This window comes from Tripterygium wilfordii, chromosome 17 (genome assembly GCF_013401445.1).
Source record: "Tripterygium wilfordii isolate XIE 37 chromosome 17, ASM1340144v1, whole genome shotgun sequence".
NCBI lineage: Eukaryota > Viridiplantae > Streptophyta > Magnoliopsida > Celastrales > Celastraceae > Tripterygium > Tripterygium wilfordii.
Genome location: NC_052248.1, coordinates 9,518,358 through 9,632,666, shown reverse-complemented (window position 1 = coordinate 9,632,666; position 114,309 = coordinate 9,518,358). Strand labels below are relative to the sequence as shown.

Genomic DNA, 114,309 nt, shown 5'->3' with positions numbered 1-114,309 from the left:
ATGAAAGCTTGATAGTGAGAGGCTTCAATTGGAGGCTGAAACTGAAAGTAGTACAACCCGATCTCCCTACCATGACGACTTAGTCTAAGAACGTGTTGGATGATGAGAGAATTGAAGGGTACTTTGTATTTGGCATAAAGGTTGATAACGGTATTAAGGTAGAGCCAAGAGTTCGTGGTTAGAAGGATTGGACAAATACCAAAGATGTGAAAAAAACTAGTCAGTGCAGGAGGGTTGGGAATCCTGGCTCCATATTTTAAGGAGTGTAGGGAGATGGCAAATTCCCCTTCCTTTGGATGAAGGGGGTGTTCGTCTAAAGGTATGTATCGGCATGGCCAAGGAATATCGTACTCTCTCTTTATATTGGCCACACCATGGTCATCTAGGCCTGAACCAGACAGACAGGTATGTTCGGTATCATCCTCATCTCCCCCCTCTCATAGGTTAGGGGGAACCTCACTTGGATCAGCAATCTCGGGATATACTGACCGAAGTATTGAAGCCTTACTAAGGCCGGTATTGGGAGAGTCGATTATGTTCACTTCGGAGTCAGATGTAGTCCACTCACTCGAAGTGGAGGAAGAAGATGTATTCCCAGGAGAGGAAGATGAAGTGGAGGAACTCGAGGGCATAACTTTAAAAGAATAAGGAAGTAAGTAATGACCTGATGGAAATTGAGGGGAACTGGAAAGAAGTATGTTTGGTTGAAAGAAGGAAGGCTTCAGTCGGTCGGTCGGGCGGAACACTCTCAATAGTAAAAGAGACGAGTGAAAGTCGAAGAGAACAACAGATCTCCTATTTGCATAAGGTGAAAGATCTGATCTAAAGGTCCAAAAGTTGTGACACTTCGCATCCTTCGATCTTAACCACAAAGATGAACTGACGCATAACATTATTACACTCATACCCAGTTCACGTCATTAAGGTGGCAACTGATATTCCCAAAATATCCCTCATAATTGGAGAAGGCCATGTGGCAAAACAAGTGCCAGCAAGCCCGAGGTGGTAGAAGAATCGAAGGGTATACTTCGGTTCATAACCAAACCAAAGTATCCCCTCGGTACAAAGAGAAAGAAGACACTTCGGTGCACAAAACCGAAGACCACACCTCGGTGTATAACATAAGGGGGTACTTCGATAACCGCACTATAGAACAGGTATATACGAAGTTCAGCCGGTGAAGAGTCCTCATGGGATGCCAATTCTCAATAGAGTCATACTCCTCTTTGGAAGAGGGCGCATTAGTAATTTACCCTCCAAAAAGCCCTCCAGGAAACCAGTAAGAGAGAATCTAACTCTTACTACAACTCAAAACACTTGAAACTCATATAAAAGGGGAACCTCTACCCTCAGGTAAGCTCTTTAACTCTCACTCTAAAATACTTATTGAGCAAGAGGCAACGCTCGAAGCACCAAGCCATCCTCCCAAGTTTAGTACTATACTGACTTGAGCATCGGAAAGGTCCCCCCGAATACACCCTCGAGGCCCGCTTCTTATGTAGGAATGAAGGAAATGATCACGTACCAACAAAGAAGAAATCGGTTGTTCTTACTCAGTCTGACTTGACTGATTCATCTGATTGGGTGAGCCTGTTTTAGACATCATCAGCATCGATGCCCAATGGGCATGATTTCTTTAGGATTGTGAGACTACAACCTATTCATACTTGTTCGAATCCTATTATAAATCGGGACCACGCTCAACTTGATTTTGGTTTCGTTGCAGATTATATCAAAGAGACTGTGAAAAAGGATATGTCTATTACCATCGATGCTATTATGCTGTTATTAAGACACGGTTCAACTTCACAATTTCTTATAAGAAAGCGTGGCTTGTAAAACAGATGGTCATTGCTCAGTTGTTTGGTGATTGGGATGAGTCGTACAGGGTTCTACCAAAGTTCATGGATGCACTCCAAAGATCAAATATGGGGACAGTTGTTGTCTGCAATTGTGAACAAACTAACCGCCTAAATGTTCAAATGTTCAAACGAGTATTTTGGGCATTTGGTCCTTCAATTGAAGGTTTTAGGCATTGCCAACTGGTGATATGTGTAGATGGTACTCACTTGTACTGGAAATACTAGGGGAATTGTTGATTGCTGTTGGTTTTGATGGGAATGGACAACTTTTTCCATTGGCATTTGCTATAACAGAGGGGGAGTCAAACTCTTCATGGAGTTGGTAATTTATGGCATGCTTACGAGATAGGGTCACAGATCGCCCAGGTTTATGTGTCATTTCTGATAGACATATCGACATCATCAATGCCATGAAAGATCCCCATCTTGGTTGGCGAGAGCCACTGGCTTATCATCGTTTCAGCATCAAACATCTGGCTAGTAATTTCAACGTTGCGTTCAAGAACAAAGAGTCGAAGAATGTAGTCCACAGGATATTCTTGCAAACCCAACAAGCTCAGTTTGAAAAATTATGGGTCGAGATTGACACCATCGATGATGGAGCTGTTACTCAATTGCTGCAGAATATTCTTCAAGAGTCTCGATCACACGGAGCACCCTCTTGGCCCAAATATCATAGTAACCCCCAATCCACCAATACCAAACGTGAAACACCAGAGTCCATACCCGGTGATCCACCATGCCACTAATAATGCACAAAAGGAATGCAATGTTCACATACGTCAACGTTTCATGAAGAGCATTTCAAACATGTCAATCAAGCTTGACATTTCCAAGGTTTAAGATACAATGAATAAACAATTATAGAGATAACAAATAATAGGAATAAAATAGGGGTTCGACCCTCTTTAGAACAAACAAAGAGTAGCCCAAATGAACTTACTAAACCAAAGAATAATATGATATCCACAAAGAGGAAATTCAAGGTACTTTTACGGAATTTGAAGAATCCAACAAAGATGGGGAAATCCCTACCTCAAATCGAATTGTAAGCCCTTACCACAAAAGCAATGTATACTCCGTGCAAATTCACTAACCTATTCAATGAAATAAACTCCATCAATATTTCAATGTTCACCAATCACTCAAGTCTTACATTCCATACTCTAAACTCCAACCCATTTCTTAGAAATCCACATTCTATTTTTAATTCAAAGGTTAAACAATTAAAATTCTATCACAATAGTATTTTCCTCCCAACCCAATCTTAATTAGAACAATTTGAGTAAAGAAACCTTACCTTGAAACTTGTTAGTTTTCACCAACTCAAGAATTCCAAGCCTCCTCTTGAATCGATTCGAAAACCACACTTGAATATAGTAATATAAGAAGATTAGAACCTAATTTTGAGTTATTGAACAAAGAAAACTCTCATTGAATCTAAATCCCCAAAACCCATTAAACTCACAAACCCTAGGTTCAAAAATTACCTTAATCCTTTTATTTTCTTTAGGCAAGTGAAGTGTAGTTTCAATTTTGGAGAACCCTTGACCGGCCAGAAAACTCGCCGGAATATCGCCAGAAGTGGCTGCCGGAGGTGGTGGATAGAGGTGCACAAAAAGGTCAAGTCCCTTTTGTTTTTAATATGTTCGGCGACCTTCACCCATTAAATTTTTTTTTTATTTTTTTTCATTACTTTTTTGTTCTATTACTTATTTGACCTTAACTTTAATTCAAATATTCTTTAAGCCCTTATGACATTTTAATTTCACCCCACAACTTTTATTCTTTTCATAAATAAGTCCCATTCATCCATTTTATTTTTATTATTCTATATTTTATTTATTTTTATTTTTGGGACGGGGTATAACAACATATGACTATAAATATGGTTGAAGCTTTTAACGTTGTCTTGAAAGCTGCTCGTGCTTTACCAATCACAACGTTGGTGCAACTAACCTTTTACAGGTGTAATGCATATTATACATTCCGTCACAAGAGGGTGAGGCTCGAGCTTTTTCTGGAGTTGAATTCATACCAGAGATAGATTTAAAATTGCAAGGTTTGAGACAACAATCAAATGCATATGAGGTGGAAATGTTTCATCATCAACCAGACGTATTTGAAGTGAAACATGCATCATCAAGATTAAGCCATCCAACCAGACCTCGACTTTCAAATGTTGTTGACTTGGCCAATGCCACATGTACATGCAACGAGTGATTAATTGTCATTACCCTTGTTCACATGTTATTGTTGTATGTTCTGCCCAGAGAATTAATCGATCTCAATTCGTGGACGGGTTTTATTCCATGCAAAGTTATCTCAATACTTGGGCTTCGATGCTTTTTCCAGTACCAGACCAGTCAACCTAGCCCACTTACTATGGTCCACTTATTGTTCTAGATCCTAGTTTGCGGAGGAGTAAGAAAGGTCGGCCTCAGTCCACTCGCTTTCACAATGAGATGGATGCTAGGGATTGTGCTTACAGACGCCATTGTTGTGGTCTTTGTCACACTATAGGTCACATTAGGAGGTCCTGTCTAATAGAAATTAGTGAATGTTTAATGACTGAATGTTTGTCTCATTTTCTCAAACTTTATCATTTTTTAATGCATGTGAAAAAAATAAGGCTCGCACGGGCTGACACACGAAAGAGATGTGAGGTATTATCATGTTTTTTGGGTTTCATGTAGGTTCGGATGGGTAGATTGGGTAATATTTACAATTGGATGCTACACTGAGAAATAAAATCCGTACGGATGATACATCAGAAAAAAATCCTATATTGATGCCAATTTCATCAGTTCCCTTCGTTTTGGAAGATTCGTGTTGTGCCTGGTGCCGCTGATCAGTTTCTCTATTACAGGAGAGACTTGAAAGGAAATGGCTCCGAAAAAGAAGACACAAAACAAGAACAACGCCAAAGCGTCCTCAACTTCCAAAGCCAAATCACAATCCTCCTCCTCCTCGGCGTCCGGTCCACGGCTCCAGATATCGACCGAGAACGAGAACCGGCTGCGTCGACTCTTACTCAACTCCGGCCGTCCCGCCCAGCAATCAGCGACTCCAGTTGTTGAAGAAAGTACTCTCTCGAAGTCACAAAAGGCCAAGAAGCTCAAGGCCGTTTACGAGAAGCTCTCTTGCGAAGGCTTTTCCAACGATCAAATTGAGCTAGCCCTTTCTACTCTTAAAGTAAATTTAATCTCTCCCTCTCTCTCTCTACATTCTTTCTATGAGGAAAAATAAACAAAATGAAGAAAAAAATGAGTGGGGAAGTTCCAATTTGTTGCTTAAATTCAGTTATGGCATGCAATACAGTTTGTTTGGAATTTTTGTCGTGTAACAAGTTTTATTGTAAAATTGTTGATTAGGATAAGGCTACATTCGAGGATGCTCTTGATTGGTTATGCTTAAATTTACCGAGCAATGAGCTTCCTCTGAAGTTTTCAAGCGGGACTTCTGTGCATAATGGAGGTACTTTCCAATTTGCTTTCACATATCTATAGCGTTTTGCTGTTTTGATTAAGAAACGTGATCATAAGATTAAGTATGTTGTATTTTTGAACACTGGTGTTATCACCGTGTGATGCAATTGGCTAGGTGGTTCTGTTAATGTGATATCTACTGCTCGGGAAGATTGGACTCCTTCCTCGGAACCATCTAGCAAGAGCACAGGTGAAGTGCAAGGCATTTCTGTTAGAATCAAGGGGCACCGGTATGATGATAGTCTTGATTCTTTCCAACCGTCTCAAGCAGATTGGATCCGACAGTATGTTGAACAAAATGAAGAGGTTTATGGGCACAATTTAATATATTATTTCTGTGGGAATTTCTTTATATTCTTAATATTTAGAGAAGAATGGCTTCATGATGCTGTTCTCTCTGTGTTTAACTATTTTGTGAAGTATATATGTTGCGAGCATCAAATTTGCTTTATGTCAGGACGGTACACAATGGAAACTATGTCCTTATCGAGAAGACTCATGGAAAAAATACCGAGAGAAATAAGGAGACTTTCATATAGCTTTTATCGGGTTGGAGAAGTTTTGTGATAGCCTGATAGGGTCCTAGCAAGTCATGTGGTAGGTTTTAGGGAAGAGAGGAGTTCTAGCTCGGCACATTAATGTAATTAAGCATATTTACGAATGGGCAGTAGCTAGTGAAGAAAAAGTGGAGGATCTATAGACGAAAGTCCCATAAGAATAGTATTGCTTTTAGGATTGGGCATTGAATTGTTTTTTGGCATAGCGATGAGTTTGAAGTTGGAACGCAGAGACAGACCTTGAAATCTGATGATTTTGGAATAAGTGGGATCAAAGCGTGATATATGGTATTTAAAATTTGTAATGGCAGGAGAGGAGATGAGGAATCAATTACCATGTATGAGAAAAACTACTGAAGACTGAAACTTTTTATTATATCGGGTCTATAATTCAAAACGAAGTAGGGATCTTGAAGCAAGTGGATTAAAGCTTGGTTAATGAGTGCATATGGGGTGGTTTTTTATGGTCAAGGGATATCCTCAAAGTTGGACGTTTATATAGGTTAGCTAAATGCCTTGCATTGATGCACAAGTCCCAATGTTGTATTGTTAAAACATTTGCAATGGAAGACCCAATACGTGCACAACAAACAAGGCCCAAAACACTAGGGGCAACAACAAAGACCCACACTAAGGGCAACAACAAAAGCCCAATTTCATGGCTTCCATACCATGGTATAATTGGCTCATAAGTGACCCAAACACTCTCTCTAAAAGGACCTATTAGAGAGGGGGGAGGGAACCACCTTTTTTTTTTTTTTTTTTTTGAAAGAAAAATTTTTATTAACTGCACCAAGGGGGTGCAACCCACAAAGCAAACAGATCAAGGATTAAGGTTCACAAAAATATTAGAACAAGAACCACTTATAAGCCTATGAATTTTACTCAAAACTTATCAATGTGGGCTTTTACACTCTACCATGTATAATTAAGCGCAAAGAATGATTGTACCAAAAACGAGAATATTGAGTTGGATGTGCATTAACACAAGGGTTGGATGACAAATGGAATTGTTCGATCTAAGGTAGGGGTAGTGTTGATCGAAGATGCATGAAAATCATCTAATATAGTTTGAGCATGTACAATGTAGATATATTAGTGCACGAATTTGACAAGTCAGAGAAAAAAATTCAACTAGAACTGAATGGAGAAGAGGGAGACAAAAGACATGGGTGGAAGTGATAAAAAGGGGATGTAGACTCTATAGGATGTCGAGAGGATTGCTGTATTGCTTTACGTAGGAAGGAATGTTGAAGGAAAACTCTTATTGTGGATTCAGACTAATTTCTCTTGTGTAAACAATTGGTGCATTTCCATATATAGAAAAAAAGAACGAGAAAGAAGTGGCTCTTTTGACCACCTGTCCTTATAGTTTGGCAGTAATCATCCTCGTTAGGAGTTTTAAGATGCTGTGATTTATGTGTTGGCTCTCTTTTGCTTCATCTTTTGGGTGTTCTCTTGTATAGTGCTCATGTGTTTGGGTGCACCTTTTGTTAGCATCTTATGAAGTATGAACGGAAAAGAAATGTGCAATGACATGTCATAGTGGCGGAAACTGTGCTAACATGTCATGTATGCAATAGAAGACTTTTGTTTTGTATCGACATTTTCACATTGAGAAATTTTGAAATAGTAGAGTTTGACTATATTTCCCACTGCCAAAGAAGAGGATACAATAGTGTTGCTTATTTACTTTCAATCAATGTCAATTTCAGTGTGGTAATTTTCTTGAGAGTGGTAAAAAGTAAACAACAGAACAAAGTGTGTGTGGTAAATTTTACAGTGATGGTAATGGCGGTTCATTCACTGGGTTTTTGAATGGATCCTTGGCATGATATAGATAGAAACCCTGCAAGATTCATTTCTTACAAGTGATATGCATCTTGAGGAAGATTCATTTCTCCGGTATACTTCTGGTTTTCTTGCTTTTCTGTCATCAAAATCATTCTAAAACTTACCACCATTTGTTGATATTTGTTAGTGAGCTTAAGGCATTATATTGTGAGAACTATTAGTGTTTGCTGAGCCTTTTCTCAAGTCACAAAATCTTAATGACGTGCAGGATGAAACCAGAACATGGGAGGATGATGAAGTTTACCACAGATTTACAAGTGAGGTAAATTTAATCGTCTTTGGTATCTTGAAAACACTGTGGTTTCCTATTTGTTCAACCAGCTGTTTTTAGTATACTAGTTAGTCTAGTTTATAGCCCATGCATCTGGTGAATATCCAAATTAAGAAAATCAATGCTAAAAAAAAAATAAAAAAAGAAAAGAAAAGAAAAGAAAAGAAAGAGCGACAATCAGAGAAATTAAGCCTTCCATAATTTTACCTTCAAGTAAATTTGACTACACGAACTTTCAGAGGAAGATAGATGAGAGTTTCCCCTGCATAATCTCTCTGTTTTTTATCGTCTTCAAGTTGTATCATGATAGACAGAATACATGTAATGGCCTCATTATCAAATGCATATATTAGCATCATACTGAAAGAAATTCAACAAATCTCTATAACAATCATGAGTGTGAACTTGTTTTCATGTATTTTTCGATGCTTTGCATTATGTTAAGAAATAGTTGGATGTGTGGAGTATGGTGATGCCTCTTAAGTCTTGGCGGAAGCACAATCCAAACTGGCCTTCAGCGTTAGATATGTTATTGATTGGATGTTCGTTTATGTGCCTCTAGCATTGTAGCTTAGGAACATCTTTAAGTATACTTATAAGTTGATTCATGTGAATGTTCAATTAAAGTTGGTTTATGTATCCACTTTAAAACTCTTTGAATCATCTTTGTTCTTCCTTTGATCTTTAAGGATAGAATAGCTGCGAGTGTAGAGAAGGAAGCTCATGTGATCATTATGTCATGCATATCTTGTTCATAGTTTGCTGAGTCTGTGATAATGCTTTGGTAAGTCTCTTGGTATTTGTGCTGTTACTGTGAGTTTAGAATTTATTAAGATGAGAGGAGGATGAAACTGGTTCTTTCTATGCTGAACCTAAGACAGATGAGAGGATGTTGACCTGGTTCTTTTAATGCCGAATCTACAACAGATACCATTTGTCTGATACTCCGATTACCTTCCCATGCTATGCTTATTTGCCTTGATGTTGGTTTCTATCTGGATGAGTCAAGGCTTAAGCTTATGGTTTTCTTTATTATCTAGGAAAATAATGTGGTTATTTGATTTTATCATATGATTACGGACTATATTTCCTTCTTTATGGAAAGTGTAACGATGAAAGTCATTCAGCTAGTTCGAATGTCCATCACGAGGATGATATGGAGTGAAATGAATGAGATCTTTTAACTCTTACATGATGTTTTTATTGATTATTGGTTTAGTTGCGTTAAGCTTTGGTTCTCCACTATCTGTAACTGTAAGTTATAACAACTTGTGGAGGCCTTAAGCTTAGCCTCTTGGTAATCTCTTTTGCACCTGCTTCGTGCTTTATCTTTTCCATTAAAAAATGTGTCAATTTCAGAAATTCGTTTACTCTTTCGTTTATTATCCTGGTTACTCAATGGGGTTTTGGCTTTAACTGATGTAATAATTCCGGGCTTGCTCCAATCCTTTGATATTGGTTCTTGTTATATCTTAAGTAAAACTGTTCTTCATAATAGTCAGGTACGAGCTACCATGTTTGGTGGTATCTTTATTGTCTATTCATTCTTATGCTTCCATTTGAATATCATAGGTCTCTGAACCAAGGTCCTATGATGCTATTGCGGAAGAGTACCTTGCAGCACGGTTGGAAGCCACAAAAGCCAAAGAAAAAGGTGACAAGAAACGGCAGGAACAAGCAGGCCACATCATTCGGAAACTCAAACAAGAGTTGTCTGCTTTAGGTTCAATTCTGCTCGTTCCTTTTCTGTGTTAAAATTTCGTCATTAGATACTAAATGTTCTAATGACCGTTTCTACGTACTGAGCAGGACTATCAGATGATGTGCTGGCATACGATTTTGCAAACGAACTTGCTTCTGCAAACACATCTGCTCATTTGATGCCTCACGAACATTCAGAAGAAGCAACTTCGGACGACACTGCAGAAGCTGATTCAGCCTTGACAGTGCTTGCAGATGATTTAGTAATTGATGGAAATGATCTGGAGTGCTGCAGCTCCAAGGAGTTCCAGGAAAGTCCTAATCCACCTCTTCCACAGAAAGGAGTTTCAGAAGAGTCAGCAGATGTGGAACTTGGTGATTTCTTTTCAGAAGATGCTTCATTAAATGAAGCTTCAACTTCTCAAGTCATGAAATTGCAAAAGAAAGAAAAAATGAAGGAGTTGTGTAGCGAGAAGAATTTAGAGAAATTAAATGGCATTTGGAAGAAGGTAAGGGTTAAGTTTTTGATGCCACATGGTCATGTGATTTAATGTGTAGTTAGTAGGTCTTGTTTTACCTTATATACATCTCATATATCTCGGAGGATTATGCCTGATATGCATTGAAGTTGGTATAATAAGTTTTTCCGAAAGAAAAATAAAACTATTAAGAGGAGCACCAAGGAGGTCCAACCAGAAAACAAATTGCAGGGCACTTAAGTTAATGTTCTCTAAGAGGTCGTTATGAGAATCTGATAACAAGAACTTAACAGTTCGGAGCCATCTATCCATAGAAAGACCAAAATAAGTTTCAATACTACCATTCCTCTCCTTCCAAATTAGCCAGATTGTTGCAAGTGGAGTAGTCTTGAGGATCTTCATTTAAATCTGCTATTGCCTTAAGTTCAGAGCCTAAATCACTGAACAAAACCCACTCTAAGCCTATGAGATTTCTAATGACAGGCCGAATTAACCTAGTCCAATCACACTGAAGCAAGATATGGCTCCAGACTCTTCAGCTTCTCGTTTGAGAGGACACATTTTAATCATGGTGAAGCTAAATTTAAGATTATCTATTGTTAGAATTTTACCCAGTTGACCCCCAGTTTAAGCAAAGCAATATTTGCCGAGCTTTGACATTCCAATTTGTTGCAGCCTTGGAAACAGATGATTGCCCAAGTGGTAGTTGCTCTTGAGCAGTTCCCGGTAGTGGGATCTGTCTGACTGATGCAGCCATTCTTAGTGAGGTTCCAACTAATTGTCTTCCAAAATTGATGTTTACGTTCTGCTTATACATAATTGGGGAGGTGGAAATGTTCTCATGTACCGCTTTATCTTTATTACTGGCCAAATTGTAGAGACGTGTGAACCATAGTTTCAGGAGAATTTTACAATACCAAGTATCATTTCAAAAGCTGATACAATCTCCTCTGAGGTTGCGCCAACCTTAGTGGAAAAATAACAACAGCAATCATTCCATTCCTGTCTTATATTTTCCTAGAGGCTTGTACCATAAGGATCCTATCAGACATAGATTTCCAACACCATCCTGCAAGCCATGTTTGATTGTTATAATTTCTACAAAAGTGCTACTTGTTGATACAAAATTTCTGTAGGCATTTCCTGGAAAGTGTTTAAATTAACTTGTTTTCACCAATTTTTGAAGTGAAAGAAATTTGAAGGTGCACTATTGACAGTGATGGAAAAAGATGCAGTGGAGATACATGTCTTTATCCATTAGCTCCATCTTTGCCCGATGCCTTTTTTTGGTGGCACCTTCATGGAGAAAATCCAATTAATGTTGTCGAAGGCTTTTTTGATATCTTATTTGCAAATAAGAGTCTGTTAGTTTGTTTTCAAGTGGTAATAAACTATTTCATGAGCTATCATTAAAAACATTGAGAAGTTGATGGCCTTCAACACAGGCATGCTGAGCTGAATTGTTTATTCCTCCCCATAACCTTAAGCCTTACTGCAAATACCTTTAACAACCATTGATAAACACGGGAGGGAAAGCTTATCAGTCTGAAATCTGTAATGTTGCAATATTATGAGAAGTATTCAAAGTTCATTAAACGTTTCACATTTGTTTTCTAGTCTTTAGTCATATTAATTTTTGGATATCTTTGCTGTGTTTCTGTATTAATCCTCCAGATATCTTATGTTTAATCTTTCACCTTGTTGTGCATGCTACCTGTGGTTCTCTTTCTCTTTCGCGTTCTTTACATTATGTGATCTGATCTCAGTAGCTGTTCATTTGTACAGCCAGTTTTGTGATATTGTTTGAAATATTGACAGGGGGACCCACAGAAGATTCCAAAGGCACTTCTTCAACAATTGTGTCAAAGATCAGAATGGGATGCCCCAAAATTCAATAAAGAGCTCACAATGGCAAATAATTCCATTTACACTGTAAGTGTATTACGAAAAGCTAGTGGAAGAGGAAAGAATAGAAAAGCTGGGGGTTTAGTCACTCTTAAGCTTCCTAATAAGGATGCAACTTTTGAGTCTGCTGAGGTATTTAATCATTTATACCTTTATATACATAATTGATTTATCAATCTCTAGAACAGTGCATTTTTGGTAAAATAACTGCAAAATGTCTATCAATTTGGCACCTTGTATGTATCTGTTAATTTTTATGTGAAAATTTAGGTAGGTAGGTAGATTGGATGACTAAAGTCATTGTAGTTTTTTTCATTTTAGTTGCATTCTACATCCGTCCTCCTCCTCATCCTTATGAAAGCTTAAAACCAAACTTTTTGGGGTTCACATGGAAAAGTTGGGATCCACTGAGTGGGTTTTTCCCTTTGTTTTTCGCTCAAGTGGAATATTCCTTAGCATTCAGGCTCATAGTTTTTTACAAAGTTTTATAGTAGTCAGCTTACTCCAACACTTTCCCTTTATCTGACTTTGGACTGCCTGTGATACTAACTTGAGTTAGTGGCGTTCTATGTTCCATTAATAATTTTTCAGTTTGTTGTTCGGGAGTTGTCAGTCATGATGATGCAAACTTTAATAGTGTGCATTCATTTAGCATGCTAATACTTTCCATTCGACTCTGACAGTCTGATTGCTTTTCTCATTAGGCTTTGGTTCACAGTTGTAGTGGGCATACTGGATTGACTTTATTGGTTCTTTGAAATCTCTCTCTGCTCCTTTGTCTTTCTTCCTCGTTAGATGTGTCAAAACCAGTAATTTAGGCATTACCATTTCTGAAGATATATATATTCGTGATACTGTTTCCTAGAATCCAACAATAAGTTGAGAGTTTATTAAACGGCTTTGTGTTGTCTAAAGCTCTAAATGTGCTCAATCTTATTCTATTATGTACGCCCTAGTAACAGTATTTTTTCTTCCTAAAAGGAAGAATGGTTTGTGACATTTTTGGATCTTCTAGCAATAGCAATTATACAAAGATGAAAGAGATGGTCACATTTTTCCTAGTCTTCTCTCTCATAGGGTGTTAATGATCCTTTTTATCCCTAATTTGGTGGTCTTTTTTTTTTTTTTTTTTCTTTTTTTCTGAGTACTTATCAATCTTTTACCTTTTCTGTTGCATTGTTCTTTAATTGCTGTGATATACAATGAATGAAATGAGTGTACATGTTCTTTTCAGGGTGATACGTTTAAATAGCAATCCTCACACACTCATCTTCCATGGACTTTAGAGATGTTATCCATTTTATACCTAACTTCATAGTTTTTTTGTGTCTTCATCACAAGCAAGCTTTTCCCTTTTGTTGTTGGTTGTTCCTTAAGGACCTTTGATATAATTAATAAAATGCTGGACGTCTCTATTTTAAGGTGATATTGTTTTCTATGAAGCTGGGCAAAAAATTCTCTTTAAATTAGGTTTGACATCTAGATGTTAAGTTGTTAACTCTGTTCATGCTATGGTACTTATTCACTAGTTTCACCAAATTCATTTTCAACCCAGTTACAACCTTCCCAAGAAAGGTCGATCCTTTTCTTCCTTTATTTACTCATTGTTTCTTAGTATTATTTTTTTTGGTGGGGTGGGGTGTGGTGGTGGAGGTGGAACTTTGTTTATTGCAATCACCTGTGTACAACTTCTTCATTCATGGCTGAGTATGATTTATTTCTGTTTTTTTGCTTCATTTAATTGAATTTGGATTGTGAACAGAATTTACAAAGTAGCCTTTGGAGTTTAAGTTTACCTATAATTGAATCTACTAATTGGACTGCAGGATGCACAGAATGGAGTTGCGGCATATGCTCTCCATCACTTGTTCCATGATCTTCCTGTCCAGTTGATACTAACTGAGCCTTACGCTTCACTTGTTTTACAATGGAAAGAAGGTTACAGTTTTTGAGTTTGGAATAAGTCCCATATATGAAAAAATAATCTGACTCCTTTTGCTTTAACATAAGTTCTTAGATAAGTTTTTGTTTGTCATTATTAAATTTAATTTTAATTTCGTTAAGTATGGTATTGTTAACGGAGTTAACTCCACTGAAAAATTTACAGGGGAATCGTCTGAGAGATTTGAAGACACAGAGGAAGATCGACGGGCGGGTTTTGTTGATCGGTTGTTGCATGCAGATGGTTCAACTGCACTTGGTGATGCTAGTACTAGCACTCTTTTAAAAGCCATCGAAAATATTCATGTCAACAGCAGTGAAATTTTGAATGTTGGTGTTGCTGTTCCAATAGATAAAAGTATGTTATTTCATTTCTCTTCGAAACATCACAGACCGAATAATATAGCCTTTATTCATATTGATATAGGAGCTTATCTCAATTAGTGTTGATTGTTGAACAAGATTTGCCTTCTGGATGAATGCCTTTTCAATTAATGCAACTTAATTTCATCAATATTTGACATTTATCTTTGTCTAAGATGTTTTTTATTTGATTAAAATTTTTCCTCACAATAACTAAGATGTGTTTGTTGGGTGGGCCGGGAGGAGTCATTTCACTGCGGTTTTAGATGGATTGCCCAGTTTCGGTTGACATTTCTTGTTTTGTCTATTGCATTGTGTGCTGTTGTATTGTTTGTTTTACTATGTTTTTCTTATTTTCCTTTTATGATTTTTCTTATTTTAATGAAAATTTTCTCTTACTAATGGATATTCATGGAACCTGTGGGCGAACCTTAAAAAATTAAGTAGGATTGAGCAGCTATAAATGTTCTATGTGGGAGATTGCAGACACAATACCATGCTTAATTAAATGAGGTCATGAAATTTTACCAGAGCAATGGGATTTATTTTTTCATCTGAGCCTTTAATATGGCTATGATTCAATGTTTCAACTTCTGATGATATCATGCTACAGGAATTAACGATACTGCAGAAATTGAAAGTGCTTATCTGAGACGGGAACAAGAGCGTAAGAGGAATATACAGAAATACAAGGTGGGTATATTTTTGTAATTTCTTCACTATGAAGGTGGCTCATTTAGGGAAATGAGCTTTTGGCTGCATGAGAGATCTCCTATTGAGTCTTGACTGCTAAATTCAGAAAACTAAACTGGTATTACATGGTGTTTCCATATTTTCATGCATGTTGCTACGAAAGTGACATTGCCTAGAAAATGTAATGGTTTTCTGGTTTCCCCCTGCAAAGAATTTACTGAGGTCTCTTTATTTGCATGGTGTTGTCTCTTTGTTTGAATGTACACCACATTCATTACTTTGGACATGAATATTGGGTTGAAGCGTGTCTTGGAATCTATTTATTGTGGCTAGAGCTAATGCTTATTTTATTGTACTGGTTTTAGTTCTTCTTTTCCCGATGTTGAATCATTTCCTTGCTTCAAATTAAGTAGATAAAACCATTCTTACATTGAAGTAGATTTCTGTTGGCTTTAATAAAAAATAAAATACTGCAAGCAAAGGAAATTGTCAAATAGGAGAGTGAGGTGAGGAATATGGGCAATGCTTCTATTGCAATTTTTTTTTCGTTGAATTGATAGAGAGAGAAAAAAAGGTTCATTTTAGTTTTCTAGCCTAGAGAATACAAAACCCATATCTGTTTTCTATATTTTAGCTCATTAAGAAAGAAAAATCTTCTTGGTCTACTGTGGCCAAGATGCCTATGGATGTTAAGAACGCCTTTTCCATGGTGATCTCAAGTGGATAATTACATGGCTCCTCCCCCAGGTTTGTTCTCTTCTTCTGCTTCAACTATGTGTAAATTGAGGCGGTCTCTATATGGTTTGAAATAGGCTCCTCGGGCGTCTGATAGAGCTGTGGTCACCAAAGGATATGCAAGGAGAGGAGCACGACGTGGCAGCACTTGACTGGTCCATGTGGCTTGTTATTATTAGCTTAACTTTTCTGAATTCTGTTACTGCGTGTGTATATATGGTCTGTCAAGAGTAGTGGGGGGCATCTGATTTGTGTCTGGGTATCTCTAAGGAGATTGTGGAGGTCCTAGTCCTCGAAACTAGGGTTTATCTCATCTGTTCTTGGTTCTTTGATATTGGAGTTGTAATAGCTAGTATTTGGCAGCAGTAATACAATCAGTGTTTATATTAAAATTCCTGTGTTGCAAATCTTTTCTGAGTTGTTTCAAAACAGAGTTCCATCATAGGTATCGGAGCATCTGGTCCTTGATATGGTTAAATCCAGAATGGAAGGTCGCGCCGATGATTTGGAGAGGGATGTCGGCGAATTAAAAAGCACGGTCGGGGATCTCAGATCCGATATGGAAACATTGAAGTTGTATATGGCAGAGATGCGTGACATGTTGGCTGGTCGTTCTGCAGTAGATAAGGGCAAGACTCCAATGGAAGGGGATTCTTCTCATGTTCCTGATGCGATTCCTCCACCAGATCGTCGTCCTGTTGCCGACAATGAACCCAACCGTCGTCGATTGGAGATGCCTCTGTTTTCGGGAGATGACCCATCTGGGTGGTTGTTCCGGGTCGAACGGTATTTTACAGTGAACCAGGTCATTGAACAAGATAAGGTGGCTGCCGCTGTTGTGTGTCTGGAAGGTAAGGCATTGGGCTGGTATCAGTGGACGGAGGTTCGAGACCCTATCGAAACATGGCCGGCATTTCGTGCAGCCCTCTTGCGAAGGTTTTGTAGCTCACAAATGGGTGGCGCTCATGAACAATTGGTTTCTCTCAAACAAACAGGCACTGTGGCGGAACTACGGGAACTCTTTGAACAGGTTTCTGCACCCCTCCATGATGTGGGGGAAGAGATGCTTGTGGCGTCCTTCATGAATGCTCTCAAGGAGCACATCCGGGCTGAAGTTAGGCTAAGTCCACCTCCCACATTGGCGGGCCTCATGGAGCTAGCCCAACGCATAGAAGATAAGAATATTGCCTTAGCCCAAGCCCACAATACAGCTTCAGGGGTTCCTTCTCCAAGAATTTCATCATCTACGTCCAGCAGTGTGTCCACCTACCCAACGAGTTTAGGTCGCCCTCCTGAACAGGGTCGATCTCCCTCTGAGCCAAGATCTACACCTCGTGAATCCAAAATACCCACTCATCCCACTGCTCCAATCAAGCGCGATTCGTTTCGTCGCTTGTCTGAACGAGACGCCCAACTTCGCCGCGAGAAAGGACTTTGCTTCCATTGTGATGACAAGTATCACCCTGGTCATCGGTGCAAAAACAAGGTGCTTCAGGTTCTAATTGTGGCTGATGATTCTGTTTCAGGCGAGGTGGAAGAGGTACCTTTGGATGTTCCTTCGGCTCTGGAGAAAACAACAGAAGATGAGAAGGTTGAACTGTCTATGAACTCTATCATTGGAATATCTAGCAGCAACAGTACTCTCAAGGTCCGTGGCCATTTGGAGGGTAGGGAAGTTATTGTTTTGGTGGATAGTGGTGAAAGAATCTAGGTAACACAAGAGGGGGGGTGAATTGTTTTACCCTTAAAAATATGTCAATTTTGAGTTTAAACCTACTGATTTCAGATTACTTTAAATCTTATAGAAACTTGATATTAGTGAATATAAGCTTGTGGTCTAGGTTAGTTCAAGTAGGAATCAAGTACTAGAACTAAATACAACAAGCACACACACAAATAAACAAGTAAAGAGTAGGGTAAGAGAGTGCAAACAGATTTATAGTGGTTCGGCTACGTATAGTCCTACATCCACTCCTCAAGGCTCCTCCTTGAGAGTTTGAATCCACTATGATTTGCTTGTTGAAGAGCCAAGCCTCTCTCTTTACACCAGCTGTTGTTTAAAGTGCCAACTTCACTTTACAATGGCTGTTTTGGCTTACCAAGTGCCAGCCTCACTTTCTTGTGATTTTGTAAGCTAACCACCAGCACTTAGACTCTTAATTGTGTGTACAAAGTGACTCTATAATGATCAAGGAGTGTACAGTGAAGCTCGAGTATTTTCTGAGTAAGAATGAAGGCTTGAATGCTTGTAAAACTCTCAGAGAATTGGAATCAAGTTCTGTATTTTTCTATGAAGTATGTATGAGCATTTATATGCACTAGAATTCCTAAATATGTCCGTTGCATTGAGCTATACCTTTTTGACCTTTAAAGCTTTGTGATATGAAAGATTTCAGCTCCCATTTATTTCTTTTGCAGCTGTCTTTTACTTCTTGTCTTCTCCATTTATTTCTTCTTATCTCTTCAATAATTCAAACAACTTATGTCATCTCTTTTATTTCTTTTACAACCACATTTGACTTCTTATCTCTTTCACCTACTTCATTGCTTTTCTTTTCAACAATTGCAGCCATCTTTAACTTTTTGCAGTAACTTGAACATGTGATGTTTGTAGGTGCTAGGAAAGTCTTCATAATTTAATTTTCAGCATGCTTTGCTAGCTGTCATTTCAAATCAGCTGCTAATCTTTATTTTCTGCACTCATTCATTGAATTTCAGCAAGCTTTGACTTTATAGGATGACAACTTGTGATATGCTAACTTGTGTAAGAGTAGCAAAGGCCAAAACAACAAGACAATTCATAGTGAAATCTGGAACCTGAAACTTAGTGACTTGTAAGCTTGATTAAAAGCTTCATGTCTTGATCTTTGTTAGCCTTGCAAATTAAAGCATTAAAGGATAGAAACAAGTTCAGAATATAATTAAGAATGCATGGCAAACATAGAACACATATTTTGATCAACATATAGAATGCACACTTCATCATCAAAACTCATATCATAACAAGTGGAGCCTCCAACAATTTTGTGTCATCGGAAGTGGTGCAACTTTTGCAACTTCCGGTGGATTCGAGCCGCAAGTTCACTGTTCAAGTAGGAAACGGGGTTTGTGTTCAAGGGGGAGGGATGTGCTATGGACTCTCGCTTTTGATTCAGGGGGTACAATTGCAAGAAACTTTTCATGTGTTGGACCTGGGAAGTGCTGATGTGGTGTTGGGTGTGTCATGGCTCCACTCTCTTGGCGATATCTCCTCCAATTACCAAACACTGACTATGAGTTTTAACTTAGAAGGGAGAAGGGTACTGTGGCAAGGAGATCCAACTCTCTCCAAGACAATGGTGTCTCTGAAGACTATGTTAAAACTGTTGAAGCATGAAGAATTAGGATTTTTGGTGGAATTTGGGGCTTTCCAAGTGCAGCAAACTGCCACTGGGCCAGAGGTTCTTTCAGCCCTACCTGCTGCATCACTTCAAGAGCTGCAATCCATTCTGTCTGAGTTCGATCCAGTATTCACGGCAGTCCCTGGTCTACCTGTCTCCCGTAGCCATGACCATGCCATTCGCTTGTTTGAGGGAGCCTCTCCTCCTAACATTCGCCCATACCGTTACCCTCACTATCAGAAGAATGAAATAGAGAAATTGGTCAAAGAGATGTTAGCTGCTGGCATCATCAAACCAAGTATCAGCCCCTATTCTAGCCCTGTCCTCCTAGTGACAAAGAAGGATGGAGGATGGCGAATGTGTGTTGACTATCGGGCATTGAACAAGCTTACTATTCCCGACAAATTCCCTATTCCCATTATAGATGAGCTGCTAGATGAACTCAGTGGTGCCACATTGTTTTCAAAATTGGATCTCAAATCGGGCTATCACCAAATTCGGGTGCGTAGTGAGGACACGGAAAAGACTGCCTTTCGTACACACGAAGGCCATTACGAATTTCTGGTCATGCCTTTTGGTTTGTCAAATGCTCCATCCACCTTCCAATCGTTGATGAACGACATTTTCAAGCCCTTCCTAAGGAAATTCATTCTTGTGTTCTTTGACGACATACTGATTTTCAGTTCCGACTGGCCTTCTCATGTACAGCATTTGCGAATAGTTTTTGAGATCCTTCTGAACAATGCTCTGGTTGGTAATAAGAAGAAATGTGCATTTGCTCAATCTCGCATCGAGTATCTGGGCCACATTATTTCGGCAACTGGAGTAGAGGCCGACCCCTCCAAGATTCAGAGTATGATTACTTGGCCTTTTCCTACTTCCCTTAAATCATTACGTGGTTTCCTTGGTTTGACAGGTTATTATCGGCGATTTGTGCGTAACTATGGCAAAATGGCTGCTCCACTCACTTCCTTATTAAAGAAAAATGCTTTTTCCTGGGATGACTCTAAGCGTTTGGCTTTTGAAGAGCTAAAGCAAGCTATGGTGAGTGTGCCGGTTTTGGCATTGCCCGATTTCTCTAAGCAGTTTGTGCTGGAAACCGATGCTTCAGGGACAGGTGTGGGGGCTGTTCTTATGCAAGAGGGGCATCCAATAGCTTATTTCAGCAAAACTTTGTCACCTCGGGCCCAAGTTAAATCTGTGTATGAGCGGGAGCTTATGGCAATTGTATTTGCTACTTTGAAATGGCGACATTATCTTTTGGGGCGGAGATTCATTGTTCGTACGGATCAAAGTAGCTTGAAATTTCTTTTGGATCAGCGTTTAGTGCATGAAGGACAGCAGCGTTGGCTCACCAAGCTTATAGGATTCGATTTTGAAATTCAGTATCGCCCGGGAAGTAGGAACAAGGCAGCTGATGCCCTGTCTCGAAGGGATGAGTCTAGTAACCACAATGCTACTACTGTTTCTACCACTGCTATGGACAGGGGGGACCAAGCCCACTTCAATGCTCTCTCACTGGTTACTTGCCCGGCCCTAGTTGACTTGCAAGAGGAAGTTATGGGAGATCCTGATTTAAAAGAAATCATTCAATCTCTCACTTTAGCTCCCACCGGTCGTTACCCTTTTTCTTGGAAGGGTGGTTGCCTATTGCATCATGGTCGCTTAGTGTTGCCCAAAAATTCGCCCCGCATTCCTGCTTTATTATCAGAATTTCACTCCACTCCGCAAGGGGGTCACTCCGGATACTTGCGCACCCTAAACAGGGTTTCTCATGTTTTTTACTGGGCGGGTATGAGGTCTGATATCAAAGAGTTTGTCACTAAGTGCGAAATTTGCCAGCGGCACAAGTATTCTACACTTAGCCCACAAGGTCTCTTACAACCTTTACCCATACCCACAGCTTCTTGGGAGGATCTTAGTATTGATTTTGTAGGTGGCCTACCCCGGGCACGGGGTTTCGACACAATATTGGTTGTGGTAGATCGCCTTACTAAATATGCCCATTTCTTGTTGCTGGGACATCCTTTTACTGCACAGGAAGTGGCCTCTCTCTTTATTCAAGAAGTGGTTAGATTGCATGGCTTTCCCAAATCAATTGTTTCAGACAGAGATAGAATTTTTATTAGCCAATTTTGGACTGCTCTGTTTAAGCTTTCGGGAACTACACTAAAAATGAGCACCGCTTATCATCCGCAAACGGATGGTCAATCTGAAGTAGTGAATCATTGTATGGAGGAATACTTACGTTGTTTTGCTAGCAGCCATCCGAAGAGTTGGATTAAATGGGTACCTTGGGCGGAGTTTTGGTACAATACTACTTATCACCGAGCTGCTGGAATGACTCCATTTCAGGCACTTTATGGGCGCCCTCCTCCCTCTATTATTAAATATTCAGGGGATCCCACGGCTGTAGAAGAGGTCCGTGTTCTTTTCCAGAATCGTGATGCTATTTTGGGTCAATTACGTGACAATTTGGCTAATGCACAGAATCGGATGAAGCAATATGCGGATGGCAAACGTCGAGAGGTCTCTTTTAATCCGGGTGATCAGGTATTTCTCAAGCTACAGCCATATAGGTTCCGTTCTTTGGCACGCCAATCTTGTCTCAAACTTAGTCCTCGTTTTTATGGGCCTTTTGCTGTTCTGGAGAAAATTGGAGAAGTGGCCTACCGGCTCGATCTGCCTGCGCACTCTACTATCCATCCAATTTTTCATGTTTCTCAGCTTAAAAAAGCTTCTTCACTGGATTTGGTCAGTCAGCCTTTACCGGCTTATTTATCTGATGGGTTGGATTTCAATTTTGTTCCAGAAGCAGTTCTCCAGGTGCGTAAACTTCTCAATGGAACTACAGAGGTTTTGATTAAATGGGCAGGGGTCCCTGAGTGTGACAATACTTGGGAATCATTCGAAGCTATTCAAGCTCAATTTCCTTCTTTCAACCTTGCGGACAAGGTTGCTCAATTGGTGGGGAGTATTGATAGAGCTATGGTCACCAAAGGATATGCAAGGAGAGGAGCACGACGTGGCAGCACTTGACTGGTCCATGTGGCTTGTTATTATTAGCTTAACTTTTCTGAATTCTGTTACTGCGTGTGTATATATGGTCTGTCAAGAGTAGTGGGGGGCATCTGATTTGTGTCTGGGTATCTCTGAGGAGATTGTGGAGGTCCTAGTCCTCGAAACTAGGGTTTATCTCATCTGTTCTTGGTTCTTTGATATTGGAGTTGTAATAGCTAGTATTTGGCAGCAGTAATACAATCAGTGTTTATATTAAATTCCTGTGTTGCAAATCTTTTCTGAGTTGTTTCAAAACAGAGTTCCATCAGCGTCCTTTGAGAAGTTTCAATCCGCCTTTCGTCGCTTCTCTTTTGTTTCAGAGTCACTTTGACTCCTCTTTGTTTCTTTGAAAGACTCCTACTGGAATTGTTCTTTTATTTGTATATGTGGATGACATTGCTATTACTAGGGCGAATTCCTTGTTGATTCCTCAACTTCAATAGCATCTCAAGAACTCTTTTCATATGAAGGATCTTGGTACTCTTTAAGTACTTCTTGGGCTTAGAGTTTCATAATGATCCTACAAGTCTTCATGAATCAACACAAATATATGCAAGATTTAGTTTCTTTGGCTGGTCTCCTGGATTCTTCCTCCATGGATACTCCTCTAGAGGTGAATGTCAAATATTGTCATGATGATGATCTCCTTTCTAATCCAACTAAGTATTGCCAATTAGTTGGTAGTTTGAACTATCTGACTATTACACGGCCAAATATCTCTTTTGTTGTTCAACAAGTTACGTATTATTCGTTATCATCGTGGCACTCCTCATCGTGGCTTGTTCTTTCATACTGGTACTCCTATTTTGTTGCTTTGAGTAATGCTGATTGGGCTGGATGTCCTGATACTCGTCGCTCTGTCACAAGTTGGTGTATGTTTGGGGGTGTCTTGGAAGAGTAAGAAACAAGATCGCGTCTCTAGTTCTTTGACTGAGTCCGAATATCGTGCAATGTCTCTTGCTTGCTCTAATATTGTGTGGCTTCGTGACCTACTGGCCGAGTTTGGCTTTCCTCGATCTACTGCCACTGCCCTTCACGTTGACGACACGAGTGCCATTCAGATTGTACTAATCCGGTTTATCATGAGCTTACAAAGCACATTGAAGTGGATTGTCGCTCTATTCAGGAGATTGTGGATACTCATGTCATTTTCCATCTGCATGTGTCCACCAATCTTCAGATAGCTGACGTATTTACCGAGACTATTACTTGGCTGCGCCTTCAGTTTCTGTAGTACCATGGTCTTGTGTGGGCCGCAATATGCAGTTCCTGGCAAGCTACCAAGGGGCGACTGTTGTGCTCTAAATCCCATATCACTTAGAGAGATCATTGTGATGTGCTTAATAAGTGGCAAGCTTCCTCAACCTAGTAGACGCGTTTTCTGGGCCAAAAGGCCCAAGGGCTCATGCCTAAAGCGGACAATATCTGCTAGGCCCAGAGGAGGGGCGTTACAAGTTGATACTTGATATTGAAGTGGATTCTTAGGTCTAAGGTGTGGGACTCACGGGGATGTGAGCCTTGAAGGGGGAGACTATAGTACCCTGGTCTAGTGTGGCCGGGCCACAATGTGCAATGCCTGACAAGCTACGAAGGGGGAATGTTGTGTTCTAAATCCCACATCGCTCAGAGATCTCCTTGTGATGTGCTTAATTAGTGGCAAGCTCCTTCAACCTAGTAGATGTGTTTTCAGGGCCAAAGAGCCCAAGAGAACAAATCTGTGCAAGAACATATCTACTAGGCCTAGAGGAGGGACGTTACAATTTCTTGTTGGCAAATTGATGCTTCTTGAACGACCCACATCAATTTGAGGGGTGATGTTAGCCCTATAATCAGCCAGATAATATGGATCAAATGCATACTGACCGTATCCTAGTTGTCTGTATTTTGGTAGTTAGGAAAATATATAGCTTACGGTATATAGATCGATTTGTTAGCTAGCATAGCACATAATCAGCCTTATAATAAGCCTTAGCACATAATCAGCTTGCAAATCATTTGACAATTATACTATTTGGTAGAACTCTACGAAGGAGGGCATCCAGACATTCAGAAAAATTTGATAGAATAACCCAATTCTGGTCATTATACTTTTTCGGTTTATGTTTGAGTTTCAGTACCATTGTAGTTATTCTATTTGTCTAGCTTTCACGTTTTTTGAATTTTTGTTGTTGTTGTAGGAAATGTTGAAAAATAGAGCTGCGCTCCCTATCGCTGGGTTAAAGGGTGATATCTTGCAATTATTGAAGGAAACTAATGTTCTTGTTGTTTGTGGTGAAACTGGTTCTGGAAAGACAACTCAGGTTCATATTCTTATTACTTAACGCATCACCTTTCCCTTGTTTTTTTTTCTTTAACTAAACCAAGCTGTGAGTAATCTTCTGATTTGGATTTTTCGTATGGCTAGTTGGAATGCGCTTTTGTTCGTCTTTCTGTACTTGTGGAAAGGTCCCACAACCTGATACTTTATTGGTTTTTTTTTTATGTGTAGGTTCCACAACTTATATTGGATGATATGATTGAGTCTGGACGTGGTGGATATTGTAACATCATATGCACTCAACCAAGGAGAATAGCGGTAGGCAATGCATGTCAACACCTATATATGGACAAATATGGCATTGTGAGATCGTTCTATTGTCGTTCTGAGGTCATTTCAAGTTTTTAATATGTAGAAGCTTGAGAATATGATGAAATTCAAGTTATGTATATAAGAATATATTGCATTACTGCATGAACAACCCTGGAAAGTCAACGTTCCTTTCCTTTTCGCAGTCACTGTAATGTCTACCTTATGCAAATTGGTTAGAGTATTTTTGTTTTCTTGGAATAATAAAGGTGAAAGAAGGTTGGGCTATGGCCTGCCTCTCTTTACAAGGGTGTGCCACCCTATTACAAAAGATGAAAACATAAACATCTAGGCTAATAAGATAATTTAAAACCGGCTCTTCATTGTCAAAAATGGAGTAATGGGATATTTCCAAGTTAATATTTCCTTTTTCTATGTACTCTGATCTTGTGTGTCTGTGTTATGTGCAAGTGTTTATACATGTACTGTTTCTGACTGATTTCAATCATTGAACTCGAGATTTATGGTTGGTGGAGTGTTTTAACTTTTAATACATGGAACACAACATTAGGTTGCTCGCAATCTGGAAGTTAGATGTTTATTTGTTTGCTTTTGCAATTTTTTTAACTGATGTTTATAAATGTTGTTTTTATTTGGCTTAGGGTCTTTGCATTGTTTTATTATTTTAGGCTATTTCTGTGGCTGAGCGAGTTGCTGATGAACGCTGTGAAACTTCGCCAGGCTCAGACGATTCTTTGGTTGGTTATCAAGTTCGTCTTGATAGTGCAAGGTGTTTGTTCTTTCCTCCTTCAATGGCTGTTTCTATGTTTCTTGATGAATAGATTAGAGGGCAACATATTATTCAATGGATAAACTTCTTTTTATTCATCTATGTTTGGCTCCCCTGGTTGCAGAGCTTGGTTCGTGTTTTGAGTAGTATAGGTAAAGTTTAGTTTTTTTGAATAAAAAAGTGAGTCCTATTTCTCTTATAGTGCTCATAACAGTTTCTTTTTTGTCATCTGTCTACACGCTTGGTTTCCTATTTCTCTTATAGTGCTCATAACAGTTTCTTTTTTGTCATCTGTCTACACGCTTGGTTCTGTTTTACATTTTCTCAAGTACTGGATTAGGGGCGTCAGTTTTTCATTCTTATAATCTGTTTTGAAATGTTCAAGACTGGTGCCTCTAAACTGTACCATGTTCTCAATTTATGCAGACATGTATTCTACTTTGGATTTTCTGGTTCTAATTTAAGTTGCTAAACTTGTTGCTCCCACCTGGTTTCAAGATTTCATTTATTTCCTCCCTTCTTTACCTCTCTTAGTGTATTACATGGTTACAACTCTTTCAATAGATATATTGTTTTTTGTTTTTTGTAACTTGCCAACCTCTCTGTCTACTCTTATTTGTTTATTATTGTTTATTTTCCCACCATCAACCACCTGGTTTATTGTGTCATAATGATTAAATATCCCTTTTCTTCCCCCTTGCAGAAATGTGAAAACCAAGCTTCTCTTTTGTACAACTGGTATTCTTCTCAGGAAGATTGCGGTAGGCAATACTATTTAATTGAGTTCTGAATCCTTTGCAACTGACAGGGTGCAAAATGAAAGTAGCCATGGTTGATCTCACTTTGGCTTGTGGCATGTTTTCTTTACATCTATCTGGATGTGCGTCATAACTTTTTGTGTGTATTATTTTATCGCTCTTTACAAAGGGAGCGAATACTAGTAGACAAACAGCAGTCAATTTTTTCAAAAAGTAAAATATCATGCTTGTCTATTTGCCGTCTATACTCTATACCAAGAGCAAAGAGTATGTAGTGAAATATCACATTTTTGAGAGTGAACATACTTCTCATTCGAAATTCCTTTTGTTTTTTTTTCACTCTGTAATATTAAATAAATGCTTTGAGGGATGAAGTCTTGCACCTGTTTCACTCTTTTCCTCCATGGTTGAATCTCCAAGCATTGAGCTCCTTTTCCAACCTTCCAATGCTCGCCCATGACATACTCATTGTTGGAAGAGCTACACCCCAAAGTCTTCTAAGTTCTAATCCCTTTCCAATGTAGCGGGAGATAACATTGTCTCAAAAACAAAGTCAACTCTTTGGGTACTCAACGAATGCAGGTGCTGTTTTACCTAAAATTAATATTTCTACTCATGACCGTATTTGATGTACTGTGATTTGACTGACCAAAGCCTACATATTCCTAGTCAAATCAAAGAGAGAATGCATTTTTGACCTGCACCAAATCACTGCAATATTCCAACATAAATCCATTTTTAGACATCTGGTAAACAAATGGACTCCATGTCCTTTCCTTTCCACATCCTTTCCCGATCCCTTATATAGTTTTTATATCCAATGATCATACATGGTACATAATTAGCTACAGACCCTCATTCAAATCCTAGTTTTCCCCTTAGCAAATCACCGACTCTACTTTTCTTCTAATGCATAATTGAAAGACGACCTTGAGTTTTATACCACTCAATTGGGTTGATTGTAAAACTTCCTGGATTTGTTTTACCTTTCCCAAGAAGAATTGAATAATTTGTGTTGTATATTCATGTTGTGAGGTTGTACATTATATAGTTACATTGAGAGCCCTATATTAGGGAAACTAAATCAATCAAATCAACCTAATTCTAGGAAACTAAATCAAAGTAATTAAAGGGAATATTTACAACCCATAATTACAAGAAACGTAATATTCTCTCATAATTCCAACACTCCCCCTCAAGCTGGTGCGAAGAGATTGACGAGACCCAGCTTGACAAGAGATGACTTAAGTAAAGAAGGACCTATTGGTTTAGTAAACATGTCCGCAGTTTGAGCCGACGAAGGAACAAACCTAGGAGTGATAATGCCAGACCGAACTTTTTCCCGAATGAAATGGATGTCAACTTCTATATGCTTAGTTCTTTCGTGAAGAACTGAGTCGGATGATAGCATGATGGCAGACTTGTTATCACAGAATAAAGAGGACGAGTCTGTTACAGAAATACCCAATTCAATGAGGAGAGAACGAAGCCACATGATTTCGCATGTACCTTGAGCCATAGCACGATATTCAGATTCAGCTGATGATCGAGAAACAACTGCTTGCTTCTTACTTTTCCATGAGATAAGATGATTACCCCGGAAAGTACAGAAGCCAGAGGTAGAACGCCTATCACTTATGGAACCCGCATAATCAGCATCAGTGTAGCCCGAGAGATTAGATGGTATATAGCATGAGAGACTAGATGGTGGACCTGACATCTCTCCAGAAGCATAGAATAATCCGAGACCAGGGCAAGATTTGAGATAACTGAGAATATGATAAACAGCATCCAAATGGGAAGTACGTGGAGAATGCATGTACTGACTAACAACACTAACAGCAAACGTGATATCTGGTCTTGTGTTTGTCAAATAAATAAGACGTCCCACAAGACGCTGATACATTGATGGATCTGATAAACAATCTCCTGAGTCTGGTGATAGCTTGAGGTTAGGAATCATAGGAGTAGAGGCAGGTTTACAACCAAGCATACCCGTATCCTGCAGAAGATCAAGAACATATTTCCGCTGGGATAAAAATATGCCACGGCGAGAACGAGCAACCTCAATGCCAAGAAAATATCGGAGGGGACCTAAATCCTTAGTATCAAAGGATTTTCGCAGATCATCCTTTACCTGAACAATACCTGGGGAGTCATCTCCAGTAATAAGGATATCATCAACATAGACTGAGATAATAATGCACTTGCCCTGAGACTGGCGACGAATGAAACATGTGTGATCCGAGTGACACTGAACAAACCCCATAGCAAGCACAACTTCACTGAAGCGGCCGAACCATGCCCGAGGAGACTGCTTAAGGCCATAAAGAGATTTCCGGAGACGACATACTTTCCCCGAATACTCCCCCTGGCCGTGAAAACCTGGTGGAGGATCCATGTAGATAGTTTCGGAAAGGTCCCCATTGAGGAACGCATTTTTAACATCCATCTGATGTAGAGGCCAAGAGTATGTAGCAGCAAGAGAAACAAGGAGACGAACTGTAGTAAGTTTCGCAACTGGAGCAAACGTGGCTCCAAAGTCTTTGCCGAGAATCTGAGTGAATCCTTTGGCCACAAGACGAGCCTTATAGCGATCAACCGAACCATCAGCCTGATACTTGATAGTGAACACCCACTTACAACCAACAGTGCTCTCACCAGAAGGAAGATCAACAAGGTCCCAAGTATGATTACGTTGTAGGGCATCCATCTCTGCTTCCATGGCAGAGACCCACTTAGGATTCTGGAGAGCAGAGTGGACAGAGCGAGGGATCAAATCGGAGTCAAGCTTGCCAAGAAAGGTCTTATAGGAATCTGAAAAACAATGATAAGACAAATACTTGGCAATGGGATGGTCAGTACTACTCGTAAATCCAAAACGGGAAGGGGGATGACGATCACGAGTGGGGTAACGAGGAACAGAAACAGGAGAAAGGGAAGTACCTGATTCCGGAGAAGACGTTGGCGGAGGGGCAGGAGCAGACGGGCGCCGAGTATAGACCTGATCAAAGGGAACAAGAGATGGTGCACTAGGAGTAGATGATGAGTCAGGAGAAGGTGAAGGGGAGGAAGACTCGGGTAACAAAATCGGTCGTGGAGGTGATGATTGATCTGGGATGGTGAGAGAAGGTTCCACGGTCGGTTCTGATATAAGAGGGCTACCTGAGAAAAAAGGAATAGTCTCCAAAAAAGTAACATCCAAAGAGTGATAAAAGCGACGAGAAACGGGATCATAACATCGATAACCTTTAGACATGGAAGAATACCCGGTAAAAACACAGCGAATGGCTTTATCATCAAGTTTGGTACGGGAGGGACTACGATTTTGAACAAAACAGGTACAGCCAAACACACGAGGAAGAAGAGAAAACAGAGTAGTACCTGGCTGAAGGACATGAAGGGGTGTTGCACCCTGAAGTGCCCGACTCGGAGTACGATTGATAAGGTATGTGGCAGTAAGAACAGCTAAGTGCCAGAAAGTTTTGGGGACATTCATACCTCGAAGAAGACATCGAACGACAGACATGATGTGACGGTTCTTGCGTTCCGCGACACCATTTTGTTCAGGTGTGTAGGGGCACGTGAGCTGTTGAAGGATCCCATTTTGAGCAAGTTGAGTGCGAAACTCATTGGTGAGATATTCACCGCCATTGTCAGACCGAATGGCACGAACAACAGTATTGTATTGAGTTTTAACCATGTGAAGAAAATTAGTGAAATGATCAAAGACTTCAGATTTATTTTTCATAAGATAAACCCAAGTACATCGAGTGTAGTCATCAATAAAGGTAACATAATAACGATGTTGAGAAAAAGCAGTAGTGGGAGATGGTCCCCAGACATCAGAGTGAACAAGGTCAAATGCAGCGGGAGAACGACGCATGCGAGGAATATAAGAAGTGCGTGTATGTTTGGACAATTCACAAACCTCACAATGAAATTTAAAATTTTTGCACGCTTTATTCAAAGGCGGAAAAAGCGAACATAGATATTGAAAGTTTGCATGGCCTAGACGAGCATGCCACAAATCTACAGTAGCAAGGGAAAAAACAGAGGAAGATAAAGTAGAAGGATCTAGAACCGATAGTGTGGAAGCTTGAAGACTAGACAACGAGACATCAGATGAAGGTGGGTCACCAAAGTAGTAGAGGCCGTCATGCTCAAACCCCCTGCCAAAAATCTTCTTCGAAGTCAGGTCCTGTAAAAAACAACGGTCAGATAAGAAGACAACAGCACAATTCAGGTGTTTGGCAAGGCGACTGACAGAGAGAAGATTACATGTAAATTTAGGAACATAATAAACAGAAGGAAGAGTAATATCCGGAGACAAACGGGCACTGCCCTGACTACGAATTGGGAGAGAAGTACCATCAGCAATACAGACAGATTGGTTGATAGGAGTAACAGAAGATGTGAAGGTGGAAAGCTCACCAGTCATGTGGTTGTTAGCCCCAGAATCCAAAATCCAAGTGGGATTCCCTGACTTACCATGGAAAGCAGTAGGAGTACCTGCAGCAATAACAGCTGATGACTGTAGCTGAGCAATCTGGGACTGGAGTTGAGCAATCTGGGACTGGAGGTGGCTCAAATCTGGTGAAAGATGACTATAATCCATCTTGGCAAAAGTAAATTGCCACAGTGCAAGCCAAGAAATCGTAAAATTTTACCCAAAGTTAGGCAGTAGTCGAATCAATTCGTGAAATAATCACGACTGGCAGAGATACACCAAGACAGAGATTTGCCAAAGATAACCCAACAAAGATACTTGCAACACTCGCTAAGAGAAACTGATAGACATGCGCGACGAGAGATAGGTGCGCGCAGAGACAGATACACACAAATATGTTTGAGATAGATGTGTGCGAAAAGAGACAGATGCGAACAGAGTCACGCTTGAGATAAAGAGCTGCCGAAGTCGATGAAAAACAAAAGAGATACGTGCTGCCAGAAAAAGCCGAGAAAACTGCTCGTGAACAGTACCGTGAACAGTACCGTGAACAGTACCGTGAACCGTCTGAATAGCACCGATGAATAGCACCGATGAACAGTGCCGATACCAAGAAAACCCTAGGCTTCGATACCAAGAAGAATTGAATAATTTGTGTTGTATATTCATGTTGTGAGGTTGTACATTATATAGTTACATTGAGAGCCCTATATTAGGGAAACTAAATCAATCAAATCAACCTAATTCTAGGAAACTAAATCAAAGTAATTAAAGGGAATATTTACAACCCATAATTACAAGAAACGTAATATTCTCTCATAATTCCAACATCCCATATACCTTTCTCATCCTTTTGACTAAAATCAACCTCCCCCATAAAAATTTCGTTTATATAGAACAGCATGGCCAACGGTGACATGTTGTTGGGTTGTTATTTTGATAAGGGACGTTTTATTTGTGTGAATATCACCTACTTCAATAGATGTTGCCTCAGCTACCGAGTCTAATTTTTTTCCAAACATTTCAGTAGCTAGGTCCACTGCTTTTCTCCTTAAACTTCGTTTTTGGTGGAAGACTGTATTTGATAGAAGAAATCCCACTTTACTGTCCAGAACAAAATATAAGATATCGTAATCAGCCTCACCTATAGAAATCAACTTGCTTGTATTTATTCATCTTTAAAACTGTCAGTTGCTAAGATAAACTCGGCGTGACCCTCTTTTTTATTTATTTATTCATCTTTAAAACTGTCAGGTGCTAAGAAGTACAGGCCTTAAATTAAGCAGATATTGCTCATTGGTCCTGGAAAATTTGACAGTGTCATCCACAAAAAATGGGATGCTATTGTTTATCCTCTCCTCGACAATTTTCACTTCTTTACTCTATCATAGACTAGCCTTTTTGTATATCATGCCTTTTGTCCAAATGAAAACTTTCAGAAGAATTTTATGAGAAGCGATCGAAGTGAAAGATTTTTAATATATGTATGTATTAGCCGAAACATATGTACATTTTTGGTGCAGTTGGTCAATTTTATGTTCATTTTTCTGCTTTCAAGGTATCAAATGGTAGTACTCATATATGCTTAGTGCTCTTCGTTTAATTTGACAAGAAACACCTTCTACTTTCACAGTATGTCTCAGCATAAAATCCTCGGATCAGATTATTAAAGTGTCCTTGTCTATAACACTTTTGAGCGACTGTTATTTGTTTATTACTTATGTGACTGCTGGCTAGGCAATTTATTAGAGGGGACTTGTGGTGGCAACCATGCAAATTTTTTATGGGAAATTTTTTTGCTATAACTTTTTTAAATCTGTGCTCCCATGTTCACAAAAGGAATTTAACTCTTTTTCTCATTATTAATTTCAAATTTTCAGGGAGACAAGAACTTAACAGGTGTTACACATGTTATAGTAGATGAAGTGCATGAACGGTCTCTTTTGGTGAGTACAATTTTATTATATAAGAATATATTCATGGAACCCTTAATGTTACCATTATGTATTAATCTTTATTGATTAAGATCAAGATGTTTATGGTCTATGATGCTGAATAAATCAGACTTAATCTAAATCATAGAACAATGTCTTTGTGGATCCATAAATAATTATAGTAGCCCTCTCGGCGAATGCTCTGCCAGCTGTTGTGTGTGGACTTAGTCCTGGAAACATGGATTCTAATGTGAGCCAAACTTTGCCCACATGTCATCTTGGCTCTACGAAAAGTGGCCATACTCAGCTTCATTTAGAGTGAAGTGCCAGTTAGAGCTTGAGCTCCAATCCAGCAGGGGCATTATTCTGGTGACCCAATGAAACGAGATACTCTTCTTTTTCTTTATCTTTATTTGGCCCTTGTGCTATTGGGAATTAGTTTTAGGACGAATGATTGAGCCATTTTTAAATATACCACCTGCTATCTTGGTTGACTTGTTGGCATGGAGATTTCTTTTGAAGCTTTATGAGAAACTTTAACCTCTCACCAAGAAATGTAGAATTTACTCGAGCATATGATTGTATTTTTGCATTAGTTCTACATATGGTGGCTATAACTAAATTTTCTGTACACTTAGGTCCTTAGCTTCAACAGTTTCTTATGCAACTGGAATGACATCCTTGAATCAAATGAAGACATTATTATTATGATTATTATCATCATCATCATTATTATTCTTATTATGTTGCGTTTGGCATTTCTTATTTATTTCTTTTTGTATATTCGATGAAAGCTTATTGTTTTTTGTCTAATCTCGTGGTTCAGAGGTGGTTTTACTTTTAAGAAAATTACATTAGACTTGTATGAAATTAACGTCTCTTTTTCCTCAAACAGGGTGATTTTTTACTTATCGTTTTGAAGAATCTGATTGAGAAGCAATTGTCCCACGGCACACCAAAACTGAAAGTTATTCTTATGTATGTTTGTGCATTTCAGTTTCAAAGGGCAATGTTCTATATGTCATTTCTGTGGGGTTCTCCATTCTCTATTCACTTCTTGTCTATATTCTTTTAAAAAATTTTCAGGTCTGCAACTGTTGATTCCAATTTGTTTTCAAGCTACTTTGGCCACTGCCCTGTTCTTACTGCACAAGGCCGTACACATCCTGTTACAACTTACTTTCTTGAAGATATATATGAAACTATCAAGTATCGTTTGGCTTCAGATTCTCCAGCTGCTATAAGATATGAAACATCCTCACAGGATAAGGTGCTTATACAATATCCTAATTTTGGTTATTGTTCATGATCTTTTGGTTTTGAATTTCTATTTTGTCTTTATATAATAATTTTCATCCATCTTTGTGACTTCCAGAAGAAAGTTGAGAAGATGGGTATAATTAAATGTGAATAATTGTAGTTCTGTTTTGCAATCCAACAATGATTGTTCTTTTCCTGCTACGTCTATAAATAATAAGAGAATAACAGAAGAGAAAAGAAGGAGAAAAAGGTAATAGGAGAGGGAAGATAATGGACAGCACACCTTTAGCAAAGCTTTTAGCTGTAACTTTCAACAATGCTCCATTCTGTTCAAAACAAGAATTACTACCCTTTCTATGAACTTGAACCCTTGAATCCTTAGGACTAGATCCAGAACAAGGTTTGAGTTCCCTCTCATGCTACTAGTAATACTAATAAAAAAGAACATAACCTATAAAAGAAGGGTTCATTTTGTCATTTTTATATCAGTGGAAAATCTTTGACTTTCTTTTTATTTTGCCGAATTAGGTTTATTAGGTGCTCATTTGAGTGATTTATTATCAAGTCAATACTGCTATTTTTTGTATGTTTATTTGGAGTCCTAATTGTATTTACGGCTGCAAAACTAGATTCTGTTTATCTCTCTCTAGAAACTGCGAGAATATTTTGAGAATAAAGGAATTGAGTTTGAATATTTTGAGGCATGCTTTCCCAAGGTTCATTTGTCACCACGTTGGAGCAGAGATTAAAAAAGGGTAGAAGTTCAAAATTTTCTTGGAGCTGTTTGTTTGAACTTCAGTTGTTAATTCTCAGTTTTGGTAGGTTTTTACTCACTCTAGTCCTGTGGCACAATTTTTTCAAAACTCTGCTGTTTTGCGAATTTAATTTAATTAGTTAATTTGTATGCTTTGAGGGGAAAATCCAGTTTGTGGTTAATTTAGGCCTCAATGGCCTGGATCGCTTCGTGGTGTCTTGCTAGGGCAAATGAAATGAAAGATGGATATCTCCTCTGAGGGAAATAATTCTATTGGTTTTGAAGTTAAGGGGTGGAAAAATCAATGTTCTGGTGGCTACTGTTTGCTTGGGGATGAGCCATCTTGAACTATGCCTTTTCCACCTCCTTGCAGCTTATTTCTTATTGTTTTAGACAGATTCCAATGTTATAGTTGTTCTTTCAGTTTTTTTCAGTAGTTTCTCTTGTTGAATGCTATTTTATCTCCCAAGAAAAATCGGTACAAAAATTGAAAAAAACCCAAGTTACAGTCCCACTTCTGTGGTTGATTTATTGGTGATTGGATTGAGTCGTGCAATATCCTTTACCTCTTTCTCCTCCTCCTTCTCATTGTTTCTCATATTTTCTCTTCCCTTGTTCTTTGCTTCTCCTCTCCTAATTTTTCTTCTCTTGATTCACACTCTACTTCATTTTTAATTTTATTTGCATCGACTGCATCACCATATTGTAGATGATACATTGCAATTTTGATCAAAATCTTAAAAAAGAGATGAAATTCAAGCAATTTATTATGACCACTTGCAATTGTGACGTTGCTTTTCTTAGCTTTTAAACTAGAAATAAAATTTATAAGAGACAGAACCCCATATAGACACCAAATGAGGTAAATTAAAGACCTAACGATTTATCTTAAACATTCTTTTTTTGGTAAAATGAAATAATTTTTGTAATACGCAACTCTTTTTTTTTTTTTTTTTTTTTTGGTGTTAACTACATGATAGCTGGAATTGAAACTCTTAAGATTAGTTACTTTGCCATTCAACCTAGTAAGTTAAATTGTTGGGTTGGGACATTTCACATCTTTTATATATGTTCTAACATTCCCCTCACGTGTGGGCTGGGCTATCCGACGGCCTAACATGTGCACAACAAATGAGGCCCAACACTAGGGCTACTCACACACACGAAGACCCACATTTGGGGCAACAACAAATTGGGGGTTTAACTTGTGAAAGCTAAGGTTTGAACCCAAGACCTCCTTCACATCTTTTATACATATTCTAATAGAAACGACTACGTCGACTATCATGTAACCTAGCAAGTATACCTCATTGGATGCTTTCCAGTCTTTTCTATGAACTTCAATGTGTATATATATTCATCATCAATCTTAATTTTTCAGATTCAATAGAAGTCCATCATAATTTTTCACTTCGTCTCTATGCAGAGCGGCCATGTGAACAACCGCAGGGGTAAGAAGAATCTTGTCTTATCAGCATGGGGTGATGATTCTGTGCTTTCGGAAGAATGTGTTAACCCACACTTTGTTTCAAACATTTACCAATCATACAGCGAGCAAACACAACGAAATTTGGTAAAGCTCTTTAGGATGTGAATTTGGCTCGTAGTTTTTGTTCTATTCAATTTATACTTCTGAAATGAAACTTCATCATGTTGCTCGCAGAAAAGATTGAATGAAGATGTCATTGACTATGATCTTCTTGAAGACCTTGTATGTCACATTGATAAAACTTGCAGTGAGGGTGCCATACTTATCTTCTTGCCTGTAAGTCCATTCAATAGCTTGTTTGGGTCAATTACCTTTCAAGGGTTAAACTATTTTGATTCAGGTAATATTTCATGACAGGGACTGGCAGAAATTCATATGTTACTGGATAGGTTAGCTGCATCTTATCAATTTGGTGGACCTTCTGCTGATTGGATTCTTCCTTTGCATTCATCTTTAGCATCAGTTGACCAGAAAAAAGCATTTTTACGACCTCCTGAAAACATACGTAAGGTAAGTTATGCACTCATGGTTATTGATTGTTGGGATCTTTTGTTTCATTTTGAAGACATATTTTTAGAGGCTATTCGTTCTTTGAGTACGCTCTTTGTCTTTGAGTACGCTCTTTATCAACCATGATAGATTGAAAGAATACACATATTTGCTTGATATGTTCATGGTTGGTGTTTGAATTTTTTCCAGCTATAGTTCCTTTTAGAAACCTACCTTGCGCCAAATCAATGGTATCACAGGGAGCGGTAAATTTGTGGATGTTATGTGAACTATTGGAAATGTAGATTAGTAAAACAGAAGAGGTGTTAATGAAACGGAGGAGCCCATTATATTGTGAGCTATTTAATTATGAAAAAAAGCTTCAAAACTTGAACCAACTTGCGCTGCAGAGTCCACATGTGGTTTTAATAACGTACCTTGGCTACATCATTTGGGTTAACTAGCTGTTATCTATTTAAATTGCTACAGAATTGGGGTTAACTAGCTGTTATCTATTTAAATTGTTACAGAATTGGTTTTACATCTTTTATTGCATTATTAGTTTTGGGCAAGCAAGCTTTTAGAGTTTACTTGCAAATCCGTGGAATATTTTGGGTTGCAGTTTAAGCAGTTGAGGAAGAATTGGGGATTGGAGGGGCTCTTCTTCTTGCAAGGAAAAAATGTTATAGCCTGATCACTTTAACCACGTTTGTGTAGCATGACAGGAGAGAAATATAAAAGCTTTTGGTAGGAGGTGTGGCCGCTCTTCATTATTAAAAATTGACATTAAGGACTCGTAAGATATTAGTTCGTCGGACAACCAATAGATGGAAAAGATATTACTGCTTTTGTGGTTTACTGTTGTATGGAGATTTTACATGGGCTAGCACCGTTTTGCTGCCTTTGCAAACATTCCTGCTTTTTCTGATTTAAAAAAAAAAATTGAAAAGAAAAACTTCATGTAAGGAGTGTGTTGAATGGAGCTTCTTTTTTTTTCTTTTTTTTTTTTTTTGTATATGACACTCCTGTAGCTTTTTTTTGTTTCTAATTTGTATACAACAGCGGCAGTGTAGCATTTTACATATATCTATGAATATATATGTGTGTATGTATCAGCTTTCATCATTTGACTGTCCTAATATCATTTTCTTTAACTTTGACCACTAGATGCTTATTGATTTGCCTTATTTGTAAAACAGAGAGTGAGAAACGAAGTGGGTCATTCTCTTTAACTCTCTCTCTCTCTCTCTCTCTCTCTTTTGCTACTCTGTTTTTCTCTCTTGGACTTCAACTCCCAATCTCTCTCTCTCTCTATCAATCTCTCACAGACTGCAATGTGACTACCCCAACATTTTTGAACAGCCAATTCTCACCACCACCACAAGAAGGACCCCCAAAAGCAGCCATACCGGGTTAGGCAAAAAACTCAACAACAAGAACCCAAAGAAGCCACCACATAGAGGAATGGGTGTGGCTCAACTGGAGCGATTGAGGCGCACAGAGAGGTGGAAGACGATGACAGAGATCAAATCCGACAATCAAACTCAATAGCTATCCATTTCGCCGGTGGTGGTGGGGGAGTCCTCAAAAGAGCTCTCTTCAATGCCAAACTTGCTTTAAAAGAAGATAATCGACCGATTCATACAGACTTTCATTCTATCTTATTGTTGCACAACCAAATACACGCTTTAATTAAAAAAGAAAATAAAGAACATTTGACTTTATGTAAGTTGGTCAAATGATGAAAGCTGAACAAAAGTGAACAAATTAGTAGAACAAAAGTGTGACGTTGTTGTGAACATCGGCTTCACTACAAACAAAGAATTGCCGCTATTCAGAATAGCGGCATGGTGCTAAACCTCTAAAAAATTAAACTTGGGTGTTGGATACCAAATAAAAAGCTATAGGAATGTCATACAAAAAAAGCTCCTTCGAATGTTTGGTAGTCTTGTCCCTTACACCCCATCCCTCGTTGTTTCTAAATTTCTTATGCTGTGCCTTTTGATTGGATAATTACTCTAATATTTGTTTACGACCCAGGTCATTGTAGCTACAAACATTGCAGAGACCAGTATTACAATCGACGATGTTGTTTATGTGATTGACTGTGGAAAGCAGAAGGAAAATCGGTATAATCCACAAAAGGTCCCTCCCTCCCTCCCTCCCTCCCTCCCTCCTTCTCTCTCTCTCTCTCTCTCTCTCTCTCTCTGTGATGGAATGATTGTTATGTAGATTCAAGAAAACCATTCTTTTGCATGTTTTCTTTTAAGCATTTTTGTGCTATATTTTATTTTATCTTGGAAGTGACTAAATCAAGAGAATTGCTTTCATGTATTGGTTATTCATGATTTACCAACATATTTTTGATAATTGTGTAGTATGTTTCTACTGAATGTCTGTATATAATGTTGGAAACAATATACTCTTAAAATATTGTCTGCTAAAGGCATTGGGCTGTCCATGTTTGCCAAAATGCCAAACGTGATATATGTTTGGGAGACTCTTTCTGTTGGATGGTTTGATAGCTTGGTACCTATGTAGCACGGACACGGACACGGACACGGACACGGACACGCGACACGACACAACACGGACACGTGATTTTTCCAAAAAGTAGGATACGGACACGTTGGGGATACGTTGATTAATTTTTTTTTATATTTTATATATATATATATACATATATTTCATTTCAATCAATATGGTCCAAAACAACAATACATTAAAACATAATATAATTCAATTACGATAGTTCAAAAAATCAAATATCTTATAACAAATTAAAAAATCCTTAAAGTATTTAAAAAATCAAACATAATATAAGACTCATTAAAGTATTTAAAAAATCAAATATCTTATAACAAATTAAAACATAATTCAGTAAATTAAAAATAAAAGACAAAAAGTGTCCCCAACGTGTCGAAAACGTGTCCAATATTAAAAAAAAAAATAAAAAAATGGGATACTCAGATTCACGTGTCCCAGATGTATTTTGAGCGTGTCGGGACGTGTCCGTGTCGGACACGTGTCGGACACCGACACTCTGACCAAAACAGGGTGTCCGTGCTACATAGCTTGGTACTAATACAAATCATGCCAAACTACAAAAATTGGAGCAATGGATTGGAAATGATTTACTTTGTACTTAAGGTGCCCCCCTTATGGATCTGTTCTTGTCACTTCCTTTAGTAATTTATAATGTTTATCTGTCATCCGAATTTCATTATAATGTTTGTTTATCCTCTGATACAAGTTGTCATTGTAGAAATTATCAAGCATGGTTGAAGATTGGATATCTCAAGCAAATGCTAGGCAACGACGAGGACGAGCAGGACGTGTAAAGCCTGGAATTTGCTTTTGCTTGTATACATGCCATAGATTCGAGAAACTCATGCGTCCCTATCAGGTACCCTCAGTCACGTATTTTATCTCTGTTTCATAATTATTCCTAAGCTGTTAGTTTCTTGATTTTTGGCGCTCATGCCACTTCTATCTTCACAAGCTTAGCTTCCAGAGATGCTTCGGATGCCTTTAGTAGAGTTGTGCTTACAAATTAAGCTACTTTCTCTGGGTGACATAAAGCCATTCTTATCCGGGGTGAGTAATATTATGTTATCCGAGGTCCTAAATTTCGTAGGCTTTATTTTAGATCATTAAATATCTCATCATTCATTTGTCAATTGTTGGTTCTTAGGCTTTAGAACCCCCGAGGGATGAGGCCGTAACATCCGCAATTTCCTTATTATATGAGGTAGGTTTTCACTTTTGAAACTATCATTGCAACTTTTATCTTTATGTATCAGTAATTGCCTGGAGGTACTGGTTATGGATTTCTCCTACGCTTTTGTGCTTGGGTGGCACCCCCATGGTGCTCTTACCAACAAAATCTTACTTTGCTCAAATTAGTTTTGATTTCTTGAATGATCCTCTTAGTGCCACTAATTTTTATTTGGCTTATTATTGTTTGTTTGAACCTGTCACTTAAGACACTGGTTGTCTAATTGCGCTTAAGCAATGGTCAAGTGGTCTTGGTTACAATTTTTTTGCAAGTTTTAAATTTTATTGTAGATAGAAGGGCCCAAAAATGCCAGTGATACACTAGGATTTAATGAGATTCAAAACATTACAAGCTCTTTCCACAGAGCCTCTAAAGAAAATAAAAGAGTATAGAACCATGAACTCTCAGTTTTACAAAAAGAATATTCGTCCCCTCTAAACACCCTGTTATTCCTCTCCAACCAAAAAGAATGTTCTTCCTGGATGGTACCTGCAGCTACAGGATAGCGAACATACTTTTAACTATGTTCCATAGTTGCAGGGTCCACTCACAGTGCAGCTAGAGAGGATTAACACTTTCATCCGCTTTCTTGCATAAAAAGGATCTGTTCACCATCATATGCCCTTTTTTCTGCTGGTTATTCAGCATTGAAATCCTCTGCCAGGTTGCCTCCACATGAAAAAGGAAACTTTTGTATGTTCAAGAGTTTTTTATACAGCTCTCCAAGGGAGAATGACATCCTCAGTTGGCTCGTATCCCCTCCATAGGCCTTGTAATAGCAACTTGTGCTTGGTGTGCGATGTTGATTAGTGTTAAAATTGTTGGATTATTTCAACATTATCCATGCAAAACATGTCTATTCAGTGATTACTTAATTGAATTCAGCGAATAAAAGTCAGGATCCAAGAAGAAGACTGGTTTCAAAATTCAAGCACCTATGCGATTTTGAAGAACAAAAATCTGGACCTTAGAAAATAACCGATCAGGTGGGGAAATAATTAGACAAGGGAACTGCTTGAGCTAGCTCACCAGGATTGATATGTACTGATATATTGATTGTTGGTGTGCTGAAATATATCTATAAATATAAATATTGAATTTATTACAGAATTTATTGAATTTTGTGCTTCGCGTCTTTGAAGCATGCGCTTAAAGTGTGCTTTGCGCTTCAAGTGCGGGACACTTCTGTTGCGTTCTTTTCTTTGGGCTGAAAATTAGCTTGACTAGTTGATATGTTTTGTCCGTAAATCTTTTGCCAATATCAAGAGTTCAACATCCATGCTTATGATAAAACATTCTTTGTCTCTGTACGTGTTATTATTGTTATTTCTTCGCCATTTATCTGTTAACTTCATTTTGTTGACATGTGAATTTATTTCATGCAATTGAATTGGTTGTCAGGTTGGTGCTTTAGAGGGGAATGAGGAGTTGACACCTCTTGGGCATCATCTAGCGAAACTTCCTGTTGATTTATTGATTGGAAAGGTGTCCATCCATCTCTTTTACTTCCCTACTATTTCAAAAATGGACTTGTTTCACTGCTCAATTCCAGCGCCAACACCATTTTGGTACTTCTACATTTGCATGAGTTTAGTTTGGGAATGTATGTGAACTTAACTGGTACTTTTAGCCATCAAGCACAATAACTTTGTGGTTCTTATAGGGTTATATTCTCTTTAACAATATCTTACATCTTTTGGAAGGACATTTTCCATTTTGTTGAAGTAATTTTTTTAGTTACCTTTAAGCTTAGAAAAACAGTACGAAAAAGTAATTTGAAACGACCATGGCTTCCCTATGAAGGTATCAGACAGATTTATCCCTTTGAACTTGATTGTAATCTTAAAATAATCTCTTTAATATAATAAAAGACTCCAGTATATAGTAAGAACCCAGTTTTGGCGTGGCATTATAAAAACCGATAACAATTGGTTATATGTTTCAAATTAAGAGGTACAGAGAAGACATTTAAATTGTAACTTGGTTATTTGTAACAAGTAGTTTTGTTGGTTGGTTAATTGGTCACATTTTATTCATGAAATGGGTTGGGTTCGTATTAGTCTGGATACAGCAAAAAAATTCTATTAGATCTAATGTACTTATTCGATCTAATAAGTACCTTGTGTCAGAATTGATAAATTCTATGGCTCGAATCTTGAGTATTCTCTTATTTATTACCTGTGTCTACTCTTTAGGCAGAATACCGTCCCCCCTTTTTACTAAGAAACTGAAAGAAACCTCAGAAAGGGAAGAAAGGGGGGAAAGTGAGGAAGAAACAGATGTAAAAATAGAAACAACTTCTGAAACCAAAGGGACTAAACAGGAACAAGAGGAATCCAACGAAGAAGATCCTTCTTCTTACCTTTTGTCGGAAGAAAAGGACAAAATCCAAATCGATGAAACGAAAGAGAAAAAAGTAATATTAATAGTGACTGAAAAGAAAAAAAAAAGGATGAATCCTACTTTCAATTGAAAGAAACAGGCTCTAAAAATAAAAAAGTTTATGATATTTTTTACCTAGATGAGAATCAAGAAAACCCAATGTTCGATTTTTTTTTATTGGACTTCTCAATTTTTAATGATGTTTAGGAATTCAATTTTATTTCACTTAATTGAGTTCACCCCGTTTGATATCCCCAGCAAAATTTACCTGGGTGAAAGAATACTGAACTGAGTTTGGTAAAGTGATTTGTTCATTTGGATTTCACTGAGTTGGCTGTGTTTTAATGTATATCGTTTATCTTTTTGTAGGGTGTTATATTTACCGATTGAGTTGAGAAAAGATTTTTATAAAATGCGATTAGCTTTAGCATGCACCATTGATGTCCATAATTTAGCTTCATCCTACCTCGTGCTAAATTTTCCCAGATTCTCTCCTGTGGGAAGTAGCGTACAGTTTTCCATTGGCCAAATATATGAAAAACTGGTTTCCATTGTGTTTTCAGATGATGCTGTACGGGGGAATATTTGGTTGCTTGTCACCTGTTCTGTCAATTTCGGCGTTTCTCAGCTATAAATCACCATTTGTATATCCGAAAGACGAGGTACGCATTTTTATGATTACCTAAATTGCCCATGTTTCTGCACTTGCTTTAAAGAAAAGGAATCATAGTTTTCAATCATCATTTCTTTCTTCAAACTGCAGAGGCAAAATGTAGAAAGAGCAAAGTTGTCTCTGTTGACTGATAAGCCAGGTGGTTCAAATGAATTCGATGACCATTATAGGCAATCTGACCACCTTGTAATGATGGTTGCCTACAAGAAATGGGAGAAGATTTTACGTGAGGTCAGTCAATGTTTGCTTACTTATAGTTGGCAGATACGTCCACTATGCAAATAATTCACTTATAAATTCACTGAGTAGGGATTTCTTCTGCACTTAACAACCACATGCATTTAAAGGACTGATAACACTACTCTTTACTAGGTTATGTGTTCTACTAAGTACTAAGATCAATGATAACTTCACTCTAGCATAGGTTTCTTCACATATTATATGGGGGTAAGGACTAAAGAGGTTTCGTGCATCTTGCCTATCCCCAACCCAACCCACTGCGGGAGTCTTGTCCATGTGAGTTGTTTAGCCTGTAACCTTTATAGGCGAACATGGGGCCCAGTTGTAGAGTTGCAAGGGTGCAACCTAGTGGTCATGGGTTCAATTCCTACAAACAGCCTCTGCACTTATTATGTGGGGATAAGGATGTGTACATTCTGGCTGTCCCCGACCACTATGAGAACATTGTGCACGGGAGTTGTTTGACCATTTAACTAGGATAGGTTTCTTTCTTTTTTCACCCCATCCTATAAAATGTCTGTTAATGGAAAGGTTTCACCATTGCATTTGATAGATACTTCTTCGAAATGGATTGGTCACTGACAAGTGAACTTCAATCTTTGCAGGGTGGAGTTAAAGCTGCACAACAGTTTTGCAAATCATATTTTTTAAGTAGTTCAGTGATGTATATGATAAGGTTGGATTTCTTTAAACTATGGTTTTCTAATGTAGGATCATTCTTTGTAATGTCAGAGCTTTTTATGCTTTTTATGCGATTTTTCTTGTGGTAAGCTAGGCAATTAAAACATTTATTACCTGGTAATTAGTGGCTCGCACTGTTGAGGATTAATATGACCACTCTCAAGAACCTCCTAGACTCCAGCTAACTGAAAATCGTTGCTCTTCTTCTTTTGTTTCTTTTATAATTTTTCCCCTCATTCCACAGGTCAAGGACATAGCTTTTATCTTGCGGCAGTAAATGATTAAGAGTAAATATGTCCTCCATATTTATGAAAAGTGTATTCTCGGTACTTCAAGTTCAGACTTTAGATACCATAACAATTTTATCAATTTTACTCAGATTTTATTTCTGAAATTTGTATCCGTCAACTACATGTGTATGCAGTGTCATGGGACCAAATCAAGGTTGCTTATGAGTAGTACATGAAATCTCACTATATAAATTTTATTTATGACTTCATCAATGAATAAATAGGAAAAAAAGGCAAACAAACCATACTAAACAAAAATCATAAATCAAAATAAGGGGAAGAAGAAAAACAACAACTGTCTTTTCCCTTCAGGCAATCACCTACAGGTGGTATTTCGTGTCTGTTCTTTTCCTATTATTGTTGGTGTTCTTACTGACAAAGGGCCCTTTTGAGCTTTTCTTTTTCTCTCTCGCTTTGTCTCTTTTCTTCATCGCAGCTATGATCTTAGTTGAATATTTTTGTTCCAAAGTTTTTTTACATCCAGACTTGAGAATGTCTTCTTTTGTGGTGGTTTAAATTGTGCAATTGGGAAGCTATCTCAAGCAACAATATTAATGTTAAAATAGTACAGCTTTCAATTAATGTTAACTTGCATCACTTGTCATTGTGTCAATGGAGTGTTCTGTCATTTTCTAGTTTTCAAGTTTGTCTTAGATTTCTGGATTCTGATATATGTGCTAAAATACCAGAGACATGCGAAAACAGTTTGGAACATTGCTAGCAGACATTGGGCTCATCAATCTCCCTAAAAGTTATCAGGTATGGTTTGTTTCATTTTGATTGTCTGCACTAGAGTTCTAATATGTTTGTATCAAAACCAAAAGATTTATTTCGTTGTTTTTGCATCAGCTCTTCAGATTGAATTTACATATTGAAACAAGATTTGATAATGTTTTTTGGCAAACTAAATGTATTAGTTGAGCGAGAAAAAATATACAATATTAGTAAGAATGTACCTCTTTTATTGTCTATAGTAAGAAAGTCATCTGCATTATTGGTCTGCAATGCCCTTGGTTTTTCTCTGTTTATTTGTCTTATGAATGCCTCTATAACTATTGAATTTTTTCCTTATATAGTGGAAGAATTTTATGTTTATGGCAAGTCATAATTTAAGTATGATAATGTAATCGCCTACTAGGATTGCTTCTTTTTTTTCGAATGCAAAAGAAATTTTATTGAAGGGATACACCAAGTGGGCGCTATCCACGGTGAAAGGAATACAAAGCTAACAAGCCAATGCTCTTATGAAAATTAATACACATATCGATGGATAATAATGAGCTAATATTTTCCATCCCCGGATTTCGCATGATTTTGCGTTCAGCTTTGTTTGATTGATAAAATTATTTGAATACGGTGGTTTCTGATAGTAACTCTCACTCTGTTAGCACTATTATTGATCTAGATAATAATGAAACCCAAAGATTATACCAAAAAAAAATGAAAATTTATGTGGTTTGGAAGTATTCCAACATCCGCAGGAGGACTGTCTTCTTATTCAATAGGACTAACTACAGTATATACTTTTATGTGAGATGGATTAGAACTTCTATCATACAAGTGTTTAGGTGATTAGAGTTGGAGGAAATTTGGGATTGCTGTAAATTTAGGTTACGGGACTTAAAAAGGGATCTGGCAGGAAGGGAAAGATGAACTTTTTTGTCGAATGTTGTGTGATGTGAAGGGGCTAGAAAATGCCATGATGTTTGTTGGGAAACATAAGAAAATAATGTTAGAAGAGTACTTGAAAATGAAAGAAAACAAGAAATTATGAGGGTTCCTGCTCCACTGGAGTGCTGTGAACAGTAACTCGAGAGAGAGACATTGACAACAGCCCTCAATGATAGAGAATGTAGAAATAGAAGGATTGAGAGGGTTACAGGTAAAGGTTGAAGGATAGTTAGGTTTAACAGGTATGCATTTTTTGTGGACAAAGTCATCAATCAAGTATCTGGTGTTTTTCTATAAAATAATCTTCCCAAAGTACAAACGGATGAGGTTTGCCTTAACAGTTCTATGATCTTTTGAGTAGCTCCTAGAGCACTATGCTGCATTTGGGAGGAAAAGGATAGTAGCAGTTCATTTGAATGGTACGACTGCCTGTGCTGATGTTCTATATATTGTTTTTGATTGCCACTCCTTATGTCTGCTGATCACTCCGCCCAAGCTATTTTAGTTCATAGAAACAATTGCTTTGAACTCTGGGCTCCACTAATTCCTTGTCAGTCCCATGTTATATGTAACTCCACAGTACACGGGTTCAGCTCTTTTTTCATTGGTGCATTTTATTTATTGTTGTTACACATGATGAAAAGAGATTGAAATAGCCCTTCATTCTCCGAATCATTGCCTTATAGGTGAGGGGATGTCATTTTGTTAAAAGGCAACTCACACCACTTTCCTTTATTTTTTTTATGTGCGAACATTAATCAAAAAGCTTTTTTCCCCTTTTCTGTGGTGGTTTAGGTCATTTCGAGAATTCTGACATGTCCTCATTTAATATGAAGTTGTTTCTCATTCTGTTTTGCCTGGAGTAACTTCAATTGTTGAGTTCAAGTTTAGATTACATCATCAGTTCTGTTTTTACGGTCGTCTATGATGTTTCTATTTTAGACTCTTCTTTCATCCTACATGACTAGATTTGTACTTCCTTTTATTCAACTTCATTTGTTCTTAGTTCTGCGACGTGATTTCTCTTTTGCTCAGATTGGGGGCAAAAAGAAGGAGGATCTTGACAGCATTTTGTCTGATATATCGCAGCCATTCAATAGGTATTCACATCATTCCTCAGTTGTGAAGGTAAGACAAATAATCCTTGCAATGGTATTTAGTTTATGTAATATGTAAACAGGAATATGTTTCTCTGTTTTATTGCTTGTATTCATTTACACTGTGTGCCTCCTAATATATATTACAGCAAGTAACTAATAAGGTAACTAAAAGATTACACTCCTAATATTAGGAGATAATAATACAATCAAATCCCTAACTAATATGCTACAAATCAGGGAAGATAATTACACATAAAGTCAAGGATTTCCATACTCCCCCTTAAGTTGGATCATAAATATTAATCATATCCAACTTGCCAATGAAATCATCGAAACTTTGTTTAGGAAGCCCCCCCTTTGGTGAAAATATCAGCAGTTTGATCTCCAGTAGGCACATAAGTCATGCAAATGATACCCTTCTCAACTTTTTCTTTGATAAAATGTCTGTCTACTTCCACATGCTTGGTCCTATCATGTTGCACTGGATTAAGGGAAATATTAATCGCTATCCCAATAGAGTTTAATAGGGAACTTCACTCTGATTCGCAACTCTTGCAAAGGCTTCTTCAACCATAAGACTTCACATATTCCTTGTGCAACAGCTTTGAACTCTGCTTCCGCACTACTTCTAGCTACTACGTTCTGTTTCTTACTTCTCCAAGTCACCAAATTTCCCCACACAAAAGTGCAGTAACCAGTAGTAGATTTTCTGTCTTCAATTGCACCTGCCCAATCTGCATCTGTGAATACTTCTACATCTCTACATTCACTCCTCTTGAAGAACAATCCTTTTCCTGGTGAACTTTTAAGATACCTGAGTATCTTATACACTGCTTCCATGTGGACTTCCTTAGGTGAATGCATGTGTTGACTCGCAACACTCACTGCGAAGGCAATGTCTGGTCTGGTGTGAGATAAATAAATCAATTTCCCTACTAGCCTCTGAAATCTGTCTCTATCAACTGGTTCTCCATCAGGTTCTACCCTTTTTCCATCTTCAATTGGAGTGTCACTTGGCTTACATCTAAGCATACCTGTTTCCTCCAGTAAATCCAGGATATACTTTCTCTGAGAAACACTAATCCCTCTCTTTGATCTCGCAACCTCCATACCCAAGAAGTATTTCTTTTGACCAAGATCTTTTACTTCAAATTCTTTGGCTAAACTTTTCTTCAGTCTTTCCATTTCAACCTCATTATGCCCAATTAAGATTATATCATCAACATATACAATCAGAATAGTCTTCTTTTTATTTGCAGCTTCCTTAAAAAACATTGTATGATCTGAATGCCCTTGACGATATCCCAGATTTGTCAACACCTTTGCAAATCTGTCGAACCATGCTCTAGGGGACTGTTTAAGACCATACAAAGCCTTTTTTAGTTTGCACACACTATTGCTATCATAGCCTTTACCAAAACCTGATTGGATCTCCATGTATACCTCTTCTTCAAGTTTTCCATTTAAGAAGTCATTCTTAATGTCAAGTTGTTGAAGAGGTCAATCTAAATTTGCTGCCAGAGGTAGAAGAACTCAAACTGTATTCATCTTTGCTATTGGGGCAAAGGTCTCTGTGTAGTCAATTCCATATATCTGCGTGAAACCTTTGGCCACTATGTTGGAATTTACGTGTGCGTCATGTGTGTGCATGTGTCAAATGTGTGTCCATGTATTTTTGTGTCAGCATGTGTCAAATGTGTGTCCACGTATTTTTGTGTCACGTGTGAAAGAAGTGTTGTGTGTGTCTTTATCTCTAGCTTAGTCTAGAAGGTTCTTAGATTAGAAAAAGTGCATGTGTTGTATTGTTTATATATATATGTGTGTGTACTATGCTGAAAAAGATATAGACAAGAGAGACTTGTGTGTGAATTTTCTCAAAACCAACACACTAGATGTGCCTTGTACCGTTCTATAGTTCCATTTGCTTTGTACTTCATCGTGAATACCCACTTACACCCTACCAGTTTCTTCCCCTTAGGTAGTTTCATTATGTCCCAAGTATTGTTTCTTTCCAGTGCACTTATCTCTTCCATAACTGCATTCCTCCATTCGGGAACAGCTAGAGCATCCTGTACATTCTTTGGAATTTCTATACTATTGAGATTAGAGGTGAAGCACTAAAGATAGTAGAAAGATTTTTGTATGACACAAAATTAGATATGGGATGACACACTGTTGCTATCATCGGTTCAAATTCTTTTAGTGCTTGAGATGTGGGGTTCTCCTTGTCCTTTGACTTTGGTTTTTGATAGATACAAGCACAATCTCACCAAAAACAACAGAATAGATTCAGAAAATGTAAAGACTACTAATAGTATTTCTTCAATAAACTATCTGTTACGATAGTCTAATACAAAACAATCCAAGATGGTAGCAACAAGAGAAATAACAAGCAAGAAGGATAAACCCTAGTTTCTTCGAGGGAACTAGGAACCTCCCAATCTCTCTCCAGAGAAATCCACAAAAGTCCAGAATGCTTTCCTCTGCTGCCTGCCAACACCTAAAACAACAACTAGCAACACAATTCATAAAGTAAAACCCAATCAGTAATCAACAAGTGCTCCAATCATGTTTTGCCACGTGTCCCCTTTTTCATATATGTCTTCACCGGCCCAGTTCTATCAATACACCCCCCTAAATCAGCAACCTTGTCCTCAAGGTTGAAGGATGGAAAATGAGGCTGGATATCATCATACAACTCCTAGGTATTATCACAATCATCAAGACCCTGCCACTTGATAAGAACTTCATATTGTCCATTAAGCAATCTGCGAGTCTGCACAACAGCTTCGGGACTCAGTGCCAATTCAAGGTCAGCAGTAAGAGAAGAAGGTAAAGGCTGGCTAACTATCTCTGGGGACAACACTACTCGTAATTGGGAGACATGGAAAACGGGGTGTATAGCTGCATGTGTAGGGAGATCAAGATGGTAAGCAACTTCCCCAATTTTCTCTAGAATTGTGAAAGGTCCATAATATCTGGGTCTGAGTTTGTGATAAGGGTGCTTTGCCAATGAACGAAACTTATAGGGTTGTAGTTTCAAAAATACTCGCTCTCCTGGCTGGAAAGAAACCTCCCTCCTTTTCCCATCTGCATATTGTTTCATCATGTTTTGTGCCTTAGTGAGGTTTGTGTGTAACTGAGCCAACATATCATCGCGATTCTGCAATAAGGAATTCACTTCCTCCACCGGAGAAGGTTCATGAGTGAATTTGAGAAGAACAAGGGGAGGGCGCTCATATAATGCCTGGAAGGGCGTCATACTAGCTGAACTGTGGAACGTAGCATTGTACCAATACTCCGCCCACGGAATCCATTTGGTCCACTGCCGCGGGTGCTCACTGGCAAAGCACCTCAAGTACTCCTCCATATATCGATTTACAACTTCGGTTTGCCCATCGGTCTTTGGATGATAGGCTATGCTCATTTTCAGAGTGGTTCCTGAGATTTTGAATAATTCAGTCCAAAAATAGCTTATAAAGACACGGTCTCTATCAGAGACAATAGTATGAGGGAACCCATGCAACCTTACCACCTCCTTCAGGAATAAAGTGGCCACCTCCTTTGTTGAATAAGGGTGACCAAGAAGGGGAAAGTGTGCAAATTTGGTAAAAAGATCAAACAACCACCAATACAGTGTCCATGCCTTGGAGTCGTGGTAAGCCCCCAACAAAATCCATTGATATATCCTCCCACGAGGCCTTCGGAACAGGAAGAGGTTGCAACAAACCTTGAGGCCGAAGGGTAGAGTATTTATGTCACTGGCAAACTTCGCATTGCGCCACAAATTGCTTAACATCATAATACATTCCTGGCCAATAAAGAATAGGAGAGATCCGCTTCAATGTATGGAAATAGCCGAAGTGCACTCCTTGAGGTGTCAAGTGGAACTCTTGCAGCAAAGCTGGTATTCGAGGAGACTGTTTAGGAAGCACCAACCTACCATGATATAATAAGCATCCACCTTTCCAAGTGTAAGGGTATTTGCCATTAGGATCAATAGTGAGTAGTTGAACAATTTCCTTTAAAGAGTGGTCTTGAAGCACTTCGTCTTGCAGGTCAATAAGGCAGGATATGACGTAACGGAGAGAGCAGCCATGGACACAGAGTTCATGACTGCATTGATATTTCTAGCAGTAGAATTCAGTGCCCATGAGAATCATCATCCTGCTTTGGATTAGAAGTTAGTGCAGGAGATTCTTCGCGTCGGGACAATACATCCGCCACTCTATTACCAGCACCAGAAAGATATTGTATCACAAAATCAAAACCAATAAGCTTCGTGTTCCATTTTTGTTGTCCCTCGTGTACCAAGCGTTGGTCTATTAAAAACTTGAGGCCGCTTTGATCTGTCCGCATAGTGAACCTCCGCCCCAACAAATAGTGCCTCAATTTCAACGTGGCTAGTACAATGGCCATCAACTCCCGTTCATAAACTGATTTTGCTTGTGCCCGAGGAGATAAAGCTTGGCTAAAATAGGCTATAGGATGCCCATCTTGCACAAGAACTGCCCCTACTCCGGTACCTGAAGCATCGGTCTCAACAATGAAGGGTTTAGTAAAATCAGGCAGTGCTAAAACAGGGACACTTACCATAGCTTTCTTGAGAGCATCAAATGTTGTTTGTGCCTTTTCATTCCAACTGAAGGAATTTTCCTTCAAGAGGGTTGTCAAAGGTGCTGCCAAAAGCCCATAGTTACGCACAAATCGACGGTAGTAACCAGTCAGTCCTAAAAATCCTCTCAATAACTTTAGGGTGGTAGGCAAGGGCGAAGTGGTCATGCTGTGAATTTTTGAGGGGTCGGCTTCTACTCCATGGGCAGAGATGAGATGCCCCAAACACTCCACACGACTATGGGCAAAAACACTTTTTTTTTGTTCACTACCAGAGCATTTTTTTGAAGAATTTCCAAAGTTGCCCGTAGGTGCTAAATATGAGACTCCGAATCCTTGTTGAACACCATAATATCATCAAAGAAAACAAGGATAAACTTCCGCAAAAATAGCTTGAAATTTTCGTTCATTAAAGATTGAAAAGTAGACGGGGCGTTCGTCAACCCAAATGGCATAACCAATTCAGTATCTTCCTCCTTGACACGGATTTGATGATAACCCGATTTCATATCCAGTTTAGAAAATATGGCTGCACCCTTAAGTTCGTCTAAAAGTTCATCAATGACTGGGATGGGAAACTTATCGGGAACAGTTAGTTTGTTCAACTCCAGATAATCAATGCACATTCGCCAACCACCATCTTTTTTCTTTACTAGTAATACAGGGTTGGGGTAAGGACTAATGCTCGGCTTGATGATTCCAGAAGCCAACATTTCCTTAACAATATTCTCAATCTCCATCTTCTGATAATATGGATAGCAATAGGGCCGTATGTTGGGAGGGGAAGCTCCCTCTTTGAGTTGAATAGCATGATCCTGGGCTCTTGGGATAGGCAGACATGTAATAGGTGAAAATACCACAACGAACTCACTTAAAAGGCCCTGCAGCTCACAAGGTAACGGCTGTTGTCGTGCCTCTGCTGTGTCTCTTGTATCTTGCTGTACATTAAGATGGCAAGCCCCAAACTCAATAAGGAAATCCACGTCTTCTTTCTTCAGTAATTTAAGCATAGACTTTAGAGAGACTAAAGTCTTTGACAACTTTGGGTCACCCTGCCAAGTGATCTTTTGCCCAGCCAAATTAAACCTCATTGTCAAAGTCTGGAAATTGGAAGAAATATCCCCTAAGGGCAAATGCAATGGTGAAGTGGTATTGGGCCAACAAAGATGTTGTCTTTTGCTGATGTGGCTGTATTGTAAAATGTGTTTTGCTTATGTGGCTGTATTGGGATAAGTGTTTTGCTGATGTGGATGTATTGATATTTAATGTTTTGGTGTAGTTTTGTTGTGGATAATATGGAGGAATGGAATGTTGTTGGGTTGGGTGGAAAGAGAAAGTGTGTGGGAAGAAAAAGTGTATAGAAATTTGTGTTTTGCTGATGTGGCTGTATTAAAATACGTGTTTGACTTGACTTTTTGTGTAATAGAGGTGGGACCGGGCCAACAAAAATGTTGGCCCAGTAAATTGTTTCTTATTGCATTTGCCCTAATTTTTGTAACCAAACCACACCCAACACTAAATCCGCGCTCCCGAGGTCTAATACATGAAATAATTTCTGAAGCCGCACTCCCTGGATTGTCAAAGTCACCCGGTGACAAACCCCGCACCCTTAACAGAAACTCCATTACCAACCTGCACATTAAATTGTCTACTGGCATCCACCGGAATATGTAGCAATTGAACCACATCACAGGAAATAAAATTATGAGACGCCTCACTATCGATCAAGACAATCACCTCCTCTGGAACCTTAGACGATTCACCCTCAAGCCTCTCCTTGCCTTTGTCCCCCATAGCATGGACTCGCAGTAAGTCCCTCATCTCTGCCATATAAAGCTTCATAGTTTCCATGTCTGTTTTGAGCTCACCGATGGTGCTCCTCAACTCACCCACATCCTTCTCCAAATCCTCAGTCCGTCCCTCCATATGAGATTTAACCGTAGCCAAGGTCGACTGCTCCGATACCAATAATAGATACAAGCACAATCTCACCAAAAACAATAGAATAGATTCAGAAAATGTAAAGACTACTGATAGTATTTCTTCAATAAACTGTCTGTTACAATAGTCTAATACAAAACAACCCAAGACGGTAGCAACAAGAGAAATAACAAGCAAGAAGGATAAACCCTAATTTCTTCGAGGGAACTAGGAACCTCCCAATCTCTCTCTAGAGATATCCACAAAAGTCCAGAATGCTTTCCTCTGCTGCTTGCCAACACCTAAAACAACCAGCAACACAATTCAGAAAAAGTAAAACCCAATTAGGAATGAACAAGTGCTCCAATCATGTTTTGCCACGTGCCCCCTTTTTCATATATGTCTTCACCGGCCCAGTTCTATCAGTTTCCTTGAGTAAACAAGCATCTCCCTATTATTTGGTTCTTCCACATTTCCCTTTAAGATGAAATTCCCTTTTGTATATGGCATAGTAGACTGAGAGGGAATAGTAGGAGCAATGGAATCAAAAGTGTGAGAAGTATTAGTAGGAACATCCAGGTCTAAACAACAATCAAGGTCCAAAAAACAATCTTCATTTCTGGTCTCCCCCTGAAGTGAAGTTTTTTGGAAGAAAGGTGTATTTTCAAAGAAAGTGACATCATGACTAACAAAGACCTTTTTCGAAGAAGGGTCATAACATTTGTATCCTTTTTGAGTAGGAGAATAGTCGATGAAGATACATTTTATGGCTCCAGGATCTAACTTGCTTCGATCATGTGAATGGACATGAACAAAGGCTGTACAGCGGAACACTTTAAGAGGGAGATCACATTGTATGTGGGAGGTAGGTAGCAGGATTTGTAGAGTATGAAGTGGAGTTTGAAAAGAGAGTACTCGACTGGGCATCCTGTTGATGAGGAAGGTTGTTGTTAGAATGGCATCACCTCAAAACATTTTTGGCACTCTGGTAGTAAACATTAAAGCACGGGCTACTTTGAGTAAATGTCTATTTTTGCGTTCGGCAATCCCATTTTGTTGGGGAGTGTCGACACAAGAACTCTGATAAATAATGCCATTTTGTTGAAGGTAATCTCCCAAAATAGAGTTTAAATACTCCTTTCCATTATCAATTCTCAAGACTTGAATCTTGGTTTGAAACACTTAATGAATCAAAAGGATGAAATTGATAAAAAAGGGAGAAGAAGATGAACACAGAGAAGAGAGAGAGCTATTCGTATTTTCTTATTTTCTTTTCTTCTATTACACCAACCCTTGATAAGTCAACACGTACCCAGACAAAGACTAAATTACCCTTACAATATTTAACATCCCCCCTCAAGCTGGAGCATACATATTGAACATGCTCAGCTTGGTACAGAACTTATGAAACATAGAAGGAAACAAAGGTTTTGTGAAGAAATCTCCTAACTGAGAAGTGGAGGAGACATAAGGTGTACATATATCTCCTCTCAACAACAGATCTCGGATGAAGTGACAATCCACTTCAATATGTTTGGTACGTTCATGAAAAACGGGATTATTAGCAATATAAATGGCTGCTTGATTATCACAATACATGGGCATTGGGCGAGACACCTTAACACCAAAGTCAGAGAGGATGAAAAACACCCATAACATTTCAGAAGCGGTGTGGGCCATGGCACGATACTCTGCCTCTGCACTAGAACGAGCAACAACTTGTTGCTTCTTAGAACGCCAAGTAACCAGATTATCACCAATAAAAGTACAATATCCAGAAGTAGAACGACGATCAGAACGAGAGCCAGCCCAATCTGCATCACTATACCCAGACACATAAAGAGAGGATATACGATAAAATAAACCACGCCCGACAGTGCCTTTCAAGTAGCGGATGATACGCCAAACTGCTGCAAAATGTGGGGACCGAGGGGCCTGCATAAATCTGCTAACAACACTGACTGCATAGGCAATATCAGGACGAGTAACTGTAAGATACATTAACTTACCAACCAGGCGACGATATCGACCTACATCTCGGAAAACAGCACCAGTATCGGGATCAAGCCTGGTTGTAGCATCTATAGGTGTGTCTGCTGGACGAGAACCCAATAATCCTGTCTCAGTAAGAAGATCCATAACATACTTCCGCTGCGACAAGAAAAGACCACTAGAGGATCGAGCCACCTCTATGCCAAGAAAGTAACGAATGTTTCCCAGGTCTTTAGTACAAAACTGGCTACTCAGATAGCTTTTTAACTCACTAATGCCTTTCATATCACCACCAGATATAATAATATCATCAACATAAACAATAAGAATAACACTACCAGATGGTTTATGCCGAACAAAAACAGAATGATCAAACACCGACCTCTTATAGCCATAATCCACTAGAGCCTTGCTAAATCGATCAAACCAGGCACGAGGAGATTGTTTCAAACCATACAAGGATTTTCGCAGGCGACAAACAAGACTTCCACTCCCAGGAACAACATAACCTGGAGGTTGGTCCATGTACACTTCTTCTTGGAGATCACCATGAAGAAAAGCATTTTTAATGTCAAGTTGATATAAAGGCCAAGATCGAGTAACAGCAACCGCAAAAAGGATACGGACTGAATTCAAACGGGCTACTGGCGAAAATGTTTCCATATAATCAATTCCATATGTTTGAGTATACCCCTTTGCAACCAATCTAGCCTTGAGGCGTTCAACAGAACCATCCGGTAAATATTTCACAGTATACACCCATCGACATCCTACCGTGTGCTTCCCCGAAGGAAGAGTGGTCAACTCCCAGGTCTGGTTTTTATAAAGGGCACTCATTTCTTCATCCATTGCTTTCTTCCATCCCGGAGAAGAGACAACTTCCTTATAGGTTCCTGGAATAGAAATAGTAGACAAGGCACGAACAAAGGAGTGGAAACAAGGAGATACACGATGATATGAGACAAAGTTAGAAATAGGATGTCTAGTACAAGCACGCTTACCGCGACGGAGAGCAATAGGCAAGTCATCTGTAGAAATGGGAACTTGAGTAGCATTGGGTAGGACTTCAGGAGCAAGAGATGACTCGGTTGGGCCATACGAAATGATTTTCCTATTTGGAGTCCGAGAATACACTTGTAATGGAGGCTCAGACGAAGATTCTTTGGAAGGAGAAGAAGCAGATATGGACTCCCCTGCACTTAGAGGAGAAGGAGAATCAGAAGATTCCCCCTCACTAAGTGGACCATCCGAGAGAGGAAGAACAGGGGCAGAAGAAGTGGACTCAGGAGGAGCATGTAAGGCATCCAAAACTAGGGTAGAACCTGCATCAGAATAAAAAGGAACTGTTTCGAAGAATGTAACATCAGCACAGACAAAGTAACGACGAGAGGAAGGACAATAACACCGATATCCCTTTTGAGTACGAGGGTAGCCAAGGAAAATACATTTCCGTGCTCGAGGAGAGAATTTGTTCAATCCTGCATCTAAAATATGAACAAAGGCAACACAACCAAAAACTCGAGGTGAGACAGAAAAAGGAGGTCGAGAAGGATATAAAATAGAGAAAGGAGTTTTATTCCCTAATAATACAGCAGGCATACGATTAACAAGATAGCAAGCAGTGAGAACCGCATCGCCCCAAAAATGTTTTGGAACATGCATCTGAAACATTTTAGTACGTGCTACATCTAACAAATGTCGATGCTTGCGTTCGGCAACCCCATTTTGTTGGGAAGTGTGAGCACAGGTAGTTTGATGAAGTATACCTTTGTCAATACAAAATTTAGAGACAGAAGTTTGGATATACTCAAGTGTATTATCAGAACGAATGACTTTGATACGCTTCTCAAACTGAGTAAACACTTCATTATAAAAACGAAAAAGAACAGATGGTAATTCAGATCGATGTTTCATTAAAAATAACCAAGTCATACGAGAATGATCATCAACAAAAACCACAAAATATAAATGACCAGAAATACTAGAAACACGAGCAGGTCCCCAGATATCAGTATGAACTAAAGCAAAAGATTCAGACTCACGAGGAGCATTACGACTAGGAAATGAACTACGATGGTGTTTTCCTAGTTGACAAGCTTCACAATCAAGAGTTGAAATGGAACTAAGAGAAGGAACCACAAGCTTCAACTTTGACAGTGATGGATGTCCCAAACGAAAATGCCACTGGAGAGGAGTGAGAGATGCAGCCAATGCTGGAAAGGAATGAGCAGGAGTAGAATGTGGAGGATTCAAATAGTACAAACCATCACGCTCATGCCCCAAACCAATCGTCTTCTTGCTCTGAAGATCCTGAAAGACACACGAATTTGGAGTAAAATTAATGGAGCAATTCAGAGCACGAGTTAATTGACTAACTGACAAAAGATTAAAAGGAAAGTTTTTAAGATAAAGACTATGTGGAAGAGAACCTAAGGAATATGGATTCAAAATTCCTTTACCAGAAACAGGTCGTGAAGAACCATCCGCCAGAATGACATGATGATCGATAGAATTTAGGTGAGTAAAGAGTGAGGAATTACCAGACATATGTGTGCTTGCACCAGAATCAATAATCCAAGATGGGGTTTGAACAGAACATGCAATGTTACCTGTTTTGGCAAGCGTGACAGTGGAGGTGGTTGGGCTGGAAGCACGCAATGTCTGAATAATTTGACTGAGTTGACCAAGTTGAGCAGCAATATCAGGAGTGCTGGACATTTGAGGTGTAGACACATCAGGTCCAAGTGAAGGAACAGAGGAAGATGGTGCTATTACATGATTCACATGATCTGGTTTGCCATATTTAACCCAACAATATGGCTCGGTGTGATTTGTCCCTCCACAATGTGTACATTGTTTGTCACCACGGCCCTGAGAACGACCACCCCAGCGACCTTTACCACTACCACGACCACGATTACCACGACCACGAAAGGCACCACCACGGGTGTTTTGAGTAGAGAGTAAAATTGAAGCATCGGAAGTAGAGTGGGTAGAAGGCTGGGTAGAGGAAGTTTGCCCCAAAGATGAACGCAGCAACCGAGAGTATGCATTTGCAGCAGTAGGTAAACTCTCACTAGCCAAAATCTGATCTTTAAACCCCTTGAAATCAGAATCTAAGCTTGCAAGAAGGGAAGCAAGCATAAATTCCTCCCAGTAGCGTTTTTGTTCAGAAATATCAGGGGTAAAAGGACGATGTTGCAACAGCTGATCCCACAAGCTCTTTAGTTTACTATAATGTTCAGGGAGAGGTATACCATTTTGCTTAGTAAAGAAAATTTGTTCATACAATTCATACACCCGAGAAACATTTGAGTGTTGAGAATGAGCACTAGCAAGAGTATCCCAAATCTGTTTTGAAGTGTTAGCAAATTCCACAGTGGAAATAATATGAGATTCCATACTATGCCACAACCATCCCATAATGAGGGAATCTTCACTTTCCCAATCAGCAAGACTAAGATCTCCTTTTTCAGGAGGTTCATCAGTAATATACTTCAATTTTTTTTTACCTCGAAGGTGAATCTTGACAGCATGAGCCCATGACATATAGTTGTACCCATTGAGCTTCTTGGAAGTAATAGAACGAGGAAGATCATCATCCCGGGAGACACTCACCTTCGCCAGAGATTTACTATCAGAATCGGCAGTAGACATGCTGCAGGAATCTTTAACCGCAGGTTACAAAGATACAAAACAGCAAGCAAAACCCAGATTAAGGAAAAAAAACAGCAAGCCAAAAAACCCAGAAGAGTTCAAGAGCTGGAGTTCATCACAATCTGCAAACCCAGAAGAGTTCAAGAGCTGGAGTTCATCACAATCAGCAAGCAAAACCCAGAAAAGTTCAAGAGCTGGAGTTCATCACAATCTGCAAACCCAGATTAAGAAAAATCGAGATCTGCCAGGTGATAAGACGAAGATTTGGTGCACCCATGCGTGTTTCAGACTCCATTCATCGTTGCAGAACACTCGTCGGCAATTTCAGGGGTCTCGCATGGGTCACCAGTACAGGAAACAGTAGCTAGAGTGAGGGATGTGTAGAGAAGGCTGAAACTGTCTTGGTAGCTGGGTAATTAACCAGCTCCGATACCAACTTAATGAATCAAAAGGATGAAATTGATAAAAAAGGGAGAAGAAGATGAACACAGAGAAGAGAGAGAGCTATTCGTATTTTCTTATTTTCTTTTCTTCTATTACACCAACCCTTGATAAGTCAACACATACCCAGACAAAGACTAAATTACCCTTACAATATTTAACAGAAACTATGTTTGGATCATGGAATAGAAATTTTTGAATACAACACGAACATCAGTTTTTGGCTTTCAAAAGGTAAACCCAACAGACCTGAGTGTGATCATCAATGAACATGACAAACCATTTTGAGTGAGTGCGATTAGGAATACGAGATGGTCCCCAAACATCGCTATGGATCATAGTAAATGGTTTGGAAGGTTGATATTTAAACATGGGAAATGAAGCACGTTGGTGTTTGGCAAATTGACAATCTCACATTTGAAATCAAAAACTTTTTTATTGAGGCACATGGAAGGGTACAACTTGTTCATATATTGAAAACTAGGATGACCCATTCTAAAATGCCATAACATTAGTTTAGTATCCTTAGACACAAATGCAGAATCACAAATTGTAGTTTGAGGTTGTTTACTCGCGCTCACCTCATCAAAGTAGTAGAGTCCTCCGTATTCTTTAGCACTGCCAATCATCTTCCCTGATGATAGATCCTGAAAGACACAGTGAGAAGGAAGGAAATTAGCAGAGCAATTTTGATCTTTTGTCAAGTGGTTAATAGAAAGCAAATTACATGACAACTTTGGAACATGAAGGACAGACTTAAGAGTTATAGAATCAGATAGTTGAATATTTCCTTTTCCTACAACAGAAGCAAGTGAACCATCTGCAATTTTAACTTTGAGATTACCAGCACAAGGTATGTAAGTGGAAAAAATATGATAAGTACTAGTTATATGACCAGATGCTCTGAAGTCAATGACCCATAGGATTTTTGGTCTGGAAGTAGTACAAGCGGTCAAAAAATTACCTTTGTGGGCTAATGAACCGGATGACACATGATTGGAAGATGGACCTGTAGGCTGAAAGTTAAGAGAAAAGTTTGTACAGATGCTCCATTTGTTCCTGGTTGAATGGAGATTGCTGATTACTACTTGTCTCTTCCCTCTTTCCAGTCGGATCATCAAGCGAGGCCTGATATCCACTAGTCTTTCCAGCAACTCTGGGTTTCCAGCCGGGCGGCTTGCCATGCAAATCCCAGCATGTTTCTTTGGTGTGTTTAGGTTTATGGCAATGTTCTCACTATAATTTTTCTCTCCTCTCTTTATGATGCTGCTAGCCTGGTCCAGTCCTAACTCTTAGGGTTGAAGATTCATTGGATCCAAAAGACCCATTAGGCTCACTAAACCCAACTTCTGTCAGCATCACTTTCCTTCGGTTCTCTTTACGTTTGACTTCAAAAAACACTTCACAGATGGAAGGCAGGGGTTTTCGACCCAGTATGCAACCTCGGACCTCGTCAAGATCACAGTTTAGCCTTGCAAGATACTCAAATACTCTATCATTATCCACTCTCTTCTGGTATTTCACTAGATCTTCTGAACACTTCCATTCCTCATCATAGCTAAGATCAAGCTCCTGCCACAGTGATTTCCTTTGTGTGTAGTATTCTGTCATGTCTCTCTCTCCTTGTTTGAGTTGCCAAAGTTTGGTTTCGATCTCATAAATCTGTGAGGAGTTCTCCATGTCTGAGTATGTCTCTTGAACAGCGTCCCAGATTTCCTTCGCTGTTGGCAGAAATAGGTACGTTTTCCCGATGGAAGGCTTCATCGAGTTGACTAGCCATGCTGTCACCGATGAGTTCTTTGACTGCCATTTTTTCAGAGAAGGGTCGGTTGAGGATGGCTTCTTGGTTTCTCCGTTAAGATACCCTAGCTTTCCCTTTCCATCAATTATAAGTTTGATAGATTGGGCCCATTCTAGGTAGTTCTTCCCGTTCAATTTTTCTACTGTGAACTGGAAAGAAGAATTATCAGCTCCACTTGAACTGATGGTAGACATGTCTTCTGTCTGGTTTTCAGTAGTCTTCGAGGAGGTGGACGAATCAGTAGACATCGCCGTCCAGCCGCCTAAGATACCCGAAGCTCCGATACCATGTAAACAGGAATATGATTTTTTGTTTTATTGCTTGTATTCATTTGCACTGTGTGTCTCCTAATATATATTACAGCAAGTAACTAATAAGGTAACTAAAAGATTACACTCCTAACAGTAGGAGATAATAATACAATCAAATCCCTAACTAATATGCTACAAATCAGGGAAGATAATTGCACATAAAGTCAAGGATTTCCATATAATCTCTTCTATGGCTCACTTGATTTGGTTATACTTGCACACCTGTTTTACATAAGATATGGTGCACTGTAATATATGAGTTGACAGTTGCTGGTTACTGCTGATGCCATATCATGATCAGATTTTTAGATTTTATGCTACTCCTTTTTCAAGAAACTATAATTTCAATACTTTGTGCAAAGACTATGCTTTGTTGTACATTTTTTCTCTCTATAGAATTCTCACCTCATTCATTTATGCATTTGTTTATTACACCGAGGCCTGAAATGACTTGACTTCTTTTGAAATTCTTGCAAGTGTCTCATGAACTTTGTGCTCTTGACATGTTAGTAATCTTCTAGAACTGTATAGAATATTTCCAAGTTTAAAATGTTTATTTTTTGCTTTTTGACTGGGGCAGTCTTTTGTGCATATCTTTAATATCTCACTAAGTAAGTTTGTGGTAATTGGTAAACCATGACTTCAGTATGCTAAGATCTAATTCCAATCGAAATCTTGAGGGCGTAACTTCTCTAAGGATTTCTTGCAGGCAATATTGTGTGCTGGTTTATATCCCAATGTGGCTGCCACAGAACAAGGTATTACTACTGCACCTTTGAACAACCTGAAGCGGTCTACTAGTACTTTCACAAAGGGTTATCCTGTCTGGTACGATGGGAGACGAGAGGTTCATATTCACCATTCTTCAGTTAACAGCAACTTGAAAGCACTTAAGCATCCATTCCTTGTCTACCTTGAAAAGGTGTGCACAGTTTCAGCTTTTGGGTTGGTTTGTTTAAGTTTCACCTTTTATGAACTTATGCATCATGGCTGGCCTGTGAGTGCAATGTGTCATTATTTGAGTTTTACTTTGTTCCCATTTATTTTCTTTCTTCTCATTGCCTTACCCTCACCTGCCTTCTTTCTCTATTTTCCATTTTCTATCCTCTCATGTTCCCCTCTTTTCCTTACCTGCTCCCATTATAATTTTCTTTACCCCCCACCCCCTTCTTTTATTTCCTTTGTTTTCTTCCTTCCCTCTATTTTTTCTCCGCCTCCTTTCATTTCCTTTACTCTTTTCCCTTTCCTTCCCTTTATTTACTTATTATTTCCTATCTGTTTCCTCTTCCCTGCCTGTGCATTCCTCTGATTCCCATAATCCTATTCCCTTCCTTTGCTTCCTTTCCTTGTTTGACCCTTCTCTCTCTCCTCTTTCTGTCGCTTCCCTGTCATCCCCCACCCTCCCTTATTGTGCATATTTATAACATTGAAAAATGAATGTACTTCTAATTTTCAGGTTGAAACCAACAAAGTGTTCCTGCGAGATACTTCCATCATCTCTCCTTTCTCTATCTTGATGTTTGGTGGTTCCATTAGCATTCAACATCAGGTAATATACTTGTCCATTTTCATCAATCTATTATGTTCCTTGAGGTAAAGCTTGTAGTTCTAGGTCATTTTTTCATGTGGATGATAATTTTGGATGTGCCTAATGGATTTGGGCTGTGCAACAATAGTCTGAAACTTTTATGACTAGCAATTTTGCTTTAACTAGAGGAGAGATCAGGCTGATTAAATTATATGATGCTACATTGAATGACCTGTTGGTTTTGGTTTCGTTGATTAGTCAAAATAACTGTTACTGGTCATAGATGCACACAACATGCTGACCAATGTATGTAAACATGCATCACCGGTTTAAGTTTTATTTTAATTTTTTACAAGCCAACTCAGAACTTTGGCTGTTTTCTCTCTCTACTTTGAAACCCACCCATTGTTACTGCCACAGCCCTTTGTTTTTCCCAGGGATGTATGCATGTGTGCATGTATTTCTGTATGGGTCATGGGTTAAATTTAATTATCTATTCTCGGTTGCTTCAACTGTTTCGCTTGTCTGATAAACAATAAAACATTTCCAACAATTAGAGTTATTTTTTTATAATGGTCCCATTTGATATTTACAGAATTTCGTGCAATTTTTTTTTCCTTTTTTTAAAAATTTTTATTTTACAGACTGGGCTGGTAACTGTAGATGGATGGTTGAAGTTGACAGCATCAGCACAAACGGCTGTCTTGTTTAAGGAACTACGGTCTACTCTTCATTCTATTTTGAAAGAGCTGATCAAGAAGCCTGAGGTACTTGTCACACTCTTGAAAAAAATAATGCTTATCATGAGTGGCCATTCATTTTACATCTCCTTTTAAGAACACTAGTAATGTTTCATAAACATTTTATTTAAAATCCATGTTTAGCACGAAATTGCACTTTGGTTTCTCAGTAATATGCCTCATGGTAATTTACAAGTTAAAACACATCTTCTGTGTAGTCCCTTTTTTCTTCCCCACCTTCCCCCCATTTTAAGGACTGATTTAACTCAACCTCCCTTCTGACTGGTTGGTTGACCTGATTACCTGAATCTGTTTTTGCTTCTGGTACACTATTGATTTGATAAATCATCAAATTCTTCCTGCAGTGCTTGTGGTTTGGTCATTAACTAAGCTTCTTCCATTAATTTTGACTAAATACTCTCTAAAAATATCCTAGTGGTCCACATATTTCATATGATACATGAGCTATTTTACCTAGCACAAATCCTGAGTTTTTCCATCTATTCTTTATTTGACCTAGAGTCATAAGATCTTACACCTCGAGTATAATACGCTTTCAGATTTGTATCCAATCTCCCCATCTCTTATTTTTTTATTGGTTTCCTCTTCAAGCTGTCAATTTTTGAAGTTTCAAGTTTGAGATGCCTTGTATTACAAACTAAAATCTCTGCATACCGATTGTTGCAATTGTTCTGTTTTATGTCATCTGAATTTAGTAAATGGTTCAATATTAAAAATCCATCCCTCCTATCAGGTTGAGCTTTCAGGAGTACTTGATGTTCTGTTTAATGTCAGATCCTTGGGCAAACACCGAGGTCCTCATTTTGAAATTTATTTCCATCCGTTTAAAAACAATTCAAATGTTCCAATTTTGGGCCTCCCAAAAGATAGACGCCCTTGGTCTACCCTTTTATGTTTCTTTTTATTTAGTTTTTGCTTCACACAACTCACGCTTGGACTGATGGGTAACTTTTTGTTTGCTTCCCAGAATTCTATCATTGTTGACAACGAGTTTGTAAGGTCTATGGTCCATTTGTTATTAGAAGAAGAAAAACATGTTGACAAGTCTTAAGTGTCAAGGTATACAAGTGTCCAAGCACTTCAAAATGTACACGGCATGGTACAGCGTATTATGGCAGCCTTCCTGGTAACGCTCATACTTCATTCCATTTGGACTTATCGGAATATGCTTGGCTTAGGTTCATGAACCCTTCGGCAACTAGTCACTTGTTGCAATGGAAGAATTCAAGTATCTCATAACTAACATGAAGGCTATGGTTAACACAATGTGCGCAATCCGTTGGTTACAGGGTTACACCTTTGGATTTGACAGGGGTGCAAGGTTATGTTATATTTTGAGCGAAGACAACCTTTGTTTTTTTTCTCTGGATGAAAAGCTGGGGTTATTCTTTGTTGATCTTACTGCCAGGGAACATTTACACATACAATGCCTCTAAACACCCGACTAGACCCGGATTGCATTTATACCTGTGAGAAGCAAAATAATACACATTTTTTTTTGTCCTCATTTGCAAGATGATTATATTTACTTTGAATTTCACATTATCAATGCTAGCTTGAGCAACCATTTTACTCTCTTCTTTGGCATGTTTTTAGTTAGTTAGTTAGCTGGTGCACAGTGATGCATTCCCACTCCTCGTCTCCCAAATCTTCAATGGTTTCTCGATCCTCCTCATAATTTCGGATGACTTTGTGTTTTTTTTTTTGTTCTTTCTATTTGCCAAGACAAAAAGAGAGTAGGACTGTAGGAGAGTAACAGTGATCATTAAATAGTCTGATCTGGATTGTGTTGCAGTAACACTTATACTTGACGGTAGGATTAAATAATCTCAATTCATCGCTGCTGTGATATGAGGGATTAGAAAATTCGTTCGATGGACAACATGTATAAATTTAAACTGATTGAAAAAGAGGGAAAACTATTTAGTAAAAGGGGATCTTTTAAACTTCATTTTACTTTTAATTTTTTTTTTTTGAAATATCGTAAAGAAATATGCTTACAGCATACGTTTAAGTACTTTTAAATAGTTGCAAAGGTAATGGATAAAATTAAAATTTGGTAAGCCATGAGTTAATATGCCCAATTTTTTAACTATAAATTATATATTTTTCCCCCTAATGTAAGAAGTGAGTTCTTCATTTGTATAAAATAAACTTACAAGAGGTATAAAGTACAATCGACCAACTCGAATTTCCCTTTTACAAATTTGAAATGGATTTAATCATCCGGACACCCTTGTGATTTAGGAACTTCGGTCATTTCTAGATGCATTCCTTGTAGTTTAACATTTTTTATAAATGTTCCATAAATTTGTTTCTTGTGAGGTTCTCTCGTCCATTTCTTGTTAAACTAATTAATATGATGTTGGATAACATTGTCGTTTTTGCATTGTTCGAAGCAAGTGGTTGGAGAGTGAGGTATTATTAGAAGTGAAAATTTAGTTAATGTATAATGTTTAGACGTATCTTTCAACGAAAAAAATCATATCATCTATGAAAGAGAATGGATGAATGGACTTATGAACCTTACCAGAGATAAAACTAAATATAATTTGGGTGTTTCTCAAACTCCTACATTACAAGAGATGTACCTAGAAAAAACACAAATCACAGGGGTGTTGGTTACATTTAGCTTTTGAAATGTCCTTTATTGATTGGGTCAAAACTGCTATAAAAAAAATAATAACAATGGTTTTAGAGTTGATTATCTATTTTATCTATTCAAATCTCACATTGTTATAATTTACAGCATTTCTACTCAAAAACAATTATATCATAGTATCTATCCTAATTTTTACAGTATTAGAATATTATTTTCCTCTTATTTTATTATTACTTGTTTATAAAAATTAATGATAATTAACTATAAATAAAAAGAATTATTACAATATATTAATTAATAGTTGTGGTTTATATACAGTTTAATATAATATATTTATAAAATTAATTATAAATAAAAAATTAAAATTATCTTTGAATAAATTAATCAATAATAACCAAACCTTAGTATATGTATATATTATACATATTTATATAAAATATATATATATATATAATATTTTATTCTTTTATGTATAGACTTACTTTTGATTCTTTATAAGGAAGACTTGTCTCTACTTTAAAGACTTGTTAAGATTATTTTTTGTTCAAATATATAATTTTAGTCTCTGTTTCAGCTATGGACACATGAGTTTAGAGATCCTAATGTGAATACTCTTAGATCTATTGATTTCGTCTCCCTTCCCATATCAGAGAGCAACGGAAGAACTGTCATTTTCCTAACCACAAAAATAGTTCACCTCCTGAGAAACAACAAACATAATCAACAATATTATTTTATTTTTTTATGACATGAGAATCCATAGCTACTACACTGGTTCAGTTACTGCATTTAGATCTATTCGGACCAAGAAAGATCAATTTGTAATTGTGGATGATTACACTCACAAAAATGATACATTGCATGTTTTTAAAATTTTAATCAAGAAATTACAAAATGAATAAGAATCTTGTAAAACCCTAAATTTTTGGGGGATGGTACTTGAAATTTCTTTAAAACAAGGAGGGGTTTAACTGAAAAAAAAAAAAAGAGAGAGAAATGTTTAGGTGTTAAAAATTTAAATAAAGAAAACCTTAATCAAACCTAATATAAATACAAGACTTGCCCCGGGAGTCGTGAAAAAAAAAGAAAACTTTTCTCCTCTCTCATCTCTGTGGCGCCGCCCCACTCCACCACCTATCTATGCCGTCCGGTCATGTCACCGGCCATGAACTATGTCAAACGAAACGCCGTATCACTAGGGACTGGCCAAGCCGCCAACCGCCGCAAGCAGCCAGAGGTTGTTTGCCGGAATAAGACAGTTGAAGCCGCGGTGGAACACAACAAAAACAGGGCCGATCTGGCCACCTTAGACCTCGCCACCGTTCTCGGATGCCACCTGCGTGTTCTGTGATGTGAGGCTGACCTAACTCAACTAGCAGCTGGTCGGAATAGAGATCGGAGTAGGAAGAACCAGTTTTGACATGTTGACCCGACCCAGTGTTACTTGTTAGCTGATCCGGTAGTCTCTTTAATATTTATTATATTCATTGAAGAAAATAAGAACAAGGTTTTGATTCCAAGATTGGTGTTAGGCAGGTTTGAGCGCAGAACGAATGGCCTCGGGTATACAGTAATACCGAGCCTGTACCTACAATTTGTGTTGAATTGTTTCTAAAGAAGAAGAGTGGTGGGCCCATGGCTTTAGAGTTGTTAGACCTTAAATGGTGAAGGTGAGTTGGGCTCAATTGACAAATCAAATTGGTTCTTTAAATATTGTACCATTTAGTTACTAGGCCATTAGGACCCATGTGGGTCTCGGCTATTTGAGGAAATTGCAGGAAATTTCTTTCCTTGGCCACGTGCCAAAAGGTCAAGTAAATCAATTTGTTTGAAGTTGACCCATCAGTTGACTTTTGGTCATTGGACCATAAATTTGTTGACATTGTGACAAATCTATATTAACCAGTACAATGCTGGTATATCTGTATAGGTGATGGTGGTGACTCTCTAGAAGCGTTGCTAGATTTCGCATTGGTGTTGACTTTTCGATTCAGTATAAATTATGGGATATTATTCCCCTTGTTATATGCATGTTCATTAAATTCCTTAATGTGATATACATTAGGAATTATGTGTATTCTGCTATATCTGATTTGGATTTGTGTAGAGCTCGTTCCTTGTATTGTTAGTTTGATCGCTGTCACGGCATGTAGGGTTCTTCATTTATTGACCTCTATTACCCGATACTTTGTGCTCTACAATTTTCTGTGTTTTCCTTGCTTGTTAAATCCCTGCCTCTTGAATCGTTCTTTGTTGTCTATACATTGGTTCGCATTTCTCCGTGCTTGACTATAATCTTTTCAGCATGTAGATAGGCATGTGTAATTTTGGCTATGGGAAAATGGTTGATATGATTAGGACTCTTCGTAGAGCTTTGTGTCCTATTTTTCTAAGAAAGTAAAATATTTTCTTAACTAGTTTGGAAATGGGTTTTGAGTGCATGAGAAACTTATTGTAATACATGCATCATGACATATGTTGACTGTGTGTTCGGATTGTGGATTTGTGGAGATGGGTGGATGTGATAGCCTTGTTGTTGTTGTCTGGCTCTGGTTTGTGCGGTGGTTGTGACTCGCGACACACCACCTTGAGACGTGATCACTGTCTGGAATTTATTCCCCTTAATCTGTTCCCATGTGATTATACGGGGATTTGATTGTCACGGCCTCCGAGGGGAAATCCGGATTGCCTTGCGATGTGATTATACGGGGATTTGATTGCCACGGCCTCCGAGGGGAAATCCGGACTGCCGTGTGCCGATGATTGGATGTGGATGATTTGTGGCGCTATGCGCATTGGGAGGAGATGTGTGTTTGCATTTATAATTTGCATGTTTATATATATATGCATATTGGGTTGTGATTGTGACATGAGCATAATCCTTTTGTTCCTGCCTATTCTTGTATTACTCTTGAGCTGATTGTTGTATTTGTAGACTAGTTCTACTCTTTGTCATATCGTATGTGATTCCCTCTCTCGGTATTCGCATCATGGATATCCGAGTCCTTATCGGGTACTATACCCCTACTGGGCTATTTAGCTCAATCTCTATTTTCTTCTTTCCCTTTCAGGTGAGTACGTAGATGGTGGCCAGCTTCTCGAGGCGTGAGCGGTGTCCCCATGGATACAGTTGTGGTTTATGGGTAGCATAGGGTTTGATTATTAAAGACTTCCGCTTTGTTAAATTTTAAAGACTTATTAATTATCTCTTAATGGATTTCTAAATGCATTTTATTCATTTTTTGGGATTATATTAAATGATTTTGGAGGATTTACATGGATAGTTTATGGTTTGGACAAATTGGTAATTCCGCAGACCCCCCTCCGGGACGGGTCGTTACAAATCTCGTGTAGCTAAGATTAGAAGTGATCATGGTGGATAATTTGAAAACTATAGTTTTGATGTGCTATGTGATTCACTTGGCATCTCACCAAAATTTTTACTGCACCTAGAATAACTGAACAAACTAGGATTGTAGAAAGGAAGACTAAGACACTACAAGAATTGGATAGAACAATATTGATTAAATATAGTTTACCTAAATACTTTTGGGCCGACACCATCAATAATGCGTGCTACGTCTCTAATAGGTTAACAATTAAAAAAAATCATGAATAAGACACCTTATAAACTCTTGTAGGGAAAGAAACTCAAAATTGATTATTTTAGAGTGTTCGATTGTAAGTGTTTTATTCTTAACACTAAAGATAACCTGGATATAATTATGCGAGGAGCGATGTTGGTGTGGTGTTTAACACCAAAACCAACATGGTTTGAAGAAAATGTGCATGTTAAATTCGATGACATGACCTTGGTTGAGTCTATTATACATATAGAGAATGAAAAAAGTCTTGGGGGATTAAATCCACCAACCTCAAGTGATGATGATAATCCAATCCGAGGGGATATACACAAGAAGGGCACATAACAGATTGAAACAACCAAAGAAAATACCACTCCAAGTGAAGAGGACAACCTGGTGGAGTGTGACCAAGAGGAAGATGGTTGGCCGGATGGTGCTTATCCAACTTCAAATTAGCAAAACATTAACAACACTCATCATAGGAGATCTAAGTCAAGGAGTTACAACCCCCTACGTTCAATTTCTAACCCTTTCAACTCTTTTTTTTTTTTTAATGTTTTCCTTAGTTGATTCTAAGAATGTTAAAGATTTTTGTGTAATTATGATTGGATAATTGCTATTCAAGATGAATTAAACCAATTTGAAAAAGTAAGGTTTGGAAAGTTATTCCAAAACATGGGTACCAAATGGATGTATATGAACAATATGAATGAAAATGGAAATGTAATTAGAAATTAGGTTAGGTTAGTTGTACAAGGGTATCAAGAAAAATGAATAGATAATGATGAAATTTTTGCACCGATTGCACGTTTAGAAGACATTCGGCTACTTTTTTCTTTTGCTTATTTGAAGATTTCAAACTTTTCTAAATGGATGTGAAAAATGCATTTTTGAATGGTATGATAAGTGAGAGGTTTATGTAAAACACCCTTGGTTTTGAAAGTGCTAAATACCTTAATCATGTTTATAATCTTGACAAGACATTGTATGATTTAAAACAAATTCCTAGAGCTTTGCATGAGCGGTTGTCTAGTTTTTTGCTTGAAAATGGTTTTTCATGTAGTGCTATTGATCATACATTTTTTTACAAAAAGTAGGGGTAATGATATTTTAATTGTTCAAATATATATTAATGATATCGTGTTTGGGTCTACACTTAAGTCCATGTGATGAATTTACTAAGTGTATGCATTCTGAATTTGAGATGAGCATGATGGGTTAATTAACTTATTTTCTTTCCTTTACAAATTAAACAAACATAGTGATTTGCATAAAAGATTTGGCATGAATATATCTAAAGGTTGTAGGGTCGGACCCACAACTTAGGTTGTTGGGTCATCTAACACCACTTAATTTTTATTTTTTGCATATAGATATACATAAAATTTGATTTTGAGCCCACTACTATTAATATTTTATGTATTCATATACGTTATTCTGCTAAAAGTGGGCTTAATCTTCTTGTAAATTGTTACTTGTAGTAGGCTCATAAGGCCATAACTTATAAATAAATGGGCTAATGTATTATAAATAACTCAAAAAAAAATTTCAGGGGCACTGCCCCCGGACCTACGTAATTTTTGTTTTCACTTCTTGTATAAACTCAACCCCATTTGCTTAGAAGGCTGAGTTTGCTCTTGAAAAGTTGTACCACACTTATGGTTGTGGGAACTTATATAGAATTCGATCTTGATGGAAATGAAGTTGATCAAAAGTTATATAAATCAATGATAGCATCATTGTTCTATTTGACTGCATCTAAACTGAATAAATGTTTAGTATTTGCATGGGTACTAGATTTCAATCAAACCCTAAACAAAAGCATTTGATAGCAGTAAAAATAATTTTTTAAAGATATCTGAAAAATATACCATCATTAGGAGTATGGTGATAATAGAAAGTCTATATTTGATCATCATGCATCTATCAATGCTGATTAGGGTGGTTGTAGATTAGATAGAAAGAGCACCAGTGGTACATGTGAATTCTTAGATAATATGCTCATTTCATGATTTTTAAAGAAACAAACGAGTATCGCATTGTCCACTACTGAAGAGAGTACTTGTATTGTTTACATCATTTGGGGATAATGTAGTTATTGATGAAGTGGTATCTATCTACATTAGTGATGTAAAACCCTATTCTCCTTTATTTTTGATTAATCACAAAAGAAAAAAAAAACAAACAAACATGCATACATGATCTCTCAAATTTATTTACAGCTAATAGAATCGATGGGGACTATTTGCAACCCAGAGTTAATTAAGTACACCCTAAAAACTCAATCAACAACACCCCAATTAACCCTACCAAATTCTCCCAAATTCTTCTCTCTCCTACGTTCCTTCTCTCTTTATCCTCTCTCAAGTTCTCCTTCTCTTTCTCTCCTCCTCTTTCCCAAGAGGCTAATAACAACCAGAACAACCTTCCTAAATAGTTCAAGAACATGCAAATGGACAATGGCAAAGGAGGAGGTGGCAACAACAACAAAGGAGGCCAAGATCTGAAGATGCCACCATTGAAGGACTTGTAGAAATTGCCACCAAATCAAAACAATAACAACCACTGAACAGAAACCCAACAAGTGAGTTCTCCTTCTTGTGCCCTATCATTCCTCTCTCTAAAACACCTACTTGAGATGAAGAAGATGAGATCCAACGGGAGAATGAACAAGACTGCAACTTTGTTCTTACTTCATCATGGGTTTTAGCTATTGAACAGAGAAACTTCAGTTTCAACGGCTCTTTCTGAGATTAAACACCTACAAGATCGAAACTTTCATGTTTCAAGACTAGATGAGAGGGAAGCTTTTCTTCAATGCCTGCTTTAGCCAAAGAAATACCACAACGATTGAAGGAGATGAATTTAGGGTTATGAAGAAGATGAATTGTTTCTTTTTTTAAAATTTTCTCTAATCTCAACCTTTGATGAGATCCAATGGCTGAGATTATGGGATGCAGAATGTTAAATTTGAGAATAACTGAAATTATAGTGTACTCATAAATGTTATGTTTTTTACTGGGGTTTATTTAGAATGAGATATGCTTAGTTAGATATGCAAATAGTCCTAATCAATAGAATCATTAACCCGAATGGAAGTCGCTGTGGCTTCCACGTAAAAAAAAATCAACACAATAAAAAGTGATGGAAGGTGACATGAAAAGGTGTTAATATCCTTAGTTTGCATTAGCTTTAGGACCGCCGTCCGAATCAGAAGGTTTTACATGTCTCCATATGAAACCCAAACTGCTACCCATGATGTTCATAATCACTGCTGACATTGCCGGAGGCAGCGCAACCATCGGAGAAGTGAAATGGGATGCCGCTAAAACCACCCCTAGAGAAGAATTTTGCATTCCAACCTGCAAGGAGTTACCAACCAAGCAAGGATCTGTCAATGGCATTTCAACGCCCTGCCATTCAAAATAACAATAGCTACTGAACCTTGTCCAATAGCGCTACTGAACCTTGTCTATGTCCACTTTACAGAAGCACCGAACTTGGAAAACTTATACCGCCTGTTTGGTACAGCGGATCCGCTGCACCAGCCTCGTTTGGTGCAGCGGAAATAATGGATCCGCTGACCAACGGATAGCGGATCCGCTAAAAAAAAAAAAAAACTCACTTGGGGAGCTTTTGCAGCGAAAACGTTGCAACATATTTTTTTTTTAATTTTTTTTAAGTGGGGCCCATGAATGATTACAGTTTTAAAGTGTGGCCCACTATTGTCTTTTCTTTTAATTTAACATTTATATAAATAAAATATTTATACTTTAATTCTTTGAACCTTATACGTGTTTACTTTTAATACATAATGATTTATTAAAATAATACAATATAAATGTAATAAATTTCATTTAACATGTTATATTATTATTAATTCAGTAATAATATTAAATATAAATATTTCTAACAAATTTATAATTTATACTTCAAATTTATTGATACAATATTAATCTGATAATAAATTAATTTATTAATATTTACAATTTATTTTACTAATTAACATTTTCAGTTTTGATACAAAAAAATTTCTAATATACTTAAAGTAATTTTAATAAAAAATTATATTTATTAAATTTACTTTAATAACAAAATGATTAAAAATTTATGAAAATTTATTATTAAATTCAAGATAATACTTTTAGTCAACAGTTTTTCCGCTAGCGTTAACTATTAGTTCAACAAACACCTCAGATCATATTTTACAGCTATAAGCTCAGCTTTTTTCTCACAGCTTTTCCGCTAGCATTGAAAATCAACCCAACCGCTCTACCAAACGGACCCTTCCACGATTCCGCTTTAGTTCAAAAAGCCATAATTTTCAAGTTGTTTAGCATTACTAGCTTAAGATTTGTAAGATGGTACCTCAATCGATATTGCTCGCCGTTCTGGTTCCCTAAACCTGCAAATAGCTGCCACTGTATACCTGTGGAAAAAGTTTCCTTTGAATACACAATAGGCACTGAAATGAATTAAACACATTACACGGCAAGAGGGAAGTTATTCTTCAATAACAAACATACGTTTAAGTTTGGCCGCTTGAGCCTCATCTCATGCTAAAGGCTTACACAAAACGGATAAAGAATTCAAGAGAACTTCTTTCATATACTTCTTTTTATATGGACAGAAAAACACATTATATTGCAAAATCTAGACAAAAAGAAATTTCGTTGAAGAACTTAAATCTTAAAGAAAAGAAACTCTTACCCCACAAAGAAACCAGCAAAATGAAGCAACAGCACCGAAAGAATGACAGCGCCTAGTTCTCCAGACAAAACTGATTGAATGCGAAGGATTGGAGATAGATCAGATGCCACAGATGCAATAGCCACTGAGGATTTTAGGCGAACAACATTTTCTGAGAATACACTGAGAAAGAAAGGGTATATTGGGTAAATTAATATATGTAGCGAGACAGAGCACACTATGAAAAGAAAAGAAAAGAGCCCAGTAGAATTGGAGTGATGAAACCAAATGAAAAGAAAACAATGAAAACCTGCATGCAAGGAGTGATGAAACTAAAACAGCAAACAACGGTGCCAATGGTGTCACAAGTTTCACAGCTGCTGGAAATGTGCTCTGCATATAAGAACCCAGTAGAATTGGAGCAACAACCACCTAGCAAGAAATGACAAGGACCATGAATCCTGAAATATAAATGTACGAACTCATATATACTATAGAATTTTATTTTACTTGTAGAGTGCTGATGGAAAGTTTAGCAGCATTAACAGGAACATAAGTAGCTGCCAGAATCTTTGTCAAAAGAGGAGTGAGAAGTACTGCTCCGAGTGTCGTGCATACTGTCATCACAATAGAAAGTGGAACATCCCCTTGAGCAATTAACGTAACCTGTAAAACTATTTGACAATATCAAGAAGAATGGATCTTGCAACCATATGATTTGGCTTGGAAAATTCTGTATGTTAGCTTCAACTGATGAATACAAAATGAAGAGCAACAGTCACCTGGCTCATGTGGTATTTAGTAGCACGTACAGAACTTTTTCGAGCTTGAAAAGACACCTAGTCTAGTTAGGATTCAACAATTCTTCATCTATGAACATGCAGGAGTATCATGACTCATGAGGAGACCATTTCTTGACACAGAAACAAAAAATTCCATGGTAACAAAAATTCCATATATACACCAAATAAAATTACATATTAGATATTAGGATTCTCTGCAGTGGCGGTCCTATATACAACCAAGTGGGGAAGAGCTGCCCCCCTTAAAATTTTTTTCCTAGTTGTAAATTATATATATATAAACTAGATGGAGTGCTTCATTAAATACATGTCCCTCTTAGCCCAATAGACTTATCTGGCCCAAGTTAGAATCTAGAAGTGCAGCAAACAGGCTGACCCATATATGCAGTTGATTGGGCCACACTAGTCCAGCGGATGAATTGGGCCTTTTAGTAAAGAAGCCGAATCAAAAACCAAAGGTTTACTAGTTCTCATGACATCCTTTTATTTCGTTACATATATTGAGAAATAATGTTTGATCAAATTCCTAATGAAGTTATTATGCAATATTACCAAAACATGATAACTTGTAGATTACAATTGTATCGTTGAACAATTTATGGATATGGTTTTTATAACTAATCCCAAAAAATATTTTCAGGAGCACTGCTCCTGGACCCCACTACTTATTTGCCCCCCACATTTCTAATCCTGATCCGCCCCTATTCACTGTCCATTAAGTATAGGAGTTACTCTTACTCAAACTTCTTTTCAATAAGATAGCCTTCAATTGCCCAAATATGGCAAACAACAAATAACAGACACAAAGGAAATTATAAACCTAAGAGAGTTTGCAGCACATTCACGTAATATGCATTTCAAAATCTTAGAATGTGAACTGAGAGAAAGGAAGAACAGAATGTGCCAGTGACTAAAAGCTCTTACCACATTGGAAGCAGTTCCTCCTGGACAGCAAGCGAGTAGTATCAAACCAACCGAAAGAGAAGGAGGAAGTCCCAGGGATTTGCTTATTATCACTCCAAAAGCCGGCATGATTGTATATTGAGCAACACAGCCAAACAGTATCTGAACCAGAAGTGGAAAGGAAATCTCATGACCATGGAAACTCTTATTTTAGGGGTTAAGATAATACCGAATCAGACTCAAGTCTTTGATTTGATAATTAGAAATTCAATAACTGAACATGAAGGTAGATTAGTTTCATCTCCCATAGAATTCAAATCACTGCATTTAAGATACAACAGACAAAGAAAACAGACAAAAGTTGCAATTCAAAAAACTAGAGGGAGATAAATTCATGTCACCCAATAAAGTTTGCTCAATGATGTATTTTCATTGCAAATATATATTCTTCAAATCTTAAAGCCGGAATGTGTTTATGTAACCAATAGAATTGAAAACCAGTTTGGTAAACCAAATAATATAATCACTGTCATAATTAACCATTAGATCGAACCCAAGCACACCCATTTCTCCAATTGCAGAATTGCCAGATATCCAACAATGTCAGCAGAAATTGATTTCAAGATTAGCAATCGAAACAAAGAGTTGACATCAAATCAAAGCAAAAGCATAAAAACTCACAGAAAGAGGCCTTTGCGTGAACAAATTTATCAAATCCTTGAGCTCCAAAGTGAGACCCATAGCCAGCATGATAAACCCAAGAGACAAGCTATACGAGGAAGGCCCTCTGTTGACAAACCAAGCAAAAGCAGATGGTTTCAAGCAAGCAACAATACCTCCAACTGTCACATAAACAGGATACAAGCTTGCTGCATCGGACACAATGTTCTCCCATCTGGGTTTTGCTGGTGTGACATGTGGTTGATCTGGGTTTCCATGAACAGACCTGATTTTAGTTCGATTTCTGAAATCTGGGGATAAAGAAATGGAAGGGAATTTTCGCTTGAAAGAGGCGAGTTTGAGGTGGGTTTGTGTGGGTGAAAGAATAGTAGGCGCGAGGTTGAGAAAGAGTGACATGGTTTTGATGATTGCTGTGATCTGAATTCAAGAGGGAGTGGACTTGGAGACTGCACAAACTTTTCAGTTTCTGGTTCTATCCATAGTTTTTAAACCTCAACCGTCAAGGTTAACCGTCAAGGTTGAACGGTTCAATCGTTTTTGATATCCGTCATAAATTAATCTATCATATGTTACTTGAATTTTTTACAAACTTGTGCTTTGAATTAAAAGCTTGACATGATCCAAGAAATGGGCTCAAACCTCAACAAGGTTCCTTTGTTGGCCCAATTCAAATCTCATTTTAGCACCCATACACATGGGCCACATGCCCACTAGTGCAACAATGGATTTAATTCATCCTCAAATGCACTAAAATACAAAACCCTAAATTCCTCTCCTTTTTTCATCTCTTTGAACTCTCTGCCGCTTCTCTCTCGTGAATCATGATCTCCTCTCTTCTTACACCCTTCCAGTTTGCCACACACTTCACAAGATCCAAAATGGTAAGTTGTTCTTCTCTCATTCTCCTCCATCATGGTAGATTGCAAACTACAAAGTCGCATACTCCATAGCCTAGACTCCCGTTGTGAATTCAAGACAGATGTTGAGCATTATCAAGCATGAATTCAAGTCTCAAGACAGTAGAAAGCTCAAATTCAATAACCCAAACTATACTACACACCTAAATCAAAGGATGTGAGCTGAGATGCCGAACCTGGCCTGAAGAGAGAGATCGAGACTCGTCGTTGCCTTTCAACCTTAGAGTTGGTGGTGCCATGGTGGTCACTGGTTGCCGTCGTGAGAACTGAGAAGTGGAGGCTGGAGAGATCAAGAATCGAGAGAAGAAGAGAAGACTTGGGGCAATTTGAAGTATTTTTATCGTCAAGCAGTTTTTCATGAAAATCGTCGGGTCACGGGTTACACGATTTTACGGGTTAATCACGGTTGAACATACAAACGGTCTTGTCCATGTAAAAAACCACGGAGTCTGTCGGTTCATGGGTTTTACGGTCAAACCGATGAGCCGATCCGGATTTAAAAATTATGGTTCTAATTGTTTGGGATGCATGAACCCATTGTCGCGCTTGGTCATTGTCATCAATAGAAAAAAAACAAAAAAACAAAAATACATAGCACAACAAAACTCATTACATGTACCTGCTTTTACTTCACGAAGGCTGTGCTTTTCTTAGATTCATGGCTTCATCCACGGGGGATTGAGGTCTTACCCTCTCTCTTTCTTCTCTCCTCCCTAAAGAATGATCCAACAATTATCTTTCTATTTTGCGAGAGTCATGAACTGTTAAAGATATTATCTCTGAATCTGCAAAATAAGGAGATTGAACAGCAAATTGAAATAAATGGCTTAAGTCACGAATTAGGTCGCTCTCTTTAAGACGATTCGTGGCTCTGTCTCTTGTGTGCAAGCAGTAAATCGGTTACGTCGTCCCCAGGATAAAATAAACCCAGAATACTCTTTCGGTATCAATGATCTTTGTACACTCAAAACACTGTTCAAAATATGCAGTGTTTCTTTTTGTCTTTCTTTCTCAAAAAATAATATATATATATATATATATATATATATAGAAAGGAGAGCTTTCACCATTGTTATATATTAAAAAAGTAAAGTTGGAATATTTTTATAAATAAATCAAGGAAACATGATTACGTTCATCATTAAGGAGAGAATCAAGGGAAACACCATGTGATTACGTTCATCATTAAGAGAGAATCAAGAAAAAAGTGTTTCAGTTATGGATAAAATCAAATTAGAAAAAATAATTAAGAAAAAAATTAACACAAGTTAGGAGATTATATCTAAGGCCCAAGGTATATTATATATTGTAAGTAGTAGGACTTGAATTTGGGTGGTGCTTAGGGTAGTCCAAAACCTTTACGATTCTACTACCTTTCAATCTTTGCACATATAACACATAAAAATTTCTTTTAAATATACTAAGAACATCAACAATCCCCCACTTACATTTAAAAAGAAAGAAAGCTCATGATTTTTGGGAAAAAACAGCTAAGAAATGTGCATAAGCGAAGGTGTTTAGCAAACTTGAACCTTTACATAGTGATAGTTCTTTCAATGTATAAGGATAGATAGTGAATTATTCTTGAACTGTCATCCTAGGATATACATAGAAGGAATATCACACACAATCCTTTTAACACGCAATTCAGAAGCCAGCACTTTCTGGCCATGTGCTTATATCCCAGTTCTATTATATGCTCTAAAAAATTTACCAAAGTTTTATAGAATGCGGCCCTACATTCACATACACATAGGTGAGACTATCAAGGATGTTTCTAGAGCATAACATCTCACTTTGCTATAGATCTCATTAAGAGTTTTAATAAACTCAACCTTTTCCATCGCTATAGAATATCATGCAATAGGAATGGGCTTGGAGTATAAGACTCATTCTCTGCTTGCATTATTCCATGTGTATCACTAATAACTTGTTCTTCCCATGGAACCTTTTTGTCGGATCTCCATCAACAGGTCGAGTTACCATTACTAGTGACTCATTTACCGATTGGCTTTAGCCTCATTCCTTTCGAAGTGTCCCACACTTTCTCACGTGCTAATCCTTTCGTCAAAGGATCAGCAAGATTCTTTGAAGACTGAACATAATCCACTCTTACAGCACCTGTAGAGAGATACTCTCTAACAGTGCTATGCTTTTGACGTATATGTCGACTCTTGCCGTTATAATAATGATTATGAACTCTAGAGATAGCCGCGGTACTATCACAGTGGATTAGAACTGTCGGCGTAGGTCTTTCCCATAAGTGAGTATCTGACAAAAAATTTCTTAGCCAACTAGCTTCCTCACTAGCAGTAGCCAATGCAATGAGTTCTGACTCCATAGTAGACTGAGCTAGAATAGTTTGTTTCTTTGATTTCCAAGAAACAGCCCCACCAGCAACACAAAAAATGTAACCACTGGTCACTTTGGAATCATCCAAAAGGGTGTTCCAATCTGCATCGCTAAATCCCTCAAGGACAATGGGAAACCTCTGGAAATGTAATCCTAGGTTCATGGTTCTTTTCAGATAATGCATGAGCCTTTCAACATCAAACCAATGCTCCTCACTAGGAGAGTTAGTAAACCTTCGTAGAACCCCAACAGTATATGCAATATCTGGTCGAGTGCAATCAGTGGCATAGCGAAGACTACCAATGATACTAGCATACTCTGTTTGCCTAATGCTTTCACCAGTATTCTTAAACAATTTAACACTAGGATCATAAGAGGAACAAACAGGTTTGCAATCAAAATAATTATATCTACGCAACATTTTTTTCAATATAGTGAGACTGATCTAAAGAAATTCCATTACTTGTTCTTGTTATTTTAATCCCAAGAATAAGGTCAGCCTCTCCAAGATCTTTCATATCAAAATTTTTGCAAAGCAAATTTTTTACCTCATGAACAACATCAATATGTGATCCAAATATCAATAAATCATCCACATATAAACATATCATAGTGCATACATTATCAATGAACTTATAGTATACACACTTATCACTTTCGTTTATTCAAAACCATGACTAATAACCAAAGAGTCAAATTTATCATGCCACTGTTTTAGTGCTTGCTTAAGACCATATAAAGATTTTTCCAATTTATATACTTTATGTTCTTGCCCTGGAATGACAAAGCCTTCGGGTTGATCCATGTAAATTTCTTCTACCAAATCCCCATTTAAAAACGCTGTCTTTACATCCATTTGATGTACAATTAAATCATGAACAACAGCAATAGCAAGTAAAACACGAATAGATGTAATTCTAGTGACAAGAGAATAAGTGTCAAAGAAATCAATATTTTCTTTCTGCCTAAAGCCTTTTGCAAATAGTCTTGCTTTATATTTTTCTACAGAACCATCAGCCTTCAGTTTCCTTTTTAGTACCCAATTACATCCTATTGTCTTACAACTAGTAGGTAAGTCTACTAATTTCCATGTTTTGTTCGACTGTAGAGAATCCATTTCATCATTCACAGCTTCTTGCCATAGTTCAGAATTAAAGGATTTATATGCTTCTTCTAAAGTAACAGGGTCACCTTCTAAAGTGAAAGCATAAAAATCAGTTCCCAAGTCTTTTGCTACTCTAGGCCACACACTTCTTAATTCAGGTATATTTGTATCTGGTTCTTTTTATTTTGACAAAACAGATTCATCTGTAATATTATTTCCACTAGAACCCCCACTATTTGTAGATTTAAAAGGAAATTTGTCCTCGAAAAAGTCAGCATCAAGTGATTCAATAATCACATTATTTTTAATATCAAAGAACCTATATGCCTTGCTATTTATTGCATATCCAATAAAAACACACTCATATGCTCTACTAGCTAACTTAGACCTTTTAGGATTTGGTATCCTCACATATGCCAAACAACCCCATATATGAAAATAAGAGACATTTGATTTTCTGTTTAACCACAATTCTATAGGTGAAACATGAGTTTTAGAATTAGGAACTCTATTCAAAACGTAACAGACAATTAAGATAATTTCTCCCCACCAATAAGAAGCACCACCAGAATTTAGCGAAGTAGCTACAACAAGTTCACACAAAGTTCTATTTTTCCGTTCAGCTTTTTCATTCATTTCTGGTGAATAAGGTGCAGTAACCTCATGAATTATGCCAAGAGTTTCGTACAACTTATTAAATTCAATAGAACAATATTTTGTGCCTCTATCACTATGGAATTTCTTAATCATTTTTCCAAAGTGAATTTCTATTTCTGTTATAAAGACTCTAAATATATCAAGAGCTTCACTTTTATACCTCATCAAATAGACATATATATAATTTGAATGATCATCAATGAATGTAATGAAATATCATTTTCCATTTCTGGTTAATACACCATCAAATTCACATATATTAGAATGTATTAAATCAAGGGGTGTAGATTTTCGTTCTACTGATTTATGTGGAGTTTTGGTGATTTTAGCTTGACTACATGACTCACATTTATCAAAATCATTCAAGCATACATTAGGAATAATACCTAGACTACCTATTCTGGTTATGGTTCTTCTTGTTCTTATTCTGGTTAAACCTTCAATTTTGGTTCTGGTTGTGGTTTGGCTTTATGTTCTTCCTATATGGCTTCAAGTGAGCTGGAGTTTTATTATTGTCATTTGAGACAAAAAAAAAATCCTCCTTTGAATCTTGTTTCTGAGCCTCCTCCTCAACTCTGAGTTTGGTGATCAGACTTCCCATTGAGAATTCCTTTGTTTTATGGCACAGCTCCTTCTTGAAATCATTCCAACTTGGTGGCAATTTGTCAATCATCACAGTAACCTGATACTGCTCATCAATCTACATACCTTTAGACAAAATTTCATGAGTGATTTTCTGGATTTCATGAGATTGTAAGACAACCGATTTTTCCTCAACCATTTGGTATTTCATGTATCGACTAACAATATATTTCTTAGACCCAGCCTCCTCAGTATCATATTTCTTTTGCAAAGCATCCCAAACATCTTTAACAGTCTTAAAAGAAGAATAATAATCATACAGATCATCACTTAGAGCATTCAAAATATAGTTCTTGCACATAAAATCATCAGATTCCCAATTCGCAATTTCTTTTGTGTTCTCAGCAATGGGTGGATCAACTTGTGTAGGCTTAGTTGTAGTAATAGAATAAGCAGCATTTTTCATAGTAATATAAAACAACATCTTGTTTTTCCATCTTTTGAGATGCATACCCTCAAACTTGAAAGGTTTGTTGTTGTTATTATCAGCACTAGCAGCAAACTTTTTCTCAATCTCCATGGCAGAACAAATCGTCTTAAAATTGTTAAAGAAATTGCCTAAGAATCTGCAAAATAAGGAGATTGAACAGCAAATTGAAATCGATGGCTTGAGTCACGAACTAGGTCACTCTCTTTAAGACGATTCGTGGCTCTGCCTCTTGTGTGCAAAGTAGTAAATCGGCTACGTCGTCCCCAGGATAAAGCAAGCCCAGAATACTCTCTCTGTATCAGTGATCTTTGCACACTCAGAACACTGTTCGAATTTTATAGTGTTTCTTTTTGTCTTTCTTTATCAAAAAACAATATATATAAACTAGAGCTTTCACCATTGTTATATATTAAAAAAAATAACGTTGGAATATTTTTTACCAATAAATCAGGGAAACGTGATTACGTTCATCATTAAGGAGAGAATCAAGGAAAACGTGTTTCAGTTATTGACAAAATCAAATTAGAAAAACTAATAAAGGAAAAAATTAACACAAGTTAGGAGATTATATCAAAGGCCCAAGGCCCATCTTTGACCTATATATTATATATTGTAAGTAGTAGGACTTGAACTTGAGTGGTCCTTAGGGTAGTCCAAAACCTTTACCATTCTACTACCCTTTAATCTTTGTACATATAACACATAAAAATTTCTTTTAAATATACTAAGAACATCAACATGAACTACCAGGTCGCGAATCCGAGACAATGTTGCTTCACTGGAATTACCATATCACAAATCCGTCTCATCTGGTGCATTTTCGTGGTTGTTTCAGGTCACCCATTACATACATGGGTGCATGCGGAACCGATTCCAACTAAAGAGTTTATTGGTTCTCTGTCGATTCTCTCGCAAACCATGGAATTACGCCGTTGATTTGGTTTGTTTTTGAGGTTTCTTCTCTCTTTTTAATTTCCTAATATTCAAGTTTTTGTAAATCAGATTTCTTTATGCCAGGTTCATGTAAAGCTTACAAAAGTCTCTAGATCTAATTGGTTTGGATAAGATATTAGGGTTTTCAGGTCGGTGATGATGATGATAGAAAACGTTGTAACAAAAAAGGGGATGAGTTTGACGATGGAGATTTGATGGAGATAAATCTCAAAACCATTATGAAAGTCCTTGACAAAGATGTTAATCAGGTAGGTTTTACTTCTCAATGCTCATAATTATCACTTGAAAGTTGAAACTCACGTTTATAAATTGGGTATTTCTTTCTCATGTTGGGTTTGAGTCTCTCTTATTCTTTCACCTACTTTTTATTTGTCATGTGTGAGGTGTTCTGATTTGGTTGTTGCGGTGAGGTCAGCCATATGTTATGTTTCTATTTTTTTGATGTATGTCCTTTTTCCTGGTTATCTTTTGTTGTGCAGTTTAAGTTCTTCTTAATTATGGTTGATTGTCACTTAATTTGAAGGCTCAATTTTTATCAATATTTTTTTGTATACCTATGTGTATGAGGTGTTGGAGTATCAATTTTGCTTTATTTTTTGTATTTGATTTCTGTGTGTTTATGTTCTTTCTTTTTTTGGCTCTTCATGGGATTGCATCAATTTTGAATACTTGCAAATTCAAGCATTATTTCATCCAAGAGACAGACTACAAGCATAACTTCTTTCATGATATAGTTGGTGGTCATTCTTTAATATGGAATAGCAATAACGTGACACTGGATTGATGATATAAGCTAATACAATCTTTACGTATTCTTCCTTTCTAATTTTAGTTTCATAACTTGATATTACTTGTAACATTATATACATCATATGCTTTTAATAATTGAGGAAGTCAATAGAATTAAAGCCTAACATTTTACTTTATTTTTCATATTAGTTGGTTGCACTACCTCGGCAAGTTGAAGTGAGTATACAAATTGCATCAGTGGAGTATGACTCAACACATCGTACCACTGTAAAAGGTAGATCCCTTTATCTCATTAAAGAAGACCCCTTTGTTAGTTATGTTGTTTGTGGGTTTTGTCATTGCTGTCTTTGAATTTTGGGGTTCTAAGTTTTTTTTGGATAGTTGCCATTTTATTTATCATTTCATCATGATGGTATTTTCACTTATATTTTCTTTTGTCGATTGCATTATCCAAAAGGTTGTGCTGTTGTTATCTTTGAGTGAACTAGGCTTTTGTTTGCAATCTCGTGTTTAATTTGATATGGGGTAGTCGGGATTATTTTCATTCCAATTGAAATTCAAAGTTCCATTGAGGATAGTTAGCAATTTGATTAGTTGTTCATTTGTTTGGTTAGTATTTCTAATGCTCTCCAACTATGTGTAGTTTCTGTTGTTGTTATCTTTGAGTGAAATAGGCTTCTATTTGCAATCTCATGATTAGCGTTCTGTCAACTCCTTTGATATTCCATCTAAACAATTAAATTATTTTTCTTTTGGTAAATATTATAATTAAATTGTTTTTGTAGGTATTTTTCTTTTAGGCTTGGTAGTAAGGTTTTTTAGAGTTTTAGTGCTTTGCTTGAGAGATTGATGAAGCATAAGCATAGTTGGTTGATAGCAATTTTTTGATCACTTAAAATAAACAAACAAAAATCCCAAATTAAAATACTCGCAAGCGCACAAGACCGTAGTAGAATAGGTTATGCAAGAACGAGGTCGAACCACAAAGATTGGACAAACAATACGATTAACTACTATACTAAACTTAGCAAAAGAAACAATTCTTGAGAGATGGTTGATTGTAGATAGCAAGCGATGAAATCAAAGTAACGAAGTTTAGAAAACACAAAATTGTTGATTTTGATTGTGAAAGCAAATTTATGAAAGCACTATGACAATGAATCCATCTTAATAATCCTCTCTAGTTGTTGATTACCTCACCATTAATCCACTCAATTGATGTTGTTGGCGAATCCACTAAGGCGTAAATTACCTATGGTATCTAGGCTAATTCGTTTATCTTAACATGCAATTTGGTTATGGTATCTAACTCAAATATGAACATGCAAGATGTCCTTAAGTGCAAGAATTCATTAACATGCCATGTAAACCCTAGGAGTATGGTATCTACCCTAGGTGTTTCCAATTCCTAATCACAAGAAGCTGGTCCCAAACCCCGTATGGTATCTATGTGAGCTTGCATCAAATTACTTAATTGAAAACTTAGTTGGTGGCCAATCATCCAAGCAATCAAACAAGTATATAGCATGGTGATTAGAAATCCAACATCAAAAGAGAAATCAAAGGTAAGAATAATAAACAAACTAGAGAATCATATTAAGATTTCATCATGCCCTAACAAAAGTGTTTAGTTACACATAGTCATGAATGAAAACCACAAGAAAGGTTGGAGAACACCCTAGAAAAGTCGGCTGAATATCTGAGTGTCTGATCCTCTGAACGTCCTATGAAGTCCTCCTTTTATAACCTCTTTCAAATCCTAAACATCCTCTAAAACAAATATTAAAACTCCAAGGAAACCTCACGGCAACCCCTGGTTTCCAAAACAATAAACCCAACAAAAAGGAAAGAGGTTGACTTCTTCTTTGATTAGGAAACTGGACTGCTGGATGTCTCGGACGTTTTTCCCATGTTACGCCATTTAGAAAAATCTCCAAAAATATGTAAATTGAAGCTTGATGTCTTAGCTTTCCAAGGCTATCTCACACGTCTCTATAAAAATTATTTGGAATCTTCTAGACCTACTTCTTCACAGATAGCGCAGCTCTTCCGAGATCATATTTTAGGTCAACTTGTCTTCAAATTCTGGATCAATTGGCTTCACGGAAAATTCCCAAAATATTCTCCAACATTCTTCAAGGTCTTAGCTTTATTCTCCAATTGACGGTTCTTCAAAATACTCAAAATAGACCCTTTTCCATCAAAAACCATCCAAGTGCTCGAGAAAACTGAAAATGAGGAAAACAAAGTAATAAATCCTTTTTAAAGTCAATCCTCTAACAAAAATCAAGTTTAGAGAGTACTAAAATGAGAGAATATATGAGCTTATCAGTGGTTGTTTAATACGCATGTGGATGTGAAGTCTTTGGAGTTGCATGATAACTTCACTATTATTAAGCATCCAATGGACTTGGGCATAGGGAAGTCGTAGCTGGATAACAATTGGTATAACTTACCAAGGGGATTTGCAGAGGATATAAGATTTACATTTAGCAATGTAATGTCACATATCCTATAACTGTCTCTGTATGTCGTACAACACGTAATTTATAGTTCCTACGGCCTATGGGTTATTGGGGTATTGTTTATTATTTGGTTTGTTGCCTACTAGAACCATGTCTACTAGCATTCCCTCTCGGCAAATACATATTTTCACAATTTGCAAGTATGCATGAACACCACGAATATAGCAATCAAGGAGATCTCACAAGAAGTCAATCAAAGCAAGATATCAACCAATCAGTGAGGTATAATAAGAATCCAAAGCAATGGTATCACCAAGAATGAAAAGTTTGCACGTGGAAATTGAAAAGTGAGCGAGTCTCTCTCAAATAACATTTCCACTATCAATCAAACAAACAAGGTGACATCCATCGCCCAAAGGAATCTAAATTAGCCATGTCCCAAGTTTTTCACTCTTTTTTTTTTTTTGTATTTTCTCAATCTTTCAACAACACTACTCTAAACTATGAAAGCAATAAAATATGAAACGAAGTGACCCTAATCGCGTGACGAGCACCTTCCTTATTTGATGGCGAATAGCGTCTACAAGCTAGCATCTACAAGCCACCCTCCAACTTCAATGATGTTTTCCCCGACAACAACGCTAAAAACTTAACCTGAACCAAAAGGTAAAAAAGAAACTACCCCAAGTGTAGGGCGATCGTCAAGTGATAAATTCGGAAGTCTGGGGTTGAACCACAAGGAAAAAATATGAGTTGAATTTATTTAATGCAAAAATTAGTAAGAGAGCTTATCACAAAGAACAAAGAATTTTGTGCAGAAATTTAAAATGGCCGAATGACTCAGTAGTATGAGAAATTATATCAAAACTAATGATTTTAGAAAACTACCTAGCCCCCTAATCCATCCTGGTAGACACGCAATTTTCATGTTCAAGGCAAAAAGCACGCAATCACACAAGTTTAACTGGAAAAGTGATTTTTGACAACTTCAATTGAAATATGGCAAGACATCGAGTTCATTGATTTACTATGAAAGCTTAAGAGTAGCGCACTTAATTTTCAATCAAAAGACCTAGCATAGCCAACATCCTAGTTCCACACTCAAAAATCAATGCAGTAGAACATTATCATATTCATTCCATAGGTACCAAACTACTTCCAATCAAGACTCATATAATCACTATGCATGCAATCAACGAAATTAAGAATTGGGCTTTGAAAACTTTCATACAAACTCGCTAAGACATCGAATCGCAAGATTATCGATGAAAGCTTAGAATACAACAAATCGAATTTTATGAATTAATGTTCTCAACGACTTGTCTTAGTTGTCAATCTAGTTTCACACTCCAAATCTCTTGATCATAACATAACAAGCTCGTTTATAATTACCCAAGTCAAAACTAACAGCCAATCACATAAAACATCAAAAGATTTAGAACTCCAAATCATACCTTGAACAAGCCAACTTTGCAACTACAATTTAGAGATTAGAGACTAGATAAAGAGATTAGCCACTCATGATTTTGTGATAAAAATAATTTTATTGATTAAAATCAGTGCTTACACAAGAATCGATGAGAAAAAAAAACCAAAAAAATCTACGTAAGCTTGAGAGAAAATTATTTTATTATTTTAGGGCTAACTACGAAGAAAACAAAGCAAGTATCGAAAGGTGTCCAAAATAACCCTTAGAGTAAGGTTATATAGTGTCTCCTAACCCTAATAAGTCCTATATACCCTTACACTAGTGAGTCTCAAAGGTTACATATTTTATTTCTCAAGTTTCCCTTAAAAATATTGCTCCCATTTCATACCAAACCAATGGGAAACATTCGTAAGAGTAAAATTATGCTAAAACACAAACAAACACATTAATTAGATACTAAAACACCCTCATTAAAGGACATTGAAATCTCAATTTAGAGGTGCAATCAATAGACAATGATCATGTGTCATAGTAGTGTGTAGCTAGCATGACCACCGCAAAAGTTAGACAATAATAAGGCTATCACAACCACTCATCCAACTCTCAATCACAATCCAGTCCATCCAAACACACGTCAACCATACATCATGATGCATGTACTTTCAATAAATTTTCCATGCACCCGAAAACAATTCAAAACTCGTTTAAAAGTTTTTTTTCTAAAAACATTATGCAAGTCTCTATCAAGAATTCTAATCGCTTCAACACTTTCAATTAATTTAATACCTTTAAAATAATTTATTTTTTAAAAATCGGAGGAAAATAAATATTGTTTTTTGTAATTTTGTAAACTTGAAAGAAATTTAAACAAAATAATTTTATTTTAAAAATTTTCCACCAACCCAATTGTTAGTAGTATGCCATGAAAGTCAATGGTTAGATTGTCTTCTAGATTCATTATTACAAAAAAAATGTATTTATTATTAGTTATTAATAAATACAAGACATTATATTTATCAATTCACTCATTTACTTAATATATACGCATGTGTTTATATATGTGTTTTCATAAATGTCCATTGATCATAAGTTAAGTGAGAAGACTTGATCACAATGATTGACATTGAATAACCAAGATTCATTTATTACTATGATCATTAATGTTCCTAATTGTAGAATTATTAATTGGACAATGATGATTTGGATATGCTAGTACATGTTATGCTTATTTGTTATTAGATAACAAGATGGTGAGTTTTCAACCATTGGTGTAAAGACACCAAAGCAACATGTAGGTTCTTGTTGTAGAACAAGTAGATTGAACATAGCCATCCTGAGAACTTTATATGGAGTATTTGCCACATGTCAAGTTCAGTTCTCAATGGTTATGATTGTGTATCTATTCCTTAGACCTGAAGCATCAGGTTCTCTTGTGCATGAGATACTATTATCCTAATTATGCAATATATTGTTTATGTGAAAACCCAATTAAAAGAAAAAAAAATATGGTGAAGTGTTCGGACACCCAAACAAAGTGTCCGGACACCTCAAGCAAATTTTGAGCAGTTTTACACTATGTCTCGATTTGTTCAAAGTCTCCGGACAATTTATGAGCCGTCCGGACACTCGATGATAAATTTCGTTTGAAAATACATTGGGACAGTTCTGGGTTCATTATTTTCACTGGTTTTACAGAAATAGCCGAGAGAGAGAGAGAGAGAGTGGAAAGAGGGTGATTTTGAAGGGAAACAAAGAAAAGGGAAGATTGATGCAGAGATTTGGGCTTACACAACTTGGATTTCAAGATCATCACAAGATTAAGGTAAGTTTTACAAAGATTGAAGTTAGGATTTTGTGGGTTTGGGTTGATTTCGTGAATTTGGAGGTTTTGGGTGTAAAAGCTTGATGATTAACCAAAGTTTATACATATTGTTGCTAGATTTGAGCTTGGTTTGAGATTTGGTGTTGGATAAGAAGGGATTAAGCAAGGGTTTGACGAATTGGCTAAGGTAAGTGCATTATTGTGAATTTGTGTGTTGAAATTGATATTGTTGGAAGGGAAATGAGATGTAATGTTATAAATTAGGTTATTTGAACTTGGAAGGTTGGTGGCTAGAGTTGTGGTGAAGTTTTGCTCAAACGAGGTAGGGATTTTCTTAACCCTTAATCTCAAACCACTATTGGCTACCCGAATTGTGTTAAATTTATTAGTTTTGCGCCTTTTCGTTCAAGGGGAAACAAACCCTGGTTTGTACGTTATTGTGAACTCAAATTGCTATGTTGTGTGTTTAATGTTGAATGCATTACCCGTGGACACTCGATCATCTATCGAGTAGTCAATACTCTTGATCACATGTTTTAATGAATTTGCGTGCAAATAAATTTTAGTTGCATAACATTCATGTGTGATGTTGCATTTGTTGCATGGTGGAAGTGGGAAATTGGATTTTGGTACGTACGTCAATGTGTACTAGTGGTTCCGGTATTTGGCTCTAGTGACACGGTTGATGGTACTTGTTAACATGAACTAGTGGTTCCGGTTAATTGGCTCTAGTGGCATGGTATAGAATAATTGTGAGAGCATGTGCTAATGGTTCCGGTTAATTGGCTCTAGCGACATGGCTCGATTGGATGTACCGATTGCATTTGTGTGATGACATGACATATTGTTGCATTGCTTTATTTCTTATGACATTGCGGCCTTATTCCTTATTTTAGACTTCTGTTTGATATCCCTATTGAGGCTCCTGCTCACCGTTCTATTTTTCCCCTCCTCAGGTGATATAGGTACTAGCGCTAGTGCTCCGACTACGGATCAGCAGGGAAGCGCATGACGTGGATGGCCTGGACTAGTGTTGGTGTGGTGGTTTGTTTTTATTATGTTTATGTAGTGTTTATGTTATGGATGAATGATGATTTTGGTTGGTTAGGCCTGAGGCCTTGGTATGTACATGCGTATGGGGATTTATGATTTGGGATGATATGGCCTGAGGCCCTGGATGATTATTTTGGTGGTATGGGAATTGTGTGGTTTAAATTGCTATATTTTGTGCAGGGGACATTCTTCGAAATACGAGGAGGTGCTGCCGAGTTTTTATTTAAAATTGTGTTGGTATAAGTGTGAGTAATGGTATTTGAGTCTTGATTTTTAGGTGGCAGCACATGGGTGCACACACGTGTTGCCAATAAGTCACGTTCCTGGGACGGGGCGTGACAAGTTGGTATCGGAGCCAGGTTGGCTTTGTGTAGAACTGAAGGCTGGGTCCAGGGTGGTTATTTGTGTGAGTATTGGTGTGTTTTGATGTGTGAATGTTGTGTATGGTACGTCCAGGCCACGTCACGACCTCCGCTGATCCGGTATGTATTCTAATCCCGTAAATCCTTGTATGTTTTGATGATATTGAACGTTGGTTATTTATGTTGTGGTTGTAGATGGACACGCGTAGGAATGTTCGTTCCCTCAGGTCCCTGGATCAGAGGCGTGGACGAGGGCGTGGACGTTGGGGTGTTAGGACCCGTGGTGGTAGGCAGGGCGGAGGCCGAGGACGAGGAGTCGGGCGAGGTAGCTGTGAACAAAATGCACCCGCTCTGGCTATAGTCCCTGAGTTACCTACGTGGAGTAGGGTACAACAACGAGGACGGCGCACTGCCGTGAGGAATTCTGAGGAGGCGGAGAATCCTGCAGTGAATGTGACAGGTGGAGAGGGAGTGGTTCCTGAGGCTACACCTACTCAGACACAAACTTTAACAACCACTCAGATGGCTTCGATGTTTGAGGCTCAAGTGCAAGTGATGAAAGAGATGTCGGAGATGATGAAGAATGTTACACAGGTAATTCAGGCACGAACGGGACTGGGTACTCACGGTGGGGTGGAGGGTCAGACCTCGGGGGAGGCTGACAGAATTCAGCGACAGATAAGTGAGGTGGATCGACTTCGCAAATTGGAGCCTCCAAAATTTCATGGTGATACCGATGTGGCAAAAGCTCACACTTGGATCCGAGAGATTACTAGACGTCTGGATACATTAAGCATTCCGGATGAGAGACGGGGAATGGTAGCCTCATACTTCCTGAAGGACAAGGCGTATGATTGGTGGTATGCTCTAGGGCAGAGGAAGGGGCAACTCACTTGGGCATCATTTGAGAGATTATTTATGCAGCATTTTGTGCCAAACTCTTATCGCACGGAGAAGGAGAAGGCAAAGGAGTTCTTGACTTTGTTACAGAAATCAGATGTGTCAGTGGCAGACTACAGTTACAAGTTTGAGGAGTTATATATGAATTTGAAAAGATGTATGCCCCCGATGAGGAGAGCAAGGCAGAGAGATTCAGGCAAGGTTTGATGCCAAATGTAGGTGCACCGCTGGCTAGTATGAAGATTGTTACCTATGATGATATGAGAGAGGAGGCTTTGAAGCAGGAGCAGATTAATAAAGATTCAAAGAAATATTGGGATACTGTTGGTGGTCGATCCTTGAGTGGTGGTACTGGAGGGGCTTTTAGAGGACAGAGGCAAGGGTGGCCTAGTCAGAAAAGGCATAGGACAGACAGTCAGATTTCACATAACCGGGTAGGATAGAGCAGCAGAGGGCAGAGGTCCCAGGGAGGTAGAGGATCACAACAGGGACCGAGGGTTTGTTTTCGATGTGGACAGACGGGTCATGTTAGGCACCAGTGCACTACTTCTGGACCTGAATGTTTTGAGTGTGGCAAGATAGGTCATATGCGGGCAGATTGTCCTCAGAGGGGGAGAGACACGCAGCAGAGATCTGGGGTTTCATCGGCAGCTTTAGTACCTACTACCCCTCGTGCACCGTCGGTTTCCTCAGGTGCCTCTGCTGGAAGAGGACGATCACAGACCAGGACACAGCAGCAGCAGTCACAGATTCAGCTTGCATTGACTCAAGGGAGGTACTTTTCTTGTTTCAAATTGTTTAGTGAGAGTATTGTTTGATTCTGGTGTGACTGCATCTTTCATTACTGCATCCTTGGCAAAGTCTATAGAATTAGAAGTGTCCCCAATAAGACGAATGTTTGCAGTGACTTCCCCATTTGGGTACACTACTTCACTTGAGGGGATGGTGGAAGGAGTTGTGTATAGATTTGGTGAAATAGAATTGACGGCTGATTTATATGTCCTCGATTTTAAAGACTTCGATGTAATTCTGGGTGTAGACTGGTTGACAAAACATAGAGCTATTATTGATTTTTGGATGCGTAAAATTACCTTGAATGTACCGGGAGGTGGGGTGATTAAATTACAGGGGTCTAAGGGAGTGCCATGCTCGCACTTCCCAGAAAATCATGCATATGCGGATTGTCTTGTAGCAAGCTTGACCACTTCAACACCGAGTGGCGATATGGCTAAGCCGATACCGGTGGTTGAGGAATTTATGGACGTATTTCCGGAGGACTTGCCGGGGATACCACCAAGGAGAGAGATAGAGTTTACTATTGAGTTGGTTTCGGACACCAAACCAATTTCCATTGCTTCTTATCGAATGGCACCGACAGAGTTGAGGGAATTGGAGACTCAGTTGAAGGATTTAGAGTCAAAGGGGTTTATTAGACCGAGCGTCTCTCCGTGGGGTGCTCCGGTGTTGTTTGTGAAAAAGAAAAATGGAATTTTGAGAATGTGTATTGATTATCGACAACTCAATTGGGTTAAGGTGAAGAATAAATACCCACTGTCGAGAATCAATGATTTGTTTGATCAATTACGAGGTGCGAGACACTTTTCTAAGATTGACTTGAGATCCGGTTACCATCAATTGAGGATTAGGGAGTTAGATTTGCAAAAGACGGCTTTTCGAACACGGTATGGGCATTATGAGTTCCTTGTTATGCCTTTTGGACTCACTAATGCACCGGCTGTGTTTATGGATTCAATGCAGTGGGTACTCCGACCATTTTTGGATCATTTTGTGGTGGTATTCATTGATGATATATTGGTGTATTCACCCACGGTTTAGGAGCATGAGTTGCATTTACGGGCAGTGTCGTAAACGTTATGAGAGCATGAGTTGTATGCGAAACTGAGCAAGTGTGAATTTTGGGCGACGGAGGTGAAGTTCCTTGGTCATGTTATCACACAGGAGGGTATTGTTGTGGATATGTCCAAAGTGGAGTCAGTGTTGAAGTGGGAAAGATCAAAAAATATTACCGAGATTCAGAGTTTTCTTGGCTTGGCAGGATATTACCGACGGTTCATTTGTGACTTTTCGCGTATTGTTGCACCAATGACACAACTTACGTGGAAAGAAACACCGTTTGTATGGTCCGAGGAGTGCGAGAAGGCCTTTGAAGAGTGAAGCTGAGATTGACATCTTCACCAATATTAGTTGTTCCGGAGAGGAATGTGAGATACCAAAACTACTGTGATGCTTCTAAAGTAGGTTTGGCATGTGTTTTAATGCAATGAGAGAGGGTGGTGGAGTATGGTTCACGGTTGTTGAAGCAGCATGAACGGAATTATCCGGTTCATCATTTGGAATTGGCAGCGGTGGTGTTTGCACTTAAGCAGTGGATATATTACTTGTATGGAGAGAGGTTTGAGGTGTTCTCTGATCACAAAAGCCTCAAATATCTCTTCACACAAGCCTCAAATATCACCCCGGAAAGGTGAATGTGATGGCCGATACTTTGAGTAGAAAGAATACTATTGCAGCAATTTCTATGCGGGAGTGGGAGTTTGTAGAGTTGATAAATTCGTTTGGGTTGGAATTGCAAGAGCGAGAGGAAAGGTTGTATTTGGGATGCGTTTCTGTTCGGCCAGCATTGATTCAAAAGGTGTTAGATGCACAAATTGGAGATGCAACATTTGATGTGATTGAGGAGGAGTTCGGATGGATTAGAGGTGAAGATGGTGGTGTGAGATTTGAGGGTAGATTGGTGGTGCCAAATGATGAAGAATTACGTGTAGAAATTCTGTGAGAGGCACACCATTCCCGGTTTGCCATGCATCCGGGGGGTAATAAGATGTATAAGGATTTGAAGCGTCAATTTTGGTGGCGTGGAATGAAAGTTGATGTGGGCAAATACATTGCTAGGTGCCTCACTTGTCAACAGGTGAAGGCGGAACACCAACGACCGATGGGGTTGTTACAACCGCTTCCGGTTGCTCAACGGAAATGGGAGAATATCACAATGGATTTTGTGACAGCACTACCATTGACACCGAAGAGGAAGGACACCATTTGGGTGATTGTGGATCGGTTGACGAAGTTGACACATTTTCTTTCAATTAGTAAGACCGACTCATTTGAATCATTGAGTAAATTGTATTTGCGGGAAATTGTGAGGTTGCATGGAGTTCCGTTGAGCATTGTGTCGGATAGAGATCCGCGATTCACGGGACGTTTTTGGGAGAGTTTGCAAGAAGCGTTAGGTACCAAGTTGACTATGTCTACTTCGTTTCATCCGGAGACCGATGGACAAAGTGAGAGAACGATTCAAATACTGGAAGATATGTTGCGGGCGTGTGTTATGGATTTTGGTAGGAGTTGGGAGGATTATTTACATTTGGCCGAGTTTGTTTACAACAACTCTTACCAAAGTAGTATCGGAATGGCGCCTTTTGAGGCTTTGTATGGAAGGCCGTGTCGATCACCTTTGTGTATGGCGGAAGTTGGAGAGAAAGTGTTGTCCGGGCCTGAATTTGTGAAGGAGGCCAAACTCAAGGTAGAGGAAATTAAGAAGAGGTTGCTTACAGCCTAAGGCCGACAAAAATCCTATGTGGATAGAAGAAGGAGACCATTGGAGTTCTCGGTGGGTGACAAAGTGTTTGTGAAAGTGAGCCCTAGGAGAGGGGTACAACATTTTAGCAAGCAAGGTAAATTGGCACCGAGATATGTTGGGCCATTTGAAATTCTAGAGAGAGTCGGGGAAGTGGCATACCGTTTGGCATTACCGCCAATATTGTCGAATGTGCATAATGTGTTTCATGTTTCGACACTTCGGAAGTATGAACCAGACCCTTCACATGTGTTGGATTGGGAGACATTGACGGTGGAGGATGACGGGACCTATTTTGTGCAACCGATGAGAATTCTGGATCGGCAAGATAAGGTTACAAGGTCAAGCACAATACCATTGGTGAAAGTGTTGTGGATGCATCATGGAACCGAGGAAGCAACTTGGGAGTTGGAATCCGAAATGAAGAAAAAGTATCCACATCTATTCGACTTCTCAGGAATGACTCAAATTTCGAGGACGAAATTTATTTAAGGGGGAAAGGATGTGAAAACCCAATTAAAAGAAAAAAAATATGGTGAAGTGTCTGGACACCTCGATCAAATTTTAAGCAGTTTTACACTCTGTCTCGATTTGTTCATAAAGTGTCCGGACACTTTATGAGCCGTCCGGACACTCGATGATAAATTTCGTTTTAAAACACATTGGGACAGTTCTGGGTTCGTTATTTTCACTGGTTTTACATAAATAGCCGAGAGAGAGAGAGAGAGTGTGTGTGTGTGGAAAGAGGGTGATTTTGAAGGGAAACAAAGAAAATGGAAGATTGATGCAAAGATTTGGGCGTACACAACTTGGATTTCAAGATCTTCACAAGATTAAGGTAAGTTTTACAAAGATTGAAGTTAGGGTTTTGTGGGTTTGGGTTGATTTCGTGAATTTGGAGGTTTTGGGTGTAAAAGCTTGATGATTAACCAAAGTTTATACATATTGTTGTTAGATTTGAGCTTGGTTTGAGATTTGGTGTTGGATAAGAAGGGATTAAGCAAGGGTTTGACGAATTGGCTAAGGTAAGTGCATTATTGTGAATTTGTGTGTTGAAATTGATATTGTTGGAAGGGAAATGAGATGTAAATGTTATAAATTAGGTTATTTGAACTTGGAAGGTTGGTGGCTAGAGTTGTGGTGAAGTTTTGCTCAAACGAGGTAGGGATTTTCTTAACCCTTAATCTCAAACCACTATTGGCTACCCGAATTGTGTTAAATTCATTAGTTTCCGCCTTTTTGTTCAAGGGGAAACAAACCTTGGTTTGAATGTTATTGTGAACTCAAATTGCTATGTTGTGTGTTTAATGTTGAATGCATTACCCGTAGGCACTCGATCATCTATCGAGTAGTCAATACTCTTGATCACATGTTTTAATGAATTTGCGTGCAAATAAATTTTAGTTGCATAACATTCATGTGTGATGTTGCCTTTGTTGCATGGTGGAAGTGGGAAATTGGATTTTGGTACGTACGTCAACGTGTATTAGTGGTTCCGGTATTTGGCTCTAGTGACACGGTTGATGGTACTTGTGAACATGAACTAGTGGTTCCGGTTAATTGGCTCTAGCTATATGGCTCGGTTGGATGTACCAATTGCATTTGTGTGATGACATGACATATTGTTGCATTGCTTGATTTCTTATGACATTCCGGCCTTATTCCTTGTTTTAGACTTATGTTCAATATCCCTACTGAGCCTCCTGTTCACCGTTTTATTTTTCCCCTTCTCAGGTGATATAGCTACTAGCGCTAGTGCTCCGATTACGGATCAGCAGGGAGGCGCGTGACGTGGATGGCCTGGACTAGTGTTGGTGTGGTGGTTTGCTTTTATTATGTTTATGTAGTGTTTATGTTATGGATGAATGATGATTTTTGTTGGTCAGGCCTGAGGCCTTGGTATGTACATGCGTATGGGGATTTATGATTTGGGATGATATGGCCTGAGGCCTTGGATGATTATTTTGGTGGTATGAGAATTGTGTGGTTTAAATTGCTATATTTTGTGCAGGGGACATTCTCCGAAATACAGGGAGGTGCTGCCGAATTTTTATTTAAAATTGTGTTGGTATAATTGTGAGTAATGGTATTTGAGTCTTGATTTTTAGGTGGCGGAACGTGGGTGCACACATGTGTTGCCAATAAGTTACGTTCCTGGGACGGGGCGTGACAGTTACCCTTGCCATGGGTTCCATGCACATACACTCGATTATAGTGTCACGTATGGAAGCATGTGAATGCACAATAAGGAATCTATCACTCTTGATAAAATAAGAGACGAAATCCTATGTCATCTAACAATTATATAATTCAGGAATAATTTTCTTGATTTACTTGGGGTAATATGAATTGGTAACTTCAAACACGTCAGGCTAGGATTAGGACTTGACATATTTCCATGACCTCCTCAAGTTTAAGAGATATCGTACTACAACAAATATAGGATGAACAACTCTTTGATAGTACTTTTCTGGTTGTTTATTCCTATGTAAGTCCATCTGAGAATATGTTCTTCTTGAAGAACCGTTAGTGAAGTTGTAATACCCCGTCTAATGGAAAAAAATAGAATAAAAATAAATAAGATTTAGTTTATGAAATGAATAAAATGGGAGTGAAAAGAAATTTCATATGGACATAAAAGAATATAGGAAATGATTTTTGAGGCAAAAAGTTAAAATAGAGAAAAAAAATAATTGAGTTTTAAAAAAAAACACAGCAAAACAAAAAAAAAATATTTGAAAAAAAAAATAAAATAAAACATAATTGGGTGAGGGCTCATCACAGCCCGCACCCGAGTCTCTTAAAAAAGAAAAGTTAAAAACTTTCCTTTGTTTGCTCCAACCACCCATCCACGGCAGCCACTTCCGACGAGTTTCCGGCCAAGCTCCGGGCGGCAAGGGTTTTTTTTTGGTGGAGTCACACACATACTTCAATTTTCTACAAAAAAAAAAGAGTTGGATTGAGGGAAAGTTTTGGTTTTAGGGTTTGAGAGCTAGATGGGTTTTGGGGTTTTTGGCTCAATGATAGTTTCTTTGTTTAATAACTCCAAAATAGTTCTAATCATCAATTTATATATATAAAATGGAGGCCTCAATGATGCTTCCCCTTGAATTGTGGATAATAGCAAATAGAGGGGTAAAAAACTTCTCCTTAATTGTGAAAAAATCATCAATGATAATAATAAAGACCCACCAAAAATTAAATCAACATAATATTAAAGATGTTAAAAAATTAAATAAACATAATATTAAAGATGTTAATTAAGGAAAAATCAATGTTATTTCAATGATAACCAATTAAATGTGTATAAATACTATTAGGAACAACAAAAAATGATAAAAGATGTAAAATAATGAAAAGTAACGGCTAAATAATTGAACAATCATAATCATTATCATATAATTAAGATAAGTGTATTACAAAATACTAAAGTGCTTTAGAAGCTGCTACATCTGCTTCTGTATGTCTTAAACTCTTGCCACATGTAATAAAATAAAATAAAATTAAATTGAAGTTGTATTAAGAAACGCTTTCAATCATCACGCCTTTTCCGCCTCATGTGATCAACCATATGTTACAATTCAATAATGTCATGTTATGTATAGCAGTGCTATTATCTTGCTACTGAATGTACTCGCATTATAATTAAAATCTTTGTGAAGTGTATTACACTTCAAATTTGGTCACTTTTAAAAACCTTTTAGCTTTACCTTTTAGTCGCGTGAATAAATGGAGACACATATTTTCGCTTTGTTGACGCTACTGAGTACTGATGTTTAGAATGAGATTCATGATTTGTCCATTTACTACTATGCATAGAATGTTATCCATATACATGTTCTTGGTGACCTTTGTCACTTTGGAGAAAAAAATAGCACAAACAAGAATTGCTAAACTCTTTATGCATCAAATTTTTCGCTCCCTCTTAGAAAATTATTTCTTAGCATATTGAGAAAAAAGTATTGTAGTTATTTGTTCATCTCACAATTATCTCCATTTTCTATAATTCAAGCTGGGTTGTTCATCATGGTAACGAAGTATTGAAAACTTGTCAAAAATCTTTACTTTCCAAATTAATTATGTGTCACGCAAAGCGCGAGCATGCAACTAGTCTTCTTATATTACTAGATTCATGTGTGGTTCTTGAACCAATTCAAGAGGAGGCTTGAAATTCTTGAGTTGGTGGAACTAATAAGGTTCAAGGTAAGGGTTATTGACTCAAATTGCTTTAATTAAGTTTGTGTTGGGATGAAAAATAATATTGTGATATGATTTTAATTGTATAACCTTAGAGAATTAAGGTAGAATATGAATTTAGTGGAAATGAGGATATTGTGGAGTATGGAATGTGGGATTTGAATGGGTTGATGAATATGGGAACTAAATGGAGTTTATCTCATTAAATAGGTTTGTAAATTAGCATGGAGTGTACGTTGTTTGTTGGTGAGAATTTCGAGTCCACTTCGAGGTAGGAATTTCTTACCCTTTTTATTTCAAAACACTTTCAAGCCACCGATTTGCTTGAATGGTAAGCTTTGATTTCCATCTCGATTCTTTCCGTTACGAAACAAGCCTTGAAGGCTTACCATTATTTCTTTGCATTATTGTCAATGACAATGTTACTGGTGATTTAATTTGTTAAATATATATGACCCTTGAAATGCTTGGTCATAAATCGGGCATTATGTAATCTTCATGCATCATGATGAATGGATGTTGTATTTATAATTGTTGCGTGAATGACATGAATTGTAAGAATTACATTAGATGCATGGTGTGTCCCGAGGATGGACCCAGGGCTCACGTTAAGTGTTGGATGATTTGGGCACATGTGTGGATGATGGTTAGGAGCCTTGTGATGGTCCTAGGCCAGAGGATTCCTGTAGCAGAATTTGTCACTGCACGCTGACTAGTATATGATGCTAGGCCAGGTGTGACAGACTGAGACATCATTGTGGGGCCAGCAGTGAGTGGTTGTGACCACGTGTGTGCCAACTTTCTCTCTAGCGGTTTGAGATTAATGGTTATGCAATTGTGGTTTTGATTGGATGCTAGAGAGAGAGGTAGTGTGGTGGATTCTCGTCGGCTTATCGCCTCAGGGCGGGAATCTGATTCGCCAGCTTGGGTGTCATTGGTGGATGATATGGAGGTTCGGATGGGTTGATTGGGTGTGCATTAGCTTTGCACTGCATATTGTTGCATTGATTATTCGTTATAAATTTTCAGCCATACAATTGTTCCTTGTGTTCTATTATTTATCTCTATTGAGCCTTCTACTCATCCTATCCATTTTCCTTCCCCACAAGTGAGGTAGAATCTAGCTTTCAGGCTACGGATCAGCAGGAGGAGGGTGCGTGACGGAGGTGGCCTAGACATTAGTTTATTTTGTGTATCTACGTGGCACATGCGTGTGATTCTTATATATATATATATGTATGTATGGTTATGTTTTGGTGGTGAATATGCATGGATATGGTTATATATGCATGACATGTTGTTTTGCATTGTCACGCTTGTGTGTGCTTGTTGTAGTACGAAAAATTATGTGTATAGTTGGATAAGGATGATCGAGAGTGGTATTCTGTGATTTTTGGATGGTTGATGTTGATGATGGAATTTGTAATTAATGGTGGACCCTGAGGGTCAGTGGATTTGGATATAATAGAAGTGTTTATTTGTTGTGTCTTGATTTCAGGTGGGTTTCCTCAATTTATGAGGAGATGCCGTCGAAATTTTTGGTAAAGTTTATGTTGGTTTGGGACATAACACGTGAGATGCATGTGGTTTTTACGTATTTGTCCTTTTCTTCACGCTCCGCGGATCGGGGATTGACACAAGTAATATGGAATATGCGGAATAAGTAAACAATGATCAACACACAGAAATAACGAGGAAAACTCAGCAGGAAAAAACCTTCAGTCTATCAAGCGACCAACCAACCTCGAAAACTATGTTAATAAAGATTACAAGGGACTTAACTCTAAGATACTTTAATACATCAACTATTCAGCATATGTTTCCTAAGATGCAGCAAGTCCGTTAGCTGCTTTGGCCATAACCAAAAAGACTAGTTGAGAAGAAAATGTCTGATACTCCACCAACAAGTGATCCACTTCACCAAGAGCTGTCTCACACCAATGTCCTTCTCCAATAAGAAAACATACGAAACAGAACTTTGAAGCAAATGAGAAGAAACAACTCTGTATTTGTGCACAAACTTCGATACCTTGCATGTCTTGGATGGCTCATATATATAATCTTCAATCAGTTTAATACAAACCCTAAAGGCCATAGACTACAAAACTTCTGGGATCCGAGATTCCTAGTTCGACTTCAATCAAAAACCTAATTTCAAGGAACTTCCTTTTACATGAACTAGGAAACTTAATTCACAAGTATTTCCTCAATCATAAAACCCTAGACAAAGACTTTCTAATTAAAGAGAACTCTAAACTAGTACACTAATATAGAAACTCAATAACGCAATATTTGAGACACTCTGATACACGTCATCAGTGAGTTGGAATACTTAGAAATTGTTTGGATTTGATTTAGAATCATGGCTGGAGTAACCTACTTCAGGTTACATAAAATTACTCAATAGTGTAGGCTACTTCAGGATGCATCCCTACATAAACAGATTAACCTGCACAAATGCATCTAAACCATCCAACAATATAAGAACATTCATCATACAGTGTCTGAAGACTCATTATGTCATAATCAGTAGGGTTAAAACCCAAACACCGTCAATGCATGTGAGTTCACATACACTAGTGCACCAATCCGAGAGTCCTTTCGAGTGATCAGGACAAACCACTCTCCTATATAAGATGTTTGTGCACTATTACTATATCAATAAAATATCTAGCTTTATTAATCTAGTTGTGACTATTTCACTATGGATGCAATAGTGAATCTTGTGTCTATCTATATTCACACTCAAAGTGTATCTGAGTATCCAATATTACTATGTCTAACATCGCTAGACGTTGACAAAACATTCATATATAAATGAAATATTAAATAAAATATTTAGAATATAAATGCAACAATAAAATGTTTATCTATAAATTCTAGAATTGTTATTATACATGATATGTTTTTAAGACACTACACCAACAACATTGTATTAGTAGTTATAAAAGAAGACTCGTCCATGATACTACACATAGGAACCAAACGCTCTTAGAAAATACTCACCGGAAGTCTTTGATTTGCATCAATTTTATTTTATTTGATTATTTGGTCGTCAATCCATGCATGCTAAGAATATATCAAAGAGCTAGGATACATTTTCAGTTTTTTTTTTCTAAGAAGAAGGTTTTGAGTCTCCTTGCACCTTCTATGGTAGCATCCCTTTGTCCCATAGCACTGAGTCTAACAAACTCTTGACCACCAGGACCAAAACCAATGCCTGGTGTAGTCATTACATGAGTCTTGGCCAGGATCTCAGCGAATATATCCCAAGAATCTGAACCAGGAAAGTGCACCCACAGATATGGCACATGCTCACCACCATGTGCCTTTATTCCAAGAGACTGAAATACTTCGGCTAGAATTTTGGCATTCTCCTTGTAGTAATTGATAATATACCGAACACCCTGAATTAAACAATTCCATCAAAATAAAATGAGATTCAGGTTTCATTTTTATTTCCTGAAAAATGAAGTAAAACAAAACTTATATTGAACTTACTTTGAGGCCTTCTGGGGAAAGACATGCTAGCCCTCCAGCCTGAGCTATGCTTGATGCTCCACAAAAGCAAGTGCTCACAGTGCGAAAATAGTCGTTTATGACAGGATATCCATTTGAAAATGAGAGCTGTTCAGGGACGATTGTCCAGCCCAACGAACCCCAGCAAACCCAGCAAACTTTGAGAATGACGAAAATTCAATTGCAACCTTAAAGTTGTGAAATAAGAAATAATTAATTGTCAAAGTTAGTTATCCAATATGTATTCAAAAATCCAATGTCATTATTTCAAATAGTGATAATAGCAATCCCAGCAGCACATAACCCAATCATCCCTGTTATTGAGTAGTACGCACGTGATTTCATGTGCATCATATGGGATATGTGGAGTCCGATAATTCACTTGGATCCTATGTGTTTAACTCAATAGCTATAATCACTTGGATACCAACTGTTGAAATATTTATCATTTTCGAATTTCAAATTGTTGGTTGACTTGCATATATATTTGATTGTATTATGTTTATGTTTGCTTTGTATCTTGTGTTTCTGTCTCTTGTGCCCTTATGTTGAAGGGACAGTTTAGTCTCTCTCTTTAGTTAGTATTTTTGTGTTGTCTGTTCTCGAAGTTGTAGTTGTCCAAGTGTCATGAAAAACAAGTTCTAAAAAGGGTATGCTAAAGCTGTTCTAAAGAGATTTAACATGCTGGGATGTAATGCAGTAGTGGTGCCTCTGATTGCCAATTAGAAGTTGCTCAAGAAAGATGGTTCCGAAATGGCAGACGTTAGTTCATATAGAAGCCTAGTTGTAGTGTGCAAGCCTAGTTGTGGTGTGCTCTATTTGACTACAACTAAACCAGATCTAATGTTTGCTGCCAACTTATTGTGTAGATACATGCAGAGTCCAAGCCAGAATCACTTTGGCACTGCTAAAAGGGTGTTGAGGTACTTGCAAGGGACTTTGGAATATGGAATTATGTATGAATTGAATCTGATAAACACCTGAGTCTGAAAGGATTCTATGATAGTGATTGGACAGGCTGAAGTGATGACTTAAGGAGCACATCTGGGTATGTATATTTGGGCTGGGAACAGGAGCTTATACCTGGATATCTAAGAAACAAAAAAGTGTGGCTCTATTCTCTGCTAAGACAGAGTATGTGGCAGCCTCAAATGCAGCAGCTCAGGCTGTATGGGTAAGAATAATTCTTGAAGACCTTGGGGTGCTTCAGGACATGGCTAGGCTACTGAGGTTTTCTGTGATAGTAAGTCAGTAATAATTATTGCAAAGGACCCTATTGACCATAATCTCATCAAACACATAGCCATAACGTACCAGTTTGTGAAAGACATTATTGAGGGAGGAATTATCAACCTGGAGTTTTGCATAACAAATGAACAATGGGAACAAATGAACAATGGGCAGACATCTTCACAAAACTTTACCAAGAGACAAGTTTTGTTTTCTCAGAACTATGCTGGGGTGTGTTGTTTATTCTCGAAGTTGTAATCGTCTAAGTTTTATGAAAAAAAAAAATTCTAAAAGGGGAAAGAAAACCCTTGTATCAGTATAATAGTTAAAATCAAGCTTGTTGCTTTTGATCTGCTACTGTTATTGTGCATCTATAGTTATCACAAATTAGTCAAAAGCATATGTATATATATAATTATATATACCTCTCTGGCACCAGGAATTTCAAAGATGGATCGAGGAGAGTCATCAGTGACATAAGTAGCGTATGCAGCGTCAAAGATAATAATGGAGCCATTTCCCTTGGCGAAGTTGACAAGATCTTCTAGTTGTTGCCTTGTGGCAGTGTGACCAGTGGGATTACTTGGGGAGCAAAAACATATAATATCTGTTCTCGGAGTGGTGGATAGGTCGGGGAAGAAGTTTTCCTCGGGCCCACATTTCATGTATACAATTTTTTCATACTTGTTGTCTTCAAGATCACCAGTCTGTCCTAATAACACACTCGCTTCAATGAAAGCCTGCCAGAGGATAAGCTTCGATTATACAAACAGACAAATGAAAATACAACAACAATGTATACATAAAAGAACCATTCCAAGAGATATATTATTAAATATATATATACAAACTACAAAGTGGAAGTGGAAGTGGTGGAGCCCAAATGGGATCCATTCCAGCAAACTAAAGTACAAAAAAGAAAAACACATTATTACCGGATAAGTGGTATCCTGAACGGCTACAGTGACCTTAGGACCCATAAGCAGCTGTAAATGTGGACAACACAGAATAATACATACATACATACATATATATATATATATATATATATATAATAAAAAAGAAAATGAGAAATAGGGGAATAGAATTAATGAGTAGTAGACCTGAAGGCGAGTAATGTCGCATTGAGATCCATCTGATACAAATACTTCTGTGTATTTGACCCCCACATGTTTGTACAATGTCTCTGCAATGGCTTCCCTTAAAGCCTTTCATTCACCATTTTTAATTATCTAAATAACTCCAATCATATTTAATTTCTTTTACATATATATATATACATACACACAAAAGGATAACATTTGATACCACGGTGCCCTGAGACGGTCCATATCCTCTATAACCTTCTAGCTTCGACAACCCACGTGCAAACTGCATCAGCAACATCACACACTTCAATGCAACCATATATATGCCAAAAACAATCTTATTACATATATTTGTATCATATATGAGAAAATTACAATCTGACCCTGGAACCTGAAAGACTTACGTCGGCCATCCTGGATGCTACAACTTCCGGTACAGGATGGGTAGGATCGCCGGAGCCGAGGTTAATCACTTCTACATCCGGATTATTCTCAATATGCTGAGCTACTCGAAGCGAGATCTACAACCCAATTAATTAATTAATTAATTAATACAACTCAAAAAATCTAAAACTATACTGATCGAGATTGGAGAGATGATGTATTGTATTGTATACATATTGATCATAGTACCTCAGAAAATAGAAAGCTGTGGTTCAACCTCTCTAAGTTCACATTGCGTGGTACCTTTGTATACGAATCTGCAATATGTAGATATATGTATCTGTATATCTATCTCTTCTCATGATCACGTTTAAATGAATATAGAGACTAATTACATCTTAATCAAGATGTGAAATCAGTAGAGATAAAAAAAAAAAAGCACATACCTCGATCATTTTGGTCTCCGGAGCTATATATTATGTTGGAAACAACATATCAAAAAACAGTAAAACAAAGTTAAAGTTCAAATTAAAAATAAAAATAAAAAGATCGTATAATGTATGTCTCGATCAAGACGCAGACTTATATACCTGTCTCGATCAACTTTAGGCTGTATGAAAGTTCTGAAAGCAGATGACATTTTAGGGAGCTTGAATTGATGAATGTTTGTGTCCGACCTTTCCCCTCAAGCCTCAACCTGATGAATCTTTATATGTATATATATATATATATATATATAAAAGTTGAATAGCACCGACGATGCCATATATCGACAAACTGGCATATGTTAGCCCAAGCGAGCCACAAACGCCACTTATGCGCCACGTCATCACACGATAATTATATTAATATCTTCTAAAAAACACACATGCAAAACAAATTAAATACACCAGTTTTCTACATACATATATATAATTGAAGCCTTTTTTTTCATTTTTTATTTATATATAATTGAAGCCTTTTTTATTTATATTATATAATTGAAGCCTTGATATGGCAAAAGAGCTGCATTCTGCAAGGTCTCCCTTTGCGGACTCCATAAATGGTTTGTAGATTTGCTAGCGATGGTGGTCTAGTGGTAAGGAGGATTGTACCTCCTTCTCTCAGGGTTTAAATCTCACCAGAGGTGGTTTGTAGCAGGGGCGGATGCAAGATTTTAACTCCGGATGGACAAAAACTTGTTGGGGTCCAAGGGCAGCGCCCAAAATTTTTTTAAAATTATTTATTAATTATGTCTTTAAAATGATGAAAAAACACTATTTTTTTTATAGGATAGTCTTAAGTAATAATTGATGATAGATTCAAATAAAAGGTTAAGCATATCGCTTATTCATCAGCCACCATTTTTAAATTGGCGCTTGGATTTAATGAATAATAAAGTAAAACTAAAAGAGTTGATACTTAAATGTTAAATTTACTTATATTGACAAGTTTGCAATACACTAAAATAAATAATGGGAAAATTAAATATAAGTCCTTCATGGGAGAGCTTTATTTCAATAAAAACATTCTTAAAAGTCTTATTCCATAAAGTCTATATACTTTAAACTAATATTCTAAAAAGGATAAATCTTATCCTAATTTTTTTAAATGACTAAAATAACCTCAGTTTAATTATTTAAATTTTAAAAATTAATCAAAAAGTTTATATAAATTCCTCTCTCACTTAAGAAAGCTCCTCTTTCACGATGGACAATGCTAAAGACCCCCAAAATTTGATCCCCAAAAGTTCCTCAAATCTATGTGGCATTAAAATAGCCATTGATTAAAAACACATATGTAGGGTCCACTTCACATCCAACACTCCAAATTAAATGGGGGTCTTTTGGGGGTCACTTTTTGGGGGTCTCAAGCATTATCCTTGCGATCAATTTTCTTTGTGAAATTGATTTTCTAATATGAATCTTGCATCAATTTTGAATTTCTATAATGATTCACCTTGCGATCTTGTTGATTTTGAATATTCTCGGTGTTTGAATTTCTAGACCTGATCATACTCACCACGGAACTTGTAGTTTTCCTTCGATCTATCATCAATCATTATTTTTGAAAGTTTCTGTGGTGATTTTTCGTATTTTTTTTGGTTCTGATTCCTGTTGCAAACTGTAGGTGATATGTTATCTGTTTCGATTAATTTGATATCTGTCATAATGTTATCTATCTTATTGAAATGTTATATGTCTTTAATAAAATGTTATCTATCTTTAAAGAAATGTTATCTGTTTGAAGTTCCAAAACAGATAACATATAAGAACAAATATGACACAAATATATTATCTGCATATTCAGATCCAATTTCAGAAGGAAAAAAAAGAGTTCGAAAAAACAATAAAACTTGAAAGGTGATGAGTCTTGGTCCGTGGAGTTGATTGACACTACACCAGAATAGATTTTTACTGACAATTGTTTACCGGCGTTTTAGTCATTTGCCACTATAACTTTTATATAATTTATTTTGAGATGGGCAATACTGGCAATATCAATTGCCACTATAAACCTAGGTGAAGAGTCCAAAACAATCATTTTTTTGTTGGTGGCGCGAAATTGTATTTCGTTCCCTCTTTATTTTAGATAATTTTATTTCAAAAATAAATTTTTTCTGTCAAAAATAATAAATTCTGCTGGGATTGTTTTCGATTGAAAACCTAGCTGAAATCCCCTTTTCATTTGAGACAAATTCCAATCCCCTCATTCCACAACAGTCACATATTCTAACCAGTTTGGAAGGCTACGAGAACAAAGGCGAAAGAGACGAAGGCGACAACAACGAATTTGACGGGAACCAAGGCGGCGACGACGAAGACTAAGGAGACGATATTGTTGCCTTCCACAAGGTACGTCTCACATCTGTAAAGACTCTTTTAATGAATATTGAGAATTGGACGCTCTTTTTCTTCTCTATCTCTATTTCTTCTGCAATTCTTCTTCATTAAACAATACTTTGTATCGATCTATCACACGAAGAGGTTCTTTCGTGTTTTGCAATTGATCTCACTAATTTTTGACGAAGTTTAAGAATTGCTCATTCGATACGCGGAGTTATTCAGATTGCCTCCGAAAGGATATTTCACCTGCTACTCAAATAAACTTTGATTCACATATAAATATGTATGTATATATCTTGATGGTTTTTGTTCATATATAAGTGTGGATTTTATTTAACTGTGACAATTAGCGTTGCAAGTTCATCTAGTAGGGCCAAAAAGCTCATCTTAACTACTCCAAGAGATATAGAAATCAAGTGATGGTTCCATGACTCTATCACTGAAAACTATTTGCTTTTTGGCCCTACCTGATGGCCATAAATCTATCAAAGTAAAGCTTTGTGTACTATATCAGAACTTTTCTGCTAAGTCATTCTTGAAAAGTGTGTGAACAAGTACATTGGCACATTTAATTTTCTTACAGAATTGAAGTGATTATTTGTAAACATTGTCACTAGAATATCTCTCAAGCTATTGACATGTTCATCACTTGGAGAAAATTGGAAAAGCAAAATGCTGGATTCACATTTTTGACAATTGTTTGATGAAAGTTTTTTTACTTTATGCCCATGAGTGGAATTATTGAATTTTAAACTTAGAATTTCATTGCATTCATCTATGACAATTGCATTACGAAGTACTCTAACTCTTATTGATTATTCTTCAATTGTTGAACACTGCCAGGACCCTTTTTGCACTTTCTGTGGTGGCAGAGATGGAAAATTGTTCATCATCATCCTTTGAGCGTCTGTGTTGTGCAAGCTCTGGTAAGACAGCAACAATTTCAATGTTTCTTTATCTTTGCAGATTTTGGTATGTCCTTTCATGGTTTTAGTTGGATCATTTGTGCATTGACGATCTATTCTCTTCTAGGTTTTAAATGATTTCTAGTGATCACTCTCTTATATAATAGTAACTGCTCATGCTAAATAAACTATTAGATTGCATTGATTTATAGTTCATTGGGACTATTCAAAGCTTAATTTGTGTTGATTTCTCTGCGATGTTTTGAATGAATTTATGAAATATTCATATATGTTTAAATTATAAATGTACTTTATGTCTCATATTATATATTTGATATGCAAAATTAAGGGATAGAAATCTAATATATATTTTTTGTTCTTTCACTAGTGTAACATGTCAGGGAATTATAACAGTAAAATATGGATGGATTATAGTAGACTTAGCAAAGTTTATCTACTTCTCTGCTAATCGTGATTGCCATTAGTGTGCGAAAAACCTTCAGATCAGTCAGGAGACTCAAGACCAGCTCCTATTCTTTTATGTTAAGTGATTGTGTTTGTGGAAATACAAGACACACATCCTACTAAAATACAAGTCACTCAAGACCAGCTCTTTGTCTAATTTTTTTTTTCTTTTTCATAGTTCAAGGCTACTAATTTCTAAGCTTTATTTGTCTTATGCAGGGAAAATTTTCAATCCCTCCCCATGGTCTAAAATGGGTGATGAAATCTCTTGGAAGAAAGTGGAAGGATTATAAATGTGAACTAAGGAATGAGTTTCTAGAAAAGTACAAAACTGTGGATGCAATGCGTAATAACAGGCCAGAGCGCATACCAAGAGACCGATGGAATGGACTGATCCAAATATGGACAACAGATAAATCAAAGGTACAATGATAAACATTAAGATAGTTATTATGTCTTATATAGTATGATCGATATTAAGGGATTTATATATCATAGTTTATACTTTTTTGCATTATGTAAGAAACGCAGCGCTATAAATAAAATAAATCTCGCAAAACAAACTATGGCTCACACAGTGGGATCGAAAAGTTTTGCACGTTTGATGGCTGAAAAGGTACTCCATACTTAAGTGATTGTGAATAATATGTATGTACAAATTTCTGCAAATACTTCAATTTTGAATGATTCTTACCAGGCTAAGGATGGGGTAGAGCCATCACGAGCTCAAATATTTATTGAAACGCATAAGGACCGTAAAGATGGGAGACCAATTGACCAAGAGTCAGCCAGAAGAGTTGTAAGTAATCTTAACTTATTTCAATATACATATTGGAAATTGGAATGATGTTGTGGTTTGTCCTTGGAATGATTTTTGATTTCTGAAGGAAAATTTTTTACCCTAATTAATGTGTTTAGGAAATAATGTTGGAAAAGCTAAGTCAAACTCCAGACTCTATTGAGCAACATCCAGAGAGTGTTGCTTGGGAAGGTGATGTGTACTCCCAAGTAATGGGCCCTAAAAGGAATGGTCAAATGCGTGGGGCAGGACTTGGTCCAACTGTAACAAGTTTATGGAGGTCATCAGCATTTGAACAAGGAGAAACTTCGAATTGCAATGCAGCAACTGATGAAACTGTCCAAAAATTAAAGGATGAATTGAAATTGATGGAACAAAGACATGCTGATGAACTGAACAATATGAAATCTGAACTTAAATTTTTCAGAGCATGTATGAGTAAGATATTTCCTTCTGAATTTGGAACTTCTGGATCTAATGGAGCATCCAATATAATAGAGAGGTAAATTATTCTTTTATGGAGCTTGGTATATTAGTTTTTAAGTAACATGCATCTGTATATGTGACAAAATTATATCTATTGCTTTTATGTTAGGTTCCTGATGCATCCAGTCCTCTTGATAAAGAATGAGGTAAGAATATAGTTGGGTGGTATTTTCTTAAATATTGTCCTTTATTATTGAAGAATTTAAGATATTATTAACTCTATTAGGACATGGTTATGGTTTTATTCAAGGTATGCATTTTTGTGCTATTACATATTTTGCAGGGTACTAGATTTGTGGGCATGGTTATAGTTTTATTTGAGGTTTGCATTTTAATTGTGCTAGCTATTACATATTTTGCAGGGTTTGGATTTGTGGGCATGGTTATGGTTTTGTAATCACATATTTTTGTGTTTTTTTCAGGTCAAATTAAAAATGATAACTTTCAGTTGTGAAGACTTTGCAACAATGTTTTGTGTTCTATTTGGGATGTTTTGGAGAAGATACTTATTATGAGACTAAGCACCTGCGAAAATGATTTTATTTTGAATTTTCTTTATAATATTTGGCTACTCAATGTTAGAGTTATTTTGTATGGTTAATTACCTTTTATACTCTGTAAGTTTTACATTTTATGATGTCATGAATTAAAAAATTACTGTTTATTTTACATAGAATTGATTCCTTTCATAGCATGCAAACCAGACTCAAATTTAATGATTTTTTAGCGATGATTAAAATGGTCATTAAAGATCTCTTATATCAACTATGCAATTAGGCCCGTTACACATTCAACAACGGATGTTGCCTGAAGCAAATGTCGGTAAATTGTTGTACTTTTAACGGCAATTTCAATAGCCGGTAAAGCACATAACAACACGTAGACTGAACCAACATTTGGTGGCAATAAAAAATGCCAGAAATGGTTCAAGTTTTAACGACAATTGCAATAGTCGGTAAAACTCTTGAATACATGCAGAATTCAATCGACATTTGGTGGCAATTGCAAATGCTGGGAAATGGTTTAACTTATGCCGGCGATTCCAAAGGTTTTTACCAGCAATCAAATGAATTGCCGGTAAAACCTTTACCGAC

General features: G+C 37.6%; 2 protein-coding genes, 3 long non-coding RNA genes and 1 pseudogene across 7 annotated transcripts; 4 read left to right on the top strand and 2 right to left on the bottom strand.

Moving 5' to 3' along the window:
• The first annotated feature begins 4,713 nt into the window (after positions 1–4,713).
• LOC119982175 (DExH-box ATP-dependent RNA helicase DExH7, chloroplastic) lies at positions 4,714–66,198 on the top strand. The gene is made up of 34 exons (XM_038825409.1): positions 4,714–5,057; positions 5,237–5,339; positions 5,466–5,656; positions 7,970–8,023; positions 9,605–9,755; positions 9,842–10,242; positions 12,031–12,249; positions 13,944–14,055; positions 14,225–14,416; positions 15,035–15,114; positions 24,467–24,589; positions 24,778–24,864; positions 25,545–25,645; positions 26,349–26,406; positions 32,734–32,799; positions 33,683–33,765; positions 33,874–34,057; positions 36,228–36,374; positions 36,465–36,566; positions 36,648–36,800; positions 38,820–38,924; positions 40,045–40,185; positions 40,287–40,376; positions 40,474–40,530; positions 41,959–42,042; positions 43,503–43,601; positions 43,703–43,843; positions 44,458–44,528; positions 45,513–45,582; positions 47,530–47,622; positions 63,040–63,252; positions 63,787–63,879; positions 64,503–64,625; positions 65,587–66,198. Exons 1-34 carry the CDS (start codon positions 4,749–4,751, stop codon positions 65,668–65,670), a joined length of 4,380 nt encoding a protein of 1,459 aa, XP_038681337.1. The 5' UTR covers positions 4,714–4,748; the 3' UTR covers positions 65,671–66,198.
• Positions 66,199–68,299: 2,101 nt separating this feature from the next.
• On the top strand, positions 68,300–69,093 carry LOC119983077. Its single transcript, XR_005464548.1, has 2 exons — positions 68,300–68,680; positions 68,758–69,093. It is a non-coding gene; the product is annotated as an uncharacterized LOC119983077 (long non-coding RNA).
• A 4,706-nt stretch (positions 69,094–73,799) lies between these two features.
• LOC119981759 (probable sodium/metabolite cotransporter BASS2, chloroplastic) lies at positions 73,800–79,397 on the bottom strand. Of its 3 annotated transcripts, none has more exons than XM_038824876.1 (8): positions 78,975–79,392; positions 77,882–78,832; positions 77,222–77,362; positions 76,005–76,160; positions 75,805–75,926; positions 75,516–75,677; positions 75,174–75,234; positions 73,800–74,167 (listed from the first exon to the last, which is right to left on the bottom strand). In XM_038824876.1, exons 2-8 carry the CDS (start codon positions 78,275–78,277, stop codon positions 73,982–73,984), a joined length of 1,224 nt encoding a protein of 407 aa, XP_038680804.1. In that variant the 5' UTR covers positions 78,278–78,832; positions 78,975–79,392; the 3' UTR covers positions 73,800–73,981. The 3 variants fall into 3 exon arrangements, 2 of the variants coding, with proteins under 2 accessions (XP_038680804.1, XP_038680806.1); XR_005464246.1 differs by adding an exon at positions 75,332–75,371 and having other exon boundaries at positions 74,099–74,167; positions 77,882–79,397; XM_038824878.1 differs by lacking the exon at positions 77,882–78,832 and having other exon boundaries at positions 78,975–79,393.
• Positions 79,398–91,519: 12,122 nt separating this feature from the next.
• On the top strand, positions 91,520–92,625 carry LOC119982015. Its single transcript, XR_005464260.1, has 3 exons — positions 91,520–91,591; positions 91,669–91,726; positions 92,370–92,625. It is a non-coding gene; the product is annotated as an uncharacterized LOC119982015 (long non-coding RNA).
• Positions 92,626–98,047: 5,422 nt separating this feature from the next.
• LOC119981660 lies at positions 98,048–99,244 on the top strand. The gene is made up of 3 exons (XR_005464219.1): positions 98,048–98,155; positions 98,273–98,478; positions 99,052–99,244. It is a non-coding gene; the product is annotated as an uncharacterized LOC119981660 (long non-coding RNA).
• Positions 99,245–104,455: 5,211 nt separating this feature from the next.
• Positions 104,456–107,254, bottom strand: LOC119983166 (annotated as a pseudogene).
• Positions 107,255–114,309: the final 7,055 nt, after the last annotated feature.

What these genes read in the sequence shown, in the direction of transcription:
- LOC119981759 (XM_038824876.1), bottom strand. Translation starts at nt 78,277, where the DNA reads ATGTCACTCTTTCTCAACCTCGCGCCTACTATTCTTTCACCCACACAA. An exon ending in TCATCACTCCTTGCATGCAG is followed by an intron (nt 75,678 to 75,804) that starts GTTTTCATTGTT and finishes TTTCTTTCTCAG; the next exon opens with TGTATTCTCAGAAAATGTTG. An exon ending in GGCGAGCAATATCGATTGAG is followed by an intron (nt 74,168 to 75,173) that starts GTACCATCTTAC and finishes AACTCCTTGCAG; the next exon opens with GTTGGAATGCAAAATTCTTC.
- LOC119982175 (XM_038825409.1), top strand. Translation starts at nt 4,749, where the DNA reads ATGGCTCCGAAAAAGAAGACACAAAACAAGAACAACGCCAAAGCGTCC. An exon ending in TAGCCCTTTCTACTCTTAAA is followed by an intron (nt 5,058 to 5,236) that starts GTAAATTTAATC and finishes ATTGTTGATTAG; the next exon opens with GATAAGGCTACATTCGAGGA. An exon ending in TGCTGTTCCAATAGATAAAA is followed by an intron (nt 14,417 to 15,034) that starts GTATGTTATTTC and finishes ATCATGCTACAG; the next exon opens with GAATTAACGATACTGCAGAA.